The sequence below is a fragment of the Conger conger genome, chromosome 4 (genome assembly GCF_963514075.1).
Source record: "Conger conger chromosome 4, fConCon1.1, whole genome shotgun sequence".
Lineage (NCBI taxonomy): Eukaryota > Metazoa > Chordata > Actinopteri > Anguilliformes > Congridae > Conger > Conger conger.
Window position 1 is genome coordinate 42,356,405 of NC_083763.1, and position 120,415 is coordinate 42,476,819.

General features: G+C 42.6%; 5 protein-coding genes and 1 pseudogene across 8 annotated transcripts; all 6 read left to right on the top strand.

Moving 5' to 3' along the window:
- Positions 1–8,628: 8,628 nt before the first annotated feature.
- On the top strand, positions 8,629–28,073 carry brdt (bromodomain, testis-specific). 3 transcript variants are annotated; one of them, XM_061237748.1, is made up of 21 exons: positions 8,629–9,396; positions 14,125–14,411; positions 14,808–14,945; positions 15,063–15,201; positions 15,322–15,449; positions 15,862–16,224; positions 16,650–16,778; positions 16,958–17,185; positions 17,274–17,461; positions 17,570–17,850; positions 19,348–19,461; positions 19,555–19,680; positions 21,316–21,374; positions 21,503–21,689; positions 22,130–22,465; positions 22,786–22,892; positions 23,994–24,105; positions 24,282–24,400; positions 24,832–25,031; positions 25,503–25,713; positions 26,741–28,073. In XM_061237748.1, the coding sequence occupies exons 2-21, from the start codon at positions 14,214–14,216 to the stop codon at positions 26,807–26,809; spliced, it is 3,432 nt and encodes a 1,143-aa protein (XP_061093732.1). In that variant the 5' UTR covers positions 8,629–9,396; positions 14,125–14,213; the 3' UTR covers positions 26,810–28,073. The 3 variants fall into 3 exon arrangements, with proteins under 3 accessions (XP_061093732.1, XP_061093733.1, XP_061093734.1); XM_061237749.1 differs by having other exon boundaries at positions 21,521–21,689; XM_061237750.1 differs by lacking the exon at positions 22,130–22,465.
- Positions 28,074–34,117: 6,044 nt separating this feature from the next.
- Positions 34,118–36,925, top strand: LOC133126619 (uncharacterized; annotated as a pseudogene).
- Positions 36,926–37,976: 1,051 nt separating this feature from the next.
- ephx4 (epoxide hydrolase 4) lies at positions 37,977–55,080 on the top strand. The gene is made up of 7 exons (XM_061240164.1): positions 37,977–38,929; positions 40,258–40,343; positions 42,935–43,092; positions 46,440–46,568; positions 48,171–48,274; positions 51,368–51,516; positions 54,211–55,080. Exons 1-7 carry the CDS (start codon positions 38,687–38,689, stop codon positions 54,449–54,451), a joined length of 1,110 nt encoding a protein of 369 aa, XP_061096148.1. The 5' UTR covers positions 37,977–38,686; the 3' UTR covers positions 54,452–55,080.
- Positions 55,081–57,239: 2,159 nt separating this feature from the next.
- On the top strand, positions 57,240–108,820 carry btbd8 (BTB domain containing 8). Its single transcript, XM_061237224.1, has 19 exons — positions 57,240–57,308; positions 57,754–57,929; positions 72,296–72,472; positions 79,554–79,684; positions 79,930–80,047; positions 82,571–82,660; positions 84,520–84,600; positions 85,588–85,684; positions 86,242–86,330; positions 87,344–87,446; positions 89,262–89,444; positions 93,286–93,459; positions 98,386–98,515; positions 99,604–99,665; positions 100,840–101,422; positions 102,908–102,995; positions 103,419–103,555; positions 103,993–106,026; positions 107,986–108,820. Exons 2-19 carry the CDS (start codon positions 57,775–57,777, stop codon positions 108,480–108,482), a joined length of 4,929 nt encoding a protein of 1,642 aa, XP_061093208.1. The 5' UTR covers positions 57,240–57,308; positions 57,754–57,774; the 3' UTR covers positions 108,483–108,820.
- LOC133127733 (E3 SUMO-protein ligase ZBED1) lies at positions 63,595–65,968 on the top strand. Of its 2 annotated transcripts, XM_061240845.1 has the most exons (4): positions 63,595–63,811; positions 64,274–64,494; positions 64,591–64,890; positions 65,019–65,968. In XM_061240845.1, exons 2-4 carry the CDS (start codon positions 64,453–64,455, stop codon positions 65,409–65,411), a joined length of 735 nt encoding a protein of 244 aa, XP_061096829.1. In that variant the 5' UTR covers positions 63,595–63,811; positions 64,274–64,452; the 3' UTR covers positions 65,412–65,968. The 2 variants fall into 2 exon arrangements, with proteins under 2 accessions (XP_061096829.1, XP_061096828.1); XM_061240844.1 differs by having other exon boundaries at positions 64,274–64,890.
- Positions 108,821–109,713: 893 nt separating the features above from the next.
- Positions 109,714–116,436, top strand: LOC133127602 (protein SPO16 homolog). Its single transcript, XM_061240611.1, has 5 exons — positions 109,714–109,896; positions 110,072–110,165; positions 112,246–112,417; positions 113,330–113,408; positions 116,194–116,436. Exons 1-5 carry the CDS (start codon positions 109,828–109,830, stop codon positions 116,305–116,307), a joined length of 528 nt encoding a protein of 175 aa, XP_061096595.1. The 5' UTR covers positions 109,714–109,827; the 3' UTR covers positions 116,308–116,436.
- The last annotated feature ends 3,979 nt before the right edge of the window (positions 116,437–120,415 follow it).

Genomic DNA, 120,415 nt, shown 5'->3' on the forward strand with positions numbered 1-120,415 from the left:
AGATTTCATTATAAATCATTTTTGCCTATTAATCTACACTCAATAATCCATAATGACAAAGTGAAAACATGTTTTTACAATTTAGAAAACTGAACTCTGTTCTGTCATAATGTTTTCACCAATATGCAGCATAGAACGCAAATTGTGCTCAGTGCAAAGACAGTGAAGAAATTGCGTTTGCATGAGGGAAACAATCCTAGCTATGCTACAGCTTGCTTGGCTATCATTCAGCTTCAATAATGTTCCATTCATCTTGGTAATATAGCCTCCTTGTAGTGTGTGCTGGTAGTTCCCATTTTCCCTGTTGTAGTGCAACCTTCACTTTGCTTTTTTACAGCTCCATCATGGCCAAAGCAAGTGCTGGACAGCAGTCAATCACTGGCTTTGTTAAAAATAGCAACATGTTGGTTTACTGCTGAAATTTGTGTTGTTCACATTCTCAATGGACATCTCTTTGGTAGCTTATGAAATATCCTAATTTTGTAGTTCTCTGCATCTCATGCATTTTCTTATCGATCCTCATTTTTATTGGAAGGGAGAGGAGAGAACATTTTTAAACCGATTGTAGACTTCATTGAACAGTTATTGTGTGAATAACTTCTCAGATGAGCAGCAACCTCCATCCTCATCACAAGATGATGTAGGCCTATAGACACGGGGGTACAGCCAGTAAAATCCTGTCTTCAGCTGAAGAGACAATCATTCAATATTTTGCTATTTTTATTTAACCCAAATGCCCACCCAAAGATGACATCCTAGTAACACCTCTGGCTCAAGACATTTTTTAAACAATTTCCTTGGTGTTTGTTACAGACAAGCCATGACAAGCACAGAAGTCAAATAACATAACACTCCTAGTGTTCAGATCAGAGAGGCCATTCCTTAGAATCACACCCTTCCAAGTTTCATAGTCATTGTCAACGTGTGCATTGAAGTCTCCAAGGAGGATTATGGAGTCAGTAGTTGGGGCCTTAGGCCTGTGGAGGATGAGCATCCCCCTATAGCTGGGTTCCTCTCGAGATGTTATTAATTATTTCTGTTTTTCCAATTGTCATTTTCTCATACCTCCAAAGAACTGTCCCCAATATTTTATTTCATGGGCCCCTCTGGTTTGGGAATTTCCCCCAACTTAATATATGAGTGGAAAAACACTAGCCCTTATGTTGTTTTTAATGAACCTATTCATCACTGGTGTCTGTGTCAGTTTCATAATCTCTCCTTGACTTCCTCCAAACTTTGATTTCATGTAAGCCAGACGTTAAAGCCTGCCACCATCCCAACACCCTCTTCAGGTGCCCCTTTTTGTGGCGCCTTAAGGGATCTACAAAGGACATCCAGCTAATAGCTGAGTGTAAATCATCCGCCATTAATTTTCTTTCGGTATTGACATCCCTTCCGTTTTCCTTATTTTTGTTTTTCTTTAGCCAGGCATTGTGCCCCTCCCCTGTAGGGTTGGGGTATTCTCAGTCAGAACTTTAACCTTGCTCCTTAAAACCCTAAATCTAAGTCCCCCGACTTCAGACTCCTCTACTGACAAGCATGGCTGCTCATTCTCTGAACCACATATTTTTCTTCTTACGGGCGTTCTTACTACCACCTCGATGGCGTGTGCGAGGGGTTAACAATGCATTCCTTTCTAACCCATCCCCCGTCAATCTCTCATCAGGGGGGCCTAGGGCCGGGTCCTCGACAATGTCTTCCCATCAGGGAGTTTTTTTCTAGCCACCACTTGAGGGTTTTTTCTCCTCACTGGGAGGTCGTTTACCTCCTGTGCCATCCGGGTGGCTTAGGGCTAGTATTACCCTTTCCCCTCTTGTTCTTTGGGGTGTCAATAGGAAATTGAACTACACTGGATTCACATAGAATTTATGGTCTTTTTATTTATTCATTAGTTATTTATCAGCCATTCGGTTCTTAAGTAATGTATTGTCCTTTGGCATTGTGTCAATTTTTATTGTATTTGTATTCACGGCGCTAAAGCACTTTGTGCTGTATGGTCGAAAAGTACAATACAAATAAAGTTATTATATCCCTCCTAATGTGCTTGAAAGCTGCAACATTTGTATTATCGGGGCAAATCTGACCTGTGTTTTACCTCATACCGTAACTAACTTATTATCCATTCATAACCATACAATAACTTTTGTATGGTTCCCAAACCGTTTACTTTACAATATACCACCTGTTTTCAGGACAAAAGGTCTAAATATATTTCCTATAGTGAAGACAGGGAGCAATTATGTTTGCTAATATTAGCACACACTTTCCTCGAATAATTTGCTTGTGTTTATTATTATTATTATTATTATTATTATCAACCATTGTGACATCTGTGCTGTTACGGGTCAGAGTTGACCCGTAGAGATCAATGTTAGAACAAGTAAAAAAGTTTTCCTAAAACCAAACTTTATTTTCTTGGAAATAAAACATTGGAATGGAACATGAAGAAGAGGGTTTCTTCTCTTTGCCAAAAGTTGCACAAGGTGTGATTGAAAGCTCAAAATAATAAACTCCCTCACCAGCCCCCAGTCCGGGTCTCCTGCCAAAACACAGTGACTGGGAAAATATCTGAGAAACCCTGAACAATAATATTTATAACCAGACAATACCAGACACAGGATTATCTTTTAAGAATACCTTTACCATTGAATATAATGTGTCTATTTCTCCTTGTGTGTGGGTGTGTGTGGGTGTGTTTGCGTGTATGTGTGTACTCTCTCACCTCAATATCATTGCCATGATCAAAAATATGATCAATAACCTCAGACAGTGAATCTGTTGCACATGTTGGAATACGCAGATGCTGCTGCAGAATGAAATTGACAAGAACTCAAACAAACCTTATTGAAAGATCCCAATGCTGTGAGAAATTTGTGTAATGTTATTTATGCCACGCCCCCACAAGCTGATACTGTGCTATAGCCTAGTGGCTAAGGTGGCTAAGGTGACCTGAGGGTTGGTGGTTCAAGCCTCGCTTTGGATAAAAAGCATTAGCTAAACAATTGTAACGTGCTTGTCTGCGAGAAATAAATGAGTTCCCATAATATTAATATTATGAAGAAGAGCAGTTGTGTTGACAGAGAAAGGGGTATTCTTTTTGAGTGTGTATGTGGGATAGATAGATAGATAGATATACAGACAGAGAGAGAGAGAGAGAGAGAGAGAGAGAGAGAGAGAGAGAGAGAGAGAGAGAGAGAAAGAAATAGATAGGGAAAGAAAGAGAGTGTTCAAGTTCCTTTTTAGTGTGTGTGTGTGTGTTCAAGTAAATTTTGTATGTGTGTGTGTGTGTGTGTGTGTGTGTGTGTGTGTGTGTATGTGTATCCATATTGTGCAAGAATAATTTAGTTCCTGATTAGGAGTACAAGAGCATACTGCAAGAAAATAATTGTTCCTGGGGAGGAAGAGGAGGGGTCATTTCTGCTGGCTAATTTTTGAACCGTAACACCACAGATGTAACTATTTCTTTAGAGCTGTTCATGGTACAGTATATTGCATTTACTGATTTTCTATGTCTTTCTTTTTTTTATCTTTAATTACTCAACATCCAACATAGGATGTGTAACATGTATTAATTCCTTTAATTTTCCTTTAATGTTCCAGGCATCATTATTGTGTCTATATAGTTTGATTTTTGCTGACTTTTTAGAAAATATACATATTCAGAGTTTGGGCGCCGCCAAGTGGTATAGAAAGAAAAATGCATGCAGTATGAAACCAAGTTTCAACAGGGAAAAATTGTTTACTTTCAACATGCGGTTAAAATATTTTAAGAGGCTACAGTGAACAAAAACATTGTTTTTCAGTAATATGCTTTATGAAACATGTATGCAATACAGTTTTAGTTCTCCAACTGTGATTCAGTCCCAGAGGATCATTTCAATTTTATCCTATGCCTAGAAGCAATTTTATTACAAGATAGCACACTAGCAAAAATATGGAATCTTCAAATGTTTCCTCACACTAAAGTGATTCTGAAAAGGAACTGACTCCCAATTCAAGCTAGATCTAACAAGGACACAAGAATCCCTCATGTATATCTAGTGAGATCTTCAGCATATGCAGTGTAGTCTGTAAGTATTCGGACAGCGACACAATTCTTGTTGTTTTCACTCTGTACTCAAGTAAACAGTTTAAATAAAACAACCACTGTGTTGTTAAATTAGACCTTTAGCTTCACTTTTATGGTTTTTACATCCATATTGGGTGAACAGTGTAGGAATTGTAGCCGTTGTTATACATAGTCTCCCCAATTTTATTGGACAAATAGTAATTAGACAATTGGCTCCTCAAATGTTTCCTGGACAGGTGTGTTACGTTTCATCATTAGTTCATGCATAAAACAGTTAGCAAAAGGTCTAGAGTTGATTCAAGGAGTGCCATCAGCATATGGAGTCTGTTGCGTTGTTTCTCAACATGAGGACCAAAGAAGTGTCAATGCCAGTAAAGCAGGCCATTATGAGGCTGAAAAATCTGAATAAATCAATCAGAGACATAGTCAAAATATTAGGTGTGTCAAAAACTGTTTGGTACATTGTAAAAAGCAAGAACACACTGGTGAGCTCAGCGATGCCAAATGAGCTGTCATAAGGAAACGGGAAGTTGGGCTCTCTGGTAACCGAGCGTTGCCTGCCCGGACTTGCCCAATAGAACAAGCATACCTAGGTTTCCCTACCCAGGGCAAGCTGACGGCTACACCGAGTTTGATGCTATAGCCCAAGAAGAGCTGGCCCTCCACTCATTCGTGGAAGCTAAAGCAGCACATTCGACTCGCCGCACCACAATCCCTCCACGAGGCCTTGACCGAGGCAGAGAGAGTGGAGAGATCCAAGAGATAGCAGCAGCAGGCATCGTTGAGCCCTCCAACAGCCTCTGACCTGCTCCAGTGGCCAAGAAAGAGTCAGTTCTGCGTTGACTATCGACGCCTCAACCTCGTGACCAGGAAAGAGTCATACCCACTCCCCGCATTGACGACACCCTCAACAACATTGCAGGCTCCAGATGGTTCAGCTCCCTTGCTCTCTGCAGTGGCTACTGGTAGGTGGAGCTGACCCCATAAGCAAGGCCCAAGACGGCGTTCACCATCATCCAGGGTCTGCGGCAGTCCACAGTCATGACCCCCACAGTCATGCACCTTTGAACGCCTCATGGAGAGGGTGCTAGCTGATGTGCCCTGTGTCATATACCTCGCCAACCTGCTGGTGCATGCATCAGACTATCTCTGTGAGGTCCTCACTGCCATCCGCCAAGCCGGGCTGCACCTGAGCCCCAAAAAGTGCTAACTGCTGAGGTGAGAGACGACCTTCCTGGGGCATGTGGTGAGTGCTGAGGGAGTGACGACACCCAACCAAGGTGGTCCTGGTGAGGGGCTGGCCTGTGTTATGACCATCGGAAAATCATAACAAAAATGGAGACAACACAATAAGGTACGTTTCACAAATAACTCATTTTAATTATTAAATGCAAAAAACAGAAAAAAGTGTCACGTGTAGTGTATTTATAGGATGCATGAGTGAAAAGTTAGGTGTGAATTGTCAGTGCAAATCAGTAAAAAGGTAAACAAACAACAGGACATCCAGTTGCTCAGCCTGGTGCAGGAGGGCAGGAGAAGAACAAAAAATAAGGAGAGCACCAGCACCCAGAGAGCCCCGGGGTCCCCAGGTGGTACCACACCCTGGCCGACTTGCAAAAACAAAGGAAAACAAAGTGAACAGAAAAGGGATCAAGGGACGTTACACCTGTCCCACATGGCATAGTGGAGCTGCAGAGCTTCTTGGGCCTGCCATCCTACTACAGACAGTTTGTGAGAGACTTTTCCGCAATCACACGCCTGCTGCAGAGCCTCAGAGAAAAGGGTTGATGGTACGAGTGGGATGATGCCTGCGCCATGACATTCGGGGCGACATGGCTCAGGCAGTAAGAGCAGTCGTCTGGCAGTCGTCTGGCAGTCGGAGGGTTGCCGGTTCGATCCCCCGCCCGGGCTGTGTCGAAGTGTCCCTGAGCAAGACACCTAACTCCCAAATGCTCCTGACGAGCTGGTCAGTGCCTTGCATGGCAGCCAATCGCCGTTGGTGCGTGAGTGTGTGTATGAATGGGTGAATGAGAAGCATCAATTGTACAGCGCTTTGGATAAAGGCGCTATATATAAATGCCAACCATTTACCATTTACATTCAGCTAACTCTGCACCGTACTCACAGAGGTCCTGGCTTACCCAAACCCCAGCCAGACATTCATCATGGACACTGGCGGCAGCAACGTGGGGATGGGCGCTGTGTTGGCCCAGAAGGGAGAGGGTGGGAAACGGGTGGTGTCCCACTCTCTAAGCCACAGCGGAACTATCGCGTCACCTGCCACAAGCACCCAGGCACACTACTCCCAGTGGGCCACGCTTGTCCAGAGGGAGGTGTACCGGAGATGGATGGCACCGGGACAGGAGGCCAACCTGCTGTAGCTGCTGGTGCCCCGGGTATTCCGGTCCCTGGCCTTGCAGCTTGTCCATGGGATGGTGGGGGTCGGGCACTTGGGGGCCAATGGGGAAGGTTCTACTGGGCGGGGTGCAGCTGAGACGTTGAGCTACATGTGCACAGCTGCGACACCTGTACCGCCCAGAAGGGGTTGATGCAACACTCCCAGGCCCCCCAACAGTAGTACATGGTGGGGGTCCCCATGGAGCGTGTGGGGATCGAAGTCCTGGACCCCTCCCCACCACCGACTCCAGGAACCGGTATGTCTTTGTGGCAATGGACTACTTCACTAAGTGGCCAGAGGTATACGCCGTCCCCAAACAGAGCCCTGTCACCATGGCAGACAAGCTGGTGGAGGAGATTCGGTTCTGCGTGCCGGAGGAAGCGACCAGCGGCGAAACTTCAAGGCTTCCGTAAGGTCTGTACCCACCTGGGGGTGAGAAGACCTGGACCACCCTCCTCCACCCTCAGAGCAATTCAATTGGACACTGGCCATCCACTGGGACCGACACCTCCCCCTCATCCTGTAGGCGTATTGGACAAGTCCAAGGGACAAGGGGAAACTGAGTGTGAGTATCTCCAGCAGCTGAGTGAGTGCTTACAGGTCACCCACAACTTTGCCCGCCAAGCCTAGGGCTCAGGGGGATGAGGCATCCCCTTTCTTGGCCAAGGGCCGCAGTACACCCCGACTCACCTTGCGTGCCCAGCTCAGCTCAAGACAGCAGCGGCAGTTATTACTTTTTTAATTAGTCTTTTAACCATTGTACAATTAAACTAGCTCCTCTAGGCCCCTCGGGTCGGGGGGATTTTAGAATCCGGGGGCTGTTCCTGTTGATATGTTGTGTGTTCAGAGATGCTCTTCTGCATACCACTGTTGTAATGCATGATTATTTGCGTTACTGTCAGCTTTGACCAGTCTGGACCTTTTCCTCTAACCTCTCTCCTTAACAACGTGTTTCTACCTGTAAAACTGCTGTTCACTCTAGGTTTTTTAGTTTTTCGCACCATTCTCTGCAAACTCTAGAGACTGTTGTGCATTAAAATCCCAGGAGATCAGCAGTTACCTGGCACCAACGGCTGGCACCAACAATCATGCAACGGTCTAAATCAGTGAGATCACATTTTTACCCATTCTGATGGTTGATGTGAACATTAACTGAAGCTCCTGACCCATATCTGCATGATTTTATGTTTTGCACTGCTGCCATACGATTGGCTGATTAGATAATTGCATGAATCAGTAGGTTTTCAGGTGTTCCTAATAAAGTGCTCAGTGAGTGTATATATATTATTCCTCTCAGGTTTATCTTAGCTAAGATTAGGCTACTAGTTAGGTCACTAATTAGAACTAATAGTATTAGCTTGGGGCGACATTGGCTCAGGCGGTAAGAGCAGTCGTCTGGTAGTCGGAGGGTTGCCAGTTCAATCCCACCCTGGGTGTGTCGAAATGTTCCTGAGCAAGACACCTAACCCCCAAATGCCCCTGGCAAGCAGATTGGTGCTTTGCATGGCAGTGAATTGCTGTGTGTGTTTGGATGGGTGAATGAAAAGCAGAAATTTTACAGCACTTTGGATAAAGATGCTATATAAATGGCAACCATTTATCATTTAGCTAACATTAGCTATCAAAAATGGAAAGGTCTCAATTATGTGTGCGCTAAATGTATTACATTCATTTTAAAAAAAGGGAAATACCAACCCTAAGCCCCCAAGTAGCATATGAGGTAAACAATGGGAGAAAAAACCTCAAACAGTGACAAGAAAAAACTCCCCGCTATCCCAGCTATATGGAGATGCCCATTCTCTGCTAGCCTATGGGTTGAAATGGTAACAGTTGAGGTATTAAACTAGCAGGTAAACTTGAAAGTCCACGTGGATGGATGTGAAGTATGTGGTCCAGAGGGGTTGGGGGTTAATGTGAACTATGCGGTTCAGAGGAGAGATGGATGAATTATGAATGATCAGCATCTTTATTACCACAGGAAAGACGGTTTTTAACAACTGACTTAAACTCTAAGGAAGAACTCTGGGATTTTGAACTGAAAGAAAAAGCCAAACGAGATGGACATCGGGATATGACGCACATACGTCTGTAACGATTCAACCAATTGAAAAGAAGAAATCCGGCATGCGCATTTTTGCAGCTATCCAATATGATTTCTCCGGTGCTTTTCACTCTCTCTAGAGTGTGGTATCCAACGCTGGAATATGCGTTAACACCTGGACACCATGGATAGTCTTTAGAATAATTGTCTTGACTCGTTAACTTTAGTGCAGGGCAAATAGAGCGAACAAAACAAATACAAGTCCACGAACAAGAACAGGAAGCTACGAAGACTGGAGTTTTTGCATCTATGGAAGGTTCTCGAACGAGCACGTGACGACTCTAGACCAGTTGCATTACACTTTCGAAAAATACTCTGACGTAGCTACATGTTCTTGTTTTTTTCGGAGGAGAACGGCTGCTTTGTTCAGTCAATGACACATTAGTTCGATGAAGAGCTCGTTCAGGCCGAGTGAGAAAGGGGGAAATAAACTGGGAGAAGTATAAGTGTTATTTAAAGAGGAATTGTTTCGGTTCTGGGGGGTATTGTGTTTGAGAAAATTGTATTTGTTGGTGAAAAACAGGGAATGGCAAAGCACGTGGAAGAAATTGACCAATCGCAGAACGCGCTCCCAACAGAAGTGTATAAATACCAGTCGATTGCTGTAGGAGCTGTCCGCCATCGAAGACTAAATAAGTTGGAAGGAGACCGCGCAAGCGTTATGTACGTTTAAGTAAATGTGTATTTAAACAAAAACAGTAACTGTAAAATCGCGTTACACGTCGACGAGAATCATCGTTGTTCCTCCCTTCGGCAGATCATCTTCGGCACAGAGCATCTGTCTCAATTCGGCAGTTAAAACAATCTTGTTGTGCCAGAGACGGACAGGTAATTTCTGAAAAAAGATTAGTTCTGAACAAAATTCGGCACGGTGTACTTAACCTTTTCTATAATTTCTTGATGTAAAATACGCTTAGACTGAAGGTTGTGATCTCAACTGGGTTTGGGTGGCGGGGGTGGTTTTAAAAACCGCAATGTTTGTTAGCTTGTTAGCTAGGTTACGTTGACAGGATTCGCTTCCTGTCGCCATTTTGTTGTTGCTGAGTTGGGCTGGCAACCTTACTTACGGAGTGAGATCATGGACGGCGTGTTTGGTGCTAAGCTAGCTAGTTAGAGGCATGTCGGTGTAATGTTATACACTTAGAAATGGGTGTGTAAAACGTATTGCACTGATACAGTGGTCAAGTATCTAGTTACTGAACGAATATCAAAGGTTTCTCAATTTACTGACTTATATAATCTCCATATCTACGTCATTCGGCGAGGACGCCATCTTATCCCGTGCTGATTGCATCATGCAGGCATGAGTCATGCGATGTTGCATAACTATTCCGCATCCGCCACTGCCACATCTAGCAAATCGATTGAAACATGATTACTTTTTAAACCATTGTATAATTAAACTATTTACAGTTCAATAAACTTCGTACTTTGTAACTGCCACTATACAAATGATGCTGTTTGTTAGTGGTAGGATTTCTTAAGCTGTAACGTTACCTGATTGTGCTTGGGTGGGTGTGTTTTGAATTCCTCCGAGATTGTAGCAATGGGCATCGCAGCCAATTGAACTTGGCTTGCGGTTGCCCACGGCAACCAACGTCATCTGTAATATCCCCTTCTACAAAACTGTAAATGTAAATTGTAAAATACTAGTCAATAAAATTTGAATTCTTACATTTGTTTTCCTTTTTTCTTTGAAACTTTGTCGGACAGCTGACCTTAGGTCCCAACTAAGGGCTCTGCATGTCCAACAACCAAGTTTGGTAGTGTGTGTATTGTAACTGGTAACAGGTACTTCTGACAAAATTGAATAAAAGGGCAAAAAAAAATGAATTGAATTTTCTACAGCGCTTGTAGTGTTCTGATTTGATACACTACAGTAGCTCAGTGCAGTTTTATCTGCAAGATTCTATGTACCCTTTGATAATGAACTTCATAGAAAGTTGAATGCTATTTGTAATGGTATGTAATTGGGTATAAGTAAAGTCCATTATCAATGAAGATGTCAGTGAAGATTCAAATTTTGATGTGGTAAGTGGTATATGTCTAGCTTTAAAAAAGAAAAAATTAAAATAAAGCCTAAACGTTTCCCAAGTGAACAGTAACTTTTTTTTTTTTAGTGGAGGAAGCTCGCCGTCCAGTTGAGGCAGCCCCTTCGACTATATGCAACATTTATCAAAATCATCTCGTTCAGCAAATCTGGTCATTGCTTTTATTCTGCACTGCAAGTGAGAAGAATGGTGCATTAGAAAGCAGTACACCCCTTAACAGCCTGATCCTTAGGGTTGTTTGTGTTGGTTGTGTTCATTGATTTGATTTATTTTAAAAACTAGGTCGTGGAACGTTTGCTATTTTAATAAAGTATGTGAAGATGACTGTCCCTCTGTGAAGATGACTATATGTGAAGATGACTATTCAACTCAGTGGAGGGGTTTTTGTAAAAAAGGGATTTATTGTTTGTACTGTGAGAATGTTGATGTATTACTAAGAATTGTTGGGAAATAAACGCGCAAGTCTACTGTATCATTAAATTGGGACATATTGACGTATTGTGAAATGAGACTAAGTGCAATAATCCTGACATCTTTTTGATAGTCTCGTACAGATTCTAGGGTATTTGGCCTTTGGAGTTGGTCGGCCTGAATGTTCAAAACCGGGCGTGAATTATTCTTGAAACGTACAGCTTTTTGGAAGCAGTATTATATTGGCCCAAATGTATTGGTCTTGGATTCTAATCCTTTGGCTACCGAATTGTATAACGTACATTTATACTTTTCCTGGGGCGAGTTCATGAGGACTATTTGCACTTTTGTGTGAATACCCCATGCATATAAATAACTTGACAAAATTGAGTGTTATCTCTAATATGATTGGCCTAATAATTTTATTTTATTTTTTTAAGGCCAATGGCAAGTGTGAAACCTGTACGTTCTGAAATACAGCAAATGAGCTGCACTTTCCGTGAACTTTTATATTTTAAACAAGTTTCTGTTTACTTCCCAAGTACTTAAATGTGAACGGAAGGTAAGCTTGCTGAAGTAGCTACATGTATTCTGGTGTTAACATGGTGGGCTGATGGTTAAATTCAACAGCGACTTTGTTGACTGAAATATGCCTTTACAGAATCGTGCACGCTCATTCCAGAATGAATCTTTAGCATCTGTAGGTGGCAGTGTTGGCCTCATTGATTCATAAATGAAGCATTGGTCAGTACTCAGATTTTCTGCCTCGATACGGCTGTTGCTTATTTTCAAAGTAGATAACGTGCACCTCTGAAGCAAGGTTGAAGCATGGCAATATTTTGTCTTGCGTGCACTTTGTCCTTACGACAATGGTAAACTGATGATAAATGGTTTCTTGTCTCATGTTAATTGACCCTTAAAGGTTCAGTATGTTTAACGCCCCTTGCATTATCATCATGGCATTGTACCTTCAGTGTTCTCATTTCATTAAAGTTTCCCCATAGGTCTGTTGGTCACTGAAGTGCAGTTGAATATTGAACACATAAGCTGGTTCAGCTTATCCAAGTGCTTCTGAAATAGAACTCCGAACTAGGCTGTAGTTTTAATATGAATTGTATAATATCTGAAATGTGAAATTTTTACTAACTATTTAATTTGCCATGACCGTTCCTTTAAGCCTCTTTAACCCTTTAAGGTAATCATTGAACCATCTACGATGGCATTGTCCATTCATGGTTTTTAAAGGAAAAAGAAAATAGTGGACTAATTTGAATTGATGAATTCATCAATATGAAACATGAATTTGCTTTTTGGTGGTTTTTGCATTTAGAGTTTACTCACTACCATCAGGCTTTTCAAGAAGCTAAGAAAAGGAATTGCTTTGGATTCATTTTGATGACTGGAGATTTGGAAAATGTTCATTGTTTTTTAAAGCTGAACATAAGATTAATATGTGACAAGCTGCACATATGGAGCTATAATATTGTAAACTTGTCCTATTGATTCACCTCATTTCCCTGCATGACTTGAAAGGACAATAATTAACTTTACAGACAATTAAATGTTGCTGTATTAGTTTCACTTTTCTGATGCCTTCTTTAATCATTTGTTTTAACCTTCCCTGTGGCATGCGACCTAGGGTAAACATTGCCCCTGTGTCTTGCAGAGTAGTGAACTTGTCTTGGTTCCTACATAGTCTTGGCTGTCACCTATTAAGTTTTCAGGTGGCATCTGTATATAGGGCATCTGTTTGTTGTGATCAGCTGCTTTGGTAATGGGATCAGAGTAGGCTTACAACAGGGCTGCCATTTTAAGAGCATTTTCCCATGAAAAATATTAGGTGTTAACTGTAAAAATAATTTGGGAGCACATCTACTAATTGGGATGCATTAGTGTTTTCCATATGCTCAAATGGTAACATTTCAGTTTGGCCATTGGCAGAGTTGGACTAAAATGGGTGTAAATGAGCTGAAGAAGAATGACAGTATTTGCCCTGTGTCGTGCGAGTGTGCTTGCATACGGCAGGCCTGTGTCGTGCTGGTTCTTGTTAAAGAAATTTGGATTAATTCCCTACCCTTAATTTGTCATCGTTTTGAGTCCTTCTGTTTTTATCGAAAGCATGAAGTGAAATTTGCATTTTACATGGTTTTTCCATTTCAGTGTTCGTTTTTGGCTCTGGCTATGTATATGACTTCTAGTGATTATCTTTATAGTGAATAATTTATTTGGTAATTGTTCCTGTATTTAATAATTATCTGTTTTTGTTGCCTGAAACAATTTTTTTCTAGTCTAAAATTGTAATTTATTTTAGCCAGCTGGTATTTTCTATAAAGCCATTTTGTTTTGCTATTCAGAAACTGGGCTAGGTTGAAAGATAATTGCCAACAAGGTATAATGCCCACCATTTTCAATTAAGCAGCATGATTAAAAAAAAAAACAGGGAATGGTATGTGCTAGTATGCGACAGTGTTTATGTTATGGTAGTTGTTTGGCGGTTGGCAGGTTGCCAGTTTGATCCCCCTTCCTGGGTGTGTCGGTGTCACTGAGCAAGACCCCTAACCCCCAATTGCTCCCAACGAGCTGATTGGTACCATACATGGCAGCCTATGGCTATAAAATGCAATCCATTTACCATGTCTAAAATTACATGCTATGCAATGTAATATACTACCTTTAATAATGTATTGAACATGTTGCCTTTATTGTAAAGTTATAGGTTTGGCTGTACTTTTCATTTACCTTACCATGTAATGGCAAAAGGTTCTTTAAGAGGTTTTAAAGTAACACGTAGTGAGGTATTGTCTTGTGAATCTTTCAGTAGCTGTGCATCTGCTTCTTTAATGAAACTACCAACCACACACTTGCTAGCATATGTAAATACATCATCTTACACACTGTCTGTCCTCTAAAATTTCCCTCGGGATGAATAAAGTATCTATCTATCTATTTTATTAGGGTGTTGATCTTCAATTTAGTTTAGCAAACATGTTAAGTGTGGCAGAGACAAGTTAAATTCACCGCTAATGTTATTTATTTTTTATGCGTTCATATGTCCTGAACTCTGCTTTATTGGTTTCCTGATTTTGTTTAACAGTGCTGGCAGAAGATGTGTGATGATAACTGAAGTACAGCAAAAGGATCATTCTAAACAAGTGAGCTCCCTCTGAAGACTGAGCCCTAACGATGTCGGATGTAAAAGGACCCCAGAAGGTGGCTATGTGCGGGAACCCACCGCCCCCCCAGTACAAGAACCCCAAGACGCCTGGGCGGCTGACCAGTCAGCTGCAGTATCTGCAGAAAGTTGTGGTCAAAGCCTTGTGGAGACACCAATTCGCTTGGCCCTTTCGGCAGCCTGTAGATGCAGTGAGGCTGAACCTTCCTGTAAGTTCAAGTTGTTAGTCCATCTCAATATCTTATTTTTATTTTTTTTATCAATTGTATTTTTTGTATTTTTTGTATTTTTTGTATTTATTTCCCCTTAAAACATTCCGCCCATACCTAATATCTAAGGACAAATTATAGCTCACCGAATGCAATGTTTGAGTCAGGCAAGTACTGGACTCTACCATTCCATAATGTTCATGCTTTATATTCACCACTGTACATTTTTGGTGGAGTTGGAGAAACCATAGAATAATTGTCAAATATAACCCTGGTAATTCCTTGGGTTGCGCTGATGTAAATTACGTTGGTTCTGTCTGCTGCTGGATTTTGTATCTCTCTTAGCCGCTTTATTGTTCCCTAATCACTGGTTCCTTGTTACTTTTTAATCTACAGGACTACTACAAAATCATTAAGAAGCCAATGGACTTGAGCACCATAAAGAAGCGTCTTGAGAACAATTATTACTGGAAAGCAATGGAATGCATTGAGGACTTTAACACAATGTTCACAAACTGCTACGTGTATAATACGGTAAGTGGGAGGCCTTTGAAGCGGCTTTAGTAGCTATACTGCTAGGTACTCCATATGCAAATGTCCCTAGTACTAGTCTAATAACAAATCTTGTTTGTTTTCATACATTGTTCTCAGCCAGGAGATGACATTGTGCTGATGGCACAAGCCCTGGAGACGCTCTTCCTGCAGAAGGTGTCTCAGATGCCCCAGGAGGAAGTTGAAATTTCCACGATCACAACAAAGGCACCTCAGAAGGGGAGGAAGCCCGCCTCAGGTATTCTGAGGCACGCGCCATTCGCTCAGGTCACCGCACGAGTGTCAGTGCAGGCAGGCCTCGCTCTTCCACCAAGGGTACCGTCTAACCGTCCCTCTCCCTCTCCCTCTCCCTCTCAAGGCGTGGTGAAGTCGAAGCCCCAGTCCCCTGTGTCGGAGGTCGTGTTCCAGCAGACCGTGACCGTAATCCCCCCCGAGATGCTCCTCTCAATCCCGCCTGAGCCACTCACGGCACAGATCGCTGCCAAAGTAAGTCCCGTCTGTCTGCCTGCTCTGATTGGCTTCCTTTCTCGATATTTCTCTCTTCTCTATAGCGGGGATCGTCAAGTCAGGATCCTCGAGGCCGGAGAACTGCTGGTTTTCCACCCTCTCTACTCTCAGAGAGTAAAGACAAGTCTGGCCAATCTGTAGCACTAATTGTTCAGTTAATTACCCAGGAGAAAAGAAAACTATTGATTTGGATTTGAGGGCCAAGATTTCTTAAGATTATGCTTAACACGCATTTGCTCGCCAGCTATTGAAATGGAAACTGGGTCAGATCCTCTTTCGGGCTTTTATGCTGATGAAATGCGTTTCCTACGTGCATTATTGATCAAAGTTGATTACCGTTAAATTAATGACACGCTCGTGCATTTTTTTAAAATCTCTTTTCTTTCCGTAGATCAAAAAGGGCATTAAAAGAAAAGCGGACACCACCACCCCGGCCGCTTCCGTGGTGACGAGCAGTGAGTCGTCACCGTGCACGGAAGTGAAGCCCTGCAAGCTGATCTCCAGGCGGGGCAGTGGGCGGCCCATCAAGCCCCCCAGGAAGGACCTGCCCGACTCCCAGCAGCAGCACCAGGTGGGCAAGAAAAGCAAGCTGTCGGAGCAGCTGAAGCACTGCAACAGCATCCTGAAGGAGATGTTCACCAAGAAGCACGCCGCCTACGCCTGGCCGTTCTACAAGCCCGTGGACACCGATCGCCTGGGCCTGCACGACTACCACGTCATCATCAAGCAGCCCATGGACCTCAGCACCATGAGAGTGAGTGTCCCGGCAGTGCTTGTGGGCTCCTGGTAGTTGACAATTCATGGTTGAAGACTTTAAATGCAGTTCAGTCGTTTATTTCACACAAGCGGAAACATTGTCGCATGTTAATGTTTTATGAGCACGATGCATGTGTGCAATGTTCGTTGTAACCATGATGACTTGCAGAAATTCACTGCTTGTAGGACATAGTTTAGTCATAGTGTTGAATTCAGTCCAGTCTGGTAACCCATAGCTTAACAATGGGTAACAATAGAGATAGAGAGTTTTCAGTTTTTCAAATGCCAAACCACTGCAGATGGTTAATCTCAAAAATATTATTAAATGTTGTAACTTGTAAAAATGTCCAATGTTGTGCCTTGTGATTCTTTTGGACATTGCTATCGACTTATTTCTGTGCTGTACTTTTTCTACTTTAACAGAAAAAGATGGATGCCAGAGAGTACAATGATGTCCAGGAGTTTGCATCAGATTTTAGATTAATGGTCTTCAACTGCTACAAGTACAATCCACCAACTCATGAGGTGGTGGCCATGGCAAAAAAGCTTCAGGTATGTTAGTCTTCACGATAAGGAACATGCAGCAAAACCTCAGACTTTTCACCCCCTTTGGTTGATGGAAAAAGACGCACCATAAAGGTAGTTAGTTTTGTCCTGTCAATGTGGTATAAGGGAAAGTCATAGCATTTTCGAAGGCAACGGTATATGAGTTGACCATCGGGTTCCTGCAGGACGTGTTCGAGACGCGCTTGGCCAAGCTCCCAGACGAGGTGGCAGAGGCCGAACCTCCCGCACAGCCCTGCCAGCACAGGGTGAAGGTGGAGAAGAAGGACCGCAGGAGCCGGGTGGAGAGCTCCTCCAGCTCGGAGAGCAGCAGCGACAGCTCCTCGGAATCGGAAAGCTCCTCGGACACTGAGGAGGAGGAGAGGGCCCAGCGGCTGGTCCAACTCCAGGAGCAGGTCCGTCCGTCCGCCGCACCGCCGCCCCTCGCTAGCTCGGACCGGAGTCTGGCCTCCCCCGACTAACGTTCTGTCCTGTTCCTTCCAGCTGCAAGCTGTGCGCGAGCAACTGCAAATACTGACCCAGACCCCCTTGCTAAAACCAAAAAAGGAAAAGAAATCGCAGAAGGACAAGAAGAGAAAAGACAAGAAGGAGCCTCAGAGGGGGAAGTGCGAGGAGGAAAGGAAACCAAAATCGAAAACGAAGAAAAGGTCCAGCAAAGGCCCGTTGGCAGTGTGAGTCGAGCCTTCCCTCAGACTTAACCCACTCTCCGGTGGGGCGGCATGTTGTGATGAGTTATTACGTGCGGTCGCCCTGACACTGTGCTTTCCTTCGCCCCGCAGTCATGGTAAGAAGAGCAAGCTGGCGTACGACTCGGACGACAACGAGCCAGCGGTCTCCATGACGTACGACGAGAAACGGCAGCTGAGCTTGGACATAAACAAGCTGCCGGGTGACAAGCTGGGCAAAGTGGTGAACATCATCCAGTCCAGAGAGCCCGCGCTGAGGGACACCAATCCTGAGGAGATCGAGATCGACTTCGAGGCCCTGAAGCCCTCCACACTAAGGGCGCTGGAGAGATACGTCATGACTTGTCTGAGGAAGCGGCCCAAGAAACCAAACCGTGAGTCTTTTAGCCTAGCGAGCCTCTCTTGGCCGCTAAAACAAAACTAAAACTTGAATTGAAACCACAACTTCTGTAGCTGTCTGCAACAGTTCTAAATTGAATAGATTTATTCAGCATTCTCCAGTTGAAACCTGGGCCAGCATTGTCTGTGGAAGTCTTATGAGAGACCTTTCTCGTATGAAACATCAGAAGATTAACCATCAAAATGGAGCTATTGAAAAATGATAATTAAAAAAAAATTATTGACACATTTTGACCCCCAGCGAAAAGGGGCGTCAGAAATTTGCCACCATCCTCTGCATTGGATTTGTTGAAGATTCACTCAAGGTCACCTTTTTAATGAAAGAATTGTCATGGTGTCTTTATAGGTTTCGTTTCTATGGCAACTTCAATAACCCAAACCTCATACATTTGTATATGCTGTTCCAAACCAGAGAAAATGGAATGGTCCAAAATAACTTTAGAAAAATCTTTTAATACTGTAATTATCTTATATGATTGAAACTATTTTGTTCAGTTTTCATTTATTATTTTTATATTCCAACATTGACTTTGTACCTACCTGACTTTGTACCTTGGTTAAATGACACGGAAAATACAGCCTGCTATTGACATTCCTCAACCTTATCCACCTTTGCAGTTGTGACGTCACACTGATTTTATCTCTGCAGTTACGGTTTTTGAAGGAAATTGATCTTGAACGCATCTTTCCAATCCATCCAAAGTTGAAGATGGTGGCACACTTCTGTCAAAATGTGTAAATTAACTTACTTACATTTGTCATAGCTATACCTTCGTTGTTAGTCACCTGATTAATTTTTTTCTGAAAAAAGATTAATCAGGTGACTAAGACTGAGAACGGCCTCTTGAGACTTGCACAGACAAAGATGATGGACAACAAAAATTTTAACTTTTTGAGATCTAACACCTTGAAAATGGCTTCTTGTGGAAAAAAACAAAACAGTTCTAAGGCACCTAATTTGAATTCTACATGCCAAGTACTCCCAATATGCCAAATATCAAATAACTTGCCAGTTTGCTTGTAGAATTATGGCCATTTAAAAATAGTATTTTGTGCAACTAGGCACCACTAAATTTTTAGAAGGCAAAAACTAAGTGTATGAAGCTGTCTTTCTATTCAAAGAAATTTAAGAGATGCTGCAGTGCACCTCATTTGAGTTGACACGCAATGGCCCTGTTGATTTTCAAAATTGAACTGCATTTAGTTGAAGGGAAATAAACTGTGTAGCTGCGCTACACTAGTCTAATCAAAAAAGAGTTCTTTTTTTTCTGTTAATCCAGAAAGGGATTACAGTGAAATATACAATATTGTTGGCAGCGGAACACTTTTCCATTAATACCAAGAAGAGATTAGGCACTGTGGGGATCCAAATATGAAATGGTGTATTATATTAGCATGAATGGTTAATGACCGCAAGTAGTAGAATCAGTACATGGAATCATGAAAAGTCAGACTTGACTTTTGTGACGCAGAGAAAAAGCCAGCCAAGCCCAAAGCGCAGCGCACCGTAAAGAAGCGGGACCCAGAGAAGTGTTTGTCCGATGCCGGCGAGCAGCAGAGTTCGGCCAAGAAGACGAAAAGGAAGGGTGAGCCAGCTTCCTCCAGCCCTTTCCCTCGCATGCCACTGCCGCGCTCCGTTCCCCCCGGGTCTGACGTTCACTTTCTCCCTCTCCTCACAGGCGAGACGGCGGGCGTGACAAAAGCATTGGGGGGGCCCTCCAGACTCAGCGACAGCAGCACCTCCTCAAGCTCTGACAGCAGTAGTAGTGATTCTAGCACTTCCGATAACAGTGACTCTGAATCAGGTTAGCTGTCCTCCTCAGCACTATCCTCCCCCCCCCCCCCCCCCCCCCCTCCCCCCCCACCCTTCAGTGGCAGGACACTCCCATTCTCTACCTTGTATGCAACTGTTACGATAAGTAGTTTCCAGACTTGCTAATTGGATACCATTTTAGCTTTGTTTTTTTTTGTTTTTTTTTTTGTATGTTCAGGCGTGAGCTTCTCGCTACACCTCACCGTAATCCATAAACATCCTCTCCATATTGCGGAAATAAGATACATTTTCATTTACTTGTCAAATTTAAACCTTTTTCCTTTCGGGTGGCACGGTGATTTTTGTTTCAGTTTTCACTCTACTACTGTTAACTTTTCATTGCAATTATTTTATTGATTGTTCCCATCGTTTTGGAATGTGCCGGGTTTGAAATGAGGCCAGACTGTCTGCTGCACAAGAGATTAAAGCCCCCCACCCCCAAGCCAATATCTAGGTTATTGACACTTGCATTAGGCACTTATTTCAGGTTTTCTGGTTTTGACAACCTACCGATTGGTATACATCTTCAGTTCTGGTTTCACTGGAAACATTTAGACGGAATGCTAATCACTGAATTCCAGTAGATGGGATGGAGGAACTTTCATTTTCTTGTGAGGCGCCTTTTCTGAACGCACTCCACTGTTCTCCCTAGTGACGGCCGCACACAGCACCTTTCCTCTATATCCCTGCAGGCTCTGCTGGCCCTCACTTTAAACTGAAGCACTTCACTCGGTTTACACTGATTTTAATTGTAATGTGAAATTTGTTTTAATTGTGTGTGAGGCATTTGTAATATTTCTATCTGTAAATGGTCAATATTTGTTGTAGCTTGTGATATTTTTCATACATTTTTGTTTGTATTGGTGGCGTTTGCCAGATTGTAAACTGAATGCAGGGTTTGAAGTTTGTTTTCATTTGCTGGACCAAATGATACTGTCATATGACCGTAGTTGTCCAGCCGAACAACTGCATTCTGTAGGTAGTCGCAAATGTGAGTTTCTTTTTCCCTTTTATTTTTGTTTTCTTTTTACCTAATAAGGTAAAGTTTACTCCTTGGTCTCGGTGTTCAACACCCAAAGTTCGAAGTTCAAATAAACATGTTTTTCATAGACAAATGTTGTTGTACATTTTAAGATTAGTGGTGTTTTTATTTTCATGCATTCATGAGAGTTAACACAATTTTGCACACGATTTATACCCCTTTAATTGCAGAATACACACTTCACAAGTGTATTGTTTGAAGTCAAGTGATTATGAGGAATGAACGTTAATGAAAACTAGGGGGGGGGGGGCCCTCATTATCTTTGCCACCTGCACAGGGTAGTGCAACCCTTAGAACAAGGATGTAAAATTTTACTTGGTTCTGAGGTAAGTTCCTTCTCGCGAGGGCTTTGTCGTACAAGTTTGTCGTACATGTGCATGTTTGTTGCAATTCTACTTATAACCGTGTGTCTTTCCTCTAAACGCATGAATTGACTTTGTTAAAACCATAATCCTTTGACCCTGCGGTCTAATACTCTGCTGTAAGATTCTGTAACCAAGCATTCAGGAAGGTTGTCTGATTTGTTGCCTTAAGCATGTGCTGTATGGAAGTGAAATGGTCACCATTATACCTCCTGTCTTACAGAACAAAAAACAAAGCGGAAGCTAAGCAAAGGCGCCCGTGATTGCAAACTAAAAATGAAGGTAAAGAGTGCATTAATCTTGTGCTTTATTTGAATCGGCCCCTTCAATGGTCAGTTTATATGAAACTGAGTGCTGTTTTATAAATTATGCTCCAATTGAGCACCATGTTATTTCTCGTTTGTGTGAAGGCTGCGTTCTCCCAACAGGAATTGAAGCAGACTACCTCTGTGCGGAGCTCCTTGGTAAAAGCACCGGAAGACCCTGTGTTGACTGGGACCAGCCTGCAGCCCGTAGCGCAGAACCCCCTCCTGCTGGAGCCCAACCAGGCCCTGGACACTCCCCATTCTCCTGAAGACTTTGTGTTATCACCTCCAGGTAACGGGTAATTTACAAACAACGTATAGCCCATTGTAACTGTTTTTATATTAATCTTAATTCATCTCGATTTTCCCTTTACTGTTCTCTTGAAAATATTCGGTTATGGTTCAAATAAGCCCTTTTATTTGTACTAAACTTGATTGCTGGGATTCTCCAGCAACCCTTTATTTTATTATTTTTTCCTTTAAAAAAATAAAAATAAAATTCAATTGTCAACAAGTGGGACTGTGGTCTGTGCAGTACCTAGAAGAAGGTCATTAGTTTTGACTGCTGACAGCTCCTCAGTAAGAAGGCTACACAAAAGCAATAGCAGAAGTGCCCATTAGGTTGAAAACTGTCTCCCGTCGATGCGGGAGAAGCTGTCCAGAATGCCAGCGTATGTACAGGCGGATGCCGTAACGCCACTTCACCGTTTTCTCTGGAATCTTCCTTTCCAGCCTTACACAGCCGTCTGCCTCCGCAGCCGTCGAGACCTAGCGCCAAAGCAGCACCTCTACCTCGCAAAGGCAGGGCCGCGTCCCTGCTGCAGGACACCCCTCCCCCTCTCGCCCCCGCCCAGTCCCCCGGCGGGTTCCCACTAACCCCCGAGCCGGTCTCGCTGGCCCCCGCCTCCAGCCCCCGCGTTTCTGCCCGGCCTGACGCCTCTGCGCCCGCACCCCCGCAGCAGCCCCGGCCCTCCCTGCCCCAAACGCAGGAGGCCCAAACCGACGCGCTCCTGCACGGCCCTCCCGACCACGTGTCGGAGAGCCCTCCGGATAGGGAGGATCCGGAAGGTAAGAGGTTGCCTGTCCGCATCTCCCAACCGCGCCGTTTTTTCCCCCGTCGTGTAGCTTCCCGCCGTCTGCCGCTTTGACTCCCAGTGCCCTTCCCCCCCCCCCCCCCCCCCCCGGGCTTGTCCCTGCTGGCTTCCCTAACGTCTGTCTGCCCATTCCCCGCGTGATTCGTTATTTGTTTTAACGCATGTGCTCGACGTGTGTACCCCCCCCGGTGCATGGCGCTTCCTCCATTAGAGCCTGCCTTAGCCGCCCACAGCATGCCGCTTCACGCCGCCATCAGTCCGGCCCAGGCTAACGCCCGTTTGTGCCTCCCGCAGGGATTTCCGTGCTCCTGTCTCCGCTGAGCTCCCCGCCCGAAGTGCTGTTCTCCAACTGCGGAGCCTCGCTTCCTGCATTGCCGCTTCCTGCTGAAGTCAGGATGGAGGCAAGACACCGTTGACTGATTTCAATCTTTACGCTGATTGGCTGATTAGAAATCTTTTACCTTTATTGACTCCGCCCTCCCGAGATTATCCTCACACTGCAAAAAATTGGCGTTTTATTTTTGCAGTGAGAATGAGTCTTCGTTTTTGCTAAAGTTGAAAATATTTGCATGTTTTAAGGTACTGTTTGAGTAGTTATTCTCTTACCGCATTCAGTGCTCACATTAATGTAGAATTCTATGTTTTCTAAGCAGAAAAGAGCCAAAACACAGGGAAAACCGTATAGAGTAGAACCTCAGAGAACCAAAGGCATCGGGAATTAAGGTTGTTCGGAACACTGAAATTATCCAAACTCTGAAAGTGCCGTTGAAATACACCTATATTAGGAAATGTAATATTTATTTTGGTTCAGTATACAACCAATAACCTCATTGGGATTCGCCCCAAACAATAACTGTCATAAAAACTGCAACCAAATTGGCAAACCAACAATAGGCTTAACTAAAAAATAGCCAAATTGGAAACAAATCACTGGCAAAGCTTGCACTCTTGTGGCTGAACACTAATGGTGAGTGAAAGTCGTCACATTGTCTGTAGCCATCAGTTTATGCTATCGTTGCTGATTTTTGAATTATTCACCTGCTTCTCTTTTCCATCCAACAGCAAATTTTGTCCTGGTCATTTTTTATGTCAAACGCAATACTTTCCTTGTAGGCTACTCTTTAGCAACAGCCGTTAAGATCTGGCCTTTGTATAATTTCAATATTTCAATTTTTTCCTTGATGGATAGTGTTACTCATTTGCATTTTGCAGTCCATTTGTATTACTGTTATACTTTTGATTCCATACCCTGTTCCGTTGGCCGGACTTTTCGGTTTTCTTAGTTTCGGATCTCTGAGGTTCTATTGTAGTGTGGTTCAAAGAGAAAGCACTGAATTTGAGTGAAAAGTAGAAAAGGTCACACTGAATATGTTGCTCAATATGAGTAAGTTAAAACTGAAATCAGTCCTTGGTTGCTGTTGTTTTTTTGTTTTTTTTTGTCCTACTTATGTAAGATTGGGTGGCGTGTTACAGTGTATGCGTGTATGCATTTATCACTTCAGCACCTGCTGTTATCCCCTCTTGAGGAGAGCCCGCTGCACTCTGGGAAGGATGAGAGAAAGCACCTGGAGTCCCAGGGAGAGCCCGGGTCCAAGCCCCTGCAGAATGTGCACAGTGAGCAAAGCCTCGTGTCCGCTGGGCTGGCTTTTAGCTTGAACTGCTGGGGAGACGAAAACCTCTCCAGCTGGCCCCGCCATGCGCTTCTGGCTTCCCCATTACTTTATAATTGCCTTCAAATATTTACCTGTCAGCTGTTTAAGTGAACGTCTTTTCTTTTGCATCCACTCTAGCTACTGGTCAGTCTGGTGGAAAGCACGACAGCTGCGAAACTACTCCAATACCTAGAGCGCCGCACGTCTGCACCGCTAACAAAGTCGCTAAAGAAACTAAACCATCGCTCCCGAGAACGGTAGGTCTCCTTTTGCGCGTTTGGACCCCCTGTAGCAGTGCAAGTCCAGCAGTTGCATTAATCCAGTCTTGTGTATTGCACAAAAACATTAATTTCTGCATTCAGGATTAAGTGAAAGAGAATGAAGGCCTGTGAATTGTCTGCATTGCATTTTATTAAAAGGTGCAGGGCAGTTGAGAACAGTCACGGGTTAGAATTGTTCAATTTGTGCTGCTTTCGCAGCTGTGTTGTCAGCTGCACGTATAGTTTTAAATCGCATGCCTCGTGTAGCCCTTTCACCTCGGGCAATGCTGTGCGTCAGGACTGTTCTCATGGGTCTCTGGTTTTCCTACGTGATCATTAGTGTATGATAATGGTTATTCAGCACAGAGCAAAAGGATGATTAAGGTCTGTGCACCGTAAACATAGAAATGCCTTTTCTCCTTTTGCAGGATATTGTTCTGAAGAATGCAGATTCTTGGGCCAGTTTGGGAAAGATGGCCAGTTTCACCCCTTCCACCATCAAGTCCTCAAAGGAGAGCTTCCAGCAGTTCCGCAGAGCGGCCATGGAGAAGGAGGAGCGAGAGAGGGCTCTCAGGAGGCAACAGATGGAGGTGGGGCGGGAGAAGAGGCCAGTCTCTGAAAAACCCAGGTACGGTCATTCCTTCCCACCCCAAAAACAGGAATGAATTGAGCAAGCATAAATTGTTACATTATTTTTTGAAGGGGTTCCTTAAATGAAATTTTAAAGGAAAACCTTGATTCGAAATAAACCTTTAAGTAGTAATAGAAGTAGTAATATTTTTTATTGTCCTACATAGTCTTTCAGATGTCCCACGTCTCCCGGAGAGTCGGTTGCGTATACTGTGTCTCCCGGTAATTTTCACAAGAGTGGGATGTCTTTACTACAAAAATATTTTAAATATCTTTATTTTTTGGCCATATAGCCCACCTCTAGTTTCAGCAAATTCAGTTAGTCAGGCTGCTATAGTATTTCCTTAATGTTGTTTATTAGGCCCAGCACATACGGTCATGGAGCCCACCAAGCTCCGGATGTTTCCTCTGCGTTCTCCGCTGAGTGAAGTGCTAGTAATAGAGCTGACCCTGACCCTGGTGTTTTCAGAGAGGAGCAGGAGGCCACGGAGTGTGTGCCCACAGCAGCGACCACCGCCGCCACCGAGCCACTCAGGCTACCGGAACCTTCCAGACCAGAGCCGGCCGGGGCCTCCTCACCTCCGGCCGCACCGGGACCGCAGCCCGTGGCACAGTCCTCAGTGGACCGGGACCGAGAGCTGGCCCGAAAGAGAGAGCAGGAGCGCCGACGGCGGGAAGCTGTGAGTTACAGTACAGTACAGTACATTAATGGACTCTCTTATCCAGAGCGACGTACAACTAAGTGCAGAGTGCATACCCATAACCAGGGATAAGTGCTCTGAAAGACCCTAGAGGGAAGTACAAATTCACCTGCTAACAGTACAACAAAGATAAGGACTAGGGCCTATTTGATTATCACATTTTATTTTTTATATACCGGACCACACAAATGTATGGACAATAAACAGCTTACCTAGGCAAACAAAACTAGCAAAGGTATCATCCTAGCATAGCATAGAGCTCCGCTTGCGAAGGGGGGGGGGGGGGGCAAAATGGAGCTGTATTATATTTATATTTTCCTTTATTTGCTCCTGACCTGGAAATCATCTTTAAGGACATAAATGTCCGACCGCCTAAATGTTCCTTCTAGGAAGTTACATTTTTATTTTTCATTTCATTTTTTCGGAAAGCCTGAAGTATAAATGATCAACCTGTGGGTCCACCTCTCCCCATCTGCCATGAGTCTGTGTAACTGATGTGGCAGGAGCAGGGGCACTCCATTTTGGTTTCTCGGTTTCCCCAGCTTTAATTCTTAATTTCTCTCCCTAGGGGCAAGAAAAGGAGAAAAGAAAAGCAAAAAATAAAGGATTGGATTTAGCCCCTATACAATTTCACCAGCTTTTAGAAGGCACACTGTGGCAACCACAGAACATTTATTTGTGGTGGTTGTCCATGGGGGTGGAGGGCAATGGACAACCAAATAAATATATTAAGTACTTATATTTATGTATTACATGGTCATCATGTCAATTTTTGACATTTATTTATTGGTTTACCCCAAATAAATCAATTTATTTATATATATATATATATATTAAAAATATGCGTAATTATATGAGCATATGCGTAATTATATTAGGTTTCTTTGCAAATGACTGGGGGAAAAAAACTTGGAGATGAATATCATAACTCAGTCTGCATGTACTTTAAATGGACAGCAATGGAATGTGCAGTTTTCTGAAGGTCTCGCCCTCCTTTTTCCTCCAGATGTCGGCCATCATTGACATGACGATGCAAAGCGATATAATGGCGACGTTTGAGAAGAACCTGGATTAACTGAGCTTCCAGCATTCCTGAGGCATTTGACAGATTCCTTGTATTATAATATGGTTTCATATCGTTGTCCCTATGAACAGTACAGACTCCAATATTGGATGTCTGAGCCAAGCATTTTGGTGAAGGAAACGGGTCATTGTTAAAGAAGAAACTTGCTGCATGGCAACTTCACTTACCATTTTATTATAGTTGTAAAATACTGTATAGTGTAAAATAATGTGATTATTTTGTTTTTGTTTTTTTGTCCAGTCACTAAGAACTATATTTGGCTTTATTTTGGACTGGTGGCAGTTCTGAAATGTGTGCACTGAGGTTCTGACACTTAGATAGCAGATATTGGGGAAGGGTTAGAAAATGTAGAATCCTATGTTTTCCAATTCTTTGTAGCAGTCGTTTATTGACCACAGTACATTAAGCCTTTTAAAGCCAGGCTTACATGTTCAGATTACATTCCACTGCATTTATCTGCATTTATTTTTGATAGTTTTTTTCTTTTCTGTGTATTTTTACTGTTATGTTTTTGTACCAGTGGTGACTTTGAATGACAGTACTGTAATGAATAGCCATGTATGGTTTCATCCTCTTATCCTCTGGTCCATTTCATAGTACTAATTCAGCAACTAATACAGAAAATGTCTGTGCTTTGATGTTCTGAGTTGGAATTGTATTATTGATCTGTATATAGAAGTGAAGGAATGTCCTCAAATGTTTTTCTGTAATATCAGAATATATGGAAAATATTTGTTTATTTGTAATAAAATAATACTTAGCATTTTGTTACCTGGAAGTAGCAGTTAACTTTTTGCCAAATGTTGGTATTCAAATGTGGGACTTATTTTTTAGGCTACTGTTTGCTTCCCTTGTTTAAGTTTCGACTTGAAAGTGCAGTGCCATAAAGTGGTGTGCTTATAGCAAATTTTAGGCAATATGTGCCTAATTTGATATTCCCATTACTAAAATGTAAAAAAGAAAAAGGAAAAATAGATGCAGAACTTAAGCATTCTTGTCTATTAGACTGCATTCTACTTTTCATTGTAGAAACTTGGAAGATGTGGAGTGCGGTATTGTTTTGTTGATCCTGTGATATTCAGGCAATTTTACAGTGCTTTCCCACTTCGGCTGTACTTGATACAGTAGCACTTTATCCTTTTCTGTATCCGTTGAGATATGAGAGCATGACTTTACTATATATAGAAAACTAATATATAATTTTGAAGAGATCACATTCTAAAGACAAAAATCATTAAAATATTTTCAGTAAAAACAGTTGTTTGTCATTCTGTACGCACATTTGCTTATAACAGCCAAGTGTCGGGACCATAAGGATTAAGTGAAATTATGTTTATGTTCTGAATACCGCGGTTTTGATGGCTAGCACCCTTGTTTAATGTTCGGTACTCTGAATACAGAACACAAGTGTATTGACGGTTAAAACTTATCTTATTCAACATACAAAATATATATGATTTAATTTGGTGATTACCAAAGAAATCGGTTGAATCGCCAAATTTGTTCATAGGAACCGTTGGTGTACTCAGCAACTACTCAGCAACAGACATTGTGAGGGCTGTGAGGAAAATCCACAAATCATCAGTCAGTGACATCACAAACAATCTCCATGGGGCAGGTATCTCAATCAACCGTTCAAAAAGGATTTAGAGAGCAGCAATAGAGGCTATTCCACAAAATGCAAATCACTCATCAGTAGTAAGAATTGACATGGTGAGATTACAATTTACAGAGATGTGCCACAAAAGTTCTGGAACAAAGTTTTATGGACTGATGAGACCAAGAGTAACCTCTACCAAAGTGATGGAAAGGCCAAAGTGTGGGAAAAGAAGGGATCTGCTCATGATCCAAAACAGACAAGCTCATCCGTGAAGCACAGTGGAGGAAGTGTCATGGCTTGGGTTTGCATGGCTGCTTCTGGAGTGGGCTCACTAATTTTTATTGATGGTATAAAGATGGTATAAATCTTTATGATGGTAGCACCAGGATGAATTCAGAAGAATACAAAAACATTCTGTCTGTCAGCTTACGGAGAAAATCCCTAACTAATTGGCAGGAACTTCATCATGCTGCAAGACAATGACCAAAAACATACTGCCAACGCAACAAAGGGCTTCATTAGGGAGAAAATGTTTTAGACTGGCCAAGTCAATCAATAGACCTTAACCAAATTGCAAATTGAGCATGCATTTCATGCATCCCCCGAAACAAACAACTGAAAGAGGCTGCAGTAAAAAGTAAAAGCCTGGAAAAACATCACATTATTGGCATTTTGGCAGACGCTCTTTTCCAGAGCAACATACAGTGGGGCGACATGGCTCAGGCAGTAAGAGCAGTCGTCTGGCAGTCGGAGGGTTGCCGGTTCGATCCCCCGCCCGGGCTGTGTCGAAGTGTCCCTGAGCAAGACACCTAACCCCCAAATGCTCCTGACGAGTTGGTCAGGGCCTTGCACGGCAGCCAATCGCCGTGAGTGTGTGAGTGTGTGAGTGTGTGTATGAAGAAGCATCAATTGTACAGCGCTTTGGACAAAGGCGCTATATAAATGCCTGCCATTTACAGTTGATCAGACTAAGCAGGAGACAATCCTCCCCTCGAGCAATGCAGGGTTAAGGGCCTTGCTCAAGCGCCCAACGGCTGCGCAGATCTTATTGTGGCTACACTGGGATTAGAACCACTGACCTTGCGTGTCCCAGTCATTTACCCTAACCACTACGCTACAGGCGGCCCATCACAAAAGAAGAATGCAACAGTTTGGTGATGTCAATGCAGGCTTGATTCAGTTATTGCAAGCAAGGGATATGCTACCAAATATTAAGTTTTTTTTTTTTGTTATTTACTTTGATTTACTTTGCTATATAAAAATCACATCTAGGTGTAAATACCAGGAAATAAAATCTGAAATTCTGAACTCTTGTCTCATGTTCATCTTTCTATCTCAAACCCATATGTATTCAGTGTATTGCAAAAACAAAGGAATTGGAATTGCTGTTCCAATAGATTTTGAGAGGACTGCGTAATAAACAATATGGCTAATGATCTATATTTCATGTTCAAACATACAGGAAAATGATATACTTTTATTTCAATACATTTACATGTTTCAATGTTTTTATTTAGTAATCTTTTTTAATGAAAACTACAGGTGCCAAACTGATCGGCACCCCCAACAAATATATTTAAAAAGTGAAATTGGTTGCAAACTTGCCAGGAAGAGGAAGCAGTGCATATCATCCCCACGGACAGATGGCGAGGGAGGCCATAAGTAACCCAAGGATTGCAGTTTAACCTTCCTGTGGTGTTCGGGTCAAATCTGACCGATTTACAACTTAAAACACTCATAAATATTGTGTTTTACATCTGATTGCCTCAAGGCCTTATGATATCCTCCACACTATGCACTTGAACATATAAAAGTGATGATCACCACTTTCATTGAATTTTGAGTGTTTTAGTCAACCTTGTTACACCTGTGGTGTTCCCGGTCAAAAGTGACCGCCATAGGAAATGAATGGGTATCCAGACTATATTCATCCATCAGATCAGAAAACATCCCCATACATACCACCCCATGCACACCACCCCAACACAGACACACACACACACACACACACACATTTCAGACTGAACAATCTCTGTTATGTGAACCCATCTCTTTCCCGCGCTTATGTGCCGATCCTCCCATGTGAACCAACTTCCTGATGAAACAATATATCATATCTTCACACAGACTAGACAGGTGTCTGTTTTGTGAACCCATCTCTTTCCTGTGCTTTTGTGCCTACCCCCCACGTGAACCACACCTTCCAGACTAATCAATGTATCATATCTTCACACAGACCCCATATATATAGCTTGATGTTTGCCTTGCACTCCTTTTACTCTGAGCACACTGAGTAGGCGACTGACCAAGCGGTTATCTGTCAGAGAGGCTCTGGAAATAATTTTCGAACACGATGAAGAGGGCACTGAAGTTGAACCAGAGATAGAGGAGGATGTCTCGGAAGTGGAAGACAACACAGATTTGGATCCAGATTTTGAGGAGACTGACCAGTCAACAGATGGAGAGGGAGAGGCGCCTGAAGAACAGGCACCTGAGGAGACATTCCAGTCCAAGAGTGGAGACTTGCTCTGGTCTTCATCCCCCCAGGACAAAGGAAGTAGAGCGAGAGTGGAAAACATAAAGATGACACCACGGCCAACACGGTATGCAACATCTCATGTGGATGACATCAAGTCCAGCTTCCAACTCTTTTTACCAGAGTCCATTGAGGGAATTATACTGGAGACGACAAACCTGGAGAGGAAGCATGTGTTTGGCGACATCTGGAGAGAAATTGACCAGGTAGACCTTCAAGCCTACATGGGTCTGTTGATTTTAGCAGGAGTATATCGCTCAAACAATGAGGCTACAAAAAGTGGGATGCAGAGTCTGGCAGATCTATGTTCCGGGCAACTATGTCCTTACAACAGTTTCATGTCCTTTAGAATTAATCGATTCGATAACAGAGATACACAACCCGTCCGCTGACGAAATGACAAACTGGCTGCCATCAGGAACGTTTGGGACAGGTGGGTGGAGCGCCTACCACTGATGTACAATCCAGGCCCTGAGGTGACAGTTGATAAGCGCCTGGTTCCTTTCAGAGGTCGCTGTTCCTTCAAGGTGTACATTCCAAGCAAACAGGGAAGTATGGAATAAAGATCTGGGCAGCATGTGATACCAGGAGCAGCTATGCCTGGAATATGCAGGTATACTTAGGGAAACCCAGTACTGGAAGGGCCGAAAAAAACCAGAGCATGCGTGTTGTGCTGGACATGACAACCGGTCTCCAAGGGCATAATATCACATGTGACAACTTCTTCACATCATATGCTCTTGGTCAGGAGCTGCTGAAAAGAGTGTCAAATGCCACTCATGTGCATGAATTCACATGCACACACACACACACACACTCTCTCTCTCTCTCTCTCTCTCTCACACACACACACACACACACACACACACACAAACTTCATGTTGAGGAGTTTGGTCTTTGTTTTTCCATTTCTTTTTCACATTACAATTCATTTTGGAATGTTCACCATGACTCTGAGACATTGTTCACAGCTAAAGAGAGTTAAATAAAAATTTGGTGGTGATAAATGGTTTTTGTGTTCATTTAAGAGCAGTTAAAACAGACCGGTCAAATTTGACCGGGAACACTAAAGTAAGGGGTGGGGGGTGAACACAACAGGAGGGTTACGAATTGCAGAGATTGGTTGTGTCTTGGGGTCATCAAATCAAAAAGAAAACATATAATGGCACCTCCATACCAGAAAACTATTTGGAATGAAGGCAGCCCTTATACTGAGCACAATAAACAAAACCAAGCATCTTGCATTTGCCAATTATTACTGGAAATTATTGTGGTTTCTTTTAAAATATGCTGGTATAAAAAAGAATGCATGGTGGACTCTGTGATTGTGTGTGTTCAGGTCCTGTAGCTGCTCTGAATCATCACCCCTTCACCACCATGCTTGATGGTTCGCATGAGGTTTTTGCTCTACATGGCAATGTGCATTATGGCCAAAAAAACTCTTGATCTTTGATCTCTGTGATCCAGAAGTATTGTGGTTCATTTAGGTGCAATTTTGCAACCCTAAGGCCTACTGCAATGGTAATTCTGGGCACAAGGGGTTTTCCCCAATCTTTGATATGCATACTTGTTCAGACTTATCCTAATGGTGGAATCATGAACACAAATACCATGTTGGCAGAGGGCAGTAGATCCCTGGATGCAGGTTTGGGGTACTTTCACATTTTTCAGAGCATTACACAGTCTGATCTTGGGGTGAATTTGCTGCGATGCCCACACCTGGGTAGACTGCCAACTGTCTTAAAGGTTCTCCATTTGTCAACAAATTTGCTCCTGGGCTACGACTGTACTGTATATGCTGGGTGGCTGGCTAAATTGACTTCTGGCTAGCCTGAGTGGGTGCTGCTCTGCTCCACGTTAGCGTGAGGAGGAAAGGTTTTTTTCAAAGGCAGGGAGCCCTGATATTATAGCTTCTCAGGACTAACTTGAGGTCTCAAACGTTTAAAACCCAGCTGAGGCCGATCCAAGGATATATCCTCCTGCGAGCAGGTGAGTGAAAAGACTCTTGTGAGATACAAAGTCGAAGCTGTGAGTATAGTTGCAAGAAGCAAATGTCAACTGAGGAGGAGTAGTGCTCCAGTGTCCTATATGCTCTTACAGGAGGGTGGGTGTCTCCTGTAGTATTGGACATGCACCTGTCTGTCAAAGTCAGACGTGGTGCAGTTGGATGCTTATGCAGAGGTCATGACTGGATGTCCTTCCCTATAGGTGGATCTCAAACACAAGATGATGAAAGAGAACCTTTTTGTAGTACGCATGGGCAAAAACAGTTCTTGAGACTTTATTCCTAAAGAGGTTGAAGTTTTGCAATGCCTGAGTCTAAATAGAAGACTGTATTTGAAGGTGTTGAAATCACTCCTATGAGTGGACATTTCTGAGCAGGACAGTGAAACCCCACAGCAGAGGCTTCAATGAAGGACTTGATCCTATTTCATATTGGTTTTTTGACATACATTCTCAAAATATTATTATTCAGTGGGCTTGCTAAGGCTTGCTAAGACCTGCTTTTGAATAATAAATGGCATGTAAAATTGTGTGATGTGTTTGGCATGTTGATGGGGGTGGGATATTTTACGAAATCTTATATCAATGAACCTCGATCAATATAATAGTATACTATTTGTTATTATTATAGTTTTTGTAGTGATTTTTACAATCTTCTTTTTGGTAATGTTAACATTAAATTTGAAACAAGATTTGACCAGCATATCTGCATTCACTCAAAAACAAAAAAGGTGAGAAAAAAACCCTTTCACTTCTACTGTGTTTGAGTTTCTGTTATCTTGTTTCAGTAATATCTATAGTAATTCTGACCCTTAAAAAATAAGTCCTGAAGGGTTACCTTTCAGAAGAGACCACAATTATGCTTGTTGTCAAAGGAGTTATAGTATAGTAACCATTGTAGTGACGTGACATAATTCACCTACGGAACCGTGTGTGTGTGTGATAAGTGTTCTGCACGGACTGAATAAGGTGCGGAACCAGGTTGATATATACATGATTGCATGATTGTTCTAACCAGTTTTGCTCTGCCTGTTAACTGACAAGTTCCATAGTAAAGAAAACAATTAACCTGGATACTCCGCCTCTGACTCCCATTCTTCGGCGCTTCATTGGTGACCCCGACGTAGGTCTCGTAGAAGTCTCCGAGACCGAAGAGAACATGGCGAACAACGTCAATTTTTTGAGATTGCCGGAGTTCTGGGAGTCGTCAGCAGCAGCGTGGTTCGCGCAGGCTGAGGCTCAGTTTGCCATCCGCACCATTGTTGAGGACGACGCGCGCTACTTTCACGTCGTCGCGGCGCTTGGCAGCTCCACCGTGGCCAGGACAGTTGGATTTATTACGTCCCCTCCTGAACATGACAAGTACACGGCGTTTAAGGCTCACCTCCTCAGGACTTTCGAACTGTCGCGGTCTGAGCGAGCGCGGCGTCTGCTCTCAGTCAAGAGCCTTGGGGACGACAAGCCATCCGTCCACATGGAGAGGCTGCTGGGGTGGCTAGGTAAGGAGGAACCATGTTTCTTGTTCATTGAGATATTCCTTCAGAGCATGCCGCCACATGTACAGACGGCGTTCGCTAACACGACCATTACGGATCCCCGTAAGTTAGCTGAAGAGGCGACCGTTTTTTTTTAGCCACACAGCGGTCTGACCAGGAAGTAATGGCCCCGACACGTGGTTACGAAACCCCGGCCAGAGATATGCTAGCCAGCAGGGAGCCTGTAGCCTCTAACAGCCGTACAGACACAGGCATGTGTTCTCTCCACAAGCGTTTCGGCGCGAAGGCAAGGAGATGCTACCCCCCATGTAGTTACAAGTCGGCGGGAAACGCCGTTGTTGTTTATCAGAGACTCCCTCTCCGGACGCAAATTCCTCTGCAACACCGGCGCTCAGAGGAGCGTTCTACCAGCGACGGTGAGCGACACCGCCGGGGGAGAAAATGGCCCGCGCTTGTCATCCGCTAATGGCGCCCCTATCCGCACCTACGGAACGAAGACAGTAGACTTGTGTTTTGGAGGTCAGCGGTTTACATGGCATTTTGTCACGGCGGACATTTCTTTTCCCCTCCTGGGTGCAGATTTCTTGTGCTCTCACGGACTGTTAGTAGATGTCAAGAATAACCGCCTGATAGATGCAATGACATTCTCCTCTTTCGCATGTGTCCGCGATGAGGCGACGTACGGCGGTCTTTCAGGTTCACTATCAGGAAGTGACAATATCAGCGCCTGCTCGGCGAGTTTCCCAGCCTGACACAGCCCACTTTTTCCGCCGCCACCGCCAAACACGGAGTGGAGCACCACGTGGTAACTGAAGGACCACCTGTCTATGCTAGAGCCCGGCGGCTCAACCCGGACAGGTTAGCGGTCGCTAAAGCTGAGTTTACCAACATGGAGCGCCTAGGCATCATTTGCCGCTCGGACAGCCCCTGGGCCTCGCCCCTCCACAACGTCCCAAAACCCGACGGTGGGTGGTGACCATGCGGTGACTACCGCCGCCTCAATGACGCTACCACTCCTGACCGTTATCCAGTCCCCCACATTCAGGGATTCTCCTCGCACTTGGCTGGGAAGCGCGTTTTCTCCAAAGTCGATTTGGTGCGTGGATACCACCAAGTCCCAGTGCGTCCTTCAGACGTCCCCAAAACAGCGGTGATCACACCTTTTGGTTTGTTCGAATTCCTACGTATGCCGTTCGGACTTAAAAATGCAGCTCAATCCTTTCAGCGGCTGATGGATTCAGTGCTCAGAGACATGCCTTTCATTTTCGTCTACTTGGACGACATCCTCGTCGGCAGCACCTCAGAAGAGGAGCACATGCTGCATCTCCGGGAGCTTTTCACGAGACTCAGCCAACACGGTTTGATCATCAACCCGACGAAGTGTCTGTTCGGGTTATCCTCCATCCGCTTCCTCGGACATATCATCGACAAAGATGGGGCAGCCCCCCTCCCAGTGAAGGTGGAGGCCGTCTCCGCTTTCCCACGGCCGCCCACAGCCCGGGCGCTCCGAGAGTTTCTAGGGATGGTGACGTTTTATCACCGTTTCATCCGCCAGGCGGCCCACACCATGCATCCATTATATAAAGCCTTAAAAGGGAAGTCTCCCAACCAGGCCATTGACTGGACGGCCGAGAGAGAGGCCGCTTTCCATGCCACCAAGGCAGCCCTGAGCCAGGCTGCTATGTTGACCTCTCCTCCGATCGTGGCTCGCAGTTCACCTCAGAGCTTTGGACCACGGTTGCGGAGGGTCTGGGAGTTAAACTGCATCGCACCACCGCCTACCACCCCCAAGCTAATGGCTTGTGTGAAAGATTCCATCGCTCCATGAAGGCAGCTCTGCGGGCTGGCTTAACGGATGACAACTGGGTGGATAAGCTCCCGTGGGTCATGCTAGGCCTCAGGAGCGCCCCTAAGGAGGACCTACAAGCCTCGTCAGCCGAGCTCGTCTACGGGCAGACTCTGCGGGTCCCCGGGGATTTCATTCCGGAGACCACTGTCCCCTGGTCAGCGGCCAGGCAACGCTCCTTTCTGCTAAGGGGTTCGCACCCATTCCCACGTCGCAACACGGCACCCCTACATTCCAGGTGCCCCGCGACCTATGCTCCGCGGAGTTCGTTTTCGTGCGTCATGACGCACACTGTGGACCCTTACGCCCTCCGTATGACGGACCGTTCAGAGTTCTGCAGCACGGAGAAAAGAGCTTGGTGGTGGACTTGGATGGTAGGGCGGACACTATCTCCATCGATAGGGTCAAACCCGCCCACATGGACGTTTCCCGGCCGTTGGAGTTGGGCCGAGCCCCACGCCGAGGCCGCCCTCCTGTGGTTGCGACCCCGGACACGCCCTCGTCTCCGGATCCAGGGGACGGCACAGCCTTACCTGCTGCGCTTCCCTCCGCACATCCTGTGTCACACACCCGGCGTGGTCGGCTCATAATTCCTCCCCGACGAGGGGATTTTGACTATGGGTGAATTCTGGGGGGGCTTGTGTAGTGACGTGACATAATTCACCTACGGAACCTTGTGTGTGTGTGATAAGTGTTCTGCACGGACTGAATAAGGTGCGGAACCAGGTTGATATATACATGATTGCATGATTGTTCTAACCAGTTTTGCTCTGCCTGTTAACTGACAAGTTCCATAGTAAAGAAAACAATTAACCTGGATACTCCGCCTCTGACTCCCATCCTTCAGCGCTTCACCATTTATTTTAGGAATGTCATTTTCAGGCTTGTGTTAAAAAGAAGGGTAATTTGATTTAAAAAATGTGCAAACTTTTTATGCAATTGTTTGCAATAGCACAATAAGCATAATGTGAATATGGAACTTCTATTCTTCATGGCATGCATACTATTTTTATAACTATGTTAACTATTTTTTGACATAATGCAGTTTAAGAGGTTCATAGCCATAAATTATCATAGGGGGTGTATCCACTACACATTTGCCAAATATCTATTCAAAGTAATATAAATAATTATAATAACACACATTTTAAGTCAGACATAATTGTCCATTAGGTCAGGGAATTATTGATATCATCAAGGACCCAGATCCAATTGCTCAATCTGGTAATAAATTAAACTCTGTCCACATAAGGAATAGACAGAAATGTTTAGACTGATATAAGTTGATACTGCAATGTATTTGATTCATCTCATTTCGCTGATGTGTAATACATACCATAATAGCGCCATTCACTGTAGTTTGAAGACAGTAACAGATGTATATTTACAGTCACTTTTAGAAAAATCAGTTGTGATCAGCTTGTTCAAATTCCGGGATTGAAATTGTGGTTGCAACAAAAATCAGCAAGTACTTCAGGACAGGTTTGAGAACCACTGCTCTACATATTACTTTGAATAAGCTTTTTATATGCCAGGAATGTTCTAAGCTCCCAGTGGAATGAATAGATATGCAAATCAACCGCATACTTCCGCTAGTAAATGCCAATCAATGCCCAAATGTAACCTTGTACCACGTGCAGTAATCGCCATGTCCCGGATAAATATTTGCGCAAGCAGGTGTTCCTATGGGAGGGTCAAGGTTCATGAGGTAATGAGCTGTTGTATACACATGAAAATGCAAAGTGTATGGATATTAGTAGTGTGGTGCAAATACATTTTGATCAGATTTCAATAGCGTTTCAGGAAATGCATTTTTTCAGCACAAAAATAGTTTACTCACTGGAAACAACATGCCTTCTTTACAATGCGTTGCAGTGATACTAAACGTATGATTAGATTTGAGGGAAAGTTGTAGCTTTGAGTCTTAATAAAATGCTGAATTGCCCCTAAAGGAAATTACAAACTGCATACTTGAAGAGGGATACATGCTTGCACTACCTTCGATATGTAAAACGACAACTGTTTCTTTCTGGCGAGCACGTGGAAGCCGTGTTGTTTAAAATACAAGCCGTCATCCAAATAAGCCAATTGCCCGCATTCTGAAATTTGGAGCATAGCAGTTGAAGCTTTGAGCAGTGGTGTAAAAAACACCTACTTCGCAATACAACCCTCCTGACACACGCAAGCGTGAATCCTGACGTTCAGATCTTGTGTGCATTTCATTGAGTTCACATTCAGGGATCCTCCCCAGCAGGCAAGACAGACGAATGCGCTTTTTACTGTGCAGAAGGATTGCTACTGTTGTATTATTTAAGGAACATCAGCCAATTAACGGCAAATCAATTGGTAACGTGATCTATATCGCTTTTCCCGCTGTAATGTAAAAATGGCGAGGCTGCTTCGCAACTTGCTGTTGTTTACAATTCGACTTGCGCTAAGGATCAGAGTTTTGGGCTATTGGTCTTTGATATACAGCTATTGTGCGCTCTGCACTTGCATTGCGCTGTTGAAACTTTGGTGGAACATAATTCTAAGGCCGTCAAAAACCTTTCAATGGGGAATACGCGAAACTCCCCCAGCCTGCCTGAATGACACGTCCTTGGGAACCCACTGCTACGTTAGAATAAAGGTAAGGTGTGCATTGCATCCCACGTTTCATAGCAAGGTAAAACTGGTGTTATTTTTTCCATAAATGCACCTCAAATACATAGCTAGTTCTTAATGCAGCTAGCTGCGTAACAGTCATTGACCGAGGATAAATCGATTGAAACGGGCCTGTTCATATAATTGAAAATATTGATCGTAATACAGTTATATATTTTCGAAGCAGTTTAAGTTATGTAACATTCAGTATTATCATTTTTCCCATAAAGCCTCGCAGCACAATTCGGATTTGGTATGCTGCTCGGCTCCTTTCTCACCAAATGGTGCTGAAGACAGCTCCGAATGTAGCTTGTACCTTGTTTTCATGGTCGGTACGGACTGAACACCCCTGTTTACAAATGTCAGTACTGTCTAAGATGTCAGATTTTTTCGTCTGTCCATTAATACTTTTTAAACTTTCAAATTGTAGATTCATCTTTGATTTATTTAAAGAAAACGGACGGGACTGACTGCTTAATCCTCCCTGTACGTCACGTTTCTTAGGTCACCTTTGTGGAACGTTTTCAGAATGTCAATTATAGTTGGATTTACAATAGCTGTGAAGATCTCATCCTGTGTAACATAACCGAATGCATACACGCGCATTGGCTATTTACTTTCATTTTATGTGCATGACAAAATATATATGTTGGTAGTTCGCCACAGATTAGGCTATCTACATTTAATTAAATATCTGAATTTTGAATACTTGCGTCGGAGAAATCTGAAACTGTAATGCAGTCCTTATAACTTAAAATACTTTATCAGTATTCACTCCGTGGTGAAACACATTGCATAGTTAACTTTGTATCAGTAATTAGAATTTTACAAAGCTCCAGTGGCTCGTTGTCTGGGGATAGAGGCTCGGCTAGCAAAAATCTCCCATTAGACTGTGGCTAGACCTGAACAAAGTGTTGTTTATTTGTCAATACCATTACACACATTGGTTTGAAATAGTGAAATCACAAATATTTTATTTTATTGATTGATATTTAGCTTAAACTAATATGAGCAGAGCATCTAAACAACAGTCGACTTCAATACATCATTTGAATTGCAGAATTGAAACAAGCCACAAGACCATGGCATAAATGTCTAAGCATCAATAAACTCCATTTGAAATTTTGAACATGCTAGGTTTACGACATGACCACAGTGCTCCATGTTTTATAGCCCCATAAAGCCCACAGCAATATTGAAAAGGATAATTTCATCACAAGAGACAGTAGGAGCCAGCTGATGATGGGGACGCCAGCATTGGCATCATAGGCCACTGTCTTTGATGATTGATGGTTGTCCTGTTTCTGTTCCCAGGAGTCTGGTCTGAGATTCCATTATGTGGCTGCAGGAGAAAGGGGAAAACCACTAATGCTGTTTCTCCATGGTTTCCCAGAGTTCTGGTAAGACATGCCTACGCATGCAGATAAACACCACAGGCTGCTATAATACTACAGTTTTGTAGTCTTCTGAATGTATACAGCCTTCCAGTCGGTACATATATTGCTACTCTATTCAGAACATGAGCAACTTCATTTACAATGGATATTCCCTCTGGACATTTGCATATTTGTATTGATTCAGGTCCATTAAGTTCTCAAAGTTCTCTTGAGGGTTTTCTTTTCATAATGTAACAGTACCTTACTCCACAACTTTTGAAACAGGTGTATGTTTGTTCTTCTTATTCCCTGTGCTTTATGTTCTCGTATAATAACTATGGGCACCAACTATGGGCAGTGGCAATCAATCTCACTTATAGCTCAGCATAATGGATGGAAGGAAATGTCAGCCCATGAATCTAAGAGCTAGTTTATGTGCTGTGCAGTCAAGTGATTTTCAAAAGGAGGAAATCTCAACGAGTTGCGTGTGACCACAGATCATCAGCCCATGACATGCCTTCATGGCGGCTACAGTTTTTTAGTTACAGAAACTTTGAAGGCAAATGTGCTTGAATGGGAGGGTATGAAGCCTGCTCTGTTTTGCAGCTTTGTACCTATTGAACTGCCTTGTGCGAGAAGAGTTGTCTGTCCAGTTCTTCATTCATAATTTTTTTATCATGCGTCATTCAACTGTACGGACTGCGGTGTTTCTGTGGCTGGAATGAGGTTGGATAGGTTGTCAGCTGCAATAAGCCAGTCCGTATCTCAGGCTAACTCATGGCCCTATCTGAAAGTAGACAGTGCTTAATTATTCCAGTGGAGGGTCTGCCTCACTCCGTTGCACATCTCCTGTGCGAAAGACAGAAACGGAAGATTAACTCTCTGTGTAGGGGATTCTAGAGGAGATTCAGGTCCCAGAGATTCTCAGCATTGCGTAACTCCTGCCAGAAAAGTGCATAGCGACCATTTTCAGCTCATTTGGCAATGTAAGTCTCTTTCTTTTAAACCACTTCCTCCTCCTAAAATATGAGTTTGCAGGCTGAGTTCTCACCCTGACTTGTGCATTTAAATCACGCCTCCACCTGCTTCACCTCTGCAAAGTGGCTTTCAGAGGAAGGCTTTCAGCTCCAAAGGACTGCTTTAAAGGGCAGATAAGATCTTCAGTCATTGGGATTTTTGAGTCCTGACAGTGCCAGTACTGATTACAGTGAAAGTCACAGATGTTTTCCAAAAGGAGTGATATCCTTCAATTATTTATAACAAGCAGCAGAGTATTGATTCCGCTTACAACTTAGAAAGTATCTAGATCTTAAATTTGGCAAAACAAAACACCAAAGCAATGTATAGGGTGCATTTGTTTATATTGTATTATTCTTATTCGTATCAGTGCAGTCCTTATGTATGACACATTTTGTTGTTGACACAGTTTTTTGTTGTTTTGGCTCTGTACTCCAGAACATTAGATTTGAAATTAAAGGAATGAAACGATGAATGGGAATGAAAGTGCAGAATGTATCCAGTGATCCTTGTAGGAATTACATCCATTTTTATATGTAGTCCCTCCCATTTTAGTGGGCCAAATGTAATTGGACTAATTAACACAATCTAATGTACATTCATCATATTTAGTACTTGTTTGCAAAGCCTTTGGATTCAATGACTGCCTGAAGTCTGGGACACATAGCCATCACCAGATGCTGTGTATATCCCCTATTTATGCTTTGCCAGGCCTGCCTATCTTCAGTTCCTGTTTGTTTCAGAGGATGTTTGCCTTCAGTCTTGTCTTCAGCAAGTGAAACGCATATACAGCTGGGTTTAGGTCAGGTGATTGACTTGTCCAGTCAAGATCATTTCACCTTTTGGTGCTAGTAGCTTTAGCAATGTGTGTCATTGAGCAGACAAGATGTTTTTGTGTACTTCAAAAGTCATCCTGTTGCTGGCCTGGTGATTCATCCATCAGCAGTCACATTGCCAATAAAGACAAGTGAGTCTATTCCAGTGGTAGCCATATACTGTAAGCCAAAGTCATAACATTACCTCCACCATGTCTCAGAGATGAAGGGGGTTATTTGGATCATGAGAAATTCCCTTCTTTTCCCCACACTTTTCTCTTTGGCTTTTTTGGTGCCCATATTGACAGTCTACCGCAACAAACAAAATTCCACACATAGAATCGACTCTAGACCTTTTGTTCGCCTTCCCGTGCATGAACTAAGCATTCAAGAACACACAGCTAGCCAAGAAACAACCAAGCAGCCAATTGTCCAATTACTTTGGTCCTATGCATATAAAGGCTGCAATTCCTACATGGTTCACCATATATGGATGCAAATACAGTCTGCGCTTTAACCTCATGTTCATTGTTTAATTCAATCCAATATACTGGAGTACAGAGCCAAAACAACAAAAAAGTGTGTCACTGCCCAAATACTTAGACTGTACTGTAATTACCTGCTACAAGGTTTACAGGTCTACACAAGTCCACACTCTCCAAAATACAATTAGGTGCTTTGGAGTGTCGTACACAGTTATGCATCATGGTGAGCAATTCTGAGCTCCCAAAGCCCAGAGTGTGAGGTAAAATGTCTGCCTCATTTTCTTTTTGTTTGCGTCAGGTTCTCCTGGCGCCACCAGCTGCGTGAATTTAAGAGCGAGTTTCGGGTTGTAGCGGTGGACATGCGTGGGTATGGGGAGTCCGACGTTCCTGCCTCCACTGACAGCTACCGACTAGATTACCTGCTCACTGATGTTAAAGACATCGTGGAGTACTTGGGTAAGAGCCCTTATTCATTATTCCATTCTGATATGTCTGTTGTACAAGAAGGAAGGTTGTTATTCAAATTTAAGGATACATTTGAATTTCAAACAGAAGGCACTGGGTGAGCTTTCTAAGGCTTTGGCTATCTACAGCAAATGTTGTAGATAGCCAAAAAGTTTATTTGCTTTTATCCAAAGTGACGTACAAAACCGTGCATATCAAGGTCATACAACGAACAACCAAACATGTCAGATAAGGCACAATTCATATATGATTGGTTGTATGGCCATGAACATATGTCCAGTACACAAGGTAGATGGGCCAAGTCTGTAACTACCATACCAAGACAACTACAACTTGAGGAACTACAGTTTCGAGACAAACACAAATTCAAAAGTCCTAGATTAAGGTATAAAATACAAGGGGATAAAGATAGGTGAAACACAAGTGATAATAGATTAGGGGACTCCCACAAAGGAGTTAAGGTACAGCGTGAAGAGATGAGTCTTCAGACTGCAGCAGAAAATGGGCAGTGAGTGAAGGTTCAGGGAGGTCGTTCCAGCACTGGGGAGCTGGGGTGGAGAAGCTCCGCCGTCGGGACAAACAAGAGCCATTCCATGCTAACTCCAGGAAGTTGCTCCAGAAATTTAGACGTAGGAGAGATAACATTTAATATGTGTTGGACCAAATATACATATTATCTATTCATTTTCACTTTTCAATCCAGTGTAACTATACATAATCGAAGTAATTAACAGACATATAGATGGATAGGGAGTTAATCAGACAGATTTTCAGAAGCATTCAGACCTGACATCCATTGCAATGGACAAGATACTTTTTCTTTTATTTTAATTGGAACCTTATTGCTACAAGTAATATGAGAAAGAGAAAAGATAGAAATTACACTTCCCATGGCTAGGGGTTCATATCTCCAAAAGTAGACAGTGTCATTATTTATTATTTTTATTTGTACATGAGTCATCTGAGAGCACTTTCTTACTGTGTAAAGGTACACATGTTACTAATAACATTAGCGGATATATGAGTGGAGTGATACCAAAACAGTAACACTGAATTAACAGATTTGTTTGTGTAAGTTGATCAAGGATGTATGCAGTAATACCATAAAGATAGTTATTGTTGATAAGTGTTGTGTTAACAAAATCCACTCAGTAAGCTAAATCATTCTAAGTTGATTTAGGATGTAACTTCAACATATGTGAAATAACTCATCAGGTGAAATGACATTTGCTTCCGGGCATTGATCTAAATGTGCCAAAAATGGTGAATGGTAATGTCAGATCTGAAAATTGGTCCCCAGTGTATAAAAGGACATTTTTATGGTTATATTTTGCAACGCGACACTAGGTGAACTTTAAATGGCTCTCCCAGCAAAACAAAATGGAGTATGAAGGTCAAAATGTCAGAAGTTCTATATCTCATAATTTTCTACCAATACAGGGAAAAGGTGCAAAATCTAAGAGGTGCAGTGATGCATCTCCTGGAAATGGCATCGAATGGCATATTCTATTTTCTAAAAGTAATTGTGTAGATGATTGCACTGGAAAATATACATGTATAAATTTCTGTTGCTATTAAAAGCACATCTTGTGCATGTAGTGATGACACCTTTTGATTTAAGAGCAGTGGACAATAAAATTGTTAAGCAACTGTTACAGTATGTCAATTGTCTCATCAGAAGTGAAGACCTGATGTTCCCTTGCAGTTTTAATAGATTTCACACAAATACATGGCTAACATGCACAATTCTGCTGTTCTTCTTTTGTCACATTTAATGTCCTTTAAATGCCAGGACACTTTTTCTTAGTAAATAAGGATATAAATTAAGTTAATCCATGTGATGAACGTTTTGTGCATACAACAACATACAAAAAACAAAAAAACAACAGAAGCTTTTTAAGTCTGGCCCTTGGTGTGTGTAGCAGCAGGAGGTCATACAAGCACACGCAGGAATATAATGACATGTGAGGTGCTACATGTGTCCCATCTGTCAAAGCACTTGGACATGATGACTGAGGTGACAGGGTGTCTGTTGAGCATCATGTCCAGAGGCACGATATCCAGACTCAGTGGTCCTGACTCACCTGAAATGGTGCAGTATTTATGGTCGTCACGCAGCTATCACTTAATAGCACTTTTCACACTCTAAGAGCTCTGGAGGTCAAAGGTATCAACAACTGACATTGTCTTACTGAGCCTTGACATTAGGTTTGTGTGGTGGACAAGGCGCTTTGAGCATAACCGTAAGGCTGCATTTTGTAAAGTCAGCTAAGGTTTTGCCTTGCAAATATATACTGTGCAAAGACCTAAATTTCTATTTAGCTCCCTGTTATGGTCTTCCTAAATTTTGCTATGATGATAAAATCCCTTTAACCCTTTCAGTTCCAAGAGTGCCATATGGCATTCTCAATCTCATACTTTTTCAACCAATCAAAATGACTGCTATACTTGCTTTTAGCCTCTGTTAAAACCCTACTGATTTTTCTCAGCCAAAGACAAACCCCCTTCATGTTTGGATGGTGCCACTTCATATTGGGCTCAGGACTGAAATGACACTGAGAAGGAGGTTAACTTAGCATTTCAGTGTGGTCACACTGCGACCGGTTTGCAGGCTCGTATCATAACACTACATGGGTCTAAATGGGTCAATCCTGCTCCAGAGCTCCTAGCTTCTTCTAGAACATTGGTGTTAAACAGATGTTTGTTCATCACCTACGGGTCTCTGGCCTGCATCACTTTCCCTTGGCTTTTTGTCAGGTTATTAATAATAATAAACAATTATTCCAAGTAGGGTCTGTACAAGAAAATTGTCCAAAATTGTGAATATTTTCCTGAGCTGGAAATGACTGAAAAGGAAAATATATGAAGGCCTGTCCGCCTTTCCTGATTGCATCAGCTCCCATTTAATCTCAACCCTTCTCTGCGTCCTAGCTTCCTGTAGAGATTCCTGTTGTTGTGTTTTACTCACGAGCAGAAAACAGTGTTACTATGTTACTGCAATGGCACTGCATTGTTATGAGAATGTGATAGCTGGCCAACAGCCACCTCAAACAGAGGGGTCTGGGCAAGTCAAACCACTGAGCTCAAGAACTGGACAAGAAATTATTATGCAGTCCGATCAATATGATCAGAAGATCTTTGAAGGAAGTCTTGACCTCGGTTTCCATTGTAGCCGACTGCTTATAAGCAGCAAATGAGATTTCAGCTCATCTTCTCGAGGCTCAGTGGTACTTTAGACATATATCTCAAGACAGTTAATGAAGACAAGCCTTCTCAACTGAATGAGTTACAAATGTGTTTTGCTCCAGTGGATATAATGTGCCTGCCTCCACCCCCAGGTTATAACAGATGTTTCCTCGTTGGCCACAATTGGGGCGGGATCATCGCATGGCTGTTTGCAATCCATTACCCGGATATGGTGACAAAGCTCATCGTCCTGAACTGTCCCCATCCTTCCGTTTTTACAGGTAAGGTCTTGTCTATATTTTGGTCAGTTCAACTGTTCACAAAAATAGAAGTAGGTGTGGTACCAGGTGATAATGTATGACTATGATATGCCACACACATTGTCTGATATTTGTAAGTATTCAAATATCAAAAAGATACCGGTTTCCGGTAGTAATAATACCAGTTTCAGGAATTATATTTTGTTCCACTGAGCGATTTTTGTCTTTTGAAAATCTTGTGGGACTATTAAAAGGCTAGTATGTATTGCTGCTGAATTGTATCATCCATCATTACATATTACTTGAAAAGGAACGGTACTCTGTGCACTTCAAGGGTATCAAAGTATATAGCTACTGGTGCTCATTGGAACAGAGATACTTGAAATTAGAAAAAATAAAATTGTTAATAATGTTGTTGGAAATTAAAGCATAACAGTATGTTTTGTGCATATTTACCATGTCATTTTGTCAATACTTCTGGAGCTAACTGTACATCACAGTATACATGCTGTGTATTAGATTGTGGTATCCATAAAGAAAAGGCAGAAAACTAACTTGCCACTTCTATTAAAGCTCAGAGGGAAAGTACATTAGTTGTGTGACCCCTTCAATCTCTCCCCAATGATGTTTCACGTTTTGACCATCTACCTACGACCAAGCTCCCTAATACTCTGCGTATGAGTTCACATTCCCAGGGGGTCCTTTGAGCCATTAAATACTTTTATGATTGAGAGATATAGATTGGAAACTCCTGGGTTCCTCCTGAGATAGTTCTTCTCCCCCTGGGGAATGTTTTTTTTTTTTCCTTTCCACTAGAGAGATTTTTTCTTCTTTATTGTAAATGTGAATTGCCTGATTTTTTTTAGGCTTCGTTATCAGTCTTGCCTGAGTTTTCATATTTCCTGTTTTTGGAAAGTATCTTTGTGACAGCGTCACTGTAAGAACCACCACACAAATAAATAGTTGTGAACTGAATCAGACCTGGGTCAAATACATATGTAGTTGTTTTGGATTCAAATACTTTTCTGTGCTCAATTGATATTACCTGGTCCAATTGAGCCAAGCAAGAGTACCAGAAGGTGGGGTTTTCATGGTTGTGAGTACATTATATCATAGTCTCCAATACAACAGACAAGCTCAGTAAAGTTTCAGGGTAGCCTGTAGCATAATGGCTAAGGTACATTAATGGGGCCCGGGAGGTTGGTGGTTCAAGCCCCGATGTAGCCATGATATGATCTGCACAGCTGTTGGGCCCTTGAGCAAGGCCCTTAACCCCACATTGTTCCCCGGGTGCCACACGGTGGTTGCCCACTGCTCCTGGGTGACTAGGATGGGTAAAATGCAGAGGACAAGTTTTGAGCTGAGAATTTGAAGGTTCTAGAATTGACATATGACACATAGAAGTGTCATATGTTGTTTATATGGCACAAAATACATGTGTGAAATTTTATACAAAAATACTGTTTAAAAGCTTATTGTTGTAAAATTAAAAAGTTGCATCTGCTTGAAGCTCATTCACTTTGGAATCTTTGAACTCTCAAAACGCAGATAGAACCTTCTAATTCTCAGCTCAGCTAAAGTTACCCCACAGGGTTTAATGAAGTATATCTTCTGTGTTTTCAGATTACAGTCTCCGCAGTCCCAGCCAGTTGCTCAAGTGCAGCTACATCTTCTTCTTCCAGCTTCCGCATTTGCCAGAGTTAATGCTGTCAATCAACGACTTCAAGGTGAGGCCCACCTCTCCACTTTCATGGAGTGGGAAGGTCAGGGGCTAATTCTAAAGTCATTCAGGCTTCTTAAATTAGATTCAGAAATACAGAGGCGCATACTTTGATAAAGCTCCTTGCAGTCTCTGCTGAATTAATCAAAGGTTCATTTTAAGTTTCAAACAAAATGGTCAAAGGTGTGGTTTGTTTGCCCATGTGCTGCCTTGAATGCACAAGTTATGTTTCTGAATTAATTAAAGGGGCGACATGGCTCAGGCAGTAAGAGCAGTCGTCTGGCAGTCGGAGGGCTGCCGGTTCGATCCCCTGCCCGGGCTGTGTCGAAGTGTCCCTGAGCAAGACACCTAACCCCCAAATGCTCCTGACGAGCTGGTTGGCGCCTTGCATGGCAGCCAATCGCCGTTGGTGTGTGTGTGTATGAATGGGTGAATGAGAAGCATCAATTGTACAGCGCTTTGAATAAAGGCGCTATATAAATGCCAACCATTTAATTGAAATGGATTTGGTAATTGCATTAAATCAGAATGTATTTCTATACAGCATTTCACAAACAATTGTCACAACACACTTCACAGAAACCTCTGGCCTAAACCCTAACAAGGGCATCCTCCTTTGACCAGCTCAGGGTGTGCGTTTTATTGACCAACATGATCAATCGGACAATGTTCTCATAATGAAATTAGCTGCAGCTAGGTGACAGTCCTGAGGTGGTAGCTGGGACAGTGGGTGGGGTCCGGCAGCGGTGGGGAATCCGGATGACAGCACTTGGGATTCAGGGCAAGAGTCCCGCAGGCAGTATGGAGAGCTTTTAGAGAAGAGAGTAACATGGACAAATGGAGAATTATGGCTGCATAGCTACTAGGGCAGAATTCATAATAACCCAAACAATCATAATAGGGAGATGACCAAACCCATATATCAAGAGCCACCCCAGTGAAAATGGGGTCACTGCTGATTGAGAGGTGACAGTAAGGATGCCTCTCCACAATACTCTATGGCCACAGGCTTCTCCCCCCTAGTCACCAGACTGTAACTGATATGCATTTGAACAATGACATTAAGACATGAGCACAATTATGATGATTCAGACTGTTGGACTTACAGTAATATATGAATGTATTTTATATATTTAAAACTACTTTTCTGTCTATAGTGCAGCAATGTTGAACAGATTACTATGGCAAAGGGAACCTCTTCTCAGTGGCCAGCTATCACAGTTTTTGAGTGAACGTGAGTGAGTGTGATTGTGTGTTGTGTGAGTGTGATTGTGTGATTGTGCGATTGTGTGAGCGTGTGTGTGTGTATGTGTATGTGTGTGAGTGGCCAGCTTTCAGACAGCAAGTTATCAGATTTCCCTGGCCACTGAAGTCTTAACTTGTGTCATTTGAAATCATGCAGCTGTACAATGCCGTACAGAAAAGAAGTGCGTTGTACCTGTGAGAAAGGCCACACTCCAAATCCACGCTGGCTTTTCTGCACAGGAGTCAACAACTAGGCCACCGCAGCCTAACCCTACAGCAACATCTCTGATATATCACTGCTGTCCATTTTCCAGACCCAGATTTGTTAGCTTACGCCCTGAGAGGTAGCCCAGCTAACACATTCCAGAACATTCCAGGAATATCAGGGTGAACATTCTTAACAAAATATTTCCTTAATGTCTTTTGAATGGTATCTTAAAGTCTAAAGAAACATTGTCGGGAAGTATCAGGACATTAGTTAGTTTTGTTATTGAAATAATATGGATGGACAGTATTCCTATTGTAACTAGGCATGTAAGTGCCTCTAACTCTAGTAGCTCTGTATTTCTCTAAATGATATCCTTCAGGGAGTTATATTTGCATGCAGCATTCCTGGAACATTTTCTGTGACTATGACGGAACTTATTTGGTAAAGTCCAAATATTTTCATCCGAAATGTATCTAATATCAAGTACGGCAGAATTTCATTCTAGTATTTTTCATTCTTAACTACAGCCCAGACCACAGCTCAAAGAGCTGTATGACTTCTGGTTTCTGCTCATACAACCATGTAGCTCTCCTGCTAGATATTTGAAACTAAACAGTGGTCTGATTTTGTTAGTAGAGAGACCAGTTGTGTGCTGGGTCTATATTTGCCAGTAAGGGCCTGTCTCCTCTCTGAATCAGTTAGATAATGAATACCACTGAATACCAGTCTACAGCACAGTCTATGAATATCATTGAGCTTCATAAGATGCTGTTTCTCAGATAAGACATTAAATCAAGCTCCTGATTCATAGTCACTAGTGATTCCGTGGTACATATTGCAAAGCGTAGGTGGTCTGCTCATGTCTTGCTGAAATTCCAAGTGTGGTTATCTAAAACAGTCAATCACCCCCAGTCTAATACATTAAGTAAATAACTGCCTCACCACCTCTACTGTACGGTGAGCATCTTATGGTCCGAGTAGATGCCACCCAGTAGTGTCATTTGAAAGCAGACACCATCCTCCCTCTCCCCCCACTGCTTTGAAATCCTCAAAATGGAGGACACAGGCACAACTTTCGCTCATTATTCATTCACTCATTAAAAACACAGATACTCTGATTAGGTGTGACAATGAATTTAATGATTCACTCAGTTTGGTCAATACTTGATGTTGACTGAGACAATTTTATTGGTCAATAGCACCAAATCATCAAGTGGGGAAGCAAAAGATGTTTAAGTTGCCATATAAAATTATGACTATATCCATGTGCAAGTGTTACATCGGCAAATTACAATTGTGCTCATTTTAATATTCAATCATATTTGTAGAGTTTATGGATTATACAGACATAGTGTGTATTAGCACAGTTCTAACTATAGGTTACATCTGACTGCACTGTCCTTTGATTCCAGCTCTTTCCTCCTACCATATATTTTGATTCAAATACTTTTCTGTGCTCGATTGATCTTGCCTGTTCCAGTTGAGCCAACCACAAGGACCAGAAGGCAGGGTTTGCACGAGTTTTCACTCGTATCTCATAGGTTCCGATACCCCAAAGCGTAGAAAAGTATTTGAATCCAAAACAATTACATATTTGTCCTATTTGACCCAGGCTGATTGTGTTGTGTACTGGAATGTTCCTTGCAGGCCCTGAAAGGCCTGTTCACCAGCCGCAGTACAGGGATTGGGCGGAAAGGCTGCTGGCTCACCTCAGAGGATATGGAGGCCTACATGTACGCCTTCTCCCAGCCCGGGGCCCTCACAGGCGCATTAAATTACTACAGAAACATCTTCAGGTGAGGGTGAGAGTGAGAAGTACACCATTGTTTACTCATGGTCTGAGTGCTCATTACTCGGTCATTGTGCATCATGAATCACTAGCACCCTCTAGTGTCAGCATTAACATTAGTAATGATGTACCTTTGTCCAAGTGTATAAAGTAGACCATGCAGACTGCCAGAAAGACTGCAAAGCCATATGCACCATTTTGATCATCTCCACATAAGAATTATCCAAACAAAATTCTGGGGTTTGGATGAAAGGATCCCTTATCAGGCCATTATCAAGTTTTTTGATAATCTTCCCAGGAAAAGCATCCAAAGTATTTGTGGACCTTGGACCCCTATCATTTAAAGAAAATACAGTGTTGTGTGCAGTCAAGAAAAGCACAGAAAGGCTATGTTAATTATTCTGGGAATGACTCAATGTGGTAAAAAGGACCTTTGTTTCTTGATAAGGGTGGTTTTGGACTAGGAGGAAAAGATCCACAATGGGACTGTTGTGCTAGTATAAAACGGAAATGCGGAAATGCATATGGGTTTTGCATATGGGTCAAAGTGTATAGATAGCCAAGTCTGTAGAGATAACACTGTACCCAGCAAACAGTCAGGGATCCCACCATCACATTATTGTTCTTGGCACACATGAAACAAAAAGCTTTCATTTGATATTCATTGTAATGTGTTCAGTTCATGGCAGTTTGGAATTGAAAATGCGGTTGAAAATGCAAACGTGTTCGTAATCTTTATCAGATTTGATATCAGAGTAAGTATTCTTTAAATTAAATTGTTGTTATTTTCAAAATGTTATATATGCTGAATTTCTTTGACAGTACATGTAAAAATTCATAATACTCATATTACGTATGTTCAAAATACATACAGTATCATGTATTGTATATATTGAAGCAATGGTTTGTAACAGGGTTCATACACAACCCTTGAGATATTAGCTCCTTTCTCCGCTGTACAGTGTCAAGTTTGCACTCAGTGAATTAGGATGTGTCAATGTTCATATGTTGAATAATATTATATTGTCATCCATGAAAGTGGGTGACAAAAAAAAAGTTTAATTGGTTTGGCCATGTATGAAGGAGATTAAGGTGGCAGGGAATTATGATGGCTACCATTAGCTATGCAGCAATACAAGAGCAGAATGAAAGACTTGGACTATACACTCAGTGAGCACTTTATTATGTATGTATTTAGACTTAAGTCTTCAGCTGCTGTAGCCTGTCCACATAGAGGTTTGACATGTTGTGTGTTCAGAGATGCTCTTCTGCAGTCCACTGTTGTAATGTGTGGTTTGTGCGTTTCTGTCGTCTTCCTGTCAGCTTTGACCAGTCTGGCCCTTCTCCTCCGACCCCTCTCATCATCTGCCTGCAGAACTGCTGCTTAATGGATATTTTTTGTTTTACATTAACACGCTGGTGTACAGGTCTACCTAATAAAGTGCTCATTGAGTGTATACTGTAGCATTCCAACTACACATAATATTGCTCATAATGATAAATGATTATGTTATCTCTTCTTAAGAACTGAGTATGCATTTGCTTTGAACTGCAAATATATATGTTCTATTGTGAGAGTAAAGGTGGTAGTTTTCGGTTTCAAAGTAGAATTTAAATTAGAAATGTACATTCTGTTAGCATTGCAGGCTGCTGGACTGCAGAGCAAAAGAAGGCGGTGCCTAGCTGAATACAGTACATTTCATGAGATTGGGCATTCCAAAAAAAGAGAGCAAAAACAAGTTGTTAAAATGTATGTCTCTACTGTATGGGCAACAATGGTGAGGGTACAAGCATAGTGTACTACACCACTTTATTAGATGTAGTGCCTGGCAAACAAATAATCTGGCTTGGCGTTTTTGCAATTTGGTTCCCCTTATGTCCTTCACAAGCAGAAAATCTTGCACATTTCAGTGAATTTATGGGAAAATGACATGCATTCCCCCATTCTGAAATGTATTGCTCCCTTACAGTGAGGTCTGAATTGGTGACAATATAATTGCAATGTGGAAACCAATGCAGCATTTTTAAAAACACAGCAGTAAGGTCTTTAAAAAAATGCCCTGTTGTTTGGGCAGTAGCCATGGTAATATCCGTGACCTTGAAGGAAGCTGCAGTGAAAATCATTGTGTGGACCTGCCATTGAGTACTGCAGCCAGCCATACCAACCTTGGGGATGATCTCTGCCTTTTGCTTTTGGGTATAGCAATGCTTTTTTAGAATGGCATAGCACAATGTGGTTCCTGTTTTGGTCTGCAAAATGCAAGGAAACTACGACAGTCATTAGTCAGCCCTCGGAAATTTCAACCCCATTCGCTTAGTGAACACATTCACGGCATACGGCTCGATTTTTCTCCACACGGCCAGGAACTCCACTGGGTAACCACTGGGATTTTAACCATGGGAAAATGGGTGAGCTATTTTGGAAAAACATGATGCTCGAGGGCGTTTAATCCACACCCACCCTCCTGTCAGCCAGAGCCTTTACTGCATCTTTCCACTGCTGAAAATGAAACCCAGCTTTGTGATTGTGAGGGGCAGCATGTAGCCTTGTGGCTAAGGTACATGACAGGGACCCAGAAGATTGGTGGTTAAAGCCCCGGTGTAGCCTTGATTATCTACACAACTGTTGGGTTAGATAACAAATTATTATTATTATTATTATTATTAGAATTATTATTATTATTATTATTTTCGCCCACAGCTTCCTCCCATTGAGGCAACAAGACGTGAAGTCCCCCGTGCTCCTGCTGTGGGGAGAGAGGGACGCCTTCCTGGAGCAGGACATGGCAGAGACGTGCCGCCTCTACATCAAGAACCATTTCCGGCTGAACATCATCTCCGGGGCCAGCCACTGGCTGCAGCAGGACCAGCCCGACATCGTCAACACCTTGATGTGGACCTTTCTCAAAGAGGGCGAGGGCCGCAAAACCTACAGAAACTGAACTACTTTCCTCTTAGGAGGGCTGGAAATTGCCTGTGAAAACCAACCAACCAACCAACATAATAATGCAACCATCTTTTGAATTTTACACATTTCAGATACGTATATATCAAGATGTCAAACAGAGTAAGGGGAAAAAGCACACTTTAGCAGGGCTGACACCGATTAGAGCATTTGATCATTTTAAGATTTTTGCACATGACATCTGCCTTAAAGTTTGTAAATGACACATTTACAGATGTGCGGCAAATCTCCTTGTGAGTTGTATTGTGGTGGTGCCTTTGACTTATTTATTAATGTGACGACTAAAAGTTGTGCCATTTTTATGAGATTTCCTGGGCTGTGGTGTGGTCTGCTATACTATGTGTCACCAGATTGCTCCTTTCTTTTTCTACAGCAATCCCCCCAGGATCCTTCTCTATCAGGTGGTGTTGTCTTAATGAAAATGTTGTTCTTCATATTTGTATTTTTTGACAATTTGCTCAGATATTTGAGAATGTTGTTATCTTGATCTTCCTGTAAAAAGTGATGGTTAAATATTGTAAACTTTTTGTATCTCTTCCTACACGCTGCATTTATTATTCCACTGAGCCAGTTCTGCACCATTTTAATTTTCTAAGCAAATAAAGAACAGGGATAAAAAAAAACATGCTTACCCTTGTGAATATTTCTCTCTTCTTTAGCAATGCAATCCCTTCCACTTTGGCCCACTATATCAAAAGAAATTGTATTATTTACCTGTTTATGTTTTTTGGGTCTTTTCTTGGTTTATGTTGTGGCTTACTGAATACTTTCAATGCAAGTAAAGAAAGCCATTGCACGGGTCCTTTAAGGATTGGCATGCACAGTATTTAATAGGAGTGGTTAATTCATGGCCCAGTAGAAGCACTGTCTTGCTGGGATCAAAGACATGCCAGATTACTATTCCACTTCAAACCAGCTTGCCATTATTAATCTTTCCCAGTGCTCCAGAGCAAGTGAACTAAAATACCCTTCACTCCCCAGAGAGCTTGCCTGCTTTCCTGGTGACGTAAACTCTAGGTTGTTAGGGACTTTGGGGTGAAAGATTATTTTATTTTTTTACATGGACTTTTCAGAAGACATTATCTTTTCATTTTCAATTGTAATTCTAAACAACAAATAGTTGGTTTCTTTGGGATGAGATATCCTGAACTTATATGAATGGAATATGTTATATAGTGTGTAAAATAGACATCTTTTCCATGAGAGTGGATTAGTTGACATTTCACTCCAAATAAATCTGTGAAAACTTAAAAAAGAAAATTACATTTATGCATTTCCAAAACTTCCAGGTCACACTGTGGATATATAATAGACTAGCTCATCCAATAAAATAATGAGACTGCCTTTTTTACGCTATTTTCATAGTGTACAATTTATTTTACCCACCCAAATTAGACAATATACCGTTACCATTAAATTATTCATGTCTTAATACAGTGAATTTATATGAGGGGTTTCATTGACTCCGCATTTATTTAGTAATTATTTGTTACTTCCACCCCCTAATACATTTATATTGTCAGAATCATAGACTGTATAAAAAATACGTTGAATAAACACGCCTGTCTCCCAGTATCCCAGTATTACGTACAAAAATAGCCTACCGATGTGTTTGATCAATGCGCGCATAAACATTTTAAAATGACAGTTCCGATTAACATTTATTGCAATATAATTTTTTTTATGTATGTATATACAATATAATAACGTGTTGTGCTTATATTATTCACACGCAATGCTAATACAACATTATATGACGTGCGTGCATATATATTATGTGCACACTCACTATGTTCAACGGTAGATCTCATTCAGTGGAAGTCCCATTGAAAGGTAAACTTTAGTGTGCATGTGTTTGGTTTAGAGCGCAGGCAGCCAAGTCGGATGCAAGTATACTTTTGTTATGCATTGAAATATAAATACATTGAGGTTTATATGGTTCGGTATGCATTGTGAAATTGTATTATTAAAACCAGAGTATTCAGTCATTAGCATGTTAGCTAATTTCCAGTGTCACCAATGCTAGTTAGCTATGCTAGAAGGGTGTAGTTTTATCTAGCCAGCTAATGCTAGCTAGCACTTCTGATTTATGGGGATGGATGGGGGCTTGTTAGTTGGCAAGCTGGTTAAAATATTTTTTTCACAGACGTAGATGAAGTCGTATGACTGTGCTATGGACAGTATTTGTTTGTATACGTCGTCATTACGAAGTCATGGTGTGAAATGCAGTCTTCGTCAAATGGCTAACTTAGCTACCTCGCCAATTCAGAAAAATGGCATGTGTTGACGCATTTGTGGTGATATCACAGTAATCGCATGGATGACGTTATAATGATGGTGGTTACTGTATCAGTAAATGTATTCGAATAGCGTTTGCCTGCATTTTAGTTTTTCCTAGTTTGTTCGTTCATCGAGTCGCGAAGGTAGGTAGTGATCTGAATCGGCAGAAATGACTAAATTCGCTAGGTTCAACTAAGGATTATTTGACGCATGACACAATGGTCATGAGAATATCTCAAGGCTGCGTCTCACTGCCGTGTACAGAACCTTCAGTCCTGTTCAGCAGGAACGATTAGCCAGGTACCTTTAATTGATGATGATGCTTTGTTGTGGGGAAATTAGTTAACATTTCATTCATTATAAGAATGCTCTGACTGACCTGACAGGAAAAATTGGTAATTGCTGTGACACAGATACTGTAATTAGTTGGTGATCTAGCTTGTTGCTGCTTTGGCCATAAAGTTTCTAGGTAGCATTTTGCTGACCCAGTTACAGATTTAATCTGCAAACTTCTTGGACTTTGCCAAGAGGAGAAGAGATTGTGTTTTAGAAAGGTATTCCTGATTTTAGAGTACAATATGTTGCAGCTAGCCTATATAACTAATTATACAGGCCTAGCTATAAATATAACTACATTCATGACTAAAAAGGCATACTGTCAAGTTAGGAAAAGGGTATATTTTAAATACTTTTTAAAGGTAAACTTAATTGTAATTTGTGTTACATTGTGCAGAGGCATCGAAGGGATAGATTATTTCAAGTCATGCAATCTAATCTACTTCTAAAGTATCTGTCTTAGTCTACAGATGATTAAAAGGGGAGGGGGTAACCACAAGTATCAAAATAACACTAAAAGAAACTAGTTTTATTTAGGAGGGAGTGTAGCAGCATAAAGTGTATCACATTCCCAGCCAGTGTACTCTGTTTGAAGCAGAATCCGTATGCATCTGACCCGTGTTACTAACAGCCTCCTCTTTCCATTTCATCCTCTTTCCCCAGGGAGCCATTGTACTGCTGCTAATGTGTGGAAGTTTTGGCCCGAGTGGTACGATGCCATTGTGTGGAAATACCATGCACACCACAGAAGTCACTCGAGAATTTCAGGGGAAAGAAAGAAAATCAAGATTTAATCTCAAGAAATGTCTGGCGACTGCTTTGTCAAAGGATCTACACAGGCAAGTGGATGAAGTTGTACATTGAATAGCACTGTTTTTATTCTTGGTTTGGATTTGAGTAGCTTGCAATCTCTTTTAATCAAGATCATTGTGAAGATTTCTTCACAAATCTGTGAGCTGAGAATTAGAAGGTTAAATAAATATGTTGTTTATACTATTTAAAGGTATGAAAAATGCAAAATCTTAAAGTTGTACATGCTTGGAGTAATCCATTCATTTTGCAATCTTTGAAGCTCAATATCTCAAAACTACTCGCAGATAGAACCTTCTAATTCTCAGCTCACATTTCAGTTCAATCAATTAAATCAATTAAATCAATTAAAGCCCCCCCTAGTGCATTTAATCTATCTGGCAAAGTGAATTGATACTTGATTTCAGTGGGTCACATTCTTGTGATCTTAATATGGTGCCTGCCTTTTGATAGAATGGCAACCTGTCCAGGGTTTTTGCATCATTGAGAAGTACTGTGGGCTCTAGAATTATTGGCAATAACAATAATAATAATAATAATTATTATTATTATTATAATAATATTACATTACATTACATTATTGGCATTTGGCAGACGCTCTTATCCAGAGCGACGTACAACTAAGTGCATACCCATAACCAGGGATAAGTTTGCTGAAAGACCCTAGAGGGAAGTACTTTCAACTGCTACCTGTACAACAAAGATAAGGACGAGGGCCCTTATTTATTTATTTATTTATTTATATTTTTTTGTTGAGAACAAAGAAACAAACAAACAGAGCAAAAGTGACCAAAGTTAACTATCCAAACACTGCTTACCTAGCCAACTAAAAATACCGATACACAAAGCAAGTCACAGAGACAACAATTAAGGTTCACAGGGAGGTAGGGAGGAATGGGGAGAGGTGCTGCTTGAAGAGGTGTGTCTTCAGCTTGCGCTTGAAGGTGGGGAGAGATTCGTGAGCGTGAGGTGGAGGTTCGGAGAGGGGGAGGTGCCAAGCGGCCTGTGGAGGCTGAACGAAGAGGTCTGGCAGGGGTGTAGGGTCTGACGATTTTTTGTAGATAAGCTGGGGAAGACCCTTTAACTGCTTGGAAGGCTAGCACCAATGTTTTGAATTGATGCGAGCCATGACAGGCAGCCAGTGGAGGGAAGTAAGCAGGGGGGTGACGTGTGAGTATTTGGGAAGGTTGAAGACCAGACGAGCTGCTGCATTCTGGATGAGTTGGAGGGGTCTGATGGCGGACGCTGGGAGGCCAGCCAAGAGGGAATTGCAGTAGTCCAGGCGGGACAGAACCATCGCTTGGACCAGGAGCTGGGTCGAGTAGCGGGTGAGAAAGGGGCGGATTCTCCGTATGTTGTATAGGAAGAACCTGCAAGACCGGGTCACCGCCGCAATGTTCTCGAAGAGGGACAGTCTGCTGTCCATCACCACGCCGAGGTTCCTTGCACTGGGTGACGGCGTGAGTGTGGTATCCCCGAGGGAAATGGAGAGATCCAGATGGGGAGAGGTTTTAGCAGGGAGGAATATCATTTCAGTCTTGCCTGGGTTGAGCTTTAGATGGTGGTTGTCCATCCAGCTCTGGATGTCCCTTCAGGCAAGCAGAAATACGTGCTGAAACCTGCGTATCAGACGGCGGGAACGAGACGAGTTGGGTATCGTCCGCATAGCAGTGGTAGGATAGCCCATGTGCAGTGATCACAGGGCCAAGGGAGCGAGTGTAAAGAGGAAAAAGAAGCGGGCCTAGGACTGAGCCCTGGGGAACTCCTGTGGCGAGGGGCCGAGGTGTCGATACCGAACCAGCCCAGGCAACCTGGAAGGAGCGACCAGAGAGGTAGGACTCAATCCAGTCCAGGGCGGTGCCACAGATGCCCGTTGCTGACAGGGCAGACAGGAGGATGGAGTGATCCACAGTGTCGAAGGCAGCAGAGAGATCTAGAAGAATGAGGACAGAGGAGAGGGAGGCTGCTCGTGCGGCATGGAGTGACTCACTGACGGAGAGGAGCGCAGTCTCTGTCGAGTGGCCCGATCTGAAGCCAGACTGATGGGGGTCTAGCAGGTTGTTTTTAGAAAAGAAAGAAGAAAGTTGAGTAGAAGCGGCTCTTTCTATAGTTTTAGAAAGGAAGGGAAGAAGAGATACCGGGCGGTAGTTCTGGATGATGGAGGGATTCAGAGTAGGCTTTTTTAGCAGCGGAGTGATGTGGGCCTTCTTGGAGGATGCCGGAAAACAGCCGGAAGACAGGGAGGAGTTGACAATACACATACACAATACACAATACACATTTATAAAGCACCTTTCATACAAAAAAATGTATCAAGGAATTTACAATAAATACATTAAAATGAACATAAAAACTGGGATAGAATGACATGATTAAAACCCCAAACAATAATATAATATAGTAATGAAATAAGATGCATCAAATAATAAAATGGAATAAATATAAGTTGAAGGAAATAGTAACAAGGAATAAAAATAAAGATAATGAATACATATACATATGTATAAAATACCAAACACTGAGCTTGTGGAATATATACCCAAACAACAACCAACAACAAATAATCAAAGAAGACAGACACTGTTGGGGCCGTTCCCCTGTGTGTCCCACAGTGGAACAACACGATGATCGTGGGAATATGTATAACCAAACATTGTGAATTCCAAGCAACAACCACAATGAAATCAAATAACATGGATTGCCATTTAATTAAAATTCATACAAGAGGAGATGGCAGAGCCTTGGCAGAGGTCTGCACTCTATGGAGTTACAGTGCCACATAATTTAGTTTATGCTCATGGACAGACGTTGAACATATTTTATATTAATTTCAGTTTAATCATGTATCAGGATGCATTCAGGGATGGGGGCTGGTCTATCCTCCAGATTTGGAATGGGAAAATGTATTCTCTACGTTGGGACGTCTACATTTGATTACATTTGATTACTAACATGTCCTCTAATATGTAAAGGATCATGGCCAAACTTTTGACAGTGACACATTCCTTGTTGTTTTTAATCCACTATGTGGTTAAAGTGCAGACTTCCAGTTATAATTGGGGGGTTTTTACATACATATTGGGTGAACCATGTAGGAATCTTTATAAATAGTCCCCCAGATTTTAGCGGACCAAAGGTAATTGGCTGCTCAAATGTTTCTTGAACAAGTTTGTTACATTTCATCATTAGTTCATGCATAAAAGAGCTAGCAGAAGGTCAAGAGTTGATTCTGGGAGTGTTATCTGCATTTGGAGTGTTATTGGTGTCTCAACATGAGGACCAAAGAAGTGTCAAAGCCAGTAAAGTAGGCCATCATTAGGCTGTAATACCAGAATAAATCAATCAGAGACAAAGGCAAAAAAATTAGGTGTGTCAAAATTTTTGTTTGGTACATTAAAAAGCAAGAACACAGTCATTTGAATGGTGAAGAAAAATCCCTTTGTAACTGTTCAACTGATCAAAGAAGATCATCAAGACAAGACTACCCCATGCAAACCCCTCGCCAGCCTCAAGAATAGAATGGTCAGGTTACAGTTTGCAAAAACATTGATTAAAAAAAGTTCTGGAACAAAGTGTTATGGACAGATGAGACAAAGATAAACCTGTACCAGAGTGATGGAAAGAAGAATGGTGTAAAAAAGGAACCGCTCCAAAGCATACCAACTCATCTGTCAAACTTGGTGGAGGTAGTGTTATTGCTTGGGCATGTACGGCTTCCAGTGGAACTGTGTTTGTTGATGATGTCACTGCTGATATCAGCAGCAGGACGAATGTCGAAGTATCCAGATACTTATCTGCTAAGATCCAATTACGCATCAAAATGAATTCATCATGCAGAAGGACAGTGATCCAAAACAACCAAAGGAGTTTTTTGGACCAACATGTGGAATGTTCTTGAATGTCCAAGACAATCACCTGACCTCAGTCCAATTGAGCATGTGTTTCACTTCCTGAAGACCAGACTGGAAGCAAATAGCCCCCAAAACAACCAGGAGCTGACGAGGGCTGCAGTACAGGCCTTGCAGAGCATCATTAGGGAACATACCCAGCATCTGGTAGACTTTAGGGCAGTCATTGATTACAAAGGATGTACAACAAAACATTGAATATGATGACTTTATTTCAGTTTTCTTTGTCCAATTACTTCTGGTCCCCTGAAATTGCTGGAGGCTATGTATAAAAATGGCTGTAATTCCTACAAGGTTCATCCAATTTTTGCTGGAGTACATGGGGAAAACCAAAAAATAAAATAAAATGTATCACTGTCCACATACTTACGGACTGCACTGTATGCACTCTCAACTGCGGAAACATATACTCCTGAGCTCAGTAGTACTTGGGACTAAAGATAGCCCATCTACCTTACTTTGCAAAAAGGCGTAATGCTGGCACCTCACTTTGATAAGCCTTAGTACAGCTTAGTGACTTTGGTAAGCCTGCTTTTAGTACTGCTGCTGTGTCTTTAAAACTGCCCTCAGTTTCTTTGCTGCAGAAGTTCACCAGCTTCAAAAAAGCTAGCGTAATTTCCGCTATGTCTTCCAGACCCAGTTCCCTGTTACTGCATTTCTAGGAGTCAGTGCTCTGAATATGTAGCATTCCTTGGGGGAGGGGGGTGGTTGTGATTTCTGGGTCAAGCTCAAGCACCATTCACTGTGACAGGAAATAATGGCATGGAAGTGAAGGAGAAAGAGGCCACTGTCTCTTCATTGCTAGATCTGTCCAAGTCCAAACATTGTTACTTTTGCAATCTACAGGCCCCTTTGACAACCCTCATAGTGCAAGCTCTCCTGCTTTGTTGTAGGGCTGAACGATTAATCGAATTCAAACCGACATCACAATGTAATAGAATGCGATTTTCAAATCGCAAAGGCTGCGATTAAAAAAAAAATAAAAATATATATTTTCCCCATGTTACACAATCTAACCAGAGGGTCGGAAACACCTGGCCACGTGGGGTTCACGTACACGCACGCTACCCTACGCTCACGTGACATGCAGAGAGCACGTCAAACACGTGAGAGCAGTAGATGAAGATAACAACTTGCCACGCCATATCTTGTGAAAATGGCCTCGGCAGTACCGAACACTGAAGAGGATACTTTAGTGTCAAAGAGGAGCAGTACGTCAGTTGTCTGGACGTATTTTGGATTTCGGAAAGAAGATACGGCACAGAGTAGGGTATTGTGCAGAACGTGTCTTGCTACCATAGCTACAACACGGGGCAACACTACAAACCTGTTCCAACATTTAAAAAAACATCACAAGGCCATGTATGACCTTTGCATGGCTAAAACCCCGACCACCAGTGTGTCAAGTAGGCCGAATACCACCCGGCAGGGATCACTGACCGAAATGTTCGACAGTATAACTCCATATGAACGACATTCAAAACAGCACCGCGAAATTACTCAGGCGATAGCGGAGTTCATAGGGAAAGATATGATGCCCCTCAACACGGTGACCAAGGCTGGGTTTACGGCTTTGGTAAAGAGACTGGATAAACGTTACAGCATGCCATCCCGCACATATTTTAGCCAGGTTGCCATACCGGAGCTATACAAAACATGCAGGCAGAGAGTCACAGCGGAGCTAAAAACAGCGGAGTTTTTCGCTACTACCACGGACATGTGGTCAAGCCGTACAGCAGAACCCTATCAGAGTCTGACCGTGCATTTCATCAATGAAGGATTTGACCTCAAAGCTTGCTGTCTTCAGACTGCTTACTTCCCGGACGACCACACTGGGGAGAACATTGCAGCCGGCCTGAGAGAGGGACTAGCCAGCTGGGACCTCGATGAAGACAACCATGTCTGCGTAACAACGGACAATGCATCGAACATGGTGAAGGCAGCGCAGCTTAACGAGTGGACCAGGCTCCAGTGTTTTGGCCACCGATTACATCTTGCCATTGGTAAGTTTCTTTCAGTATTTTTATAACGTGAGAGAGAGAATAAGAAGAGAACGTGAACGATTAAGAACAGAATAGTTGAATGAATTATTAAGTTTGTTTTCTAATGTAGCTAGATGTGTGTGTGTGTGTGTGTGTGTGTGTGTGTGTGTGTGTGTGTGTGTGTGTGTGTGTGTGTGTGAGAGAGAGAGAGAATAAGAAGAGAACGTGAACGATTAAGAACAGAATAGTTGAATGAATGATTAAGTTTGTTTTCTAATGTAGCTGTGTGTGTGTGTGTGTGTGTGTGAGAGAGAGAGAATAAGAAGAGAACGTGAACGATTAAGAACAGAATAGTTGAATGAATGATTAAGTTTGTTTTCTAATGTAGCTGTGTGTGTATGTGTGCGTGCTTGTGATAGCCTAGTAACACACAACTTAAATTGTATGAAGTACACTAATGTAATTTTTTAAAATTTCTTTCAGAAAATGCAATGAAAGATGACAGAGTGTCAAGAGCAACAGGGCTGTGCAAAAAGCTGGTGGGGCACTTCTCCCACAGTTGGAAGAAGAAGGCAGCAATGACTGAGGCACAGAGGGAGCTCAATCTTCCTGAGCATGCCCTCATAACTGAGTGCCCAACAAGATAGGGATCCAAAGAATTGATGATTGCAAGAGTGCTGGAACAGATCAAGGCCATATCCCAGGTATTGTCAAGCGATCGAAATGCGCGCCACCTCATCCCGACCTGGCAGGATATTGAAGTGTTAGAGTCCATTCACAAGGCGCTGCATCCTCTCCAGGAATTTACTGATGCTCTTTCTGGAGAGGAGTACATCAGCATCTCTTACCTCAAGCCAATTCTCCATCTTCTGGCCGCATCACTCCTGGCTGAAGATGATGAGGACACTGACCTGTCTAGGTCAATTAAAACCAAGGTCCTGGCATACCTCAAAGAGAAATATAGCGACCCCGACACCCAGGAGCTTTTGGACGTTGCGTCATTTCTGGACCCGAGGTTCAAAATACAGTACATCAGAGCAGACCACATCCCTGCCATTAAGACTCGACTGAAGACTGAAATGGAGCAGTCAGCAAGACAAGTTAAGATAAATTCTAATAATAATAATAATAATAATAATAATAATAATAATAATGTTCTTGAATATGATACTGACAATGTTATCCTCATCCCTCATTGCAAAACTAAAACTTTTTTTTAATCTGGCAGGAGAAGAGGTCCCGTACAGAAACCGTTTCGAAGGCTCAAAGTGCAAAGCCCTCTGCGGAAAAGGCAAAGAAGTCTCTCTGCAGTTTCTTCAAGACCAGTGTGGCATCTCCTGCTTTGCTTGTGCAACTTGACAATGTCGTGGAGGCTGAGTTGAATACTTACCTATTTACCCCTGCCATTGACGGAGAAGAAAATCCCCTGGCCTGGTGGAAGCTGCACAAGATCAACTTTCCACAACTGAGCAAGTTGGCCCGCAAGTATCTTTGTGTACCAGCCACAAGTTCCCCCTCAGAACGTCTGTTTAGCACTGGAGGGAATATAGTAACTTGTACTCGCTCTTCCTTAAAACCAGCAAAAGTTGATATGCTGGTTTTCCTGGCAAAAAACATCTGAACTACTGAGAACCGTACAGTAGGATGATTGTGGCCGGCAGAGCCATACTCCTTGTCCTTGTGCACTTTAGTCTGTGTGGTTTGTTACTGTTACTGTGGAGATCAGTAAGATTCGTATTTATTTAATTCATATTAATGTTCACAGTGTTTCTTTTTCTTTTAAATTGTATTAAAAAGTGCAATCCACACGTTTACATATTACATTACGACGACTTGTGAGTTATCTAAATATTTTTAGAGTGGTAGAGCCAGAGATTTGTTCTTATTTCTGCACTTTAGTTTGTGTGATTGTGTGAGTTTGTGTGATTTGTTGTGTGATTTGTTACTGTTACTGGAGATCAGTAAGATACTAAGATTTGTATTTATTTTTCATATTAATGTTCACCAGGCCTGTTGTTCTGCAGTGCTTTGTTTGTCAGATTTTATTAAAACGTTAAGTCATGATAATTATATTACATGTTTACAAGGCTTGAAGTTAAATCAATGTCAATATTCTACTGTGATTGAAGGTTTTTCTTTTTATAATTCATTAGTTAAATAAAGATATGTTCATATCAATTCATGCATCAATTCATCTCATTTCATCATAACACGTAGGCCTGGCCTACAGGAAAGAGCAGGTTATATGTTGACTGTATCTAATGTGTTGGTCATACTATAGAATGATTTATTGCTTGTGTTTAGTGAATAATACAGAAGATAAGGAACTTCCAAAAAAAAATCGCATACTAAATCGCAATCGCAATATTGGTCTAAAAAATCGCAATTAGATTATTTTCCAAAATCGTTCAGCCCTACTTTGTTGTACCACCTGCTGCCATTTTGTAAGTTATTGATGGGGATCAGAAACTGTATTTTTAATCTATTGGTTTTTTTTCTCTCTCTAGTTGGCATGTTTAAAGAGAAAATGTTCAAAGTGCAGTGAAAAGATTCACAGAAGATGATTTCTTTCCCAAAATGTTTGCTGCAAATATGCGATTGTTCTCTTTTTTATGGTCAGGAGAAAGTGTGCAGAATTATATTCTTTGTGTCAGCTCTCCACTGAAAAGTAAAGACTTCTTGGAATTTGTTTGCTGTTCACCAGGTAAATAAAGTGTGCTTTTCTGCTCACCTTATCATCAAGAGAGATTCAAGTTTTTTTATTCACTCACCAATGCTTGGTAAACCCTGTGCATATGGGAGAACCCTGATGAAAACCATTTCTGTTCTAAGCCTCTCATTATTACTGCAGTTGTAAGCAGTTTATTCCCTGAAGTATATTCCTTAACCTTGTATTTGACTTCGTTGTCATTGCATGGGGGGCACAGCAGTGAGTGATATTTTAATTTGGTTGCTATAATTCCTGCAGTAGCATTTTTTGAGTGACATCTGGCACACACATACAAATATGGGTATTTAATATGGAACTTTTGTGATAATATGAATGTTTATAATTTTAATGTCCATAATAAGTACATCTCAAGGCTTGCGAGAGAAAATGCAGGGGAATAAGTTATTCTATACAACCAAAATGTAACTGAAGCTATTCTGAAAAAGAAGGATTTGGTAATGACATTTGTTTTTCCTGTTTGATGTTTAGCATTTCTGTATCTGGGCTAGCTCAGTTTAAATGTTTGTTAATCCTGTTTTCTTAGTCAATAGTGTTGGTGAAGTTTCATTATTTTTAAGATGGATATTTTGTTGGGCAAATTAGATTTCCAATTACTGCCACCCAGTGCCACCCGGAGGGAAATGAAGTTAACGGTGCAGTTAATTTTGTGGCTTACACTATGACTGAAATGGTGTAAACGGATAATGAGTTCTTGCGTAAGACAAGCTGTTCAGTTCCCTCAAATTTGTAGCAATATCCAACCATTGCTGAAATCCTCTAAGCCCTTGTCAGTGTGACGAATGTGAAACCTTGAATGGGGCAGAGCCACATCAAATCCTGTACTGGACCTGCTTGTTTGCTGCCATCCTAATGAATTAACAGTTACATTAGTTATTTATCCAAAGCAACGTATAATTGGTTAGACAAAGCAGGGGTCCATCCCCCTGGAGCTATGTGAAGTTAAAGGCTTTGCTCAATGACCCAACAGCTGCACTAATCTTACTGTCGCTAGAATGGGGCTTGAACCACCAACTTTCCAGGTTCCAGTCAATTCAGGCTGCCCAGAAATGTACTTTCGTTGTGTAAAAGTCGTAGCCAAATAAAATATATGTTGCCGTTTTTCTGGCAGCATTGGCACTTGTAGAAATTGCTAATTTGAAGGGAAAACATTTTCAAACAAGTTCACTAAGCAATTTAGGGCGGCACGGATGGTGCAGTGGGTAGCACTGCCGCCTCACAGCAAGGAGGTCCTGGGTACGAATCTCGAGTTTGCATGTTCTCCCTGTGCTTGCATGGGTTTCCTCCGGGTACGCCGGTTTCCTCCCACAGTCCAAAGACATGCAGGTTGGGCTGATTGGAGAGTCTAAATTGCCCGTAGGTATGAGTGTGTGAGTGAATGGTGTGTGTGCCCTGTGATGGACTGCCGACCTTTCCAGGGTGTATTCCTGCCTTTCGCCCAATGTATGCTGGGATAGGCTCCAGCCCCCCTGCGACCCTGTTCAGGATAAGCGGGTCAAGATAATGGATGGATGGACTAAGCAATTTAAGTTTCTTTAAGACAGATTGCGCTGTAATAGTCTTGCGCTGAAGTGGTTTTACATAACATACAGTATATAATTTCTGGATTTTTACCTGAGGTGGGTCTGCCTGTCTACCTCAGGGTCTCATCAATGAGGAGAGGGCAACAGCTAGGGTTTGCTCCTGTCTGACAGCTAGCAATGTATCCCACAATTATTTAAATAGGTTTAAATGGTAAATGGTTAGCATTTATATAGCGCCTTTATCCAAAGCGCTGTACAATTGATGCTTCTCATTCACCCATTCATACCCACACTCACACACCAGTGGTGCTGTGCAAGGCACCAGCCAGCTCAACAGGAGCATTTGGGGGTTAGGTGTCTTGATCAGGGACACTTCGACACACCCAGGGTGGGATCCCTCTGACTGCCAGATGACTGCTCTTACCATCGGAGCATCTAGTCAGACTGTGCCATATCCACTTATTGGTACCAAACCGTGAGTAATTTTGTAATTTAAATAAAGAATAGAACCGTTTCGTTTTAATGGACATTCTTCAGTCTTTCTTAACCCCATTTTATTGGCTCTAAAGCGTGGGAGTCCTACAGGACCATGGACAGCGATGGCCTCACATTCAGGTTTGTGCAGCTGGTGTTGGATGGTGATTAGCGTAGCCGTTGCGTGCAGTCTACACCATGCTTGCTTTTAAAAGGCGGGTAAGTCCGGGTCAATTCAATACACTTTTGGGCCGCATCATCACAGATGTGATTTGGCATTCATATTTGGTCTTATAAGAAACCACTGGAACTGAAATTACACTCGTCTCAGATCCTTGTTAATGAAGATATGGGCTTACAAAGTGTGGCCAAGTTAGTGTGACTTCATGACTTTGACATATCTACATTACTATAGGTCATAGAGAAATTGTTATATCATTTTAAAAGTCTTTGCGCTGTTTTTTGTTTTAACTGTGTTATGTGTGATTATAATCTTGAAAGTTAGATGGAATTTTCACCAGTTGTGTTATAATATGATCAACCTCTCCAGAATATTTGGTTTTGTTGTTTTGAGTCATTGCTGAAATGTCATTTCTTATCTGGAGTGGCATCACAATGTTGTTGAACATAATTAGTGCTAACATAAACGCAAAATGTCAGTGCTGATACCTTCTTGATAGGCCCATTTTGATGTAATGAAGTTAAGACGCAATGTACTTTATTTTCCTCCAAACAAAAAGCATGGTAACAAAAAAGGCCCACTCAGCAAAAACAGCCAAACCGAAACAGAAGAAAAGCAAAAAGATTTCTGAAAGGTACCTACAAGTTGCAACTCTGCTAAGACTGAAATCCAGAAATCCAAAACGAGCAGATTATAAACTTGTAACTTGGAAAATTTGAGGTGGAAGGCAAAGGCCCAGACGGAGTGCAGGAATCATCATTCGGTCAGGGAGTGCGCAAACAAACATTCCAACCGAAACTCCAGTAATGGCTGTTGTAAGCAATTAGTAATGTGATACCATTATTTATCTGGAATGGTATCTGAGCTACAAATTAAAAACCCAACACAAAATTTGATTTATGTGTTGATGATATAATGAGCTAAATGTAGAAATTTACAATAATCACAGTCATCTCATTCATTCCCTGTATTTTCACTGTGATAGGGTTCTGTCCCTATGACTGATCATTCAATTCACCTGTTTATTCTAGATGTGATTTTTATTCTAGAGTGATATCCCGTTCTGACACCGACACCATAAAAAAACCTATTAGAATATTGCCTGATACAGGCCCTGTGCAATCCTTCATTCTAGAGAGAGTGTTGGCAATTCTGGAACAGTCTAGTTGTGGTGCTGATGGCATTGAACTCAAAGCATTGAGTTTGGCATAACGAAAGCTCCTTTTCACACTGTTTTCTTGCTGTGTGCCATGGTTTCTGGCTTTGTAAAAGTAGCGGTTTGTTCTCAGCTAAATTATTCTTGGTAATGATTTCGCTGAAGGAAACGTGTTTTCTCTGCCCAATAACGAATAAGCTTAGCATGGACTAAAGCGCTGATAACATGGCTATAGAGTTTCTCTCTGTTTTCCTTATATGTGCGATGACGTTCACTCAAGCTTGCAAATTTAATGACACGGTCGATCTCTCCCGGGCTTTTTTTGCTGATCCTGTGTCTGAAAATATTATGGTCCCTTCTGAGGCTGTTGCTAACGATGATATTGTGAACTCTGTTACTGGAGGTTTCTGATTCATCAATTCCACACAACCAGCTTTTGTTTTGTGCAAGCAGGGAGTAAATGGACAAAACTGCTGCATTTCATACAGCTTTCTTCATGTATCCATTGCAATGAATTTGTATTGTTTGATTATCTGTGCAAAATTTGATTGATTTGCATCGAAGAGTTAGTCATTCAGTTCTGAATAGTATGCCTGGAAGCAGGGCCCAGCCCCCCCCCAAAAAAAATTGTCACATAATTTTCCGGAGGTAAATGTGAATGTTGCCCTCATTTCCCCTCCAGGTCCAGGACACACCCCCCGCCCCCCCCCCCCCCCCCGTCCTCTCCGCCCCCTCACCAGTAGAGCAGCACATTCACACCAGACTACTGGAGTTGTATTTATGTGAAGGAAACTCCACAAACCGCTTATACTTATACTCTTACTGAGTAAATCTTTTGACCATTTAGGACATGTCATGGAAGGAAGAGCTTATTGCATTTGTAATAATGTTGGAGTGTTGGGGTAATTTGTAATTTGTACTTAAAATCGAAATACCCCATGGTGTCAACTCTGGCCTTTCTAGTGGTAATCTGATCAAACGGGCTTCTATGAGAAATTAAGTGGCATATCTTGTTGAACTGTCTTGCTGACCCCAGTGCTAGCCCTTGGTGTTCATTCTGCTTGCTGCTTTTTTTTACAGTACACAGTTAGGAAAATCGCACCAGCCAGTGTTCCAGAGGATAGTAAAAGTTTTACCCAATGTTGATAACTGGGAAGCCTATCTCGATAACGTTGCATTGTATTCCCTTGGAAGGGCTGGGTACTGCCAGTTTTTATATATATAGAAACTTTTCTTCTATCACCCTTCACTAACCTTCTGAATGCTTTTCACATTTCTGGGGTCCCCTGACTGTCAGCGTGATTTTGATGTTGTCAAGCACCCTGGTTTTGTCTGCTCCTGATTTCACGAAGCCATTTATTTTAGAGGTTGACGCAGTGGCACCGGGGCAGGTGGAGTGTTGTTTCAAGAGGATAAAGCCTTTGAAGACTAGCCATCTTAGTTAGTTTTTGGATTGGAGGATAGGGACCAGAGTTACTCTTCAGTCTACAGAATTCATGTCCAATCCCCATTCCCCACTTTTTCTTTTTTTTACCCTGTTACATCTGACTTAGACCGGGTTATACTGTAATACCCCGGCGCGGTTTGTTTGGTGGGGAAAGAAGCTTGATGAATCCACTGCTGTGTGTTCTCTTCCACTGCTCCTCGACACCCCAGGGACTAACCACACCCCTGTCCCCCTAGTCTCTGAGGAAATAGCTCCCCCTTAGTTACATTTTGGATGTTTTCTCTTTTTTAGTCTTGTATTTAATCCTTCTTTTTGTTTCATATTCCCTCGGAAGTGAATAATTAAATAGCCACAAGCACCCTTCAGCTGCTTGTGTTCTCCTGCTCAATCACAGCCCTAGAGGGGAACTCTGCCTGACACAGCACCTCAGTGGCTTTTCATTTCTGAAAAGGCTGTGCTATGACAATTCCAATTCATTCAATTTTCGGCCTGGGAAGGCTAGGCAGCGATTTTTTTAATGATTCCAACATTGAAGTGCCCTTTTCTATCGATTATATAAGTAACGTTGGTATTTATGTGAAATGGACTGCATTTATATAGTGCTTTTATGCAAAGCGAGGTGCAATTAACCCATTCACGCATACAGTCACATGCCAATGGTGTAAGGCTGCCATGCCAATCCCCCATAGGCTCATCGGGAGCAATTGGGTTAGGTTCAGGGATACCTTGTCACACCCAGAGTCGGGGAATGAACCGGCAACAACCGACTGCCAGACAGCCGTTCTTACCTCCTGAGCTAATGTTCGTTCAAACTAATGATAGGTTTATTGTATGTGCATAATAGCATCTGAAATGCAAATGCTGTTGTTGTGTTGTTGACATTTGCATCTTTCTTCATATGACAGATTTTAAAAAATCTGTGTTCATATGTGTGCTTGTTCACAGCTGTCATGTGAGTAGCCGTGTCATTACTGATACCCTTTTTCTCTTTGGCAGGCTGCTCATTGAAGAGAATGAGGCCGATGTTACTCTCTGTGTTGGTTCCAGCACATTCCGGGCCCACAAGGCGGTTGTGCTGGCCCGGGCACCGCATCTCCTTGAGGATGCATCTGCAGACTCAGACTTGATCCATGTAAAAAACCTGAAGACCGCAGAGCTGAAGGACTTTTTACTGTAAGTTTGTAAATCGCCTACAATTCATCACTGTTTTCAGCCGGGGGGGATGTGCTTCTGCTTGTTATACATTTTTACTCAAAGACTCACTTAATGAATGTTGCCTGTAACAAGTAGCTGCTCAACTTCACAATACTGCATTACAAAATACTGTGCAAAATCCATTAAATGTGTGACCCGTTCTATCATAAGTCGCAACAGTCAATTTCACACAAATCAATGTTTATGTAAAAATTCTCATTTTTAGCCTTTCATAAGCTCCATGTCTTAATGCCTAATTCAAACTAAAAGATGTCAAAGTGAAAGTAACACTGGAGTTGTGCATTGTTTGTAGGCTAGCCAGCTTGTCACTGTTCACCAGTCACAAACAAGCATATCAGCTGCGTTCGTGGCTACATGTTAATGTATTTGCTTTCATGCCGTTTTCCTCAAGAAACATGGTTTGGTGTAACGGGACCCAACTCCCTTGATATCTGGAGTAGAGAGATAACTTGGGTATCGTTAGAAAGCTTATATTCCCCTCTTTAGATTACTAAACTCAAAATACATTTTGGATTCAATACGACTGCTTTTGACAGAGCAAGTCGCATTGAGCTATTATGCAGTTTTTCTTTATATTTCAATATATACATATAGGGGAATATGTTAAACAATTAGTGAACAGATTGATTTTTAAACTTTTAAAATTCTGTATGAACTGCAGATACTTGCCTGGTGTCTTGCAGATAAGGACTTATAGCATAAGGACTAATATTATAGTCTCTAATTCATTACATTACATTACATTATTGGCATTTGGCAGACGCTCTTATCCAGAGCGACGTACAACAAAGTGCATACCCATAACCAGGGATAAGTTCGCTGAAAGACCCTAGAGGGAAGTACAATTTCAATTGCTACCTGTACAACAAAGATAAGGACGAGGGCCTTTTTTAATTTTTTTTTAATTTTTTTTTTTGAGAACAAAGAAACAAACAAACAGCAAAAGTGACCAAAGTTAACTATCCAAACACTGCTTACCTAGCCAACTAAGAATACCGATACACAAAGCAAGTCACAGAGACAACAATTAAGGTTCACACAGGGAGGTAGGGAGGGATGGGGAGAGGTGCTGCTTGAAGAGGTGTGTCTTCCTCTAATTCCCTTGCAATTAGTGTTATTGCATTTGCTTAATTAAAAAAATACAGGTATACCCTAAGTATATAAGGCTGTTCACTGGAGGGATATAACACGTGTATATGACTTGTGTAAATTTGTTCATGGAAAATAATAATCTGGTTAACACATACTACTTTAAACATCTAAAAGTAAGCAATACCACTACTTTTAATTCACATAATCCATGAATCTATTCCTGTCGCTAAGAAATTTGATTTGTCCACATTTGACTTCCCCACTTGTTATTTTCCTTTTTCATTGACGCACGCTCAAAACTGTAATAACTAACGATTTTATTCAGTGCATGAGAATGAATAGGCAAAGATATATTTGAAGTTTATTTTTATTGCTTATTTTATTGTATCATCGCGGAGAAGTGCGTAGTACAGCTTAAAATAACTTGTTGAAAACACCTGAGCCTAAGGTTTTAAAAGCGGTTCTGTGAACTATGGTCTCTTGCACAGCCCACTGAAGAAAATTCCAGCTCAAACCTTTGTGCTGGATAAAATGATTACAGTTATTACATTTATCTATGGCTGTGAACCACTAGAATTATTACCTAGGCCAGTGCAACCATTTCCATGGGCTTGATTGTTAACCTTTATGGCGATTCATAATTCTGACAAGTTCTAGTGCGAAGGTCTGAAATTAATGATCGTTTCAATGAGAAATACATGTTTGTTTGTTGGCCAAAGGTCATCCATAATGTTTTACATAATCATTCTTTTTGGATTGATGTACACAGGGTGACTGGGGAATTTATGGAATGACCCGAATGTGTTGTTTCAGGGATAGCAGAGGTTAAAAGTCCAGGGGCCAGAGTTCTGTCATGTGTTTCTTACAGCCATAGCCTGCTGATTACATGGACTAGTTCTAGGCTAATGAATTGCGCTAATTGGCGAATCCAATTGGAACAAAATCCTGGGGAGGAGTTTTACTTTATGAATCTGGATTATCCTCCTCTGAACATTTTCCTGTCTGTGCCCGCATGTTGACAAATGTGTGTGTGCACGCAGGCATTTTCTTACGTGTGTGTGTGTGTGTGCGTGCGCGCGTGTGTATATGTGTGCATATATATGTGTATGCACGCGCTTATGTGTGTGTGTGTCTTTATATGTATGTGTGTGTGTGTGTGTGTGTGTTCACATATGCGAGGGCGCGCTGGTTTGTGTGTTTGTGTGTGCACATGTGTATGTGTGTGCGTTTATGGGTACGAGGGTGCGCTGGTTTGTGTGTTTGTGTGTGCGCGTGTGTATATGTGTGTGTATGTGTGTGCGTTTATGGGTACGAGGGCGCGCTGGTTTGTGTGTTTGTGTGTGCGCGTGTGTATGTGTGTGTGTATGTGTGTGCATTTATGGGTACGAGGGCGCGCTAGTTTGTGTGTTTGTGTGTGCGCGTGTGTATGTGTGTGTGTATGTGTGTACGAGGGTGTGCTGGTGTGTGTGTGTGTGTGTGTGTGTTTACATGTGCAAGGGCGCGCTGGTTTGTGTGTTTGTATGTGCGTTTGTGTACGAGGGTGCGCTGGTGTGTGTGTGTGGTTGTGTGTGCAGCGGCAGCCCCAGGTCTCCTCTGATTTAGAGCCCCATGCATCAGCTCCTCTCCCCGCGTCCCGCTCTGCCGGAGCCGGGACAGGGCTTCATTCATTTGCGCTTATTCAATTTGACCTTATCGCTTTGTGCTCAAATTTATGCTCTCCTTCACGCTCCTAAACGGAGCGGCCTTGGCAATTACTGGCTTTCCTCCAAAGCTACGCCGTCGTGGCTTTCTCCCCACACCCATAAGCATCTAATGCATATTTATTTCTTTTATATTTGAATATATGAGCAGATATTCTTTCTGCCCAAGGATTTTTTCATAATGAACGTATGACCAATGAAATGGTTAGTGTTTAGGTTAAAGAATTGGTTTTGTGTGCATGCATTTTATTTTTATTTATTAACATATGAATGTTAATATGAATTTTTATTGTGACGCTTGTCTGCAGTACCACTGGTTTACTGACAGGGGGTGCTACAGTGACTTGTTTTGTGAGTAACAGAAGGTCCATTTATAGAACCTGCAGCGTGAACTGCCCAGTGTGAACGAGTGACAATAAGGGATTCAGAGCAATTCTGCTACAGTATGGCAGCATCGTCCCAGTTATAATAAACTGAGAGAAAAGCCAACTGTTTGTTTTGTGACGCAGTTTTGTGCATCGATGAACAGGACGAATTTAACCAGAGGCCATGGCAGATATGGGCAGTAAACTAGTGTGGTCCCTTGTCCCCCGTAGCAACCCCCCCATTCAGAGAATAAGGTGTGCCCAGAGACCTTAATAAAGGATCAAACCTGTTTTATCCAGTGGAGATCCAATACAGACAAGATGAGGGGAAGAAAACAGAAAATCGTAATTCAATTAATGGTGCCTTTAAACATGAAACAGCTTAGCGCGAGCAAGACAGCAGAATTTTCATCCTAGTACTCGGGGGGGAAAATGTAGAATCCTCAGATTCTGGTTCTGCGCAAACCTAAATCATTACAAACGACTTTAGTCACCTCTAGATAATGCAGCAGCAGGCTTCCCTGACGGTCCTGCAGAGGGGCTCGATGATAAAAACACACGCATGAGAGGACCGGGGGTGGCGGTACTGTGAAGGTGCTTTGGATGTGGCGGAGGCCTGCCCCGCCCTGCGCTCCCGATGCCATCTGTTCCCAAACTGGCAGGAACACCTCAACCATAGCCCACACCTCAGGCACTCCAGACCCATCTGTGGGAGAAGAGGGAGCTCGCCGTCGCCCTGCGACAGACCACATCAGCGCTCGTATCATTAGCTCGGCAAACACGGCCCCGGGGTTGGGCGCTTGTTCCAAAGCGACTGTTAATTTGAGTGAGCAATGAAGGCTGTAGTTACTCTCTGATTAATTGACAGTGTTTGGCTCGGTGTCCTCCTCGATATTAGTAGTGTATGTGTGACTCTACCTCTGCCATTGGAAGTGATGGTGTGTGTCTACATTAGATTACATTACAAGGCAAATATTTTTTAAGTAATTAAATGCTGCTTTTCCCTATCACCTTCTTCCCTCACCCCAAGATTGTTATGAAAATGAATTTCTGTGTTAATAATGACTTGCTGCCAGACTGTTCTCCTTCACACACCCTTTCAGGCAGGAAAATTAATATTGGCAGATCCTGTGTTTTACAGGCTGCTTATGAATATCCATGAGAAACTAAATGTCATTTTTCTTTCTCATGTTACAGTCTTGATGCATTGTTTTCTCGCATATTGGAATATTGAAGGTCAGATATTCAGTGTTATGTATGCTACTGAAGTTCTTGGTTGATTTTGAGCTGAGTTGAATATATGTGCACTGACAGCTTTAGCTTGCTGAGATTACTGCTAAACTGGAACAGATGGTGATCTACAGTGTTAATCTGGGATTTATTTAGTCTCTTTTGCAAAGTACTAGAGATTCTAGTACTAGAGATTCTTCTCTGAAATACAATATTCAAGTTTAACATATTACATATGTTTATCTCAGTTGTCCTTTGTCGAATATCCACCAGCTCAGTAAAGCATAGAGAAGTATTTGAATCCTAAGAAGTATTTCATATCAATCTTTCACATTGCTGTTGTGGTAAAACCTACACACAGTAGTTTTAGCAAATGTGAATTCAGATTGGATTCAGGAATAGTATCAGTTTTGGGCTCATGTCTTGCCAATTTTCCCCTGAGGTGGTTTGAAAAACCTCTTTGGAGCATTGACAGGATTGTAGATGGAGAGAAAAGTTATGATAAACCAGATCTTATTTCACAGGAAACGACTCCCTGTGTACCTCATATATTCATTATTTCCCATTTGAGTCATTTAGAAGTCTCTTTTGCCAACCCTTATACACATTACACTCACAACCAAATCAAAAGAACAGTTCACTTACTGGGGAATGACCTCTTTAAGACTCTAATTATTAGTGTCTGGCTAAAGTTCTCTGTGTAACGACCCTCCCATTAGACCCATATCATGTCACATCAACAAATTAATGGCAGAAAAAAATGTTTTTTTAATTTTGTGTTAAAACATTGTTACAAGACCATTGTAAATCCCTTCCTATCACTGAAAAAGGCTCATTGCCATGTTGACTCACCCTCTGCCTGTGTTTATAATCTTTAAATTCAGGTTTCTAAATATGCAGTTGACGGGCTGGCACTCTGTACCAAAACATCATACAGCTGTAGAATAATTCAAGCTCATTGGTTGAAAATTGCTTCTAATTGCCACAGCCAAAGCCGTTTCAACGTCAGTGTGTTCACAGAGAAGGGGTGAGATGAACAGTGTTGTGGTTTGAGCGTGTTTGTTGTTGCTTGCTTTACGATCTCCTCTTCAGGAGATGAAATGCATGCTCAATTGGGTCAAGGTCTGGTGATTGGCCAGTCTAAAACCATCCACTTTTTCTCCCTAATGAAGTCCTTTGTTGTGATAGCAGTGTGTTTTGGGTCTTGCGGCACGATGAAGTTCCTCCAAATTAGTTTGGACACATTTCTCTAAGTTGGCAGACAGAATGTTTTTTGTAGACTTCTTCTGAATTCATCCTGCTTCAACCATCATCAATGAAGATGTGTGAGCCCACTCCAGAAGCAGCCATGCAAGCCCAAGCCATGACACATCCTCCACAGTGCTTCACAGATGAGCTTGTATGTTTTGGATCATGAGCAGATCCAATTCTTTCTCCACACATTGGCCTTTCCATCACTTTAGTAGAGCTTAATCAGTCACATGTTCCAATACTTTGGCTCTCCCAAGAATTGGGTGGTCTGATACAAACGTTGATATGTTCTTAGTTGTTAAAAATACCCGGAAATAAAAGCTGAAATTCAGATCTGTCATCTCATGTATATCTTTTGACCTCAAACTCAATTGTCTTCAGTGCATAGCAAAAACGAATGAATTAATCTTGCTGTTCCAATACCGGGGACTGCATTTGAATCCTAAACAATGAAGTATTTGACCCTGGCCTGGTGCTGTCTCTTTATCTGGAGCTGAACCAGCTGTCCACTGCTGGTTCTGGCTGCAAGAGCACAGCTAATCACGCACTGACAATGTCCCAGAGAACAAAATCTCTCACCTGTTCCATACATTTGTCCTGTATGTTTGTTTATGAACCCTTTTGCTGTTTCTATTAATCCTTAATTAATGTGAATTACTATGACTCATTGAAATGAACTGCAGTTGCTTCTAGCTGAGTCAGATTAGCTTGACAGATTTTGCATAATGTCTATAGCCACTTATCCACACACGGATAAAGGACCTGTTTGGGCTATTGCAGAGCAATAAAGGTCATGTCTATTGTTAACGTTGATAATTGGAGGAATAGTAATTTATGTCTGGCGAGTCAAAATCAAAATAAATGGCAGGATTGCTACCTGGATTGTGATTTCATATTGCATTCTATGATTTCATATTGCTTATGAAATCATAGAATACATTTTAAGCAGAAGCAAGCTGAGCAGATAATGTATCCCAAAATGAGGGCGACTGAAGAAAAATGAACACGAGAACATTCAGAACAGAACACAAAATTATGGCGCACAGCCACATACAGTATTACTTAGGGAACAAGGTAAGAAGCGATTGTAAAAATTGGAGAATATCAATGAATAAATTAGCACTAGGTTATGCAAAAAGCGTTATGTAAATAAAATTGAATTTAATTACTTTGAAAAACCAATGACTAGTAATTTGTTGTTTGAGCAACTGTGTGAAATGTGATGGAAATGTTGTCAGTCAAGCGACAGGAAGGCAGTGTGCTGGCAGTTGTAATTGTTGCTTGAATGTAAGTAATGCTTCTGTTTCACCCAGGGTTCACTTGAATAAACTGCTCTACGGACTGGGTTATTCATTTTGCACAGAACCACGGTGCTCACTCTTCATCTTCCTGTGTCCTCAGACGGGTGTACACCGCTGAAGAAAGGATGGGAAAGTTCCAGAAGCCTGTGCTGGGATCCCCGGAGCCCACCAGGCAGGGAGTGGGCACTAACCCTCCGTGTCTCGCGGAAACCTCAGCGGGGAGAAACTCGGGTGAGCGTTGGGCAGCGCGGGGAACATATAGCGGAGGTGTCGCGACCCAGGCACCTAAGCGTAAGCCGCTTAAAACACTAATCGCGCTAAGCTCTCGTGTCACATCGTTTGTTTACTCTCCCCGAGAAAATCAACAACCCGGAGAGCTTTAAAAATCACCCTGCCCTTTTAATTGCATTAGTGACCATGTGCTCCCTTTGCGTCTTACACGTTTCATTATGTAATCGCACATTTCTCACGTACAGACCTCCCGACCCTGGAGACAGCCTGTGGGCTTGGAGCGGACCTCCTCGATCTGTACCAGACGGGCCGTGCCTCTGATATCAGTATTGAAGTTGGGGCCCGGGTATTCCAGGCTCACAGGTACTGTGTAAACGGCTGTGCAAGGCTATGGCAGCCTGTGTTCTGGCCATCTCACGGGATGTAGTGTAGACTGGTCCAGAGTCCCACAAGACGATGTCTTACGGACCAGACCATCATTACATTACATTTATATTACGGACGTTTAGCAGGTGCTCTTATCCAGAGCGGCTTCAACAGTTTATATATTATTTACATGCAGTCCTGTTATACGGCCGAATATTTACCAAGTATATTACGAGTACCATTTTTACAAGACTTTTGTAACTCTCTTTTAAAGTAGAGCATCGTCGTATCTTCATATTGTCTGAAGACAGGTGTTTGTCTGAATGCCATCTTTTTTTTTCTTTAAATACAAAGTACAAAGTATTTTGCGATTGCTTCATTTTCTGAGGGGTTATAGTACTAATGGTCCTGAGTTAAAGATATGCTTTCTGTGTCAATATAATTTCACTTACATGACAGTTGAAGCATTTTGCGAGCCCTGTTTTCGAATATCATATTCACATTGCAACAGTTTCTGTCAAAGAAAAAGGTTTTTAGAGTATGTGTCTGCCTTTCAGCTGCATGGATACCGGCAAAGATTATGGCCCAGCGAGGAGTTTTCATCAGATTACTGCGCTAATCTCAGTTCGGCGTCGTGTAATTTTCGATGGCCGCATCAAGTGTGAGATAATTCATTGCCACAGGCTCATAGACTTTGCCTCATCTCCAGCAAAATGGCTGCTGGGGACAAGGAGATTGGCACCAGCTGCTGATGACGTGCCAGGCAGACTTGGGTCAAATGCGTAATTGTTTTGGATTCAAATACTGCAATTGAGCCAACCAAGAGGGCCTGAAGGGTTTGTACTCTCTGAGAGTATTTCATAGTTTCCAATACACATGGTAAATGGTAAATGGTTGGAATTTATATAGCGCCTTTATCCAAAGTGCTGTACAATTGATGCTTCTCATTCACCCATTCGTATACACACACTCACACTCGCATACCAATAGGGATAGGATGCCATGCAAGGCACCAACCAGCTCATCCAGACATGTTCAATACACCAGACATGTTCAGTAAAACAGAGAAAATTACTGTTTGAATCCAAACAGGTAGAGTACATGTTTGACCCTTGTCTAGTGCCGTGCGTGGTGATTTCTCCGGCCCTTTCCTTCAGAAGTGAAGCGTTGAAGCACCAAGCAGGCAGCCCACAGCCCCTGCTTCCCCGGTCCCTTCTGTGTATCCGGCAGCCATCTAGAGATCCCACTCCATCACTTCCACCCAATACTCTGCACATTTAGTCTGGCTATTGATCAGCCCGTTGTGTATTAAAAGCAAGATCAATATACTATGTCATGAAGGATCAGACGCCATTTTATCTAGACTACCACATACTCCTTTAATTCTGTGGAACTAATTGCGTTTAACGCATCTGTCCTCCTCCCCCCAAACCAGTTGTGATTAAATACGCAGTCTGTCTTGCAGAGAATATATTATTATCCTATCTGTTAGCCATCTGTATTATATTTCAGCTGTAATAATCCTGAGGGGCTCCAGAATTATTGGCAACGTTAATGAAAATGGAGATAATAAACAACATGGATAATGACCTATATTTAATGTTCAATATGGGAAAGATATCATTTTATTTACCTACATTTACTCTCATGTTTCTATGTTTCGGTGTGTCTGCATAGAACTCCCAATGTCATTGTTCATTTAAGACTCACCTGTGACTACTGTAACTTAACAGCAATGTGATAGACGGCAAATTCTATCATATCCAGAGATGAGAGGTCACGCTTGTGATCCATGTTTAATATATGTATTACATTGTAAATAATAGCTGTTGATTACTCTATTTAGGTATCAGTTCCGGTGTGAAGTTTAAATCTAAATGCATGTAAAAGCCATCCAATTCAATTGCTCATTGTCAAAGTTGACAGGTAGTTTAAACTTTATTAACATACATCTTGCACGGTAAATAGGGCAAAGCAGGGAGCAGGATTTACATTCCCTGATTTACACTTCCCTTATTGAACACCCCATAATTTCCTTGTATCACTGACAAAAAGTAGGATCATACTGGAAGTGATGCATATAAAAGGATTGAGCTAAACTTTGGCTGTCACTGTTTCTCTTTATATTTGAGTTGTTTCTCTGTGCTTTTCCTTAAGCAGACTCTTAGCCTTGCAATTTTTATATCTCTCAGCTTTTCCCCTCTCTGCTTCTGGCTGACAACAGAAAAAAGATTCCCCATCCCATAGATTTGTGCATCAGTGGCTTTATAGTGTGTGAGACAAGTGTAGATATCTGTGATCCTGTGTCAGAGTAACTCAATGGAGGGAAAAATCCAGCTCATGAGAGCTGCATGTATGTGATGCTGTTTGTGCTGTGTGTTGAATGGACTCTCGGTCCAGGAATGAACGTTCATTCGCTAATGGGCGCATGGAGGCCCGGAACCTCCTGGAGGAACTGGGTAATCCGTGGAAAAGACGGCGTCCGGAGCTGAATCGGGCATGTGTTCTCTGTTCCCGTAGGCCCATCCTGTGTGCGCGCTCCCAGTATTTCAGTGCCATGTTGAGCGGGAGATGGTTGGAGAGCTCCAGACAGTGCATCACTCTACAGGGGTAGGTACTACATCACATTATTGCCATTGGACAGAGTACATACCCGCCACCAGGAACAAGTGCGCTGAAAGACCCTAAAGAGAAGTACAGTTTCATGTGCTAAGATAAGAACTAGGGCCTATTTCATAAATCTGACAATGGATTATATCTAAAACTATTTCAGCACAATGCAATAGAATGATAAACATTTACATTGGAACAATAAACAGCTTACATAGCCAGACAAAACTATCATCCTAGCGAACAAGTTACACAAGTAATGACTCATGAGAACTGAAAACCAAACTGAAAAACTACCAGTCAGTTAAAGTTACTACATCGGGGGCTCACTCTACAGGGGCTGTCTCTGCGTTAGTGTCACGGCAGGGCCAGGCACTGTGTTAAGGGCCGCTACATGGGTTAGGTCATTACCTGTGGATACACAGGGGGGAGAGGGAGAGAGAGAGGAACAAAGAAGGGCTAGAGGGAAAGAAAGAGAGGAAAGGAGGGTGGGGGGTTTAATGGGTGGGGGTGCAGGCCCCAGTGAGAACCGCTGACTGGTCACCACTGCATGCAGTTGTTGTATCAAATGTCAAATGGAATTTACTGGAGAGAGACCAGACTGCACACACGTGAAATATCCGGCACCGAACATTACTCTATTGCACAATGATCTTGTTGCAGGCAGTAAACAATATGTGTCTACTTACTTATACAGCTGCTCTTTGGGAAGCCTGTTTTACAGCTCATATCATTGGTCACATGGTCATCAGAACAATGTGTGGGGAAACTGTTTCTCTGCGGGTACAAACTGTAATCCGCGTTCATTTTTCAGCTTCTTTCATTTTCCCGGTTAGGTAGGGTTAACAGAGTGCTCATACTATGCCCATTTATTTTCCTTTATACAGAATGAATCCATAGTGCTTGGACTCCCTGTGTAATTAATTTCCCTATTTCTCTTATTTTCTTGTGCTGGACAGAAATCTTCTCAGTAGCCAGGAATCCCAAAAAACACTAAAATTGCTTACGCTAAGCTAGTTAATTTTCCTCTGATTTTACTGGCTTCATGACAGATGCGGAGAAGTCCTCACACACCAAAGTGCATTACTAATTCATGTCGAGGGTTTGCCTGAATAAATCATGAGACGAGCGGGGCTGTCACTGTGTAAGGTTTCACTATCATCGCCGTGAGGCCTTCCACATTAGCAAGCGTGTTCGCCGCTTAGACGCAACTCTCTGCTCACTCACTGTCCGCAAAGTGTCGGCTTAGCTGCTGTGAGATAACTGATCAAGGATGGTTCTTCTTTGCTTTGTCTTTTGTTTCATTAAAATCTCACAAAGGTCAGCGTTCACTGCAAAAAACTACAAATAAATCAAGCTCAACAAGTAGTTGCAAGTCCAAGTTAATACTTTCAGTCCCAAGCCCAATATGAAGTGGCTCCACCAAAATCCGAAGGGGTTTAAGTTTTTAGCGAAAGTTGAGAATTTAGTAGGGTTTTAATAGGCGCTCAAAACAATCGTATAGCATTAATTTTGATTGGTTGAAAAGGTAGAAAGTTGTGAATGCTGTATGGCACTCTTGGGACCAGAGATTGAACCCAGGTCGGTATCCGCGATAGCAAACATCCAGCAGATTCTGCCCACAATGTTCTGCTGAGGATGGCAACATTCTCTGCTCTCTGACAGCGGGTAAATGGTCCCACCCACTGCTTTATTTGAACTCGTAAGCCTTCGTTGGCCAAGCGAAGCAACTCAAACTTCTTCACGCACTAGAAAATGATGAGGTCATTTCAGTATGCAGGAGGAGTATTCTCACTGTCCAGATCAGCAGGTAGACCGTGTATGTTCATGGATATAAGGCAGTATTTCCATTGTTTCAGCCTGGGCCCCGAGGAGATGGAGATCCTCTTGCAGTTCATGTACGGGGCCACTTTGGACCTACCCCCGGGAACCAATCTATGGTACCGTATGCTCCCCTCATCTTTCCCCATGTCCTCTTAAGCCCTTTGATCCTCACCTTTTACTTTGGTAGAATTCAAAGCGTTAAATAAATCGCTTTTAAATAAATTTCTTGCAGGTTGGCAAAACACTTTTCACACAGTTTAAATGACTCAAAGTAAAATCAAAGTGAAGAAAGAAGAAACGCCTACAATAATATAGTAACCAATAGACATGGTTCAAAATGGGACCCTGAATTGCAAGCTCTGCAAAGGCCAGTGGTGCTCCTTAAAATGGGCTCCCTGTCATTAGAGTCCAATTGGCTCCAGTCTACGTCTCATAGCATAGTATTGCCAATTGTTACGCATCTTTTACGGGGCGACATGGCTCAGGCAGTAAGAGCAGTCGTCTGGCAGTCGGAGGGTTGCCGGTTCGATCCCCCGCCCGGGTTGTGTCGAAGTGTCCCTGAGCGTGACACCTAACCCAAATGCTCCTGACGAGCTGGTCGGCGCCTTGCATGGCAGCCAATCGCCGTTGATGTGTGAGTGTATGTATGAATGGATGAATGAGAAGCATCAATTGTACAGCGCTTTGGATAAAGGCGCTATGTAAATGCCAACCATTTACCATTTTTACTTTTCAAGCCTGTCCTTTTCCAGCAAACAAAAAATGTTGGATGCATGGAATTCAACATATTTAGGCCAACTGGACCAAACAATTTCGGTATTTGTTCAAAGTGCACATTTCAGCAGACATTTTCCCAAGATATATCGTTCAGCCCTACAGAGATAACCTTTTAATGAGCTTAGTGCATACTGGATTATGAATTCCTGCCTTAGGTTTATGGAGTACAGTATGTATCTCATATCCATTTATCTGTGACCTTTTGAAACTACAAGCCCAATGGGTGGCAGAAGCCAGTGGAGTAGCACATTATAACCTACCATAGGTTAACGGAACGTCCATTGACTAGTGCGCGTAGTGACGCAGGACTGCCGCCCCTCTCCCAGTCAGGTGGTCTACGCTGCGGACATGCTGGGTCTGGACGGGCCGAAGGACGTGGCCGAGGTGGTGCTGACCCGGGACTACTGCCGCTTCTTCCCCAAGGTGGGCGCATCCCAAAACCTCAAGCGAATTACCCGTGACACAGCTAGCAGGAATGGCATGTCAAAGTTTTAGTCCATCCATCTTTAATGGAGTTAGAAACCAGTCTATTAATGATTCTCAAGGTGAACAAACGTCTAGTTGATGAGGAGGCAAGTGACTGGGGAAACACAACTTCTAGTGAAAGGGTGTCATGCTCTGAGTCTTCATCGCACCTCTGCAGACTATTTCAAAGCAATGACTCGATTCCCTTCGTATGATTAATCTGCCCACTGGCCATTTGAGACTATTAGCTACAAGAGTAAAATTATTCCTTCTTCGCACCATTGCCTGGGATTCATACAGTGTGGCAACTATGACCCTCCCCCTCAACTGAAAAATAATAGTTTTGGGCTTTTGTATTTGTTGTGAATCACGCTTTACTGTCTTTAGCAGCCTTCACCCAGAGTACAAGATCTCATGAGGCATTCTGAAAACAAATGAAGTGTGTTGATATGTACGATGCAAAACTGAAGTGGCATGTGAAACGGACTGAACTGTCCTTGACATTTCTTCCTCAGCCTGTGGATGGGGTTCAGAAGTCCATTCTTGAGTGCCTTTCATTATCTCATTCCCTACGATTTGAGCGCCTCTATGGTTTGTGCTTAAGGTGAGTAAAGTGTCCTTCAACGTATGTAATTTAGGAGCATTGTACAGTGGAAAGACCAGTAAACATATTTCTAAAAATCCCTTATTTTGTCGAACATTATTATGACAAGATTTGTAGCCTCAGGCTGGTAGCCTATTCAGGTCACTTTGATATGACCGTCTAAAAGATTATAATTCATTTTAATTCAGTTAATGAACATAAAATAATCACCGCAGGATGCATTCTGAAATAACCTCAACCTTGTTTGTTATAAACAAGACCCTTTCTCAATCGCAGTGGATGGTTGATGCAGTAAATAATACCTTAATGGAAATTCTGCCATAAGGCATTACCACCACAAAGTATCAACAAAGGTCTTGTCAAACAGGATGTGCCAAGATTGGATCAATCATTGTGAGACTGCTGTTCTGCTTGCGCTGTACTGCAGTGGATTCAAATGTGTTGTAATTCAGCCCGTATGGATCAGTGACGTATATTTGGCATACAGTATATGAGTGGCCAATGAAGTTGCTTGTATTAGTTGTTTGTTTGCATAGAGAAATACAGTTTTTCAGTGTTGTCGGTGGAACAGTCATTGTCATACTCTCTGTAACATGTAGGAGTCTGCTTTGTCTTGTTTGTTTTGGTCCTGTGCATTCTCTTGCTGATTAAGGTCCTTCAGGGGACATTATTTTTCAGCCAAACCTCCAGTTTCAGCATCCGGGCCCCACGCACTGATGTAACTGAGAAGCGGGGAGAAGTGTGTCAGAAGAATGGGGATTATCCAGTGAATTTGTGGGTGATTTTGAAGTGGGAATATTTTTTTACATTCCTAAGATGGCTGCGTGTTGCATGTTTGTGGCCTACTGAGGGATAGAGGAGCTGAAACGCCAACAGAACAGTGGTCTTGATGTTCCCAACCAGCTTCGAGCCGTTGGCTTCAATGAAACATAAGCTAGCTGCTGGATAGTTTGGGTAGATGAAAGGTGTCGTCAGGCCCACGCGTTGATTCTGGCGGGTGTGTTCATTCTCAGGTGGGTGGCGGAGCACTTTGTGAAGTGCTGGTCTGAAAGAAGCTTCGCCCTCCTACCAGCAGGGCTACAGAGACACTGCCTCACAACCGTGACTGAGGCAATGGTAGGTTTTTCCATGACATCACCTCCCAATGGCTCTCATGACCAGACGCACACAGAACCCAGCCCAATCCCTCTCACACACAAACATCCTTTTCCCATTTTCCCACAGCAATGCCTGCTGTGTTTCCATATGGTACTCGGGGGGGAAATGGCAAGACGCAAATGATCAAATGAAACGAATGACATCAGCCCACTTCATTCAATATCCTGAGTGTTAGAGGCTAAACTAAAAGAACAATGAGGATATTGACAGGCACAGTAATCAGCACTCCTAATTGAGCAAGTCTGTTTTCTTTCTGCTCTGACACTCCACAGATGAACAGAAATAGATCAGCAAAACTAAGACTGCATGAAATCCAGACGGCATTTTCAATGGCCTCTGTGTACAACAACTGGGCCTTCTGTTCCAACACATCCTGTTTTGTAGCTATCACTAGGGGCTTCTGCCCCCCACCCCTATTTTGTATTAGTTTTGTGGGGTTTTTTTTAAATTTGTTTTATTTATATATATTTTTGGATCTTTTTATTCTCCTTAAGACTCACCGGCCCAGGGTTGGCATGGTGGGGCTTTTTTTGCATACATTTTTTTTTTCCTCACGGTGCAATTTGGTAATAGGATATACGGTTTGAAAGCGTTAAAACTAATGGTTCTATATTTTAAGATGCCATTGCTTCAGCAACAACAGTTTTTTATTTTGTAACATGGGTGGCATGTGTCCTTTTGGAGTCTCCAAATGTCCTTTTTGGAAAACTTCCTAGACATAGCTTAGAAAAAACTATGCAGAATGCTCATTTTTGGAGATAGTGTCATCAAATTTGAATGAGGATTTCTTTGGGCTATGAGTCCAGTTGAGTTTTTTTAGAAGCTTGACAGCAGGGATGGTAATCTACTAATTGAAACGTTTCAACATTTTTCTAAATATTGCAGTCATTTCCTAAATTAATTAAATCTCTGCGTTTGTTAACAGTGACTGATTTAAATAATAATAATAATAATAATTATAATAATAATAAAAAAATTTTAACTTCAGAAACTAACTTCTTGTTAATTTTCCTCTCTTTTACAGGATTTTTCATTGCCCAAACTTTAAAAACCCATAGTAAATACTTATGTTTGTGTCTTAGCCTGTTCCAAACACTGAAACCATGCAATTAATAGGCCTGTAATTTTGGCATAGATATTGTTGAGGAAATATTTCTGTTGCTTTTCCTCCTTGTCCCTTTTAGGTGGGTGAAGTTGTTACGGCAGTGATGTTGAAAAAGCACTCAAGTCAATAGTTGTTCAAACTACAAATCTTTAGTTCAAAATAAAACGGATAAATCTGGGGAATCAGTGTGCCCCGTGCAAGAGGCTTCAAGAGACCAGAGAGTTCCAAAGTAAAAGTGTCCTAGCCTTTATGCAATATAGCTAATCAATCGTCTGTCATACAAATCACATTGACTCTCTTAACTCTTTTAATATTTTCTGTCATTCTATGACAGCTGAGCTGTCTTAAGCCCCCATCTCTGCAACGTCAGGCCGCCCAGCCTGCACGCATCTTGGCCTGCATTCACTCATCATTTTAGTGCTAAACAGCATTTCAAATATAGTATATAAATGTATAGAAACATTTAGAGAAAGGGTATTTTTGCACACGATTCTCAATGTCATTAATAAAAACATTTAAATTAAATTTCATCATTATTCAAAACATTCATAGTTTCAAATAAAAGCATTTTGATCAAACTTCAACAATATTTCAAAAGAATCTATTTTAAAATGTTGCCAAATTTTGACTGGTTTTTACATCACAAATGTATGCGTGTCTGTCCACAGACAGTGAAGAACGTGGTGTCCCTGCTTTGTAGCAGCGAACAGCTGATTGGTAGCTTACCTGAGGTGAAGTGGGCCAAGCAGGCCCTGGCCTTGGCCAATGAGCTGCAGGAGGCATGTCTGCGCACCATTGTGACCCACCTGCCCGAGGTTACCCACACGGTCGCCTTCCACACCCTCCGAAGGGTAAGGTATACACCAGTGGTCTACACCAGTGGTCCTCACTCCTGGTCCTCACTCCTGGTCCTGGAGAGCCGCAGGGCGTGCTGTTCTTTGTTGTTACTCAGGACTTAATTGATCAATTGAAGCAGTTAATCACACAGTTAACTCGCATCACCTGGTTTCTTGGGTTTGAATTGGTTGCTGATATTAAGGCGAAAACAAGAACCAGCACATCCTGTGGCTCTCCAGGACCAGGAGTGCGGAATATTGGTCTACACAGTTGTCTGTGTCCCAAGAGCTAGAGCTCAAAGTGTTTAACGCATGCATGAAATTCAGTATGCGTTCTCAATTATACATTTATATAGTCAATATGCCTGAGCCATGTACATCTCTATTATTAATGCATCCAACATTCTAATCTTCTGTCATTTTCACTTTATGAATGCAACTACGTGTGGTGTACAGTAGTTCATTAAACATTTATTTTTCCAGTAAGTGATTGAGCATAATTATTTTATACATTTATTTTTTGTTTTGTTTGGGTATCACAAAAGACAAAACATTGTCACAATACCAATCTACAATACACAACATGTTCAGTTCAGTACATAATTTACAATACAACACACGTTTAGAACACATGTTCACAGTTTTCAATTCAGCTTTCTGGTTTTCCGTGCAGTAATTATAAGAATATTCAATAAATAAGCGTTTTGATAGTTCTGTGTGATTATCCAAAATGTGGCAATGTTAGGATCTATATTGAGATTACTTTTGAACAAGTAACTATTCCAAAAATAGTCTAGTTTTGGGCACAACCAGAAAGTGTATAATAATTTCCCCACATTCTCTCCAGCATTGCTTGCCACTGAATTTCCTATTTTATCTTGGGATAAACAATAATTATCTTGTTATCTTATTACAATTATCTTATCTCATTATTTTCCACTGTTACTATTTTCACATATCTGAAAAGGTTTTCTATAATTGTGCTTTTTTGTAATATTTGTATTATTTACCATTTGTCAATACTCTCTGAACATTAATTAAATATGTATTTAGGTAATCAATCTCCCTTCAATCTAAAATATTCTTAGTGGCATAAAAGATTCTTAGCATTTATCAAATGAGTATTCTACATAACCAGGGTTCTAGACTGCGACCAAAATGGTCGCATATGCGACCATTTTTTGAGAGTGTGCGAGCTACAATTTCACGTGGTCGCATTAGTGCGAGTGCATGATGATCACCGGTGTTTTGGTGCCGCTCCGGCAGCGAATATCACACGGGTACTGCGTTAGCCATTGTGGTTGAAAATAGTACTTTTTCTTCTTCACTGGCTCAGTCGCTCTCTCCCTACCTGCACTCTTACTGCCTGTACCTTCATCATTAGTGCGCGTGCACGTAGCGGCGCTGAAGACAAAAGGCGCCAAACAAACAAACAATCAAAAAAAATGAAGCGGTCCATTACAGATTATTTTAAAAAACAAAGTGAGGAGAGAGAGAGAAGGAGGCTGGTGGAGAGGGAGAGCCAACAATATGTCCCGAATCAGACACGACTGATGATGAGAGTGCAGGCAGCAGGGAGAAGAGTGCAGGTGGAAGCAGGGAGCGACTGATGAAAAAAAAGTATTGCTTTCGAACACAATGGCTAACGCAGTACCCGTGGTTGCGGTACGAACGGGTGAATTTAGATTCAGATTTCCTTTATTGACATTGGAATACCACAAAATTCAGAGTTCAGTGTGGTGATGGCCTTGGGATAAAAACTGTTCATTAATCTTGTGGGTCCAAAACATTCAATGTTTGGCAGTGTTCAGTTCACGTATGAATGCTGCAGCTAATAAGTTATGCTGTTATATAGGGAGGACAACCGAAAAATTTATTTCCGGAAATCAACATGAATATTATGATTATTAGGGTTTAACCTTAAATTAACGTGTGCTGGACAATAATTCTGCTTAGGTTGAATTTTAATGTGACAAAATGACTGTTTTTGTGGCTTTTAAGCGCTCATTTTACCAGCATTCCATCAATGTTAAATGCTGGACCCCGACGGCACCGAAAAACAGGCAGATTTCACTGCCATTCCATTCTTTACGTATATGGAGCTCGAAAATGGTGATGCAACAATAGCTTTTGCTGGTTTACTTCACGCGCTCATACATGGCAGTTGGTGGCAGTTCGAACTGTCAAAAGTGTGACTGTAGCCAGGTCAATATTTTTGCTGGGTACTCGGTATGACTCGGTTTGTTCAAAATGGATGTAATGCATATTTTTGAATCTGGAACAATGTGTCTAAACAAGTCTCACTTGTTGTATAACATTTCAAAATGTTTAAATAATTTTTTTAACTGTATTTTTAACTTCACCGTCCAAAAAATGTCAGGTGGCGCAACCAAATATTTGTCAATATATTTTCCCACTATTTATTTTAAGTAAAACTTTGAGATTGTTTGAGATGCCAAAACATGAAAAAATTATTTGAATGTACTCAATATGTATTCAGACTAAATATGTTTTATAGAAAGACGTGATATATGTCATGAATTTATCTAATTATTTTACAAGGAAATAATGCACTCGGACTCGGAAATTTGCACGTCATGTCATTGACCCAGCTCCACTTTGCCCTCCCTACTGTTATGCTAAGCAAAGCTGTTATGCTTTGCTTTTATGTTTGTTATGTTTTGTTATGTTCAGATTAACATATTTTGCAAATAACAAGTCTGGAGTCACTGTCAATCTTTACATCAATGCAAAACTAGGGTATGCAACTATTCATCAAGGTCATTGATTAATACCATGCTGTACAAAGAAAAAAGGTGCGACCAAATCATATGCTGGTGCGACCAACTGAGAAAGCTGGTAGCACCAGTGCTACCAGTGGAAAAGTTAGTCTGGAACCCTGATAACTGCATTTTTTTCTGTAATTATCTAGTGTCTCTGACTGGTTAGTGCTCAGGTTGCAGCATCAGATGCCAGCAAGCCTGTTGTTGAAAACAGTTGTTGAAGGAGTGTCCTGCCCTTGAATGTACACTCTGGAGGCTCAGAGCTGTTTCTTCTTCTCAAGAATTTCACCAGCTCAGTCACACTCAGTCAGTTTACTTGGGTAAACAAAATGGAGGGCCAGTACAACAATTAGCCATTTAGTATTCCGGCGCTAAACTAGGGATGCTAAGAAATAAGCACCTGTTGGGAACCCTGCAACTTTTGTGCTGAAGGCTCAGGCTTCTCAACGGCTACACAGCTCTGTGATTTCATGTGTTTCAGCAGCGGCCGAGTGCCACTGGTTTACTGACCCTGAAAATCTGGAAATTTGAAGCTTAGTTACAGCTATAGTTATTACCGCGGATGCTTGTAATGGGGAAGGGCCACTGTAAGGAGGTGGGGACTATGGCGCTTCAACTCATCCAAAGGAGTTGCCCAGCTAACGCAAAATGTTCTCACAATGTTACTGGAATGTCAATGCTGTAACATTGCCACTACATGGCAGTCAACATTGTGTGAATGTTTGGTGTTGGCTGGGTGGGTAAAACAATTAATTTGCCAAATGAAGTTGATAATTTAATTTTTTTATTAAAGTTGAAAAGGAAAAGGAATAAAATGTAATTTTATTGTAATACAGTAATATCTTTAATTTATGTCTCATTAGTTCCAATATATTGCCTTTTGTTTGTTTGTGCAAATGAGCCATTTCTATCACATTTGCTTTTGTTTTAGTACTCTGCCCTCCATTATAGTCGCATGTATGTTGGATGTATTGGAGCGCATTGATTGTGTGAGGGCGTCACACTGGCCGGCTATCGGGTTACATGGTTGCTGCCACAGCCTACCGTTACATGAGCCTGGCGTGCCGTTGCAGGTGGAGGAGTTCAGCCTGGAGCCCCGCACGTTGAAGAAGATCTGCGCGGCGGTCAAGGACGGCTTGACCGTGGAAAACTGCTGCCGACTCTTCGCCGCGGTGGACGGTATGGCCGGCAACGAGGAGGAAGGGGATGAGTTTCCGGAAGAGATGGGCACAAAGGGAGATCAGGAGGTAAAGAATAGTGTTGTTCCAGATTGAACAAACAAATCTTTTTGAACTCGATATTTACCGAACTATCAATGGTACGTACTCAAAATATATTTCAGCTGCCGGGCTGATTCAATTGGCCACACGAGCTGAACTCCCTCCCCCTCGGCATCTCTATTGGTCCGCACACTGCCCTGACTCGTTCCCATCTTCCCTATCTGCGTACAAATAGCCTAATGACAAGGCATTTCGCCAAATTATAAAGTGCTATTACTAGGCTATAGAGCTGCAACTAAAAACTATTTTGATAGTCGAATAATCCATTGATTATTTAAACGAATAATTGAATTTGGATTATGAATCGTGCAATTACTCAGTGCCTCTTATTTAGCCATCAGCTTTTACATTTAGCTTGAGGTTGTTTTAGGCATGTGCTAAGTAACAATAAAGACAATAAAGATGCATATTTAATTCATAAATGCGTATGATAATGAACGCTGCTACAAAAGATAAATAAAAATTCCAATATCCATTTTTTTTGGTGAACAGGATTGTTGTGAATAATAGGTTGTAATACCACGGCTTGGCTATACTCGTTTCTGATTGGCTGCGTGGTTTGTATTATTTCCCAGTGAATGCACGGTAATAATCCACGGCTATGACGTAGTTGCAGTGAAAGTGGCCGTATCACAGTTTGAAATTAATAATAATTCAATACTATTGAAGATTCCATTCACAACTGAACATAATGGCATCATTTCGGTCAACATTATCTAGCAACAACAACATAACATTTGCCCGTCAACAACATTATATTGACATTTAAAAAGAAAAGATTCTCCAAAACCTTTTTAGCATGTATGGATACTAGAATTATTATGACAGATAAAATGCCCGCCAGTCCAGTAAAAAGTGGTCTGTCTGTCAAAACGCCTGTCTTGACGAGACCAAGTATTATGACTGGATGTTTTCCGTTTAAAGAAATTCTCACCCACCACAACCATCAGTTTTTTCCCATATTGCTATAGAAAGGGTTTGGTTTTAACAATGTGGTCTAGTCATAGTTTCCACATACATAGGCTACGTTTAAGATGACAGACAGTGTCGCTAACATTGATGTTAACATTAGGTAAATTAACGTTCACTAACGGTAACTACGATGGTTAACATCAGCTAAACTCTAGTTTGTGACAGGGGGTTAAGTTGTAGCAGTGTAAGTGGATGTGTATAGTTACATAGCTACGTTTCTTTCAAACTAAAGGGCAACATTTTAAACCTGCTTTAATTTAATGATTTATCCAGAATGCACATTGTGATTGCTAAACTCATTGCTAATTGCTAGTTTGCAAGGGTCTAGCTATATTCTGCGGATGTGCACATATATAAGTGAAATACTCTTTTCTCAAAATAGGAATTAAAATAAGCGGAGAATTGTTTCTCTGGTGAGTAGCTGTAATATAAGTGGAATAAACCACTCCAGTTCTAAGGAAATTAACGACTTCGGGGTTAACCAAGTCAGAGCATTCCGAGTCAGCATGAAAAACACATGCGATGATGTCACCCATTAATCGACAATTACATTTGTTGGCAACTAATTTGGTCATCGATTTTAGTCGACTACGTCGATTATTCGTTGCGCCCCTACTAGGCTATGCAAAAAGAATGTTCTGTATTTGAACTGTAGGCATTGTAAATATCTGATATTAAATCATTGATATGAAATCGCTTGTGCTCCCCTGTGCCGAGGCGGAAGCACTTCATGAACTCGATGTATTGATGAACAGAATGTACGGAATGTACATTACATTACATTATTGGCATTTGGCATGTACTGAATAGTCAAATTTACTGAAAGACTGAAATTAACTAAACATACTGAATGACTCAAATGTACTGATAGACTGAAATTAACTAAATGTACGGAATGTACTGTAAGACTTCAAATGTACTAAATAGTCAAATTAACTAAATTAACTGATAGATTCAATGGTATGAAAACTTGAAAGACAGGCCAACTCGCTCTGTGTCCTTACTGTTTAGCTGACTAATGCCTGCTGTGAGACTGACAGAAAAGGGAAATGGTAGCCTACATTCAGCGCAAGATAAGTTGCTCTTTTCTGGTTGAATCACACTTATGTTTCAATTGTGTTTAGAGGATCGCTATGGTGTTCTTTCATCTACAGATTTGTCATGGTGCGTTTGTTGGGCATTTTATCTACATTATATCATATTCCTGTTACAGGTCTGTTTTCGAGTCAGTGGTGCCGTGATTTGGCTACTCTAAATTCTACGACCCCACTGTTGTACGCTACCCACAATCAAACACTCTTAAAAAAATGTTTTTATAAAACTTTTATAAAAATGAGATCACTATAAAGTAGGAGTTAAATATATGTGAAATATTTTATTTTAAATATATTTAAAAAGACATGGACCCTTTCGGTTAAGTCTTAATTTTGGCAATTAACCATGCTCATCCCTCATTTTTTGCCTCATCTTGACTGAAAATGTTGAGTGTAGATATTTTCAAACATAGTTCTTCTTCCAACAATCACCTTTTGTCTTTCAGTTTCAGTCTTCTGTAAAACCACTGTTTTATAAAGCACACTGTACCAAGCCACACTTAGCATTTGTCTCTTTTAGCACTTTCCCATTTTCCTGTAAATTGAATCGGTTCTGTTTGACCTGCAGTGGGGAATTTGAGTCTGCTTGAGTATGATGTGCTCGTCCGGCCCCTCTTGCATATGAATGAGGGAAACCCATCATGGGCGTGTAGCAGGCTGCTCCTTTCTGCTGTACACTTCATTTACATTTGGGTGTAAGCTTCTTAGCAGATCCAGTGTATTTATAGCATCAGCAGTTTTTGCTGTTGCATCACAGTGCCAGGTGCATCTAATTACACTGAACAAGTTAGGTGACTGGGCGTGTTACCTAAAGGTTGTAGGATTGATTCAACACTTCCGTACTCCTGAGCAAGGTACTGCGTCTGAATTGCATCAGTATACAGTGCAGTCCGTAAGTATTGGGACAGTGGTACAATTTCTGTTCTTTTTGCTCTGTGCTCCAGCACATTGGCCTTGAAATTAAACTGAAAATTAAGTTAAAGTGCAGACTGTTGAGGGTATTTCTGTACATCCATATTGCGTGATCAATGTAGGAATTATATCACAAATGATCTATTTCCCCCCCTCCATTTTAGGGGATCGAAGGTTATTGGATCATTGTCTTAATTGGCTATTTCTGATTAGTCACGTGTATTCAATCGCTTCCTTAGTGTAGGTATACGAAACCTTTCAGAATCTAGTCTTGATTCTAGGCTTTTGATTGCCTTGGGAGTCTGTTCTTGCCATTTGTCAACCAGAGGGCAACAGTTGACTGTGACAGTCAAGGAAGCAATTGAAGCTGAGAGAAAGCTAAGTGGAAACGGGCAGAGAAACAGGCATTCAAAATCACCTATTTGGGACATCACTAAGAAGAAAGAGAGCACTGGTGAGCTCAGCAATCACAACGGGACTGTTGGCCAAGGAAGACCAACAGTTGATGACCGAAGATTTCTCGTAATAATTAAGACCCCCAAAGTTCTGGAAAAAGGTGGTGAGGACAGAGGGACAGATGAGACCACGGTTGATGAATCAAGAGTGATGGCAAGAGCAAAGTGTGGAGGCTAAAAGGAACTGCTGAAGAACCAAAGCACGCACCCCCCCTCATCTTTAAAATATGGTGGTGGGGGTTTTGTAGTTTGGGCATGGGCATTTGGGCTGCCACAGGTGCTGGTTCACTTACCTTCATTGATGATGTAACTGCTGATAGCAGCAGCAGAATGAATTTTGAAGTCTTCAGAATATCTTATCTGTTCAAGTTCAGTCAAATCCCTCCAAACAGTCGATACTACATCCCAAAGCATGGCATTGATCCCAAACATACACCGGTGCTCTCTTACTTCTTAATAATGTTCCAAACTGTTTATTTCGGTAAGCATATGTCAAGATTACTTTTTCTTTCCTTATTTCTCAGCCTCAGCTATCTCAAGCTTCCTTGACTGTCATTGGCACAACTCTGGGCCTCATTATATGCCAATAACACTCCAAAGGCAATCACAAACCTAGAATCACGACTAGATACTGAAAGCTTTCTTATTTGTTATACCTGCTCTAAGGCTGTGATTGCATACACCAGACTATTCAGAAATATCTGTGAAGCAAACCATCAATTAATTTTAGTCTCCTAAAATGGGGCGGGGGCTATGTATAAAAAGAGCTGTGATTCCTACACTCATCACCTGATATGGATGTAATTACCTACAAATTAAAGCGACCATCCTGCACATTAACCTCACATTTATGGTTTCATTTCAAATCTGATGTGCTGGACTACAGAGGCAAAAGACCAGAAATTGTACCAACTGTCCAAATACATACGGAACGTATCTATCTATCTTTCTATCCATCCATCGGTATAATCCTCTGCCTCTTTCTCTCCCTCTTCTTCTGTCACACTGTCAGTCTCTGTTTTACTCCCACCCTGCTAGCCCCTGATTAAGTTGACCTGCCTGTAAGGCTTGCTTAATCGATGACCTTGGAGTGGTGGGGCATGTGGGCCATGAGCATGGCCCCGGGGGAGCTCCGCGGGTTAAAGTGGGGGGGGGGAGCTTACTCTACGATGCGCGGTAGCGCCGCGGCTTTAATCCGGACCTCGCACCGCTTTTTATAGACGAGCGAAGAGGCGGGAGCAAAGGCAAGCCTTCAGCCGGTGACATCAACAATTTAGCTCAGGCAGATCAAGTAGACTCGGGGAGGAATAATGATCGGTCGCCATGGCGACGGGGCTCCGAGCAGCTGCTGATTTGCTCTCGCTCTTTCCTCCCTCCCTCCCCTCCCCATTCACTCTCTCTCACTCTCTCCCACTCCCACTCCCACTCCCTCTCCCTCTCACTCTCACTCTCACTCCTAGTCTTTCAGACACGAGGTGCGAGCTCTGCGCGTGAGGCTCTGGACGTTCCTGCTGCAGTCCTTCTTCGCCGTTCGCCACACGCAGGGATGGCGCAGCCTGTCCCCCAAGCACAGGGAGAAAATACAAGCAGGTAGGAGAAGACATTTTAATCCAGGCTTTAGCAGGGAGAGGCTCCACCCCGCCCCCAACCCCACCCCCACCCCCACGCTGCTTTAGAGCCACCCAGTTCAGCGAGGATACTCATAACAGTCACGCTGCAGGTAGCGTACATGCTAGCGTAGTAACGTAGTGCTCCAGCTTTGTTATTAGAGGTGTCTGTTACAGTGGCTAGGCACGTCCATCCATTTTGTGGCATCGAATGCTCCGCTAGCCCGATATCACCCGGTTTTACGCGTGGGGGAACTTACGTCGAGAATTTGGGAAACGCAATAGCCTATGTTCCGTTCTCCAGAGAAGGCTTCTGAAAGGCCATGTCCTCCATGGGCTTACGCAGAATTGAAAACAACAAACAGGAAATGAGTAATGCTCTCCGTTTGTATGCTGCTCTACAATGTGAGACGTAGGAATGCAACGCATGAATTATTCACCCGACAGGGTTGGTTTTGATTTCTCTTTGATGTTCCTTTCTGCTAGAACCACCCCCACCCCCGTCCTTACACAGTAACAAGCACAAGCTCAAGTAGACTAGGTTTCCTCACACTGGCTTGGTTCAGTTCTGATGCAGCCTTCTTAGGAGAAGAGAGGTGCTTTGAAAGGAGTTTTTTTGCCCAGTGCTTCTCAGTGGCGGCTTTTGAGAAAATATTAAAGCGTCCCCAGATTCCCGCTCTCCCGTGTAATTTTTTTCCCCCCCTTCCCCGGGTAATGAGAATCCAAAAGCCTGCAAGGGTTGCACTTTGTTGGAAATTCCCAGCCTGGAGACCTGCTCCGTCTTTGATGTTGCGCCTGTGATTTGAAACCGGCACAGATTAAAGGGGGGAAATTCTGACTGTCTAACGCAGGGTACACCGGACATCTGTGAGAATTTCTCCCTGCCTGCTGTGTTTGAAGCAGACGCCTTTTTTGAATTTGGAATGTGCGATATCGCGGGGAAAGCACTTGAGGAAAATTGTGAATGCCACCTGAAGAATGCTCCTCTCTGGCAGTGTGCTGTAGTCGTGCTATTTCCTCATCGCAATTGATCCATTTTTAATGACGGTGTGGTTTGCCTCTTTCCCATAGCTGCTCTTGACAAAGGGGACGGCAGGATACTTGGGAAAAAACCTGTATTCACCAGCTCACAGGTAAAGTGTGAAGTAAACATTGTATCATTAATACCTTGCGCTTTATACCGTGTGCTTTTGACTATGTTTTTTTTTTTTTTGTACAGTGAATGGTAATTCAACAAAAATGGTAATTCAATAATATTCTTATTCTGGTGACTAGAGCTATAATGCTGTGGATACTTGTTTGTTGTGTTGTAATGTACTAACACACATTTGTTGTAATGTATCTTTCTCTTTGAGATGTACATGCTTGTATTCAGTGTGCTGTCTATTTGCCAGATCTGCCTTGCAAAATGACTATCATTTAGTAGGACCTTCCTGATCAGATATAGGTTAAATAGATGTAATGAGAACGGTTAAATGCCTTCCTTTGGTGATTATTGTGTTGGAAAAACGGCGGCTGACTCTTGTAACAGAGGCAGTTGTAGCATTTGTAATATCAGTCAGTGTGTGCCTTCTTGCTGGAGTTGACATCAGGCCAGCAGAAGTTCTCTGCAAACACACTTCTGAAGCCTGTGTCGGAGGTTGCCTGTGAGGACCGTTCTCTCTGTCATGTTTTGCCTACCTCCACAGCAGACCACTGATGGGTGCAATTCCATCTCTCATACATGTTTTTTTCCCTTCATCCCAGTTCTTTGTGTATAATTGTATACTGCTAACACTTCATTAGCAAGTGCTTATGGAGAGCAGAGCTGGAAAATCCAGGGATCAGAAAGTAAAAGTACTCCCCGGTATTTTGTTCCAGTCACCTGGATTTGCTCATTTGATCAGCCAGGAGGTGGAGCTAATTCGTGAAAACAGCTGGCTCAGTTCACGGCTGGAAGAAATACATGGCAGGACTTTTACTTTCTGATCCCTGGACTTTACACCTCTGGTGGAGAGTAAGAGTGTGTAGCATGAAAGGGGGCGGCCTGTAGCGTAGTGGTTAAGGTAAATGACTGGCACACACAAGGTCAGTGGTTCTAATCCCGGTGTAGCCACAATAAGATCCGCACAGCCGTTGGGCCCTTGAGCAAGGCCCTTAACCCTGCATTGCTCCAGGGGAGGATTGTCTCCTGCTTAGTCTAATCAAATGTACGTCGCTCTGGATAAGTGCGTCTGCCAAATGCCAATAATGTAATGTAATGTAATGTAATGAAAGTTGTTGGGTGCATGTTGTGTTTCGCTCACCGTCCGGGGCTGTGTCTCCCAGCAACAGAAACGTGTGAAATGCCCTGCGGCCCCCAGTGAGAGCCCCCGCCCACCCAGGCGTCAGGACGCCCCCAGGAGCGTCGCCCAAACCGCAGCGAGGACGATGAAGTCGGACGGCCTGGGGCACGGTGTCCCTGGGAGAGGGGCCTGCAACGAGGCCCCCAAGGGCAAGAACGGCAAGGCTAAGGCCCAACCCGAGGACCGGGGCGTGAACGGCAAGGCCAAAATGGCGGCCGCGTCTACAACGGAGCTCAACGGCGCCACAAACGCCCAGGACAGGGCTCGGCGGGAGAACTCGGCCCCCGTCGCCAACGGGCCCCGGGGCTCCCCCACGGGGAGGGTCGGGAAAGAGCCAGAGAAGAAGGCCAATCCGGGAGCGAGGCCCAAAACCGGCCCCGCCTCCTCAGCGGCGACCGGCCAACCCAGAGGCGGAAAGCTGCAGAGGAGCGGCTCCGGGAAGGACCCGCCCCAGCGCCCGGACGGCACCAGCTCTGCCCCTACCCCAGCCTCCACCACCAGTGCCTCAGCATCCAGCAGCGTCTCCCCGGAGAACGGCTCCAACAGCCCCCGCAGCCCCGCCCTAGGTCTGCACCCCCCCTACACACACGCTTCTTAATGCATTTCTATCAGTCATTCACTGTGGCCTAAATCTAGGCAAAATACCTTACATACATATCCTGAAAAAAAAAAACAGGAATAGAACGCCAGCTGGATTAAAATATATCAATATTCCTGTGGCCTAGAAAAGGTACATTTAAAATGGTATGGTAGAATAATGCACAACCTCTGCCTCTACGGATATCGTTTTGGCAGAAAACAACCCCTTTGTTCTTCGTGTATTTTTTGTTTTCTTCCTGGGTCTGTGGCAGATTCGGAACAAAAACCGGAGCTGCGGCAGTAAATGTCAAATCCCGGTGGCCCTCGCGCGCTGAAGCGTGACCAATGGCCTCTCCCTCTGCCGGGGGGAGGGGGGTTCCCACGGCGACGGAGGAGCGTCTGCTTGGGGTTGATAGTGGCCACGGCCGCCGCCTCATTATACGCCCATTAGCCGCGGTGTGCGGAAAACCCTGCGGACGGCCGAGGGATTCATCCTCTCGCTCTCTCCTCCCCCCTCCACACCAGTCTCCCCCTGACAACGGCGTATTTATTACCGCTAATGCACAGCCATGTCAGCTCCCTGCTTCCCCATAATTGCCTACGGACATTAATTGACAGTTACTTGTCAGCCGTGGACAATATATGGATGCCCGCCTTTGCGTGGCGAACGGAGAAATAACGGGTTCGCGATTTCCAAGGAAAGGAGCATTTTCTATGTTGTTAGTTGTTAGAATGCTAGAAATGCACACCATCTAGGCACATTCTTTTTGTAAACCGACATAGACGGCGTTTACTGTCAGTAAATCGCTGAGTAATTGCTAAGTGTGGGCGGTTTCTGTTAACAGTTCCTCTAAACCACAGATTCTTCACGACTGTTCTGAGCTAGCGCCTCTGCTTTCGGCTTCAGTTTCAGTTACTGAAACTCTCGGCTTAAATGCATCCTGATTAATTTGGTAATGAGGAAGTTTTGTCTTCTGGTTTACTGCAGTTAATGGCACTGCTGTTTCTCTGTGGATCATTTCCCCTTCATTCGGAATGTAATTGTCGTATAATCTTCATTAGCGTCTGGTGCCTCCCAGCTGTCATAAATGGAGGAAAGCTGTGTAGGAAGCCTTTTTAATTAGCCATAAAAAATCTGCTGCTTGTGTTCAAATGTAGAAGTGAACAGTACCATCAGTGGGGCATGTTTTTATTGTGTGTTTGTAATTGAATAATGAGTATTATAACAGCAATGCACTTTAATTATTTACCACCTTTCACTAACACATTGGAGTTTGCAGACAAGTTTACAATAATTTTATTAAAAGATGAGAAAGATTTCATCTCTGGTCACCTAAAAGGGTCAGAAGTATCGTGTGAAGCTCCTAACCAAAATGATCTAACTGCTTTATGTGATGCAAGCAGTTCTGAAGTCAGAGCAGACAAATTCAATCTTTTGTCTTCCTTGCTTGTTTGTCTGTTGTTTGATGCAGGTCACAAGCCAAAAAGCACTGCCCAAATTACAACCAGGTCACCGCTGACCAAGACCAGTCAGAAACCAGAGCTGGGAAAAGCTAACAGGTGAGGCCCAGGTTCTCCTCTTTCTCTACACATGGAGTGAGCGAGTAAATTGTCTCTGCTGCCTCTCTGTGGTGAATATGATAAACTGCAGCATCCATTGCCTAGGCTAGGCCAGGTTTGTGTAAAACAGAAACAGTTATGCATGTGAATATTCTCTACTCACAGATAAACTTTTTTTTGTGTGTGAAAATGTTTTTTGTTGATTTGATTTGATAAGGGCAAATGCTAATGTGATCCAGACGATGTGTGCATGCATGACCCCTCCTGTTTCACACTAACTGTGGAATTTTCATTTAAGGCCATTCCTATATCGTCAAAAATGTCTACAAATTTGAAAGCCCAAAACACCAGCATTTGTTGACCCATTAAATGACTCCACCGTATGAGTATTGATCTGCTACTGGCCTGTATTGACTGATGCAGCATGGCGAGCAAGGTATCTACGAGAGAGGCAGACAGCAAGGCCAAACCACCTCCGTCAGGCAGGGCGACGGCAGTGCTACCCGGGACCAGAGCAGACCCTAAAGGGAGGAGCACTCCGTCGGGTTCTGAGAACCATGGTGCGCCCCCAACGGCACTGCACCTCCTCTGCATTCAACCTCGCTTCCATTTTATTAGGGTCTTACCTCTTCCTGCTTCTTATGTTGAACCTTTTTGTTTCTCTTTTATGCAGTAATAGAAATCTCACATATCTCAATAAATCTAAACACTGAGATATGTGTTTTTGTGCAACTGTGCATGTAAAAATTCATCTTAACAAGCATTTTAGTCTTGTATGTAGACTTATTCTTATTTCTATTACTTTTTCCCAAAATATTGACAAAAGATTAAGACAAAAACATTGAGGTGAGACAATTTGGCTCATTTCAGGATTTGTCAATGACAATTTCACTTGTCAAGCTAGGCTAATATTTTGTACTTGAGCAAAAGAAATTCAATTTTAAAACACTTTTTTACGTGAGTTTGGCGAATACAGACTTTTCCTGTCTTTGTCTAGGCTCCAGGCCTGCATCAGCCGCAACTGCACGGAAGCCTGCCTCCCCCAGGAAAGAGGAGGGCAGGGCGAGCCCCCGATTGTCCGCAGCAGGGGCGAGAGGGGCCAGCGAAGCAGCCAAGAAGAAGAGCACCAAGACCACACCCGCAACCGGGACGGAGGCCAAACCCGCGACCAAGTCCACCAAACCTGGTCCCAGCCCTTCCCGACAGAGCCCCCTCCCTCCCAGCAAAAGCGGCACCAAGCAGAAGAGCTCCGCTGAAACGCCCGCAGGCAAGCCGGCCCTCAGGCCAGGGGGGGCAGCGAAACAGGCCCCCCCCGGGCCCAAGAAGCAGGCAGCGAAGTCGAAGGAGGCTTCCCCTCGGAAAAGCCCGGAATCTAAAAGCGCAGAGCCTGTTCTTGGCGCTGAGGGGGCTGTCCCAGGAGCGGGGGTGGAGCATTCCCAGCCGAGAGCGGTCGACATGGAGGACTCATCACACAACCCTCCCAGACTGCCTGGTTCTTGCAATGGAGGAGAGAATTTGCCCTCCAATCCACCCACTACGGATCATTGCCTTCTTAGTGAAACCTCGGTTCAGGAGACGGAGCCCGAGCATCACGTAGTAGCGGACGGAGCACAGTCAGACCGGCTCTCGGCCGCAGCTCCCGCTCAAGGCTTTCCTGTGGGTGCTACACCTGTGGGCCCTGGCCCAACTGCGGAAGAACAGGAGGGTGCTGGGAAATGGGCAGCAGGCTACCCCATTCCCTCCTCTCTCTACGCCAGGCAAGGACAGACGCTCGAGTGCCTGAACCCACCCAAGCACTCCAATCCCCCCGCAGACACGCCGGGCAGCCCAGGTGGCTCGGAGATGCCCATGGAGGGTCCCTGGAGCAGCCCGCACCAGCAGGTCAGTCCCGAATCGGAGACGGGCAGCGTCACCACCTCATCGGACGACATCAAGCCCCGCTCGGAGGACTACGATGCCGGCGGCTCGCAGGACGACGACTGCTCCAACGAGCGCGGAGGCAGCGGCTTCTCCAAGTGCGGCACCATGCGCTGCCCCGACTTCCTGGGACGCAGCAGCAGCGACACCAGCACCCCCGAGGAGCTGAAGGCGTGCGACGGCGGGGCCGGGCTCCGCGTGGAGGTGCGCCTGAGGGGGCGAGATGTGGCCGACCCCTTCCACACCCACTCCACCAGCGAGGAGGAGGCAGCCCGGAGGCGACCCCGGTCCTGGCTGCGGAGGGACGACGGCCCCACGGAGGATGGACCTTCTCAGGGCGAGGTACTCGTCGACGTCAAGGGCGTCCCTGAACTCGGGCTCTATTATGACGAAGAAGACGATGGGGAAGAAGAAGAAGAGGAGGAGGTGGGGAACGAGAGGGCGGAGGCGGAGATTCCCCCGGGGAAGGTCCCGTCCCCACCCGTCGACCCCTCCCCGGCACCGTTTCGGGGTATCGTCAACCCAGCCTTCGAGGACGCGGGGGGGGCGGATAACGAGCTTCCCGATTACCAGCCGTCTTCCGGCTTCTGCCGTTCCGTGCTGCTCTCTGTGGACGAGTGCGAGGAGCTGGCCTCCGAGGAGGGCGGGACACAGTCCCCCCTGGGGGACCGCCCGGCAGCCTGCGATGTGTTCGAGAACGACCCCCGCCATCCCCATCCCAACTCTCGCTCTACCTCCAGACACCCAAAAAGCACACCCAACCATTGTGGCTCATTTCCAGACTTCAAGGAACCACCCATGGAAGAGAACGTGGTAGAGGGAGGTGCCACAACACCCCTGTTCCTCACAGAGGTACGAGACCCCCCGCAGGAGGACCGCAAGTGCCCCGGGACGGGAGGCGTCAAAGCCAGCGGCCTGCTCGTAGAACCCGACACCTTTGACCTCCGACCTCAGGAGAGGCCCTGCCGCTTGGACCTCCAAAACACTGATCACTACCCCAATGGAAACTCTCCCACCGAACCCGTGGACGCCCAGAGGGTGGACTTGCACCTAGACTTGCGTGACCCACAACTGACAATGAGCACTCCCACACACGCTGCCACTTCCCCCACAGGTAATGTATAATCTCAGGGCCTCGTAGGTCATACCCAAAACCAAGCCATTACCCAGAGGTCTGCCCACCTGTACAAAGTACCCTCAGCATGATAAAGTATTATGTGGGCCAGCTAGGCTGCTCAGACCTGCCTAGACACCTCTCTTACCCTCACTGCTTACAGTGAGGTAAGCACACTTTACCTTCTCAAGGAACAAAATGCCTGCTCCTCAAGTAATATTCTAGATTCTTCCTCTGCACATCTCATTCAAGCTCAGATCAAATGAGTACTCATAAAAGTGTGCCAATATGATCTGATGAGCCTGATAACACATTTCATCCGATTGCATTTTTAAATGTTTTGATGTAATTTTATTTATCAAAATGAATCTGTACCACTGAGGGCAGAATGGAAAGTGGCAAAACTCCAAGATGAGTCATCAAGCTATAATCATTTTTGACAACTAAACTACCTTTGTTCAAAGGCACAATGCCCTTAACCTCAGTTTACAAAATAAAAGGGTAAAATCGAGTTTTATTTTCAAATTTTTCTGCGTGCTACACAGCACGCTGGTTAAAACCTCCTGCCTTGTGACAAGGCTGTACTACAATTCCTACAATGCACTTTGATGTACATAAAAATTAAATTGTTTCTTTTACGTAGTTGTTTCTTTCAATACGTCTTTGAGACCTTTGTTAGTTTAATTTAATTTGAAATTAATCTGAATGTTTATGCAAATGACAAGCGCCCTGTGACTTTTCCATCACATGAAAAATAGTATGTGTAACAGTGGTGTGTACATGAGAAAGGTGTATATCTGTGCTAGGATCAGTGTGGTTTGTGTGTCTGATCCTAGTCTGTACTTGTCTCAGTCTGCTGAGCTAGAAACTCTTGTATGTTGGTATTACATTTCTGTTCTCTGTTCTATTACAAGTCCTGCCAATATCTGTGTTTCCCAGTGTACTGTAGTTCATTTCTGTGTGTATTTATTTTTTAGTATTATTCATTTTATTTTCTTTCATCTTTGCTAGAATGTTGTGTTTCTAGTCAGTAGGTGACCATTTATTTGATGCAACTGTAGCTTTCATTTTGTTCCTGACTGTAGTGTGTTATTCTTTGAGTGTAGTTTTGTAGTGCCACCAGTTTTATCTGTAAATGTTTTTGGTAGATGTTTTTCGCGATTCTGTTATGTCTCTCTTTCGTGCTCATGATACACCAGTTTGCCACCACATTAGAGGCTTGATAACTCTCCCTCCATCTGCTGACAGTGATATCTTCCCTTTCTCCCTGCTCAGCAACCACTGTTCAGGTTAATAAGATCTGCCTGTGTATATTGAACTGAAATAAAATGAGCAATATTGTTTTCCTATACAAGCCTTTGGGGCAGATTTTCAGGGCATGTTAGAAAAGTACCAAAAATCAAACTACATGTAATGTTAAGCACATTTCTATTCCTTACCATTTCATTGGTCATGTCTGTGTACATTATATATATCAGTTCAAAACTAAAATGAAATTATTAGTGCCTGAACAAGCAACACAACATTTTATTAAACTGTCATCACTGTATCATGGTTTGCTGTGCTTGAAAGAAAGCACTTTATAAAAGAGACACATTCAGAAAAGCGTTCCTTTGTGCATTACCTTTATGGCAGCTGGCTTCTCTCGCATCCAAAACGAGTTATGTACCTGATAAAGACCTGCTGGAGACATTGGTGTGGTGTTAACGCCAATGGCTGTTTACATTTATAATGGCGGTTCTAAAATGACTTGCCCAGGTATTTACAGAGAATATTAGGCATATTGCAGTTTTTCTGTGACAAATTAAAAATAGAGGGTGCAGTTGCTTTAAGGGTAAGACCTCATGTGGCCTGTTTTCACAAATACCCACTACATCTGCTGAATTGTCAGTGTAATGATAAAGCATACATAACAATTAAGCCATTTTGACATTGTGTAGTATTGTCAATTGTTTCTAGGGGACTTAGATGATTGTGATGACAGACTGGATCAAACCTGCACATATGACCGCCGCCCGTCCAAAACCCTCTCCCCCATTTATGAGATGGATGTGGGGGAAGCCTTCGAGCAGAGCTCAGACGCGGACAGGTGCACTGTGGGGCGGCCGGAGCAGCCAGGCGAGAAGGAGGACAACGGCGTGTTCGCCGAGCGGGACTGGACTCTGCTGCGCCAGCTGCTCTCGGACCAAGACTCCAGCCTGGGCATCATAAACTCAGTCCCAGAGGATCTCAACCTGGCCCAGTACCTGATCAAGCAGACCCTGGCACTGTCACGCGACTGCCTGGAGATGCATGCCATGCTGCCCCACGAGAAGGAGACCTTCAAGAGATGGGCCGAGCTTATTTCACCCCTCGAAGACTCCGCGACCAGCATCACCGTCACCAGCTTCTCCCCGGAGGATGCGGCTTCCCCACAGGGCGAGTGGACCATCGTAGAACTGGAAACACATCATTGACAGCAGGAAGGGGCAGGGCTTAAAAGCCACCATTTTATAAACATTTTCTAACCAGACCATTTTTTCAGCCAGACTGGCTAAACCAACCAGCCTGGAATGACATTTTGCTTTTCCTCCTCTTAGTTCGCTTTTTGATGGACCTGGAGTTTCTTGCTTCTGCCATTTTTCACTTTTCATATTATACCTTTTGAGGTACTAACAAACTATTTTACAAACCATTTGGACATAAATGAATGGTTTTGCATGTGAACTTTTTTCTATGTTTAACGGTTTACTAGATGTTGATGTGACTTTTGTTAAAAAAAAAATTGAAAACATTAAAAATAACCTTTCTCCTGGCTCTCTCATCATGATGATGGTTGGACAGTGGTGTTAACCCAAAAAAGATTTTGAACCTGTATGATGAACAGAGAACAAATATCCATGATCAGGAGGCCTTTATAGCAAACGTTTTTAAAGTAGCTTGTCATTTCATTGGTTAAAAAAAAGTTAACCAGTTGATCAACATTCATTGCTATATTTAAGATATAAAACGGCAGAAAATCTTACAAGCTACGATTGTGAAGCCAATATTGATAACACTGAATATGACTGAATACTGTATTGGGTCTCAAAGATTCACTGCAAAGCCCGTAGTAACCCTGACGTAGCCTTCATTGAACAATACATCACGTTCATTAACCCTAACGTTGGTTTGCATGAGTCCTTTTGGTCTTCATGTTTTGAGATTAGGCCTAGGCTATATACTAAAATAATCAATTATCACGATTCTGTCATTAAATTAATTTAATTACGTAAGATTAGAAATTACCTAAGAGTTGAGCCTTCAATTTGAAGTCTAAATCGAACAATTAAAAGGGTTCACTAATTGGCCCCCGCATTCCTACATTTAAAGTTGCAGTTATTCCTCCGATGGACGTGTAGTAGACCTACTCGTAGTCACGTAGTCACATAGCCAGGAAAGCCAAGCCAACGGTTTTAGAGGATGCCAAGCTTTATTCAACATTAGCCTACCCTATAATTAGACAACTCCAAAACTTTGCATCCATACATAAAATATGGACGATACAAATACTGCACATTATAATTCTTTGACAAAAACGTGACAACCAACTAGTCGCCAGCCAAATGATTCGTGACTATTTATTTAGCACAAATCAAGAACGTCGAAACGGTTTCATAAATTAAATACATACGGTCTCGAGCAAATCTTTCTAGCGCGCGGGTAAGATGCTCGTCAAGGCAAGACATCGGGAAACTTAAATACGCATAACACTTGCTTTCTTCTAGCATTTAATGAGGCAAAAACCTGAATGTGTAAACGTGTCTCACAAGTCGGCTGGTCATGGAAACTAATGGGAATGATAGGGCAGCGCCGTTTAGAGCAACAATTATCATTAGCACTTCGTTTCAGGTGATGTTGATGCCAAACGTTACAGGCTAGTACGTAGTTAGCACAAACCGCCTTTTCGTTGATGCCACAATAAAATTAAATCAATTCAATTTCAAACTAGCAATTTATCCGGTCGAACAAATAACGTTATGTAACAACGCTGGACTAAAAATCTGACGAATGTTTTTCTTCACAGGACCACGAAGTTTCACGAACATTCCAAGCACAACAACATCGGATACGATACTCAGAGTTTGTCGAAAACGGGACATTCATTTTCCCACAGTCAGGTATTGGCTCATCTCTGAAATGGTTGTACCTGCCTAAATTCGCATATACAAAATATAAAAAATACTGCTCAGGATATCCTGCCCTGGGTGCTGTTGAAACGGAAAATTAAGAGCTTGGTATTACGTTGCTCAAACCATCACACCGGGTGTTGAAAAGGGGGCTATTATTAGGGAGGACAACCGAAAAATTTATTTCCGGAAATCAGCATGAATATTATGATTATTACCTCAGTTTAACCTTAAATTAACGTGTGGTGGACAATAATTCTGCTTAGGTTGAATTTTAATGTGACAAAATGACTGTTTTTGTGGCTTTTAAGCGCTCATTTTACCAGCATTCCATCAATGTTAAATGCTGGACCCCGACGGCACCGAAAAACAGGCAGATTTCACTGCCATTCCATTCTTTACGTATATGGAGCTCGAAAATGGTGACACAACAATAGCTTTTGCTGGTTTACTTCACGCGCTCATACATGGCAGTTGGTGGCAGTTCGAACTGTCAAAAGTGTGACTGGAGCCAGGTCAATATTTTTGCTGGGTACTCGGTATGTCCAGCCTTATAAGTCCAAAGTCCCTGGTTACTTTTTCATAGTTTCAATGGATTTTGACAATAGACATGTCAGACTTCAATCATGTTAACGCTCTCGAGCGTGCGTCAAAGTTTAGGTAGCAAATAACAGTGCTGTATCCTTCTGACGTCATTTACATAGCTACAGAACTGTCCGATCACGCCGAATCACTGATAGAAACAAGATGAATTAATGACGATTCAGAAAATGTATAACTTTTAAAGATTTAAATAAATCCTATGGTGGGACTTTTGCCATTTATGGACGGTACGACAGAAAATTCCGGTGCCGTCGAACTTAATCGAATGCTTTTATTTATATCGTTCGAATGACCAAGTGCCGTTAAAAAGCAAATTGTATGGCTTTGTGCTATTCGCGTATGCTAGCTACATCATGCTAACATCGTACAGGGACCAGTAAAGGCTTAGAACACACTAGCACTTAGTTATTGTAAGTTTGATCACCTCTACTGTAAAGTAAAAAAGTGGACAAATTACGTTTTCTGTGAGAAACCTATTGGCGAGCTCACGTGCACACACAGCGGTCTACATTCTAAAGCTCCACTTTGCCCTCCCTACTATTATGTTTAATTTGCATGATATGGAATTCCATTTCCCATAGGAAGGTTCATGCTCTTGCAGGGCCTATTATTTTACAGTTGTCATGAGAACATTTAGGGCACTCTACACTGAAAGGGCATAACTTTATACATTTCTTTCCACTTGTCATCAATTCAAAATATCTGTGGCTGTATTAGGAAATAGCCTATTGGTAGGTCAAAAGTGCATAATGCTCTTGCCCTAGGATCAATTGTGTAGGTCAAGCTTTAATATAACAATTACATGGCCATTACATGTGCAGGTCCATAAGTATTTGGACAGTGGTACAACTTACATTGTGTTTTGGTATGTACTGCAGTGGATTTGATATGAAAGGAAACAATATGAGGTTAAAGTTCAGGCCCACATTTCATTTTAGGGTAATTACATCCATATTGGGTGATCCATGTCGGAATTACATCCCATTTTGCTTTATCTTCTTAATGACATAACAGTTTGTCAGCCTCACAATGGCTTCCTTGACTTTCATTAGTACAACTCTGGTGTTCATGTTGACAAACGCCAATATCAGACTCCAAAGGCAATCAAAATTCATTAGACTCTGAAAGCTTTTTTTCAGTACCTGCACTAAGGAAATATCAAATACACCTGACTAACCAAAACAGCTGAGAAGCCAACTGTGCAATTATATTTGGTCCCATTAAATAAGAGGACTATGTATAAAAAGGGATGTAATTCCTACACAGGAGACCTGATATTGATGTAAATAACCTCAACTTAACGGTAACAGTCTGTACTTTAACCTCCTACCCTTTGTTTTATTTAACATCCCAAAAGGAGTACAGACCCAAAACAACAGAAATTGTACCACTGACCAAACACTGATCGACTGAAATGTAGGTTTATCTTGGTATCCTAAAATTTCTATTTGTTGCCTGTTTTATGCAGGTATAGCATTTATGCTGGTTTCTGCACAAGAATTCCCTGAGAATCCAGAGGAAGCAGGTCTCTTTGAAAGGATTAAGAAGTTTATGCAGATTCACAGAAATGCTTTTATTCTGTTGCTAGCCTCACTTCATGGAAAGAAAGAGTGGGATATACTGTCCACAATTCAGCACAGGTACATGATAAATAGTATAATATCATATTTTGTCTGAGACTGATTTAACCCACTTTAAGCCATTCCTGTAAATGTTAGCATATCAACCTTTTATACTTGCATTAAGTAGAACATGAAAGTTCCTTTAACGGGAATGGAATAGCCTACAATGAAAATATAATTAAATAAAAAGCATTATTGCTGCTGATATCACTATATGGAGTGAGCTCCGTGAGTCTTGGGACACAGACATTGTTTCTTGATTTGGCTCTGTACTCCACAATATTAGATTTGTTCATGATGTTCGAAACAGTTTGTTTTGGTAAGCGTTTGGGCTATGTCTCTGATTGTTTGACTTTCATTTCAAGAGATGAGTGGAGCAAAGGGTCAATTGTTTGACAGTGTAGAATATTGGGATGCACCCTCTAAAGGCAATCAAAAGTCTGGAATTGAGACTACCTGCACTAAGGACTGATTGAATATACCAATCAGAAATGTCTGTGAGCCGTTTGTCCGAAATATTAAGGTGCCCTGAAATGGGGGAACTATGTATGAAAAATACTGTAATTTCTAATATGTGGTATAAAAATATAAAAATGTATAAAAATACTGTCATAAAAGAGCATCTGCACTTTAAACACATGTGCATCGTTACAAATCTAAAATTGTGCAGCACAGAGCAAAATCAAGAAAAATATATATCTTTGTCCCAAATCTTATGGAGCTTATGTATAAGACACTGTCCTAAGTCCCCATATCTACTATACAGTACATCACATTTGTTTCATATTCAATTTATTTAAGAGATAATGTCCAAATTGCAGACATTAGATGTTATTTACTATTTTGTTTCAATGTGACATTTTTGTCTCTGTATTGTAAAAATGTTACGCTATTGTGTCTGAATATTCTAAAGAATGTTTAAACTTTCAGTTTCTTTGGTAGCAATCTCCGGATTCTTCCAGTGCATAACATTGCTGAGATGGTAAAGGGCATGCTTACCATTACAAAGGTAGGTATATGACAATTAAGGTTGAAGCCTTTCATTTTTTATTGACTTTTTAGTTTTTATTTAACCTTTGTTTGTAGGGAGATTCTGCTGAGACCAAGGTCTATTGTTCAGACACATGTAGAAGACACAATGTTAAAGTGGTACAAATTAATATTAAATTACAATGCTACAGATCAACATTATGATAAGTACAGTAAGTTTCAGTTATTGAAAAATGGATAAGTAATTCAAAATAGCTGCAGACTAAAACATTTAAGTAAAAAAAACTGAAACATTGGTGATTTCTTGCAGATGGTTTCACGAGGGCAATATTACTCACAAAACAGATTATCATTCAAACAGATCCCACGGTATTTGTATGAAGGTTGAAGGGCAAGGTGCTTCCCGGTGGAGGTAGGGTGCAAGGGCTTTGCAGGGCAGTCCCTCTGTAAGGCCTACACTTCATGGCATCACTGTGGAGAGGAAGATAAGAGCCATCTGTAACAGCACAGAGGCTGCAGAGAAAGCCTTCAGATGGCTCTGGATCAAGAGGGCGGATCCGTGGGAGGTTGATGCTTGCTCAGCTGGGTCGCTTGGATGAGGGTGGCTGATGTTGAAAGGCCCCATCCTGATGACCAAGGTTACATCACTGATGATGTGCCCTAACAACTGGAGACCATTGGCGGCACGGAAAGGAAGGAGCCGAAAGTCCTGAAGAAAGGAGGCAAGTGGAAAAACAACAGGAAGACACTCCTAGTCCTGCACAGAGCCGAACGACACAGGAGGGGGCAGAGGTAAAAAGGCCAGGAAGTGAGCTGCTTTCATTGCTACCCCTTTGGGTTCACCACACACCTCGTTGGGCAGAATCACAGTCGATTCATATCCTGTATGAAGGAGGACATTGACCAGCACCTGCTTGACACTGTTAGTGACTCCACCAGAGACTAAGGGCAGTGCGGTGCTTTGATAAGACCACCACAGCCAACTTAAACATTTGACTTGGGGGAGCCATCACTGAAAGAATTCCAGGATGTTTTGAGGTGTGTAAGGACTAGTTCAGCACTAAGACCACGTGGCACCCCCAACAAGGTATATAAGCATTGCCAAAAGCTGCTGGGGACTCTGAAGAACCATTAGGCTAATTTGAAGGAGAGGCAGAGTAACTCATTGTAGCAAAGCAACATACTGATGTCTTCCTGGTCTCATGTAATTGATACATTGACATGTCAGTGCAGAATGGTGGCAATCCAGGGGTGCCTGGCTGTCTTGACCACACGGGTGTTGTCACACAACTCCTCAGAGAAGCCAAGGAGAACGGGGGTTGGTGCTGTGGTTTGACCTAGGCAATGCCTATGGCTTGATGCCCCACAAGTTGGTGCTGGAGAGGCTGGTAAGCACCAAAGTGAGAGACCTCTTCCTGAATTATTACAGAAATTTCAGAGAGAATCTCAGCTGGGTCAATTACATCGGAGTGGCACTATTCCAGTGATCCTGTTTGCTTTGGTGATGAATATGTTGGTGAAATATGCTAAACCAGAGTGCAGTGGCCCCAGATCCAAGTCAGGGAAGCCAATAACCTATTCACACCTTCATGGATGACTTGGCAGTATAAGTGCCTGGAGGCAGATGGAGCCTGCAGGTGCTTGAGAGACAGATGGGGTGGGCCAGGATGTCTTTCAAGCCAGCAAAGTCCATGGACAAGGCCAGCTATAGCATACTGGTTAAGGTACATGACTGGGACACAAGGTCATGGGTTCGATCCCTGGTGTAGCCACAATAAGATCCAAGGCCCTTAACCCTGCAATGCCAAATTCCATTAATGTAATGTCATGTTTCTCCATCTCAGGCACACTACTCCCTACCATCACTGGGAAGTCTGTAAAATGCCGGGGAAAGATCTTTGACAGTAGCCTCAGAAATGCAGCATTAATCAAGGTGGCCTGTGAAGATCTGGAGCGGTGGTTGAGCGATGTCAACAAGACAGGTCTCCCAGGAAAATTCAAAGCATGGATTTATCAGTATAGTATCCTGCCAAGGATACTGCGGCCATTGCTCCTTTATGAGTTCTCAATCTCCCTCATCACAGATCTGGAGAGGCGCTGGTCAGTCGCTAGGGGATGGCTAGGTCTATGGAAACACCTGCAAACTGAGACTCCCCTTCAAGTTCATTGAGGAGGAGTTCAAAGCCTAGCAAGTGAGGGAGGTGCTGCGATATAGGGAATCAAGTGACCATAAAGTCTCTGCTGCAGGGACTGCAGTCAAGACTGGCAGGGAGTAGAGAGCAGAGGTTGCTGTGGATCAGATGGAGTTATAGCTACGCCACAGAATCATGTTTGGGGCTGGACTGGGAACCCTCACAACCCCCTGATATGACAGGGCCTGGGGAAGGGAGTGGCGGCAGCTAGTCCAGAATTAGTTTTTCTTTTTAAAACCTTTATGCGGATCTGTCTGATTCCAATAAGCTACATCAAATTGGCAATGAGCTGCTCACTCTGACCACACCCCGAGCAGCGGCTCTACTCCCCCTTCGGTGTGCCGCATGTCCCAAAATGACCAGATGCACCTGAATTGTCCGGAATGAACAGCACAATAGCACACAATGCGGTAGGCGTCAGCCGGAAAATATGGCCTGAAATGTTAATATTTACTCTAGTGGTCCTCGTACCATTTCCATTGCAGTGTAATCCTGCATTAACCTTGCACATGCATTGTATATGTATGTGTGTATTGTTTCATGAATATATCTCCTTCTGTGTTCTTGATGTGCTGTGATATCCACAGAGTTTTTGTCTGTTATTATTTCCAGGCTACCAGCAAGCCCTATGTGGTGACCGTGCGGGATCGCATGTCTCTGGCGCAGGCCCACATCATTGAGCACAGCCTCGTGTGGGAGATGCTGCGAGATATGCAGTTTCACTGATAATTACTTCCAATGGATGGTGAGGCGCACATGAGTTTTTACAGCCTTAAAAGGAGCTTGGGAAAGTCAACCCTCAGTTTCTTCTACCAAGGGTGTATTCTTATTTTAACCGATAACTCTTTTAACCTTTTGAAGAACATATATTGGAAACCTTTAAGTCTGAATAAACTGAGCAAATCTTTGGTTGGAAAGTATGTTATTTAAAAAATGAATAAAATGTTAATGACATTATATTAGACACTGGATGACCACATTGTCTTGCTCATCACTTGTTTGACCGTAAACATTGGGGATAGCCATTAGCTGCTAGCCTTTTCTGGGATTTGAAGTGGGACATACAGCATGGGCGGCACAAATCCGAGCAGTGTTCCCGGTTTCCTCATAGTTATGGATACTGTAATGTGGATGACCTCAATTTAGCTGACACTCTGCATCAAGTGAAACACCCAGTGCAAGGAACCTCGGCGTAGTGATGGACAGCAGACTGTCCCTTTCCGAGAACATTGCGGCGGTGACCCGGTCTTGCAGGTTCTTCCTATACAACATACGGAGAATCCGCCCCTTTCTCACCCCCTACTCGACCCAGCTCCTGGTCCAAGCAATGGTTCTGTCCCGTCTGGACTACTGCAATTCCCTCTTGGCTGGCCTCCCAGCGTCCGCCATCAGACCCCTCCAACTCATCCAGAATGCAGCAGCTCGTCTGGTCTTCAACCTTCCCAAATACTCACATGTCACCCCCCTGCTTACTTCCCTCCACTGGCTGCCTGTCATGGCTCGCATCAAATTCAAAACATTGGTGCTAGCCTTCCAAGCAGTTAAAGGGTCTTCCCCAGCTTATCTGCAAAAAATCATCAGACCCTACACCCCTGCCAGACCTCTTCGTTCAGCCTCCACAGGCCGCTTGGCACCTCCCCCTCTCAGAACCTCCACCTCACGCTCACGACTACTGTCTGTTCTGGCTCCACGGTGGTGGAACGAACTCCCCGTTGAGGTCAGAACTATAGAATCTCTCCCCACCTTCAAGCGCAAGCTGAAGACACACCTCTTCAAGCAGCACCTCTCCCCATCCCTCCCTACCTCCCTGTGAACCTTAATTGTTGTCTCTGTGACTTGCTTTGTGTATCGGTATTTTTAGTTGGCTAGGTAAGCAGTGTTTGGATAGTTAACTTTGGTCACTTTTGCTCTGTTTGTTTGTTTGTTTGTTCAAAAAAAAAAAAAAAAATGGCCCTTGTCCTTATCTTTGTTGTACACGTAGCAGTTGAAATTGTACTTCCCTCTGGGGTCTTTCAGCGAACTTATCCCTGTTTATGGGTATGCACTTTGTTGTACGTCGCTCTGGATAAGAGCGTCTGCCAAATGCCAATAATGTAACATAGCATAAACGAGGGTAGTAACTGCAGTGTAGTGGAGGGTAATAGTTCCTGAGGATGATCCTCTACGATCAAGCTGTAGTACTTTAAATCCTGCAGTACTTTAAATTGTGCTCTTTTTCTGTGGTCTGGTGTAGTTATTTTTGCAGTGCATATTTTAGGGTAGGGATATTCAAATATGGTACATAATTGGTTGATTAATGTGTCTGATTAGCCAGTGATTCCACTCACCTAGTCTACCAGGTCAAAAACAGTCCCTGATAGAATAAAATGAAAACCAGCAAAACTACTGTGCTCGAGGGTCAGAGAGTATCCATGTTATTCAGAAGGTATGCTTTACCTGAGGAAAAATGGCAGATGAAATAGTTTGCCAAATTACATACATTACATTACATTATTGGCATTTGGCAGACGCTCTTATCCAGAGCGACGTACAACAAAGTGCATACCCATAACCAGGGATAAGTGCGCTGAAAGACCCTAGAGGGAAGTACAATTTCAACTGCTACCTGAACAACAAAGATAAGGACGAGGGCCAATATATATATATATATATATTTTTTGGAACAAAGAAACAAACAAACAGAGCAAAAGTGACCAAAGTTAATTATCCAAACACTGCTTACCTAGCCAACTAAAAATACCAATACACAAAGCAAGTCACAGAGACAACAATTAAGGTTCACAGGGAGGTAGGGAGGGATGGGGAGAGGTGCTGCTTCAAGAGGTGTGTCTTCAGCTTGCGCTTGAAGGTGGGGAGAGATTCTACAGTTTAGATACATACATTTTAAGACCACTGGTCAAATTGTCTGCTGTGTCTAACTATTGTGTTTGTCTCGCTGATTGAGATTTTTGGTTCTACATCAACCCAGAGCACACTTCATTTCCACAAAATTACTTCCCCGAAAGGGAGTAGGTGGAACAGTGCTTAGCATAAAATGTTAAATCCATTTGTCCTACATGGAAAGGTTAATCATATTTTGTCCCAAGGGGGGTTTTCCTCAGATTAAAATGGCATTACTTTACCTATGAGGCAGTATTTAGATGACATGCAGTCGTCTCCAGTCTCATAGAGAGTCCTGCATCTGTCTAGAAATTTGTGACAGTTACTGTACATACTTCAATGATTTAGGAATATGGTTGTAAATATATCATATTGTGGAAATGAATTAAGATAAGGCATGAACATTCTCCTCCATCACTGTCCAGCAAGTATTGTACCTCAAAGGGTTGAGAACTAATTTTAGACACAAAAACGTGTCAAAATATTTTACTAAATGATTTTATTAAATTGTCGTTGTAGGATGCACATCCCTTTCTACTTTCTATATTTGGTGGATTATTTGTTAATTATTTAGTGATAGAGATAATATTTCCTTTCATTACAGTATACAGTATTATGTTACTGGTCTACATATTTATAACCAAGCAAATATTGAAGTTTATTTGAGAATAGCCTTGAAATATTTCAGGCAGAAATTCTTTCAAAAAATAGTATACATTTTGTGGTCATAGAACAACTTTTTATCTGGAGTACAAGGGGAGAAACACTGCCCTGTGCCACTTTTTAGCACCTTGTTTCTCAATTTGTACACTACTTGACCTTTTTTTAATTCAATGACCGTTAGCAATTTGATGCGTTTTTATCCTATTTATAAATAAAACCTAGGATGTACATTTGAGTAATACTACTCAATCTCCTTTACATGACATTACCATGAAATTAAGTCCTTAGGCCAGTAATGAGAAGTACTCTGTAAATAAAACAAATAATACTGTTGCAAAGAGACATGCAACAACATTTGCAACAAAATTGGCACTGTGGTTCGATAAATGCATCACATACTGTTCATTATAGTGTAATATTTCTGCACAGAACATTAATATTTTTGCACGTTCATGCTCTACATATGTTTCTGCCAAAGCGTGCATGAACTTTGGTGAACTATGCCACTGTTACCTCTTTCAGACCAATTACGTTAATCAGCAAAACCTAGCCCAGTCAAGAAAATGTACATGTTGCTGGCAATAACACTGAAGCCCTCTGTGTCACCAGCTGAGTGCTTCCAGGAGTGACACCTGAGCATGCTGGGATGTATGTGCCTTCTGCTGTTTGGCTGTTGGCACATGCTGGCTCCCTGCAGTCCCCCATTAATGATGACCTGGGGTGAGCTCTGTGTCAAGTTTCACTGCAGATTTGTTTCAGGCACCCGAGAACCTACAAATCCGGGGATAATGGACAGACCGTCGAATCCCCCCCTGGCTGGATTGGGCATGGCCAATGCTAATGGGAGATTTGTCTAATCTGAAAGTTCTGTAAAGTTCTGTTATGAATCAATTATTCAAATGTGATCTGTAATGTTATATTCAGTTGGCTGTACTGAACATAATTCTGATCAATAATTGTGTGCTTTCACACCCAGTACTAGTCTTCAAAGGTCCCGCATATAAATAATATGCATAGCTGGGAATAATGTATGATTCATTTTTTGATAACAGGAATAAATAAGTACACACTTCTATACAGAATTTACTGTGGCTTGCTTACACACCAGGAGTCATTCACATATTTATTTTGCTTTGCTTTTCAATGTGCGTTTGATTTTTGAAAGCAGAATTTATATTTGTAAAAAGTATAAATACAAGTATACACCCCCACTCAAAAGTTTATAGATTTTCATAGAACATGTAGTGCCCAATTTCAATGTTTGAGACAGATGAACATAATGATAAATAAT

What these genes read in the sequence shown, in the direction of transcription:
- brdt (XM_061237748.1), top strand. Translation starts at nt 14,214, where the DNA reads ATGTCGGATGTAAAAGGACCCCAGAAGGTGGCTATGTGCGGGAACCCA. An exon ending in GGGGAGGAAGCCCGCCTCAG is followed by an intron (nt 15,202 to 15,321) that starts GTATTCTGAGGC and finishes CTCCCTCTCAAG; the next exon opens with GCGTGGTGAAGTCGAAGCCC. An exon ending in AACCATCGCTCCCGAGAACG is followed by an intron (nt 24,401 to 24,831) that starts GTAGGTCTCCTT and finishes CTCCTTTTGCAG; the next exon opens with GATATTGTTCTGAAGAATGC.
- ephx4 (XM_061240164.1), top strand. Translation starts at nt 38,687, where the DNA reads ATGGCGAGGCTGCTTCGCAACTTGCTGTTGTTTACAATTCGACTTGCG. An exon ending in ACTGCTACGTTAGAATAAAG is followed by an intron (nt 38,930 to 40,257) that starts GTAAGGTGTGCA and finishes TTCTGTTCCCAG; the next exon opens with GAGTCTGGTCTGAGATTCCA. An exon ending in TGTCAATCAACGACTTCAAG is followed by an intron (nt 48,275 to 51,367) that starts GTGAGGCCCACC and finishes TGTTCCTTGCAG; the next exon opens with GCCCTGAAAGGCCTGTTCAC.
- btbd8 (XM_061237224.1), top strand. Translation starts at nt 57,775, where the DNA reads ATGTGTGGAAGTTTTGGCCCGAGTGGTACGATGCCATTGTGTGGAAAT. An exon ending in TTGTCAAAGGATCTACACAG is followed by an intron (nt 57,930 to 72,295) that starts GCAAGTGGATGA and finishes TCTCTTTGGCAG; the next exon opens with GCTGCTCATTGAAGAGAATG. An exon ending in GTCGGGTTCTGAGAACCATG is followed by an intron (nt 103,556 to 103,992) that starts GTGCGCCCCCAA and finishes GTCTTTGTCTAG; the next exon opens with GCTCCAGGCCTGCATCAGCC.
- LOC133127733 (XM_061240844.1), top strand. Translation starts at nt 64,453, where the DNA reads ATGATTGCAAGAGTGCTGGAACAGATCAAGGCCATATCCCAGGTATTG. An exon ending in TGGAGCAGTCAGCAAGACAA is followed by an intron (nt 64,891 to 65,018) that starts GTTAAGATAAAT and finishes TTAATCTGGCAG; the next exon opens with GAGAAGAGGTCCCGTACAGA.
- LOC133127602 (XM_061240611.1), top strand. Translation starts at nt 109,828, where the DNA reads ATGGAAACTAATGGGAATGATAGGGCAGCGCCGTTTAGAGCAACAATT. An exon ending in TCATTAGCACTTCGTTTCAG is followed by an intron (nt 109,897 to 110,071) that starts GTGATGTTGATG and finishes TTTTCTTCACAG; the next exon opens with GACCACGAAGTTTCACGAAC. An exon ending in ATTCATTTTCCCACAGTCAG is followed by an intron (nt 110,166 to 112,245) that starts GTATTGGCTCAT and finishes TGTTTTATGCAG; the next exon opens with GTATAGCATTTATGCTGGTT.